This window comes from Gymnogyps californianus, chromosome 11 (assembly GCF_018139145.2).
Source record: "Gymnogyps californianus isolate 813 chromosome 11, ASM1813914v2, whole genome shotgun sequence".
Lineage (NCBI taxonomy): Eukaryota > Metazoa > Chordata > Aves > Accipitriformes > Cathartidae > Gymnogyps > Gymnogyps californianus.
Genome location: NC_059481.1, coordinates 14,423,603 through 14,555,811, shown reverse-complemented (window position 1 = coordinate 14,555,811; position 132,209 = coordinate 14,423,603). Strand labels below are relative to the sequence as shown.

The 132,209-nt window shown below is 39.3% G+C and overlaps 3 protein-coding genes and 2 long non-coding RNA genes across 6 annotated transcripts; 1 reads left to right on the top strand and 4 right to left on the bottom strand.

Annotated features, from left to right (window-relative positions):
* The first annotated feature begins 13,515 nt into the window (after window positions 1-13,515).
* IL16 (interleukin 16) lies at window positions 13,516-47,188 on the top strand. 2 transcript variants are annotated; one of them, XM_050903196.1, is made up of 20 exons: window positions 13,516-13,862; window positions 24,087-24,223; window positions 24,911-25,043; window positions 27,318-27,411; window positions 27,866-28,008; window positions 30,204-30,314; window positions 31,685-31,799; window positions 32,016-32,089; window positions 32,183-32,396; window positions 33,503-33,620; window positions 34,819-34,951; window positions 35,829-35,916; window positions 36,643-37,118; window positions 39,627-39,765; window positions 40,972-42,061; window positions 42,575-42,758; window positions 44,389-44,490; window positions 45,194-45,446; window positions 46,337-46,462; window positions 46,719-47,188. In XM_050903196.1, exons 1-20 carry the CDS (start codon window positions 13,551-13,553, stop codon window positions 46,910-46,912), a joined length of 4,236 nt encoding a protein of 1,411 aa, XP_050759153.1. In that variant the 5' UTR covers window positions 13,516-13,550; the 3' UTR covers window positions 46,913-47,188. The 2 variants fall into 2 exon arrangements, with proteins under 2 accessions (XP_050759153.1, XP_050759152.1); XM_050903195.1 differs by having other exon boundaries at window positions 32,180-32,396; window positions 39,624-39,765.
* A 2,485-nt stretch (window positions 47,189-49,673) lies between these two features.
* Window positions 49,674-54,800, bottom strand: STARD5 (StAR related lipid transfer domain containing 5). The gene is made up of 6 exons (XM_050903314.1): window positions 54,711-54,800; window positions 54,587-54,636; window positions 54,335-54,467; window positions 52,800-52,917; window positions 51,686-51,779; window positions 49,674-51,118 (listed from the first exon to the last, which is right to left on the bottom strand). Exons 1-6 carry the CDS (start codon window positions 54,798-54,800, stop codon window positions 50,971-50,973), a joined length of 633 nt encoding a protein of 210 aa, XP_050759271.1. The 3' UTR covers window positions 49,674-50,970.
* A 1,177-nt stretch (window positions 54,801-55,977) lies between these two features.
* Window positions 55,978-78,177, bottom strand: TMC3 (transmembrane channel like 3). Its single transcript, XM_050903410.1, has 22 exons — window positions 78,068-78,177; window positions 76,630-76,773; window positions 75,219-75,294; window positions 72,304-72,385; window positions 71,488-71,594; window positions 70,362-70,460; window positions 70,127-70,269; window positions 68,515-68,662; window positions 67,538-67,581; window positions 67,228-67,375; window positions 66,331-66,440; window positions 66,093-66,171; window positions 65,355-65,594; window positions 63,613-63,741; window positions 62,866-62,933; window positions 62,506-62,634; window positions 61,571-61,681; window positions 60,918-61,043; window positions 59,472-59,550; window positions 59,232-59,274; window positions 57,831-58,128; window positions 55,978-57,087 (listed from the first exon to the last, which is right to left on the bottom strand). The coding sequence occupies exons 1-22, from the start codon at window positions 78,175-78,177 to the stop codon at window positions 56,247-56,249; spliced, it is 3,354 nt and encodes a 1,117-aa protein (XP_050759367.1). The 3' UTR covers window positions 55,978-56,246.
* Window positions 78,178-91,844: 13,667 nt separating this feature from the next.
* LOC127020860 (uncharacterized) lies at window positions 91,845-106,918 on the bottom strand. The gene is made up of 3 exons (XR_007767126.1): window positions 106,727-106,918; window positions 93,040-93,150; window positions 91,845-91,943 (listed from the first exon to the last, which is right to left on the bottom strand). It is a non-coding gene; the product is annotated as an uncharacterized LOC127020860 (long non-coding RNA).
* Window positions 106,919-108,057: 1,139 nt separating this feature from the next.
* Window positions 108,058-116,823, bottom strand: LOC127020657 (uncharacterized). Its single transcript, XR_007767096.1, has 4 exons — window positions 116,797-116,823; window positions 114,180-114,348; window positions 113,884-114,026; window positions 108,058-108,190 (listed from the first exon to the last, which is right to left on the bottom strand). It is a non-coding gene; the product is annotated as an uncharacterized LOC127020657 (long non-coding RNA).
* Window positions 116,824-132,209: the final 15,386 nt, after the last annotated feature.

Below are 132,209 nucleotides of genomic sequence, written 5' to 3'. Positions count from 1 at the left end.
CAAGACATCCAAATGCACTATTTACTTGAATCTCTGTATGAACTAGCCTATACAGGAAATCAGTAAATTGCTCCAGAGCCTCAGCCTCAAAGGCAATATGTATTTGTTTAGTCATATACTATAAATAACATCTGTAGACTTGAAACCTTACCAGCATTATTAATGCAGTGTTCACTTAATAGTATCCTTTATTATGAGCCTCATTAATAACTGATTCATACAGTATGAGCCTACAGAAAAAACACGCAGGCCGGTATAGCACACATATTGATGATATATTATCCATACTGCCAGTGTAACCTCATTTGTTGTGGAGGTGGTATGCTCTGAGCTGGGCACGCACCTCCTGGCCAGCAGCCCCTTGGGAGACGCAGCCAGTGCAGAGGCTTCTGGAGCGCCCCTTGCTGCTCCTCTGCAGGGGGCTTGCTGTCAGCGTGGAGGTGGGGCCAAAACACCCCCCTCTTCCCCCACTGTACCAGCCTGTGGCTGGGAACGGATGACATAAAGCGGTGGGGCTGCCAAATTGCTTCAATTTATGCTGAAGGACTGACCCAACAGACGATGGCCTCTTCATCACTTTTACAGCTCTTTGCTATTAGAGAGCATCAGTGATGTGCTGCTGCTTTTATTTGCCTAGTGCTGTTATAATATTTATGCTGTCTATATTACAGTATGACACATACTGTACACTGTAAAATAACTTGCATGCTTTATCACATGGAATAAACTTTATATGCAATAGATTCTACATAATATGAGATGGGTTGGTGTAGGATATCATCACTTGACACCAGCAAACTCTTATCGTTTTCTAAGAGTAGTTGTTAATCGTTTTATTCATTGTCCCATTAAAAAAAATACCATTTAATTATCTTATAGTACTTTTGATCAGAGAAATCCCCACCCCACACATCCAAGAAAGAACGTGACAGCCACAAACTGTTTTCATTGATGAGAACAAGGATTCAGAAGAGAGGGAAAGTAAACCTATCTAAGGTCAAAACAGCAGGTCATTATCAGAGCTGGAAGGAGATCTCCAGACTCAATACAGCGTTCTGTCAAAAAATAAGCTTGGGCAAATTGTTACTGCTTTACAGTGAGTGGTGTGTATTAGATGTGGTTGGTAAGGTTCAGGTATAGGTAGTTTACGCCTTTGCCCAAGATTAATGCTGAGCCTAAACTGATATTGTCAAAATCTTAACATTTTTCCTCTACTCATTTTATGCATTTAGGGTCCTTTGTTTTAGCCAGAAATAGAAAAAAAACCAACTTCAAAACTCCTGTTCTTGTATGCAACCCCCAAAGGTCTGGGTATTCTTACCTCTTGAATGTTTATTTGAGTCAAGTCTTTTAAGATTCACTCCACGAATTAAAAGACAAAATTTATAATCAGTTTAAAAGATATTGAAGACAAAGGAAAGAACCAGAATAGAAATCCTGGGTTATGTTGGTTGTTGAATGGTTGTCTTGGAACATGATTTTGGACAATTACTTGGGACTTAAATTCCAGAAGAGGCTGTTTCTTTTGGGAAATCCAAACTGAGACAAAGGATATAGTATTAATTCTTCTGGAGAGATGAATAGATATTCTCTGGATCAAAAATGAGCATACATAAGGAAAGGACACTGGAAAATTTGACCTCCCTGAGCACATATCTGCTCCATTGTCAGGGTCATTCAGTGGCTGCCCTCAGGACCAAGCCTACTGTAGTACATGGCATTGTGCGAGCCTCAACATGCTGTTTTACACATTCACAGACGTACCAGCTTTTTGTGCATATCCAGACAGCCTTTCCAGATAGTCTATTCACAAGACAGCCATGTGTCTAGAGGCAGACAATCTGTCACACGATCCAGTCATATAGCTGCTCTTGTCCCCTCCATCAGCTGCAAAATAAATATAGTACCTGTGATCTGAGTTATACCAATTTCCCATGGATTAAGGTATCCCTTCCACTCCCTAATGCTATGGAGCTTAATTACTTACTATCTGGTAGCCCTGGACTACAGACACTGTGGACCTGTTATTTTTCCAATATTTAAACTGAGGTCATCACAAAAACCCCAAAGCAATCAAATATTAGGTCATGCAATAAAGTTCCATGACACCTCCCACTCCATGGTCCCCCTTACTGATCTTCACGAAAAATGCTGGGGAAGTGATCATGGGCCTTTACTGTGCCATAACAGTAATAGTCAAGCTGTTTCAGACAAATACAGAAATAAAAGCAAATGAGTATCAGGGCAGAGCCATGTTTAAAACAAGTGGTAACTAACCAGTGTAACAATCTATCTGAGGGCATAGCAAGTTTTCAAGACTGGTGGAATAATATCTTCACATTCAGATTTGGTGCTTATTTTAAAAGATATGCTTTAGCTGGAGCAGAAGTTATTGCCATCAGTACAGGAATTACAGGTTAAATTTTTCTCTTTGACAGGTCAATTAGACTAGCTAATTAGAACAACATCTTCTGGGCTTGAAATCTGTGATTCTGTAGGAAAAACAAAACCCAAGATCAGGAATCCTCAGCTGAGATCTCTCAGTCACTAGCTCCAAGCTATTTAACATTAGATACTGCTCTGAAGGTGTAGGCTGATTTCAAAACATGCAAGAAAAGTCATCTCCCAAAGACACTAGATCCTAGACTGTTTAGGATGCTACAGCTGACTCCAACACCATCTGTCACACCTGTGAGCAGAGTGTCATCAGATCTCATGAAGCATCAGAAGCATTGTGTTTTGTGTCTTACCAGGGAGCTATTTATGTGACAGATTATACTGTTTCACTCACGAGAAACCTGTAAAATAATCTAGTCTCATCTTGATGTCAACAATCATGCTAGTGAGTAACATATGTGGTGTGCATTATAACTAAAGTTAGCGTTAAAAGCTGCAGTATTGCAGAAGTTAAGAGCAAGAGAGCTGCCATTAGAGCTTTATACTGTTATCTTCAACACCACAAATAAAACCCATCCGCTCAGCTTCATTCTGATTGTCACAGTCTTAGAGATAAAGCAAAGCAGCAGAAATGTGAAGGGTCCTCAAGACTTGTTTAGTGCAGAGTTAAGCAGCAGCCTGTATTAAGTAGCTTTGCCTCTGCCAGGCACCAGGAATGACAAATACTCAGAAGTAGCTAAAGCCTTGCAGTTGAAATGACAACTGTACTTATAAATGTGGTAAAGTCATCTTATTCAGGCATAATTATCCAAGAGAAGAGATTGCATAATTCTTTATCGATCACTGACAATGCTAATTAAAAAACAAAAAAAAAACCCCAAAACAAAACCCAAAAAACCCCTCCACGACACCCCCTCCTCAAAAAAAAAAAAACCCAAACAAAAAACCACAAAACCCAAACCAACAAACCCAGCAACCAAGACAGGACCATGCATGCTATCTGTGAGATGCTAAAGGATAACAAGCCCCTGACTTCAGTGAGACCGAGATCAGGCTGCTGTAGAAAGTCGTGCCTGAACCAGAGTGTAAAATATGGAGCAAATTCTGCCACTAGTACTCAGATGGACTAAATATATTCACCTTTTCAGTACTTCCATTCATTCATATTTGGCTGTTCAAGGAGTAAAGCAGAAGGCAGTAGCAACAAATATGACAGAATCCAACATGGACTCACAATAAAATGTAAAACCAGACAGGTCTAAATACACATTTTATACTGAACTCATGGAAAAATGCAGAGAAAATTGTCATATGATTTTTGTATGTAGAGTAAGTTCGTTTGTCTTTTGCCCTTTACTTTTTTCCTGATAAATCATAGTTTTGGCAATTGATAATTCTCCTTTCATTCAACCTAAAGGGCCCCTTATGTCAGCCTACAGTTCAGGGGAATATAAATCAAAAGGAATGCAAAGTCAGATGAAAAAGGAACATTATGTGACTGGAAATGTGGAAAGAAGAGGTAAAGTCATAACTTTTTAAAATATTTGTTTTAAATTAGAATGACACCATACAGGGGAGCTCACATAATGTTTTTACTACTCTGGTGCTGCAGTAAGTTATAACCTGTGTATTGGTCAAAGGCTTTAAAAAAAATTGATGGGCCTTTTCTTCAGTACCAGATATTTAGCAACTTCATAGCTGACACAAATATTCTGTAGTGTTTCTCTAAGCCCAACACAATCTCTTACACATAGTCTATACACCCAGTACAAAAATATTAAAATAACAAACACAACCCACAACACTTTGTTAAAAGGGTATTATTCTTGCTATGCCTCATATACCACACCATGGCTACAGTCAATGCTCTTTACACTGATAGTGCTGTAATTTTTCAATCACGTGCTCTTAACGCAATACTTATGTAGATCACATCAGCTACTTTTTGTGTAAACAAAGCATTGTATGTATACAGTAACATATTCTTCATAGAATTCCAGGATATGTTCTCAAAATGAGGTAAAAATACTCTTTGATGGGTGCACACTTAGTATTAGACCTTCTTCAATGGAACTACATAAGCAATATTTTACAGCTTATCTCTAAAGCACTGCAACAAGTAAGGACACTAGAATAAGGTTAGTAATCATGCAGAGTGTGCGTGCATGTCACGCAACACAAATGTATTTGGGAAGACAAGGTCTAGGAACTTTTGTTAACTCACAGGAAAGCAATTCACTGGAAAACAGTCTAGAAGGTTGCAGAGCTGGATACCATTATGAAAGAGTCAGGTAATAAAGTTCACAAAAGGAAGTGGATTTTTAAAGAAGGATCTGAAGAAAAAGGAGGACATTCAAACATATGAAAGCAGCATGAAGCTGAGAGAAAGGAGGGGCAGAAGAAGAAAAGATAAAAGTATGTAGAAGATAGAGGATGACATCAGTACAGAGATCAATGAGAAAAGGATTCTATGGAGACTTGAAGATCAGGATATTTTTCCTAGTACAGGAACTGAACAAATCTTAGAGGCAGTGAATTTAAAACAATTACAAGGAAGTACATTTTTATGTAACACATGAAACTCATTGCCTCTCGATACTCTTGAAATCAAAAGCTTAATGGGAGCCAGAAATGGATAAATTACAGTTACATTACACAGGATCATTTCATCTGTAGAAGAAAAAAAATTTTTGTGCTTCCTGGCAAAAGTTAGATACTAAGTGACGAAAGGAATTAGAAAGTGATTTACCTAATTTGACATAATGCAATACTTATCCATTATGGGGCAGCTGTAGCTTCTGCTAAAACAAGACTATCGAATCATAATGTAAAAAGCTCCAACAATTTTGGAATACATACAAAACCTCAGAGTGCCAGCCTACTCTTACCAATAAGGTACTCGGAAGAAACTCTTGCTGAAAGCAAGCTCTCTCTTGATACTTATTTTTTACAAGGTAATCCCTTTGAAGAAATTGCTATTACCCATTGCTGGAGAAGGATACTGGCTTAACTGTGCTTATAGGGTGACTCAGCATGCCATGTTGCTATGTTTTGACGGATGGAAGGGCAGAGTGAAAGTTGCAAAACCCAAGACAGAGATGACTAATCCAGTCCTGGCTTAGCAGCAATGAGGGGATGGATTGTCTTGTGCAACATAACTGTTGTCTGGAAAATGGCAAAATGTGAAAATTGTGACAGTGTTTAAGGCAAAAGTAATTTATCAGTTTGCTGAGCAATGTAAGGACAGGACAAAAACTAAAACACTCCAAACTATTGGCTTGCTTTCCTATTAACACCAGCAGTATTTGCAGTTGGGTGGAGATCAGGACTGAGGCTAAGTTCCATCATTACTTAGATTTGCTTTGCCCAGTACTAATGTTCTGTTTAAATTTATATGCTCCTTTTTGGAAAAGGTTATCACCAGTAGCAACAGGCAAAATATTTAGTACTGAATAGTCTGCATATTTGTCCTCTAGAATCCAAACCTTTGGAAATGGAAAATAATTTGGGGAAAAGAGGGATCAGCTCCTGTATCTGCTATGGTTCCAGACACATCCTGATTTTAGTCAGGCAAAAGAGAAGAACTGTCATAAAAAATAAATTCAATGGCTCCTCTATTTCCTTTTCCCACCTCCAGTAGACACTAACTCCAGACATTAGAAAAGTTACTCCATTTTATGGTAACTAGGACCCTATCCCACGGCAGAAGTATCACTCTACCTGTGAATGGTACTGTTTGACTTTTATTCTGAAGCAAGAGTTGCTGCCCCTTCTGCATGCTATTCCCTTTAACTACAGATATTATTTTCATCAACTCACCTCTTAGGGTGAAATCTCTGTCCCACTGAAATCAAAGACAAAATACCTAACTTCAAAGTGCTCATGATTTCTGCTATCTTCTTGTTCCACACATTAATTATGCTTTAGGTTTCAAGTATTCCCTTTAATATGTTTGAACTATCTTCATTTTACTGCATTCTTCTTTTCCTGTCCCTCACATGAGAAAGCAGTAAAGAAACCCAGCTGATTTTCCTTATAGTACCTATTATCTCATAAACCTTTATCAATGCAGCTCCTTTCTGCAAAGGAGAGTCCACATAATTTCAATCTTTCAATACAAAATTCCAGTTTCTGATCAGTGTTCATTGCCCTTTTCCTGGCACAATACCTTTGAGCTAAGTAATGAAAATTGACCACAGTATCCAATATCAAAGCATACCATTAGCGCAACATGGCAGGCACAGCAGAGGTTCTCTCTCTCTCCTTTTCCTTATGGCTTCTACAAACCTGCTTTTCTGTTCACCACTGGGCACTGAACAATTACTGTACAGAGAAGATGGAAAAAACTGCAAAAGGTTAGAGTGAAACAACATGAAAAAACAGCCCCTCCTTGTGATATTTATGTTTCTGCTGCTGGCCCTGGCAGCAGTCCAGATTCTGAATGAACAAAACTCCCAGTGGCTTAGGGACTACAGTATTCAGCCCATAGTCAGGAAATGCAATAGCATGTGACAATGGGAAGAAATAAAGAAATCTTTCCAATGCTTTTGAGCTTCCAGCTCAATCAGTTTGGATCAAAACTCAGGGGCTGTTGAGATTTTGTGTGAATGAGTTCTCTATTGCTAAACAAGAACATGTGTGTGTTACAGTGTAAGACAGTTAAGTGGTAAACAGTATGTGGCTTTGCTTCCTCATTGATATTTCATTTTTACAGTACTAGCACTATAAAACCCCATTTTATGTACAAGGCCACTGTCCTCTCTATTCAAATACAGTGAGGAACTCTCTCCCAAAATGCAAAGACAGCTCCCTAATTCTCCTCCTTTCCGGGAAAGCTACTTGATAACTGTTGTTCACTACTCAGTGTCAAATCTTGGTTCTACGTGATTAGAACTTAAAAGAGTTGGGTAATGTTCCATGTTTACTGTCATCCAGTGATCCAGGTTAAAACTATGTCCTTTACAACAGATTTGCTTTGGGGAACTAATACCCTGAAAACTTAATTGTTTGGAAAATAATGCCAAATTATCTTCTTTTTGTAAACATTTAAAATATGAATTAGCCACAATTGTATTATCAGGGACAGAGTGTTTTGGGGCTCCTGTATACACTGTACAGAGCAGAGATGTCTTCACTTTTTCTCCCAGTATGTACATCATTCTCATGGGGCAGATGCTTGTCTTCACAGTTTATAATTTCTCTCTCTTTTGCAAGTTTAGTGACAGACCAATAAAACCAGGACCTTCAAGCCACAGAACACAGAGGGCAGCAGGTGTCTAAGCACTTTCTTGTTGACCATTTCCATGACCAGACAGGGCCAGGTGTAAAATTCAGGTTTCTGTTTACATTTTCCTGAAAAGTATAGGATTTATAGTTTGTGAGAACATTCCAAAGAGGCCTCACTATTTCAATAAACTAACATTAACTGTTTCAGAGACAATTCTTTCTTTTATGGAAGAGGGTTTTTTTTAATTTACAAACTCCTTATGTATCTTATCACACAAATTCATCAAGAGAAAGTAGGTTTCTGCAGCAAGATTATTATTTGTCAAGTATGAGCAGAACTGAGGATTGACAGGTGGGGACTGACACATTCATCTGTGTGATCAATGAAAAACAGCTAAGTGTGCCTAGGGACGTCGCAGAAGGGTGGCTGCCTGCTCCCACAATTGATGGTGGATGCAACCCAAGCAGTGTTTCATGGGGGGAGTCACCACAATAGTAGAATAGACTGTGAACCATTTACTTTGCAGCAAAAGAAAGGTGTAATTGAGGCAATTTGGAATCCATGGCATAGTTCTCATTTCCCAGATGCTCTACAGAAAAAGCAACCATTTTCTGAGTCCTTGATCAGGTTGGATCACAAAGTTGCAGTGTAGCCCATAAAGGGGAGAGTATTTAAGAACTGGTAGGTTAAAGGGACCTTGCCACTTCATGGTGAACAATACAAGGGCTTGGCATTCAAAAGTGGCTCCTATTATGTTTTGCTCCTGGAGCAGAAGTGGTCTATGAAATTCTTAGTAGCTTAATGTTCAAAATATCTGCTAAAAATTACGAGAAACATGCTTGCTATCTCAGCCTCCAGCAGGAAATCCTGCACTTGATTAGCACAGATTCTGGCTGCCCCCCCCGCCTCTCCCCAAGTACGTTTAACATGCCTGAACCCCATCAATCCTAGGACCAGAGAGCAATGGGTAAAAACAAATGACACAAACTCCTTAAATGGTCTTGCCTTCTCTGGGTAGCTGGGAGCCTGCTGGAAACAGTTTCCCCAATACTGCATCCCATTGCTTTTGTTTATCTATCCTTGCTGACATTTTCTTCAATTAGGAAACAATAGCTCCGTTCCAACGTACTGAGCAGAATTACTGAAACCGAGTCACGTGACACCATGAGAGTGTGTTTTCAATTATTCACTCTGTCTTTTTTTGCCAGGCCTATGAAGAGGAACAGCCTTCTGCAGGAGTCAGGTTTGTCTGCCTCGCTGTTGTAAGTTCCTCCTTTTGAATTTTTATTTTACAATTAGGTATTTTTAATTTTTTTAAAATTTTTTAACAGTAAATTCAACTCTCCAAGGGTTTCTTACTCTTTATTAGAAAACTTTCAAATCTCTAGCTCTTCCTACTGCCTGGAAATCCTAGACATCTGCAACAGTTCAGTGCTAATAGTACTGCTCAGTAATGAATCTGACAAAGATCACAAGTTCTATATTAAAATGGGATGCAAGATATCATGCTGTTAGCACTTGGTAATGTAAAACTCATCTTGTTCTTGCTAAAGAAAAGTTCTATCTTTCCTACTGTCTGGTTAACAGCAGAGCATTCACATTCAATCTGGGAGCTACACCAAATTATTTGCATCTTGTAAATGCTCGGTTTAATATCCAACCAAAAATTTGAACCAAATGGGCACAGCTCAAATCATGTATTTTGTTTGCAGAAGACAGACTGAGTTAGGGCTTTTTAGACTTAAAGCTGGAAAAATAAAGCTGGGGGGAAAAAAAAAGAAACAGAGAAGGAACATTTGGTTTGTGTTACAAACCACAGACAACTTCCATCAGGCATGCTGGAGGTATAAGAATGGCAAGAGAAAAAGACAAGCAGTGAGTGCACTGGAGGAAAAGATGAATGGTTTGGAGAATTGACTTTGAAGTAATTGTCCATGCCACCAATACCTTGAATTAAATTTTGTGGAAGATGGCAATGAATCATAAAGCTTCTCGGGCACTTGTGATATTGTTTTCTGTGTAAAATAACATTTCTGGATATTTTTATTGGAAAACTTATAGACTATGTTTTTGGTACCTCCTATATTTCTGTCACTTATGCAACCCTGAATCAGCAGCTCTGGAAAGAACGTTGCCTTAGTTAAGACTTGGGCTGTGATCTAATACTTAGAGCAAGAGCAAGTATTTAACTGGAAGTCTTCAGGTCTACTGGGTTTATTTTCACCTCAGCCACTGGCTTGCTTTGAGATATTAGGTAAGTCATTCAGAGTTAACTTGGTCTTTGAGCCGATGGAGCTCTGATGGGGGTGGGGGAGGAGGAAATAGCGGATGCAGCAGGGCAAAAGAGATGTTCTCTCTGCATAAGGTAAAATTCCTCAGGAGCATTGTAGTGGAGTGGGATGGCAGAATGCACTTAGAGCAATGTTTCCTTCACTGTTTCAACAGATGCTTCTATGTGTTCCCTGAACCCCAGATGCTTAGCAGAGAAGCACCTCTTGGAGCATTTAGTACTGATGGCAGTGCTCCCTTCTTAAGCTCAGCAGCTCCAGGCAGAGCGAGAAAGGGCTCCTGCATCTCTCCATCCTTCATTCTAGCATGCCAGTCTCGAGAGAGCTGTATTTTGACCATCAAGCTATCAAGTCCTCTGCTGACCCATGTTCTTAATAGCTCTTTTTTAATTCTTTCTCTTTGGGGAAGCAAGATTGCAATTAATGTTTGTACAACATTGAAATCCTTGAATGAAAAGTGCTATTTCTTTTAATTTTCCCCCATAGACAAGATTGTTTAGGTCTGAATGTGCAACTCAGGCTCATTTCTGACATTCTTATTGCTAGTGTCTAACAGCAATTGCCAGAATCACAGAAGGAGCACCAATCGCTGTTGCAAACTTTCAAGTGATGCACATTCCACACACCTTCAGCAAGTAGCTCTGTTGCTTCCTACCCAGGTGCTGAGGGGAGATACTTGCAGAAGTTCCCCTCATCCAAGCCATCCTATTGCTTTTTCAACTCCACGTTCTAGTCTAACGGGCCAGATTGCATTTTTACCTACCTTCAGACATACAGGAAAAGCAACATCAAGCTTTACAAGATTAATTTCCTAATACACTGGGGATGCTAACAGCGATTTCCCAACTCAAAAATTGCAATTAGGTACATACATATTATAGTAGACTAAAGCTTTAGGCTTACCAAAACACTAAAAAGTGTCTTTTTTAAAAGAAACAAACAAAATCTCCAAACCTTGAATGTCTTTACATATTAGTAGGGATAGGTGTCAGTCAGCTTTTAACTAAAGTAATCAACAAAAAAGCATACAAAAAATTGCAAACTTGTGATGCTGAATTACACCACCACCAACTACTTATTTCAGTTCTCAAAATTATTGCTCTAATATAATTCATAGCACTTTTCATCTCTGTACTTCAAAATAAATTACTGCATAGAGGCTCTGAAAAGTAGGTTCTCTCAATAGTGCAGGAGGGGAGATTAATCCTAGAGAAATAAGACCCCATGTCAACCACAAAGTCCATGTGTTAAAGCTGAGCTCCGTCTATGTCATACCTTTCCCCATCCCCTTTGTCCTCTGTGTCCTTACACATAGGCTTAGATGTCCTTTTATTCAGCGTGTGCTCTGTGTTACAGGAAGGGAGCGCGGCTGTGCTGTTGGGCAGTCATCCATCCATACCGTGGCTGCATTCAGCCATGGTCGCAAATCTTCTTATTCATAAGAAGAGGGGCTACTCTGAAAAAAGAAAAAAGTAGAACATTCTGTGTACTGAAGGGAATGGAGAATATGCTAGTTCAGTTTGACCCTGAAAGCTTCCCTCATCCCAGTGTGGGGGAGGCCAGGAGCCCAGTGACTTCAGTTCCAATGTTCCTATCCAGTGAGGTCAGACTCTCCCACAGGAGCAGAGAGGATCCCAAAGACACACGAGAGAGGGGCAGAAAACACACCAGCTTTGTGGAACTTGACATGTTCTCTGGATACTTTCAAACTTAAACTTTGCCCTGGAATAGTGTCCTGCTAGGAAATCCAACAAGTTCCAATACTCAGGGCGTGAGTTTCTGAAGTGTTAGGGATTTTGTTTTGGAAAAGAGACATCAGGGAGCAGAGCAATATTAGGACTGGTATGATGGAAAATAAGTTATGATGGAAGGCTGTAGGAACATTACCTATCAAAAATGCCAGAAAGGACTGCACAAATAAACATCCTTCTCCCTTGGAGATGAAGGGACCTCTTAGCTGTTCCTGAAAAAGCTACATGCAAATTTTTTTTCTTTTACAAATCCAAATAAATTCAGATTCATGCTGAATTATGTATTTCTCCAGCAATGTTACATAGCTCCTTTAAACAGGCACTCAATGGCATAGTGTTTATCATTTGTTTTTCCTGGTTATTTGTATGAGAGGGAAAAAGAGAAAAATAATCCTGCAGATTTATTATAAGGCTGGCTTGGATTTATTATATGAATCTGGCTTGGTCAGAACTTGCAGGCCTGTCTTTATTTTTGTGGCTGTAAGGAGCCTTTAGAAAATCTGCTGCCTTCTATTTCTATATCACCAGTGGCATTTCAGGTAGAAAGTGCATACGTACCTACCTAATTCTGCATAGAAGCAAGGAAAAAAAAAACCCAAATAAACACAACAACCCAGTTCAGAGCACAATGTACAAACTTTTTTTCTCAATAGTATACTTGAGAAGTGCTTTTCAAATTACATTGATTTTCAGTTTTATGTATAACACCTACAGCATCTTTGATTTATGCAAATCCTTTAGTTTCAATAGGTATTTTCTCTAGAATGGCAGCATACAATATCAATTAGGTACCATGAAGAGAATAGAAAAGTTTGGGTAATAAATATAATAAAAATTAAATGAAAAAGTCAAAGTAATTAATTTAGACTTCCTTGTGTTGAATTTTCAGCACTGATACATACCTACCAAAATATTTCTAGAAAACTTTTTCTGAGAGAAAAAGGAAACAGTTTAACAAAGCTCCCCTTTGTTATCTTAACAAGCTCATTACTTTACTCATTTTACAAAAGCTCCAACTTTTGCCGCATTTTGATTGTATAGCATTTCGTCCATTTTCTCTTAATTTTGTATGGTGAATCATACACTGAAACAAACCATTTCTGTAATGGGATACTTTTTGATTAATGTATTGGAGCCGTATTCCTTTATAGAGTTCAATCCCTAATCAGATATTCACATCTTAAGTGCTTCACTGGATCTCTCTGTTACTGTTAAATGCACAGGCTTAAGTGAGTTCTGGTCTGCAAAGGTAGGAGTTTTATAGCAGCCTGACATTCCTTACTCTCTCATGGCTAAGATCTAGTTTTGCTAAACCACTTACAAATCAGATGTGCCAGGTGGAGAACTTAACCTCAACAATTCGATTAATCTTCTTTGAATTATAGTGGTTTCATGAATCAAACTTCAGAAGGAGCTTTCTCTTTCCAAATAATGTTAGGAGGATAGAATAATGCTTTTAAAGTGTCTTCCTTTTCAATTTGGGATTTCAACATGCAAATTCAGCAGAAGCCCAAAGGAAGGAGCACAATGGAAGCATCAAAAACATTTATTAAAAGCACTCCATTGTGCTTGGGGAGCATGCGAAGAGAATGAAAAGGTGAAGGAGAATTTAGTAGAGCACTGCACAGAAACAGAATTAGCAAGTCATGAGATATCACGTGGCTGTTAGTAGACTGAAAGGCTCTGTTGATTCGATTTATTCATTAGGGCTTTTCAGTAGTGTAGGTTATTAAGTGGGAGAAAGTGGGGTATATTACAACTTACTTTTTATATTTCCTTTCCTGGAGGATATTTAGCACCAGAGAAGCGGAGAAAGTTATTGAAAGTATCATGCCACATAAATGGGAGAATGATAGGAAAAAGAGCAGCACCACCAGCTCCCTGAAGATGGATCGAAAGAGCAATGCTGGGAACAGGAAGTCAAGAAAGTTTCGCTCCATTTCAAGATCACTTATACTTTGCAATGCCAAAACCAGTGACGATGGATCAAGTCCTGATGAGAAATGCCCTGATCCCTTTGAGATCTCTACCAATTGGGGTCAAGAGGATTTTGACTGCTGTCCTAGAACACAACTGCCAGGCACATCAGAGACAGAAGACAGCCCACCTGATCCTCCGCGTGTGATCACCAGCATGGTCCAGTCCAAAGCTGCAGCAAATGACAACTGCAACAACATGAGAAGAAAGTTACTCACCAAGGTAGGCAACTCAGTGCAGTATATTGTAATGTTTCCCATTGCAGTAGTTCCTAAATGGATTAATTCATATTTCTCAGGAACGCAGGATTATGCTTGGCTTTTTCAGAGCCTATAAGCCTGCAGTGTTCCTGCTCTGTATAAACAGCATGAAAATGTATTAGCTTCCCTGCTGTGCTGTTGCACTCTGCTGATTGACGCTCTGCTGAAATCAGTGACTATTAGGCCACTCTCAGTGTATTCAGACTAGCACAGCTGGTGCTTTCTGCCTGCAATATAATATTCAGCTCAAAATATAAAACTGTCACTGTAGTAAAGTGCATTTGTAAAGTGTGATACCATGAGATCCAACAAGCTATGCAAGTATGAATTATATTAATACTATGAAAGACACAGGAGATTCAACAGGCAGACATTCTTTCTGATTCAGGAAGGGGGTAGTGATGGCTCTAAAACCACCAGAGATGTCACTTTTTTCTAGAGATGTAAAAAGTCTTAACAGCCTCATATTACAACATTATTCATTAATTAAGAAGTAACTGTTAACCCTAACGATCTGAACAATTTTTCAGTCTGAGCAATATATTTTAGATGCCTTTAGAAAGTTCCTTTTCAGTGACATATTCTAATTTTTCCACTTTCTCTCTACCTGTTGGTATGATGTATAAAAGGGACCTCACCGCAAGTGTGACGTGTCTTTTAATACAATTTGTGTCGTCCTGGCAGCTCCCTTACTACATGCCTTTTACCTGTGCAAATAGTGGCTTATGTAAAAGAACTGATTCTTTCACCTAAAATACTTCTTTCTTATACATTCTATTTTATTTTACATGCCTTCAATAAAAATTGGCTAAAACTACACCTCTACATCTAAACACAGAGTGGCACAGTGGTACTGAAAATCAGAATCTCCCCTTACTCCTTGAGGTTCTTGCTAATTATCACAGCATGCAGCCCAATATTGCAAAGACTGCAGCAGGACAGAGTTCTGGATGTGAAGTGTTTCAGCCCCTGGAAAAGTCCCAGCATGAGGAAAAAAACCAATGTTTTTGTCTATTTTGTTCTATTACATTCTGACAGAAAACATAAATAGGTGACACTGACCCAAGTCCCAAAATACACTCAGTCACCTGCAAAACCATACCAGTTCCTCCCTTTTGGAAACAGTCCATATGCACTCTGCTGATTTCCTTCTGTGAGTGAAGAAGGAGCTGGCCTCTGTGGACTCCCCCCTCTTCTCTTTTAACAAAGCTGAAGCACTTTCTTAGGTGTGTGTCAGCTGCCACAGTCTACTTGCTTGCATACCTCCAAAATATGCAGGGCTCCAATAACTTGTGATCCATACCCATATGAAACTACTCAGTATCTTATTGCAGACTGTAAGTTTAGATCATTTGCTTTTATAGCTGGCAAGCAGCTCAAATAGGGATCTGGGGAACAGAGTAAGTCTCACAACTAATGCCATTGCACAGATAAAATATGACTGCTAAGGGTATAAATCCACTCTTAGGCTGGAGTGTTAGTGTCACTGAACAGGATGGGTCAGGAGCCTGGATGGATGGTGACATAAAGTAGTCAGCAACCCAGTCCCTTATAGCAGCATTTGGGTTACACTTAGTGCCATTGTATACAATGGGTACACTAAATTCCCTCTCCAGAGCTCTCATAGCAATATAAACCTCTTCAGATGCTACTTGCTAATCTTCCATACCTTTCAGAGTCATGGATCAGTAAGTGATTCTAAAAAGTTTTATCTCAGCGTGCTAAATAGGATGAACTTTGGTAACAGCTACACTGACCTTATCCTGTACTACTGTTGCTGAGGCTTTGCCCTATATTACGAAAGCAGTGATCTCTATCTTCCATATGGCACAAGCCTGTCAGAACCTGTACCACATGTCTTAGAGAGCTTACGCTTAAAACCTCTCTCTTTAAGAAAGGAGTCAACAAGCATTTTTCAAGTCCCAGCGTAACACTCATTCTCTCCACCTCCATGTGACGCTTCAGAAATTAATGTGTGACTCAGAGCTGAAGGATCCTTGTCTCTGTTCAAGAAAATCGATTCCATTCTTTCTGTGGTGTTGCTGAGGATGTTCCACTATTCTGCTTTCCAGGGCCTGCAGCCCTAAGCATGACTCCGAAGGTGCTCATAACTCCCACAGAACTAAACAACTTAATTTTTGCTGTCACATTGGAAGGAGACAAGAATGTTTAAAAGTGCTGCATGATTTAATGCTCCCTGTGCATTTCTTCTCCAGAGCTAAGGGGGAACCTGGTACATCAGTGTCCTGGTTTCGGCTAGGACAGAGTTAATTTTCTTCATAGTAGCTGGTATAGTGCTGTGTTTTGGATTTAGTAGGAAAATAATGTTGATAACACACTGATGTTTTTAGTTGTTGCTAAGCAGTGTTTATACTAAGTCAAGGATTTTTTCAGCCTCTCATGCCCAGCCAGCAAGAAGGCTGGAGGGGCACAAGAAGTTGGGAGGGGACACAGCCAGGACAGCTGACCCAAACTGGCCAAAGAGCTATTCCATACCATATGACATCATGCCCAGTATATAAACTGGGGGAGCTGGCTGGGAGGGGGGATCGCGGCTCGGGAACTAACTGGGCATCGGTCAACGAGTGGTGAGCAATTGCATTGTGCACCACTTGCTTTGTATAGTTTAATTCTTTTAGTATTACTATTGTCACATTATTATTATCATTATCATTGTTTTTCATTCCTTTCTGTCCTATTAAACTGTCTTTATCTCAACTCACGAGGTTTTTTTCCTGATTCTCTCCCCCATCCCAGGGGTGGGGGGGCAGTGAGCGAGCGGCTGCGTGGTGCTTAGCTGCCGGCTGGGGTTAAACCACGACAATCAGTATTCCAAATACTAGTTCCTCTCTTCTGTTCAAAACCTTAAGTATCTCTCTGAGCCATACTCTGCTGATTGCATAGGATTCACCATAAGCAATAAACCACGAGCAAATCAAACAGTGTTTTAGGACTTCTGCGTATGTATTAGAGGCATGTTTTCCTGATTCCAAAATCTTTAGGATCCCAAAGAATAGTCCTATGTCCCATTACTAACAGTCTGAGAAACTAAGTGCTACTTACAATAAGAAAATGAGAGGTAAGGGGAGGATTTTTGAAGAGAGGGCATCTATGCATCATGACATCAATTCCTTTCACTTCAGTCTTCAATAGAAAATGTTGCTGTAGCTATTGAGGGAAACACTACAGCATGAGCACAACCTATATGAGACTACAGAGAATCCCCACAGAAGCACTTTGTTCTTACTGCACTACCAGTAGAAAAGACTTTGAGTTGGAACTCAGATCTTATTATACACCAGAGACTTTCAGAAGGCTGAAATTCTGATAATACCAGGTTTTGTTCATTCTTCTTTTCAACAAAATATGCACAGGTTTTGGTGCCGATAGTACTACACTGATTGGGGTGGGACTGCAAGTTGATGTCACTGCTCCTCTATCATCTGACTCATAGCACAGTGCTAGCACGTGTGTGTGAAGGGACCACAACTTTGTATCTTGGTAAATTTGGCTCTTGTGAGGAGTATTGCAAAGGTTGGCCCCAGATGCAAAAAACTGACTTGTACCTGTGCAGGTATTTTTGCTTTTAACTGAAGCATCCATAGCCTGCTTTTACACCACTAGTGCACCAAAAGGGCAGAGGATGGACATTATTTAACTGTGATGCTGCCTACCACTTTTACTGTGATGATACGTGGGCAGCACCAGATGACAGAGGGTTTCAGTTCATAACCGCATCTTCTAGACAACTTCTTTCCAACAGTATGTGGCATGGTGGTACACTCAACATGTAAAGCTGCAGGGATTGACCATTCATCTGTATAGAAGTTATAACAGGTGGAAGGAAATAAGGTTGAGACAAGACTTAAATAGGAGCCTATCAACAACTGTTCAGTGGTTCATTACATTCAGGGCAAAAACCTCATTCAGTGCTATGTCCATGCGAACTATGCAGTTACCTCAGACTTTTGGATGACCAGATGGTCATTCACATCCTGCCAAGACATGGCCACTGTAAGTCACATAGGGCCCTGTGTAACAGTCCTTAGCGGTTGTATCCTTCTTTGACCTCAGCCTACCCTACTGTCACAGATATCTCACTTTGCTTCTGGAGTCCTATTTCCAGTCATTTTTGGTCACACAAAAGCTGCTGCCATGACATACAGAGAATGGAAGAAAACAGGAGATAATCTGGGAAAAGGGAAATGGGGAGGGAAGAGAGAGTGTGGAATTACAAAGACAGGAAAAGAGGAAGCAGTTGACCACTTTAAAGCAAGTGAAGTGAGGGGAGGAGAAAGCAACAGTCAGCAGCAGTGAAGGACTCATATCTGCAGCAAAGTGCATCATCTAACTACTCCCCACTTTCTATCAAATGCCACATTCTTCCTTTTCTTCTCTGTGTCCTTAGCACGTTTTGTGCATTGCAACAGCAGCTTCATTCATCTACTTGTTGCTCAGCAGAAAGGCAGGTAGAGATGTTCCCACTGAGGACTATAATTTCATAAACTTCCCAGCCTTCTCTCTCCTTCTGCCTGGCTGATCGTACAGGAAAGCAGTAGAAGCAAATAATACATCACCATGCACACCCAGGCAAAGAAAAGCTGTATCAAAATCTTATAGCACATAACAACTTATGCTTTGTGAGATAGCACCTTGGAAAGAATGTCTCAGTCTGATCCATTAATCTCTACATCCTCTTCAAAGTATGCCCTTTCATTATACATTCTAAATAGCAAAGATTTTTTTCCCTTCTCTAATGTACTCTCAGCAATGATGAGAGCAGATGAACAGTCTTTTAATTCATTTGGTTTCTGTGTTCCAATATTCACTCATATTGACTATTGCTCACTGTGTCTAGAGCATCCAGGATTACCTGGGTATCATCTGTTCAGCCAGCTCCCAGACCACTTAGATTCCAAGATGAGGTGCGCTTAGTCTGGTATGGACAGAACTGGAAAGCCAGCTTGTCAGTGTATAAACAAGAAGATCTCCTTTATAGTTTGCTTCTCACAAAATCAGCAATTTTCAGGTGCCCTGAAAGGAAAAGAAAACAAAAAAATTGTAAGCAGCATCTGATACCTTGTGCCACTGACACAGCAAACACTGTGGAAGACAGCCTTGCCATCATTACAAAGTTTGAAACTATGCCAGTTGTAGGGAGAAGGGACAGGACTAGATAATATCAACTCCTATTCTTCAGAGAACAGCAGTCTCTGCTGGGTTTGAGAGCTACTTCAAGAAGCATTCCATTACCTCTTCCCTGCACCACCAACACCCTGGGAAGCACCGAGAGTTACCAGCGAGAGGGGCTGGTAGCAGGGTTGAAACAGCATCTAGAATAAACTGTAACAGGGAAGGGCTGACTCTTTATGCAAACACTGGATCCAAGCTGATCTGACTGCATGGCTCCACTCAGTTCTGAAACTTCTCTATCTTTGCTTCCTTTGGTCCCTGAAGGGACCTCTGCCTGAAGGAGGGAAAAAGCAAAATGTCATTTTTCTCCCTTGGTCATCACCAGAATATATTTTTATTAACTCGCCTTTATGTAAACACCAGTTAGCTGGCCCTTTGGTACCAGGACAAGTGTTACAGCAACAGACTGTAATGTCTCAAACATGGAAAAATAAAGCCAGGAGAGAAGACTGCATTTATTTAGACATTTATGTGTTCTCCTCCCTTTTCCTACTTGTTCTCTCTTTCTGTCTTCCTGGCCTTCTTGCTTTTGTGACATCAGGGCCATTTTATCCCCAGAGCAAGTTGGAAAAGAGGCTGTTATATTAAGACAGTGTGTGCTGCAAAATGCGGGCCAGGGCAAAGGCTCCCAGAAAAACATACCAAAGGCCAGATGATGGGTGGAAGGGTCTGTCTGTAACATCTGATGTGCTGAATTGTCCATCTAGGGCAGAACCTTAATCCCATGCCCTGCTTCTTGCATCATCTAAAGGCCTTCTATCCTCTGCCATTTTATTAATTGCAAAGGGAATATGGTCCTGGGAAAATGAATTACATCTACTATAAACATTTTGAAAAGACCAAGACATCAGCTAGGGTACATCAGAATTGGTGGAGTCATGTCAGTTTATGCCAGAGAGACTCCGGCCATTTCTCTGTTAGAACCGATGCAGAAAAAAATGCTTCTTGAAGAAAATCCCCAAAGACTGTATTCTCTTAATCTTCCACTTGGAAATCCCAGACATTTCAGAGTCAGGAGGCCAGAAAAGCTAAATATTTAAATTCATTATTGTACTGTTGTTAGATATTTTTCTTTGTTTTATTTTTTTGCTTTTTTTAAAACAACAGTCAATCAGCTCATTGTCATACGCTTGGTTAACTGAGTCAAAGACCTTACTTGAACTAGCCTTGTATAACACTTCATTTCAGACAATCTAACTACTGTGTCTTATGTTAAGAGTACACAAAAGTTTTTCAGTTTTCTACAGATGCCATGGTTACCCTTATTTCTAAACAACATCTGGAATTAGATGTTTTGAGATGGGACTCTGGGCTAGAAACGTCTAATGAGAGCATGAAGGAAAAAAATCTTTTAAATGGCATATAGAAAAACATCCTCAGAAGCTTTGCATTTCGCATGACAAAAAAAGGGGAGCGGAAGGAGAGAGTTGGCCCAGATGTGCAAATTACTTTTCCAGAACTAAACACATTAAAAATTAATCTACTCTCACCTGTGACAAAAATGCATTCAAGAAGGGTCTTGAGCTCCACCTTTGATTTTTATCTTTCAGCTAAGCAGATTCAGTTTGAAGACAAATTTTACTTATAATGCACTCCCACAGACCTCCTTCATTTTGTTTTCACAGCGATGAGTGGAGTTTCCCCAGAGTCTTGAAGTGCTCGGTGGCAAAGCCCCTTATAAGCAGAGAGATTTTATTCACTGGCAGCAAACATACGTTTAAACAAATGTTCTAATAATGAGTAGGCAAGGTTGACCTAGAATCCACCTGCCCACACACCAAACCTGCCAACCTTCGTTTAGCAAATTTTCAGCATTCGCTACATTCAGAGCTATAAATCACTTTTCAAAACGAGCAGGACACTTTAAAATGGAGGAGGATGCAAAATAAATACTGTCTTTACTCTTGGAACTATAAGCAGTATTTCTATGCATAAAATAATAAGTGAGACAGGAAATAAAAGATATGAAAGAACAAAACCCAAAGCAAATTGACTGCTGGCACATGAATTGGTCAAATGTTTATTTTTCTAAAGAACAGCTTTTCTTAATTTTCTGTCATGTTGCAATAACTTGGATGTGAATATAGTGATCTATATCCAGGACCCAAGAAACTGCAGATGCTGACAACATACAGATATTTGCCACATGTCCCTACAGCCCAATAAAAACTTTTTTTCTTTTCTTTTTTTAAGTAATGCACATAAATGAATTGCAGAAACGATTGACACACAGAGATTATTTGAAATGTAGCCCAACTTGGTAAGATGACTACAGATTTAAACAAAAATTGTTCCCAAGATTTTTCTGCAGTGTACAATGGATTTAACCTCTACTTTCCTTCTGACTAACTGCATGCAACTTATTGCTCTTGGAAAGAATATTCATATCAGTTTTTATTTGGTGTCATTTCACATGTATGTCCCAATACAATCCAGAATTTCCAGCCTGGCATGTGTCCCATTGTACAAAATACAATGTCTTCCCCAAAGGACTTACATGGTGCTGCAATGAAAAACCTCAGAGCCAAACTCACTGCACTCTGTGATGTCTTGTGAAACTGATGAGAGCCAAATAACTTTTGGACAATTAATTATGAGGATTTTTCTAAACACTATGAACGCAGCAGCTGTACACTGTGCACAAGTTATAGGAAGGGCATAAGCATAACTATGCTCTTAACAGAGATGAGTTGGGGACAGTCTGAAAAGGCTCACCATTAAGTTAAAATCAAGAACAAAATGAAGTGTGGATAACAGCTATGCACAGTTCTGTGTGTGCCTGACCAGTATCTGTGAGAGGATATACAGATATTTCAAGGGAGCAGCACACAAGAGTAAGGACTCCTAAGAAGAGAAGTTGGCAAGTCCAAACTTGAATTCTGACTACAGAAAAAAAGGGAAACAACTTTTTTTAAACACTGACTCTACAATACAATTATTCTTTCACAACAGCCCCAATCCACGATCAGCTGATGTCTCAAAATACTTAGCCAACCGGCAGAATAATTTCCTACCTTTAGTATCTATCTTACATTTCTCATGTTTTAGAACAAGCACGCTACCCTACTGAAAACCCTGTGAGTTTAACGGGTGCCTCACGTATGCAGAGTCTGGCCTGTAATTTCTTACTGATACCTAAAACAAAAGGCCAATGCAAACAAACAGAAAAGGTAGCTCACATTTTTTGCTACTCAAGATCTGAAATTTTAAGACATCAGAATTCTAATCTTTATTTTGTTACCATGCTGAAGACTTCAAAGCACTGTCATAAGATAAAAAAGAACATAATGTAGTCCTGATTTCAAGTATGTATTTCCCAAGATATTTACCTCGAGTGAAAAGTAAATACAGAAGCTCCAAAACTAGAGTTCGCTAATATTAGAGTTCAAACAAACTGGTTTAAAATAGAATTCTGTCCATGCTTATACACTTACCTGTTACTCACTAGAAGCACTCTTCATGAACAAAAGAGGCTTCGTAAAATTCAGATGCTCCTCATTAATGGCAGACAACTTGCAATGCAAGCAAACCCACAGAGTTAACAAGTCAGTCAATACAAGTATAGCCCTTATCCATTACCTACTGAATTCAGTCTGCAGTGAGCCTAGGGCTCCAAGTTAAATACTTCATTCATTCACAGCTTTAGATTTACTCTGGCAGGTTTCAGAATGGGAGCCAGGCTTCAACAGTCAGCCTGGAAGATAATGACCTTTATTGACATTACTGTAAATTTGAAGTTTGTGTTTGCTGTCAGTCAGGTATGATGTGATCCCTATTGATTTGTGGTGAAAGGGCATAACGATTCTAACCCTCAGGGCTGGATGAACTCTGCTTAAGGCAGAAATGAAGCCCTACTGATGGTGAAGAAGGTGGTTACGCAGCTTTCCTTGTGCTGTCAGACTATAGATTACTGGAAATAGTTCATGCCACTCTGACCAGGGGACCCGGGAGCAACACAGACAGCTGACCACTGCTATACTTTGTGGCCTGTCCTAACATATGAAATTTGCCTCCCCTTCAGAAATTTATACTTCAGTCATACAAATCTCTTGGGAACAAGCCTGGATCCAGGATACACTGAGAACCCTCTTCACTTTGTGGAGTATGGAGAGGCTGGCGAGGGCAGAGGAGGTGGGTTCAGCTGGGAGCAGAACAAGCGAATACTTGAATGAGGAGATTTGCTAAGCAAATGGAAAAGAAATTGTGTGCTAACTTTCCAGCTTTCCTTGTCTCTCTAGAATTTTTATGTGTTCATGCATTGGTGCTGCAGGAGTATATTTCCTAGACAAATGTGTTGTCCTTCATGTGCTTAGTCAATCCATTCTTTGCTTCACTTACTCATATGATTTAAGACACTATTTCTCTTTCTGTATGGCCATATGTTAATGATTCATAACTGCGTTAAAAATGTGCTTACAATTAGTCCTCCAGATGCAACACACAGACTACAGCAACCTCAACCAGTCTGGAGCAGACAAACAATCTTCCACTGTTGCAGTCCTCCCTGCTCCCCTGCCCCCACTTAACAAGTCAGCAGCAGGAGTGGAGCTTCCAGTGTTTTGTATACACTTATTTTCCATTCAGACCTTTTCTGGTTTTGAGAGTATTTCCTTTTCTGGCATATGTTTATTTTCCTCCCTGTCTTTTCTTATAGTAGTTAGCATATGCAAAATTTATCTAGTTACTATGAAAAGTCTATTATCTGTTCTCTTCCCCTCTACGCAAAGGGGCACTCTATTCTAATACTTCCCTCTTGTAGCCAGAAGCCACTGAAGTCCTAAGGAAAACAACTTTTTTTAAACACTGACTCTATAATACAATTATTCTTTCACAACCACACAGTGTTAAAGGCCTGTTCCTGTTCTACTTGGAGGCAATCTAGTTCTAACAAGAACGTTTTCTGTATTTCTTAAAAAGGCTCAAGGTACCGGTAAGTAACTTTTAACATCCTTGGTACATTTTCTTTCATGCAATCTTTCATCTTCTGAATTAGGACAGCTGCATCTGCAGGGTGTGTACAACCACAGGGAACAGCAACTCAGGAATCAAGCTCTCTAGGAGTCCAAAATGTGCATCTCTCTGGAAAGGGTTCACAGGCAGCCATGTGCCTGCTGGAGGCGCAGCAAACAGGTACAGTACATGTGAAGTTGGCAAGCTTATTAGGGAGCCATTTGTCTGCACGGATTTTGCGTGATCAGCTTTCTGTGACAAGTTATGCCTTGAAGCTCAGTTTCAGAGAAAGGCAGTGATGTTTGGGAATCATTTCTTACAACGCTTCCAGTTGGAGAGACAAGTCAAGATTCTAGAAAAATAAAACTGTGACCATTCAGGGATCTAATGCTTCTCAATTACACTAAGAAACAAAACCTGGAAGAATGAAAGATTTTACATAACATCAAGTTTTCAAATGGTGTTTTCCTAGTTGCCCTATTAAAGGGCAATGTAGGATGTCATCAGCCTAGCAAGGCCACTGGAAAGCAATGTGAGCCAAAGTTCCTGAAAGGGAGTAAAGCGTGTAGTCTCTGATCAACTCACAAATGGAAGACAGTGAGAGAGGAGGAATATTTTGCCCGGATGTAAGCTATATGTGGAAAGGCAGCCATTGATCACCAGGACTGAGCAGAAGAGAGCAGCAACAGGAAAAAACCCTAGCAGGGGATGGGGTGCATCACACATCAAGACATCTCATGGCAGCTCTGTTCAAGGCAAAGGGAGGATTGCAGCCAATTCCTCAGTTAGAGAGACATGTAGCACAATAGTGCCATATTGTTCTTTGTAAAACGATATGCAAGCATGTTCCTTTTTTCTTTTTTTAAGGGATGGTTGTCTGAGCCCAAGGGATGAACTGTTAACACTAAATGGACAATCACTTAAAGACCTGTCCAGCAAGGAGGCTGAATCTCTCATTCACCCAACAACACGGCTGATGAACATCATGATGGCTAGCAAAGTAAGCATGAAAGTTGTGGTCCCCTCCCACAACAGTGGGGTGATTTGACAACATTTACTTGAGAGAGAAGGGGAATTTATGCATCAGACATTTGAAGAACATGGGTTTGCTCTTCCTGACAAAACCCCAAACCTCTTGTGGTCAGACTCTGGTGACTTTCAGCATAGCTTTTTGCCAGATAAACAGAAGCTATGTGGAAGCCAAGGCCCTGGGAAATTCTAGCAAGGGCTGTACAACCCCTCCTTTTAGAAACACATAGCTTGCCAATGTTAATTTTCTATTTGGAAGTTGAGCAAAGGCAGAGGTGGATTTATGGGGAGATCCATGAATCGAGAAGCCAGAGAGCAGGCCCTGTACTGAAGTAGTTTTGTGGATCTAGGATCTATAGCTAGGAAATTCCCATGGTGAATGTTACTGGAGTCTGCTACAGAGAGGGGGAACAGGAGGCAGCATTAACAGGTCAGCAACCCTAGATTATCACCAAATCTTTCAGTGGAAAACCCTTTTGAACTTTCTTTCACAGAGTCCATTTCATTGGATTAGACACATTTCATTTCAGGCTTCTTGTCTTCTCATCCCCACCCCAAACTAGATGGCACCAAAGGCTTTTTACTTGCAAGTTCTGGAGGAAACCCGAGGATGATGCATGGACAGGGTTAGTCCCCTACCACACTTTTACCACTTTGAAGACAATAGAGCTCAGTGAGAGATTTGTTGCAGGCTTCAGATCTTGATGTTCACGGAAAAAAGGCACTTTCTGCTTGTTATCTGCAATAGGGTCACACAGAAAGCTCTGATATAATCCTAGACTGAGAAAACACCCCTGACTGGAGCTGCTATCAGGTCCGAGTAAAGTGTGCCTCTTTCCAGGACAGCAGTGAACTGTGTCACCCAGATGTCTGCTGGATTCTGCCAAGATTTTTGTTTATTTTTCTCTCCTTTAAATGCCTAAGTGGCCAGAGATGAACTATATTAAACTTTCGTAGCATAGTACCACCCAAGAGGCAGCCAGGTGAACTGTGCGTTTAAAGACAAGCCTGCACCAAATTAATTAAGGGTTAATAGGAAAGGCTTTTCAAGCTAGCTAGCTCGGTAAGAGAAACACTGCAAAATCGTTTTCAAAATGCCTCTTTAAGGATCTTCTCTGCATTTCTTATTCTGAAGAGTTCCCTAGGGGAATAGGACTGGAAAGCCCTAGTAGGATTTTGCTACTTGCCAATACCTCCACCTGCTGTCGAAGAGGAAAATTATCATTCATTAGTTCTGGAGGTATCTCCAAACAGCACTACTAAAATCAGGCTTCTGGAAGAAAGTGTTTGTCTTAGTTGGCTCCAGACAGATTAGAACATATAGATCATGCTCTGATGCTGCTCTTGTAGCTTTCTTAGCCCCTGCAGAATATCACTGAGCAAAACCCTTTTATATTTGGAGTTTTACTATATTTCAATCAGTTTCCATATGCTCTCTGTATTTAGCAATGTTCTTCCTTTAACTATGATTCCGTCAGGATCAATGGCATTCCCCATGTCACAACAGAAGCAGGACTTTCAGGAACCATGCACATCCAGAAATCATTCTTAACATCAACTGTTATTCAGATGTGATAATTTATTTATTTTCAAATTGTTCTAAACCCCTGCATTTAGAAACCTGAATGTTTTATTTACAAGTTTTTAAATGCTATAATTAGTGGCTGTATTTTCAAAAGCAACTAAAAGTTTCCAAGTAGAAGGGGCTGAATTTTTGGAAAACACTAAAGCCTAGTCCTCAAAGGTTTTTTAACACCCAGATTGTATTTTGACTACAAACCATCCCTCTCAAATCAGCAGAAGTTAGACACCTATCCACCACTGCAAAGCTGGGCCTAAGAATTTTCCTTTTGAAAATAATGCCCTTCTAAGGGGATGGAAACTTAAGTACCCAAAAGCACCAGCTATCTCCACAAATTAGACAAGCATGGCTACAGTTTACCTATACATCAAAATATTAGTCTGTCTGAAACAACTGGGGGTGTCCAATTAATTTTCTGTCCATTTTGACTAAAGACCAGACTCTATTTCTATCTTATTACTTTGGCAAGTTATAATCATGTTTATAGCAAAGTTTTGAGCTGTATTCTCCTTTATCATCCTATTTATTTTAAATAATTAATTTTGCTCCACATATTTTGATTCACGCTGAAATTTGTGCAAGCCAAATTAGGAGAAATTTTATTTTTAAGTTTAGATCACCTTCAAGAATTTCTTGCATAGCAATAGATTTATTTTTTTTTAGGAAATGCCAACCTGTAAGGAAAGGCCTTTGGAAATACAAAATGGTTTTCTGCACGGTAAAGCTACATGTCAACGGACTCGCAGTAACTCAACCAGTAAGTTGCAAAGAAGTAATCTTTTCTCTTGTAATATTCAGGGAGTGCACAGCACAGCACTTCATCGTGTGATGGTAATGTGGTGTTGAAAGAAACTGCAGCTGTTGTCCAAATTTAGTCTGGGATCCTCAGCTAAGAATTGCTGATGCATAAAAGCATCAGCTTTTATATTCACAATATCCTACAGTTACGAGTTTTGTGCATAAACATTCCATTTTATGTTTTTTAAGGTGTATTCTAAATAGGCCAATACTCATTTGGTAGGGAATGTTTGCTTTTCACTATATTTAACATTAATGGCTATCCCCACAGTGAGGATTGAAAAGATCACTCCCTTCACAGAGAGATTTACAAGAGGAAAAATGTTTCTAAGTAACATTTACCTGATAAAATGAATGTGCAGAAATGTCCAGCGCTTGAGAAATAACCCATCCTCTCTCTCCGCATCTGACAGGTATGAACCCGTACTGGATAGGGGAGATGGACTGCGCGGTGTCCCGGAAAGCTGTGCCCTTCAGAGATCGGCAGCCCCACACTCTCCACACTGGCCGCAAATCTCTTTCCCAACAGCTGGACTGCTCTGGAGGGAGAAACCCAGTAAGTGCTGCAGAAAATCACCTGAAAACCAGACAAAACTGTCTCCAATAAGAATCTCTCAATGACCTTGGCAGTCACGTTTCCTGCCAAAACCTACTTTCCTTGCAGGCCCTGTCAGGGAAGGCAGCCTGCTTCGTCCACTTTTTAACCCCATCCCTCCTCTGCGAGGAGTAGGAGAGCGGGAAAGGCTCTGTGCCAGCAAAACCCCATTGCTTCAGCAGCTTCTCCCTCCGGTTGCCCCAGCAGGTTTTACAGTGTGTGTAAATCCCCCTGTGTGGTTCGCACCACCTTGGTAGCCACCCGGAGCCACCTCAGAGCTCACCGCTGAAGAGGCCCTTCCCGGGCGTCTCCCCGCCGCTGGCCATGGAGATGCTCTGTGCACGTGGCCGATAAAACCCCGGCCTGAGCTTTGGGCCCTGCCGCCGCGAGCCTCCCAGGTCACCTCCGTTGGCCCAGCCATGGCCACAAGCAGGTATGAACTCGCCTCATGGCTGGTAATCGCTGCCCTCAGCCATGCTGGCTGCGTGAGGCATCCCCCTTTCTGCCCCACAGTGAATCAGAGAGATTTAAAGAACCCTGTTAATGTAGGCTAGAGACTGACAGTCTCTTACTCTCCAGATGGATGCCAAGCAATTTACCACAGGCTAGGAAAGCAGAGGCTGGGCAGGGTAGAAAGGGTGTGGGTATTTATGGCCAAAGGCCCCCAGGCTCAAGCCTGGAGTGGGGAGATGGAGGTGAAGCTCCTCACGCTCAGCTGCCACCTCCTGCCCGGCCTGAGGCCTGGCTGGGGGACTCGCTGCTGCTCCCGTCTTTTCCTGGCCAGTCCCTCACCCTGGGGGCACCACAGCCTGACCGAGGGCTTTAACGGGGGTGAGGAGGTGGCAAACTGGAGCACAAACCCCAACCCGACAACACCTGTGCAGACAGACAGACCTTCAGGGATTTGCTGGGCTTCCTCCTGCTTGAAGGTCCTGCATGGGCAGGTGTTGCCCATTGGCAGAGGCTCTCCAGCAGCATCTCTGTTTTGGGTATCGTTACACACCACACACAGAAATACAAAATACATCCCCTCACACAGAAGCAAAAGAAATTTGAAAACTTCCAATTTCTGATTCAGAAGACCCACAACGGAATAAGCAATCACCCTGATCTGGCAGAGGTATACTTTTTGGAGAGTATGTTTTTGGTATTGCACAGAGATTTCCCTCTTAATCATGTTCCCAATCCCATGTTGAATAAATAATCTTGTTTTCATGTCAAAATTGAGACTTATTTTCTCACATATGCAGAAGCTGATATTTTTGCTGGTGTTCCACACACTTCAACACCTGTTAGTTTCACTTTGCTGCATTAAAAAAAAGCGTTGAACTCTCTTCGACTTGTAATGAGTGCAATTAACTCTGGCCCTGCTGAACTTCATGCATAGTTAGCTTTAGGTAATGACTTCTGTCAGTGCTTAAATTCGTTTGTAATGCCCAATTCCATGTTCAAATAGGAGCTTTTCATTAAATATTTCATTAAAGGTTCATTAAAATGGGTCAAATCTCAGGGGCTGGAGTTAAGAAATCCACTATCTGTGTAATGGAGGGAGGAAAAGCACTGAGAAACTGCTTGCTTTGGTTGTCAAGAAAAAAGGATGTGCTTCACCTCTTTCAGCAGTAGAAAGAAGCCTATGTGGTGGCTCAACAGAGGCAGCGCAGGGTAGTTTACAGTCTGAAGAACTTTTGTGAGCACTAATTCGTATTTTGGGGGAAATGCTGAAAACAGGTTCTGTTTGTCCCAACATAAAGTTATTTCATCGCAAGATGAGGAAAGGAGTTAGAATTTCTTGTTTCTTAGTTCAGTTCTTAGAGGCAAACATGATAATACTTGTTTAGGACCCCTAATGGCCACAAATGGGATTTTGGCATGGAGAATCAAGTGAGAGCACAAATATATCTTTCTACACCATTGCACCACTTTAAGGGCCAACATTCTAGTTTCGCTCTAGTTTAGTCACTGCGGGACAATTTCAGTAAGCAGTGATTGTCTGAATAAGTGGCTTCTGAAAATTAGAGAGAATTGATTTAAAAAAAAAAAATCTTTACTACCATCAGTTATAGGGAGGAAAATTTGAAATAAACAAGTTGTCCTAATGTATGTCCAAGAATTTCTGGTTCTGCGTTAAAATGATTTTTTTTTTTTAATGTTCACAGGCAATTTCAAGGCCATCTAGATCACTAAGTACAGCACAGCTAGTACACACATCCTGTGGCTCACAGGCTTCAGTAATCTCAAACATTGTATTGATGAAAGGACAAGGGAAGGTAAGACTGGCTCTGTTGATTTACAATAGAGTTTTACTTTATTTCACAAATGTAATCTGCAAAATGCAGGGAAGTGACTTCAGGTATTAAGGTTGCTACTTCTGGGTTGCTAATTCATATCCAGGCTTTGCCAGGAGTGATTAGTTATCATTCACTTGCTTCTTAATCTTCTGAAGTATCTCTTTGCTGAAGCACAGTCTTCAGGTTCCAATAACACATCCACACCAAGCTAGCAACACCAACACTGACATTCACTGCTACCCTTTTTGGCAGCTGGAGGTAGGCTTGAAATCATAGACTCTGTGTCATCCGTAAGTTGCACTAGCGCAGCAACCTTAGAGCTTCCTTCAAGTCAGATTTGAGCCATAAAGACAGTACTGTTGAGAAGGAAAACAAGAGCTACCAGGAACACAAAGGACCACAATAAAACATAATAAACATTTGCAAAAAACACAATAAAGTCTGGAGAAAGACAGAAGATAGTTGTATCTACAACAGTAATGTCACTGAAGATACTTAAAAAGAGAATACAGAAGCTATGAACATAAACACATAGCTTTTGAACTTGTTGAATAAGGTTCTGAATTTGTTCATTAATAACCTTTTCAGTTAAAATATTTAATATTTTATTTATAACTATTTAAGCTGTGAGATGACTCTCAGAAATCATTCCATAAAGTATGATCATCATAATTTACAAAACAGTCATTTGTTGTCTGTATTTTCGGAGCCTATAAGGATGTCATTAGCACAGTGCTTTCATTTTTCATTTGAGGGATGTTAAATGGCTTCAGAGGTATGAATTAGTCTTGTAACATACTTCTTAAGGGTAGCAAGTAGCGTTTGACTTTTATATAAGGGGAGGAAGGGCAAAGAATAAGTAGATGAGAAGTCTACGAAAGTCTATTGGTGTTGCTTAAACTTACAACATGCATTAACTCTGGTAGAGGGTGAGAGAGAGATATCTCCACAAGATCTCCATCTGTGTGTCTGAAATTAGTAGTAATATCAAGATCTTATATAGTGTTTTTTATCAATCTCATTTATAGGAGAGGAAATTAAGAACAGATAAATTAATCTCTCAAGGCTACTTATTGGTTCAAGGACAAAAAAAAAAGAATTTAGACACCTTCCTCTGTGTTTATAATAGTGAATTAATTGATTGCAACAAACAAAAAGCAAATCATGAGGGTATTCCACTGAAATTTTCATTTGCTTTTACTACTGGCATGTGGTTGACTATTTTTTCACGGATTATACTACTCCGTTGACTAGTACTGCCAAGGTAGGTAATGCAGAAGAAACTGCAAATGAACTATTATAAGAACTGAACATGGGCTCTCACACACTGTTTTTCTTCCATAAATTAGGGTTTGGGCTTCAGTATTGTTGGAGGGAAAGACAGCATTTATGGACCAATAGGCATCTATGTCAAAACCATCTTTCCTGGTGGAGCTGCTGCTGCTGATGGAAGGCTACAAGAAGGTGGGAAATCCCTCTTCTCTCCCTTTTCCCACTCCAGATTCACAAAGAATGATACCTAAAGGCAGATTAAAGTGAAGCTAAAATAAGCCATAAGTGACTTTTACACCTGCATCCATTATTGCATTTGCAAGACTCCGTTTGAGTACATGTATGTATCATGTAACTTACTGCACAATACAGTAATCATAACAGTACAATTTTTCTCTCTAAAAACAGGTGATGAAATCCTGGAACTGAATGGAGAATCCATGCATGGATTAACACATTATGATGCTTTACAAAAATTCAAGGTTATGTACTCTCTTTCCAGAACAATTTCTGTCTTTACACACAATGTGCATGTGAACTCAACCCATTCATTCATTATCTTTTCTTTCTAGCAGGCCAAAAAGGGTCTTCTGACACTTACAGTCAGGACAAGCTTCAGCACGCCTCATTCTGCTTCCAGCTGTCTGTCACCTCACTTGTGTCAGTCACTGAGCTCTAGTACATGCATAACCAAAGAAAACAGCTCTTTCTGTTCAGAAAGTGCAGCATTCTCATTAAATGCTACAAAGCCTAATGACAGGGTCATAATGGAAGTCACCCTAAACAAAGGTAAGTGCTAAAATTAACTGAGCACTGGCAAACAAGGCACTGATTGACAAAACACTGTTCATTTGCTCTCTGAATGTCTTTCCTCACTAACCTGATTCTCTTCCTGAACTCATTTTTTTTATACACTAAATTAGATCTTGGTGCCTGTCAGTGCTAACAACTATCTATCAACAGCAGGATTTTGAACACCATCTGTCCTCAGGAGCCAATCATTCATTTTTTTTCACTCAAGCATTAGAATCACATTCACATCCTTCATGTGCAAAAGTAAACCTCTTGGCAACAACTACCAATTATTAAGCAGATTATGCAACTCTTACCCATAATTATGCAAGCAGTTCATTTCATTCTTGAAAAGGCTTAAAAACAAATAAAACACATATCTATATCTTCTTGTATTTCTTTCACCTCCTCTCCAGCTGCCATCATCTTCTATTTATAAACAACCACTGGCAGAATGAAATAAACTTTTAAATATGGGAACATCAAAGCAATGAACAAAGCAAAGTCTCTATGAGGTAACAATATGGCTTACCAAACACACAGGATGGGATCTGACATCAGAGTGATTGTCCAGAGCAAAGAGGGTAAACTCACAAAAATCTTGAGCTGTATTATATAAAACACAAAGGGGATTGAGATGATATAGCAAACAATAGCCACACATCCTTAATTTTTGTTTAGTTTTTTTCCTTAATTTTTGTTCCTCCTTAATTTTTGTTCTTTTTTTTTTTCTATTCTGTCTCCTTGTAAAGTCATTTGAATTCTTCTGTAATAGATATTTTGCAAAATAAACCTGCATTGCATTGTGTCTGTGACACACCAGTAATGAATTGCAAACCAGATCTTGGAACCCCACAAGCAATATTGGTGTGCACTCACTTTAATCATGAGGGGGGAAAAAAGATGGAAAAGAAAAAAAAAAGAAAAAAGCGGTAGAAGTAGCAGATAATATTGAATGTGAAACTTTCATGAACACAAGACTTTGGTTCTGATTTGTACAGAAAAAAATAATTAAATCGAAGACAGTTCTAAAAAAGGTCTCTCCAATGGTTTGTTTTGACTGCTTCTTATGGTTTTTTTATTATTATTGTTAATTCTTTCAGAGCCAGGTGTTGGCCTTGGAATCGGTTTATGTAGCATCCCTTACTTCCAGTGTATTTCAGGGATTTTTATTCACACCCTCTCACCAGGCTCAGTGGCACATATGGATGGGAGACTCAGGTAGGATGAGAAAGAGTGTCTGTCTATGCCACAAGTTTTTTCATTGCTCTGTTTTATGGGTTTATTTTTTACCTGTTTGAGCAGGAAGTCATAGTGCTTTCTGGGAGTTTTGGGTTTAAAGCATATGCGCTATTCTGAGGGTTTGAGCATGCGTATTTAGGATATGTGGGATTTCCAGATATATAGCAACCCAGTGAAATTATTGTCTCTTGTCCAGGCTGGGCTAGCTTTGAAGGTCTTAGACAAGCATATAGCATTCTTCCTGGAGGAGACTTCCAAATGTGAAAGTATCAGGAAAAACCCAAACATATAGCATAATCTGGCTTGTTTGAGCACTAGTTTTTCCTGATACAAACTCCTCAAATTCTATCCCTTCTTGCCCAATAGAAATACAGATTTGCTGAAATGAGCTTTAGTAGGAGTGTAGAAATTCACTTGGTAAGGTTCATGACCAATTAGTAGTGCTGAACATATTTAGAATTGAACAGAACACAGCATTTTCAGTGAAGGCTTTTTGATTTAACTTTAGGTGCTCTGTAACCCTCCTCTCTAAATGCCTCAGACTTTAGCTGAAAGAACTGTGGTCTTAAACTATTTGAAAGTTTGTATGATACAAATCGTGCCTTCAGTCAGCCTCTTAATGTATGTGGGTATTTGCAGTAGAGCAGAGAAAAGCAGTCTCAGTTTCCATGTGGGCCAAATTCAGATTTAATCTAGAAAGATTCAGTCTAGCAGTCAGCAGGATTATAATAGTTTGTCATTAGAATTTTTCTGTTAGCAAGTTATTCATATGTAGCAGAAACACAACATCCTTTCTGACCTTAAATAACACTAGCAGACCATAAAGACGTGAAAAGTGTAGTGTTAACTTGAAAGGAAGGAAGGAAGATGTAGGTGGAAGCAGCAGCTGAGCTGCATACAGCAGAAAGATCACAGACACAAAGCGTGCATAGCTGAACATGAAGAAAGCTCAAAGGTTGCATGCAACAAGGCAGTTAGATCAAAAAAACCTTGATGTTCAACTCATTCCCATTCCATATTCTGTAACAGGAACAGAGACACATAATGATTTAATCTGTGATCAAATTAGAGGTCAACCACATGAATTTGCTTTTGGTATACTTTCACATGGGTGAGACAAAGTTGGCAGAAAATCGGTTTTGTTTACATCCTCACTCTTTTTTTAATATCTCTGTAGGTGTGGAGATGAAATTATTGAAATTAACGAAGCTTCAGTACAAAATACGACTCTTAATGAAGTTTATGCTGTGCTAAGCCATTGCGATCCTGGTGCAGTGCAGATTATTATTAGCAGACACCCTGAACCACAGGTAGCCCAATCTGTATTCTTTCTGACTTTCAATAAAGCACACGTTGAGAACTAAGACGAAGTGAGGGAGCAGCTGCTAATCTAAAACTGGTGGGAAAACATTGATAACAAACATGCACTGATTTCTTTATAAGCATTGCTGCACACAAACAAACCTGAGATATGCACAATCTTAAATATAATCACGTAAGATTTGAAGATCACTGGAGACAATCTTACATGAGTTTCTGTGCTGTGAATAAGGAAACTACAGAAATAACGTTTAAAGGAATAAACCAAAAAATATTTCTTATGCAAGAAAGAATTCCCAATAAGAAAATAATTTGAAAGAAGGAACATACCCCCCAAAAAGAAAGAAGTGTTTTTACACCCATCTTTCAGTAATTAAAATCTAGGTCTTGCCCAGCCAATATTTATAATTAAGTTTAATATTAAAGTAAAATATTTTATTCTTGCAAGATTTTTCTACAAAATGCTTCCTAACACCAAATACAATATAAATGATTATCAAGTTTAAATTGTTGCATAAATTATCACAAAAATGCAGTATTAAATTATCTTATACTGGTAAATCCAGAACTCCACTTCTAGTGAAATAGGCAAAAGAATATTTATCTTTGAAAGATTCCATTTTATCTAAACAGCCAATATAAACAGCACACCCATAGATATACTTCACCTATACTGGAATATATACAAACATAACGGTGTGCACTTAGCTTTAAAATTAACTGATGTGTGATGTAACTAAGGATATAACCTTAATTTCCATTAGAGGACTTCCAGGACTTGGAAATCTTTGTGAAAGGAATAAATGCTTAAGTTACTCGTCACCCCACAGCACTCTCATGAGAGTATAATGGCATGATATTTCCTAGGTGTCTGAGCAACAGCTAAAAGAAGCTGTTGCACAAGCTGTAGAAAACAACAGATTTGGAAAGGAGAGACACCAATGGAGTACTGAAGGTAAGGGAGTAAGTCCATTCCCTGAGACATGATAATTTTGACTTAAAAGATGTATAGGATGAGTACATGCTGTATTAGAATCCTTGGTAACAGTCAAGTAACCCAGAGCAGAAAGGAAGAGGAGGAAACCACACAGGACAATGCTCCTAACATGCCTCCTAAGATACATCACCAGAGCGATAAGAAAAGACGACATCTGTCCGATCGCCAGCAAAAGTTTTTGTGCAAACTTCCTCTCGCTGATGCTCATCCTTTCCAATTCATAACCTCTGCTTAAAGCTTTTCAAACAACTGTCAGCAGGTGACAAGACTATGACAGCAGGGAACTGCACAATGCAGGTGATGCTTGTTAATCCCCTTGTGAGGAAAGGCATATGCAGTCATGGTTAGAGCTATTTGCCCAGTTCAGGAATGACATCCTCTTACAGTAACGTATTGCAGTGATACTCTTTTTAGTGTCCCCATTTCTTCTAAAGGGCCAAAGGTAACATTCATCATCAGTAAAACTGTACTGCTGAGATATATATATATATAGCGAAAATGTAACATTATTTTGCGGTCCAAGAATGTAACTGTTGACTCTTCAATCTACAAGCCTCTAATGTATAAATCATACCTTTACATCAACTGATGATGGTATTTAGCTGCAAATTCAATCAGCTGAATCTTAGAAGTGAGCACTTTGCATGTATCTGAATAGACATTTTGAACATGTTCCTGATACAGGTGTTAAAAAACTAGAAATGAGCTGGCATGGAAGACACCCATGTGAAAAACATATTGAAAGGAATGCTGCTCATGGCAACCGCAGGATGCAGAAGCTAATGACCCGCTCCAGCAGTGACAGCAGCTACAACCCTAGGTCCTCATGTAGTAATGGTGCTGCATACCAACTAACTGACTTGAAAGCAAGAGTGCATAGCATTGATGTACCAATTATCAGACAACCTGGCCTGCTGTACTCATTGTCTGGTAATAATTCAGAGAGAAATTCCCCTCCTACGTGTAGTGAGGGAGGTCGACCCTTGCAAAACACTAAGAAATCATCAGAGATCCTCGTTAGAAAACCTAAATCATCAAAGCCCAAACCTCCACCAAGGAAATATTTTAAGCAGGACTGTACATGTAATGACCAGTGTAATGCAGACAGAAAAGAAAAGCTTGTATCGGAAGTGGCTGTATCACCTTCTGCAAATGTTCAGGTAAAGCAAAATTTGCAAAATTTTTTCTCTTGTGTTTGCATATTTGTGAGGCAGGTGAAGGAGGAAGGCAAAGTGACTTTGTATGATGGCAGGAAGAACGGCAAGGAAGAAAGAGAAAGCGTGTATACGTATGTGAGGACTGGGGGAAGGGGATGAGGCTCTTCTGTTTTGAAAATAATGTATGTATCTTAGTGAAGCCGGTTTAGTTCAAAACATGATGTTCAAACTAAGGTCAGAAAGCAGAGAATTGTCTGAAGGAAATTTTCTTCCATATCAAGGAATCTGAGTTAAAATCCCAGTGAGAGCAGCAGAGAGAATGAACTTGAGTCCCTCACTGTCATTCCTCATGAACATGTGCCACTGGTGGTATCGAGCACTCTCTGGTTCCAGTGCGACTGGAACAGTGATGTGCTCTGGGCTTGGACTGGAGGAGTTTGCACAGCCTCTGATGTCAGCTTGGTATGGTTGATCCTAACCTCGACACTCACAGAGTCAAATCATTTATGAAGTAGAGAAGCCGTGAAACAATTTCTTTGTTTCAGTAGTGGATTTCTATTGGAAGAAAGCACTAACATTATGTACAGCAGGTAATCTTGGGCTCATATACATTTCTTGAGACCAGGAGGCACTAAATAAACTCATTTAAATTGCGAGGCACATACATATTTGTTGATGAGCTACAGTATTTGAAAACTGAGTGTATATTTGTATGTTACTAAATTTCAGTTCCCTCCCTTATCTAAGATAGAACAGAAAGACAGTGTTTCACATTTGCATGAGTGTGAGGGATTGTGAGATCTGCATGTTGAAACAAAGTTGTGGTTTGTTTAAAAATGAAACCTGTTTCCCCTAGGTTTAGTAATATGCCAGTAGAAATGAACAGATCTCAATGCAATGCAAAAAAACCCCCAAAACCCCAACAAACCAGTTCCCAAGCTGCAGAGATCAAAATAAAATGATACAGCTCAGGCTGAAGTCCATGTACAATGTTAATATCCAAGGAAGTTTCAATTCAGCACCTCATGTAAGGTCACTCTTTTACCATCCCCTAAGAAGATAGCAGTAGAAACATACTCATCAACAGCAACTAGAAAATCACCTTTCAAAAGTAAAATTCAGGGAAATAGGTACTTGTTGAACTTATCACTGCATGCAACTTACTAGTCTTCAGTATTCAGTTATTCTAAATGATAAGGAGAAAAAAAAAATATATCTTAAGATCAATAAAGTCCATGAAAAGTCAAGCTCTGTTAATAAAGATAACTTCCTCTAGTAAGACAGTCTGTATATCTCAGAGCAATAGCTCTTTTAAGTTGCCAGGAGAGAAGGTTTCTTGTCAGAATGTATTTCAGATCATTAAGAAAAGATTTTACTACTGCTTTTTTTTTTTTTTTAACCTCATTCCCCAAACATTTTGTATTAGTCAGTTTGAGGCCTGCATACCACAGTTTTATATGGGGGTTCTGTAGACTGTAAGGTTGCTTTTTAATAACCAAGAATGCTTAATTGATATTTTTGACTGTGCTTTAAACTGTATCAGTAAAAAGGCAAGTATAACTACCATCAGTAAAGAGTAAGATCAAACTGTATGTTCATAGTGCTTCCAAATTGGCTGCTTCACTTATTGAATAACTGATGTCCATGTCTAACAGCAACAGAACACAAGTGCAACTTTCAAAAAGGACCCTAGTAAGCAGGGGATGGAGAAAGGTTTTCCTAGGATAAGAAAGTTGCATAACAAACACGACCCCATTACAGAAAAGCTAAGAAATTGCTCGATTACTGATTTTTTCAGGACAATCTCATTTGTTTCTAGACCTTCACTCTCTGTCCTGTTTGGTTTTGGTTCCTATTAGTAATCCTGAAGCTTAATTACACAGCAGAGAGCACTTCCAGTGTCACAGCAGAGCAGATGGTAGCTTGGTATCACTGGTTACAAAGGAATCAAGTAATTCCAGAGCACGTGTTAATGATGTTCAGAGTGGCATTTACTGCAACCTCAAACCAATCCTCTCACCCTATGTTTCCAGCCAAACACAAGAAAGGGAGAGCTCTGAAACTGCAGTAATGATTTAGGCTTGTCTAGCTTGTGCTTAAGGGCAAAAGGCTTCAACAGAAAAGAGTTTAATATGAAGTTAGAGGAAATTTGCTTGACTGGTTTGCAAAAAAGTCTACTGAATGGCCGATTTCACAAAAATTGAAAATTATAGTAGGTGGTCTTTTAGTTTATTATAAAGTTTATTACTAAAGTTTTGAGATGTTAATTGCATTTTTTCACAGTCTGTTTACAAGTGTAACCAAAAAAAATCATGCCAGCACTCTTGAAATATAGAATAAATAAAGTCCTATGAGGATTAGATCCCAAGCAGAAATGAAAGCTTGATTTCTATTCAATATTTCTTTTCAGATTAAAAACAAATTAAAATATGGGGTTTTTTTCAGATTCATATATAGTGTGGTTTGTATAATTACATTCTGACACACTTCTATTTCCTGTTTGTTCAGCAGGAAGCTGGAGAACCAATGCTAGAGGGACATCAAACTGATGTAACCCACAGTGTCTTTACCACTTCTCCTACAGCATATGATACTGAACACATAACTGCTGTTCCAGTGGGCAGAGAACAAGAAAGAAAAGCAAACTTAGGTATGTTTAATTCCATTAACTTTTTCTTTTGCAGCTAAACCTAGCATTTAGTTTGGATTCCAAAATGGGTATCAAGCTGACTTCACCTTTCTCTTTAAATATAGACTTCAACCCATATCTGTAAATTTTGGGGTAAACAGATGAAATTTCAAATTATTGATTAATCTTTGAAAAAAAGGGAAACTGTATCAAAAGAAGCATAACAGATGATTTATTGTAAAAAAGTGTTCATGGACAGGTACATTACTGCTGTATTTCTTCAGGTGAAACTGCTTATTTATATTGAAAATTTGATATTAAAAGTTAGTTTTAGCATTTCTAAAGGACATTTTTATGCATAGTTTCAAGGCTCAAGTGTTGCAATGGTACAAACCACTGATAATAAGTTAGTATTTTCTTGTGCTAGTTAGAATTAAGGAAACTTAGTGTTAAGGGAACTAGACAATCTCAAGAGGTCTCTTACAACCTAAACTGTTATGTAATCCTGTAACTTCTGGCTCAGATCAGTAAAAAAATAATGATGCCTCAAAAAAAATATTTTTATTTACACTGAAGCAGATAACAGTAACTGCAACTGCACAAACAAAAGTTTGCTACCATTCAGCTCTACCATGTCTAATATTAAAATGCTTAATCAGTCCGTGATGTAAAAAAATATTCCTACATTAGAATTAAGTTTTTACTTACTAGAAGAATACAACTGGAAATGCCTGTACAAATTTAAGGAAGCATAAATATTAATCAAAGATCTTCATAGGAGAGTCTTTTTAGAGCAGGATATACTTACAAAGGTGGGAAAGAAAAATTATTTTTTTAAAGAATTTACTGTAACATCAACTTTTTCACTAGACTGCAAACAATATTGCAATTTTAGCCTTCTATTTTAACTGTTATAGCCTATAACATAACTTCACCACCCTAGAATTTCAGGTTACCTTTAGAAGTTACAGGTCCTTTAGGAAAGGGATCTTGTCTGTAAGTACGGAAGAGCCTTGTTTTTCAGTTAATTTCCAGTGTCAGGAATCAGAACTTGTAGATCAAGAGTTGTGAATTTTAAAAAAGTTTAAACTTTTTAGAAACTTAAAAAAAAAAAAACCTATTGGAGCCTTGAATGAAATTCAAATTTAATGAATTAATAAAAATGCATAGATAAGGGATGGACACGTAGAAGGAGGCTTGTTTATAATCAATGTTTCTCTAATACAGGGAATCCACTTTCATCAATACAAAGGCCTATACTTAAAAGACAAGCACGGGTAGATTGTAGTCTTGATACAACAACAGAAGACCCTTGGGTTAAAATTTCCGACTGCATAAAAAGCTTATTTAATCCTACCATGAGTGAAGACAACGTCCACTTAGATTTGCAACCTGGCATCGACACAAACAAAGAGAATCAAAATCGAAGCAGCTCAGAGACAGTTCTGAAGAAATCAGAATCAGAAATAGTCAGTTCAGAAGTGCTAAAATCAGAGGAAAATGACAGTGTGAAAAAAGGTCCTCCCGTTGCACCTAAGCCAGCCTGGTTTCGCCAAAGTCTGAAAGGATTGAGGAAAGCAAACTCAGATCGCAAAACACAGGCAGATCAAAGTCCTCCTGACCTTGAGAGTATTTCCAGCAAAGAACTGCAATCTAGTTTATCCCGTGTCTCTCCTAGGGGATCATCAATAAAACAAAGAATAAGCTCATTTGAATCCTTGAGTGCTCCGCAGTCACCTGAAAAAATACACCGAAGGTTTAGCCTGAAACCATCAGTCCAGAAAGAACACTGTCCCACTGCAACAGGGTCGGAAGTGGCTCCAGCCCATTTAAACCAAGCCTTCCTCCAACATTGTGAAACTAGCCAACAACAGTCACCTGTGGTCATGGGTACAAAGAGCCTAGATAGATCTTCCTCTCCCAGGGAGGTCCTTGCGGCTAGCTCAGAGAAAAGCAACAACGCCAACACTGAAAATTCCTCGGGTCTCTTAACTACAGAAGCCATTGCAACTTCCCATCTTGTATCGGTAGCAAAAGCACACAGCCTAAGATCACGAAGCTTCCCACTTACTGCTACCCAGTCTTGTGAGATGATGAAGCCATATGATGAAAAGTGTAGCAAAATCTATTCCATCAGTAGCCAGGTGTCATCTGCTTTAATGAAATCTTTGCTTTGCCTTCCTCAGTCTCCAGCCTCTTCTGGAAACAGTGCATGGGAAACTCTGGACACATTGTCTCAGTCCTCTGTGGAGGAGGATGGGACTTCTCTCTCACCCGCAAGTGAGAATCATCACCTGGACACTGGGTTTTCGCTAAAGTAAGATACCATATTTAAAAATCAGATTTACAGATCAGCATTGGTGAGCATCTGTGCTGATCCGCTGACAGATTAACATTCTAAGGTAGCAGCACACAATAGTAAAGCACAGACTAAGTTAAGAACTTTTTAGAGCACAAAGGTTGAATAACTCGCATGACTGTTACACTTGTTTTTAATTTGTACTATATAAGCACATATATATTTCAAACTTCCTCTTACTTAAGAAGGAATATTTCTAGCATCTCCATGATAAAGGAGATTTAAGTCTGGTTTTGCCTGGGGCCAAGAGATTATTCCTATTCTTTTATGTGATGGATCCTACTTCTGTTAGGCTAACGTGATTAATTTACATTTGTATGTATTTATAATACTTATTATAAGAGCTACCGCCCCAATTAAATGCTAATAAGATCAAAAGATGACTGCTCCAAAATTGTCTGTGCTATGCTTTTGTGGGTATCTTCTTTCATAACTCAACGTTTCTTTTTTATTCTTGTCACAATGGGACAGCCTCTCCGAGTTGAGAGAATATACTGTGAGCCTAGCAGACAATGAGAAAGAGGAAGAGAAACAGGAACACAGCTCACCTCAAGCATCCGGTGTGTCAGGGCAGTCTGTCATCTCTCTGCTTTCCCCTGAGGAGTTAGCAAAGCTTATAGAGGAAGTTAAATCGCTAGATGAAGCAACCTTAAAGGTAAATCTGCTTTTTCTTTTTGTCCATGATTTTCAGAAAGCTGTGGAGTGAATGCGCCTGGTACATCTCTGCAACTTGATATTATAACAAATAAAACGGTCATCTTAATATGTACCAGTAGTAATGTTTAGCTCTTTTGATCAAAAATCTTGAAGAAGTCTTCAAAAATAACTAAGCAACAGTAATACCCATTTAACTAATGGGAAAACAGTTATTCAGCAGGTAAGGTCAATGTATGCAGAGGTAGGCACTGATATTTTGGAAGCCTTTCTTTTTATTTGGGTTGCCAATCTGAGACACCCAATGCCTCGTTTTTGGGATACTGAGCAACCTTTAGTCGTACTGGATTCATCTAGAATTGCGATAAAGCCAGATTAAGGCAAAATTCAATGTTAAATGTGTGCATTCCAGAACTGTAAAGACTTTAGAACACTGCTCACACTCAAAAAGCAGATAACATCCACAGCTCTGCATTGAAAATAGTTCAGCTTCTGCTGGCAGCTATGTGCTTGCTGTGTTAAGACACTCCAAGCAGTGCAAAAGCAGCATAACTGCATTAACGCACCAGTAAGCCTAAGCTAATATAGTTTTTGCCTCTTAGCTAACTGCAGTGGCATGTCTCCCAGGTTAGTCCTGGTTTGTGTCTGTGCTGCATGGAGCATGGGTAGTGAATTCATGTCTGCCTATCATAATACTAGATAGACATATTCTCATGTCAGAGACAAATTCTTACTGACCACATCAAACTTTGCTAGTATGTTGCAATCAAAAAGCAGTTTGACAAGCAGAATTTATGAAAGCCAAGTTTTGTATCAATTTATGTTTCTTGTCAACTACCCATGTTGATATTTTTGTCTAATTAGCAGTAAAAGCTACGTTGCAATGTTGCCCTCAATGGGACACTAGCCTTTCTCATATCAAGTTGTCTGTTTTCATGGAATTTTCAGGACAACCTCTGAGCAGCACGTACCTTCTGCCTGGTTGCAGCTGGCCAGTGGATTCACTTGTGGAAGGAAACAATACACAATAGCAAAAGATGCAACTACAATTGCTCACATACTGAACATGGCTGTGAAGTTGTGGTCAAGAAAGCCATGTTTCCTTAGGAAATTAGGTTAAACAGGAGTTGTTATCCTATACAAACTCATCTTTGGGATAACACAGTCAGTGACAGCTTACTCTACCTGTTAGTAGAGCATTGTTAAAAAATAAAAATAAGAATGAGAAGCAATTTTTAAGCTGTGACACTTGTATCCATGTGAGCTGTATGCCAAATTCTTTTTCCACTTTTTTCAATAAGAAGGTCCTCTAACATGATTCAGCAATATTCTCTGTTTCTACAGTACATTATATCTATACTCTTTAATATAATTAAATTTATGGTCCAGATCCAACTGATAACCTGTCTACCAAAACAGAACAATTTTAGACACAGAGCAGCATTTTATAAAATAGGTAATTGATAGGTAAATTTGATCAAAACCAAATACTAAACACATCACAGTATTATGCTTATGCCACTAAGTCTCATTATAAAATGCACAATGGACAAAGAGAGAACATGCTGATTTTCCAATCATCTTGACATATCTGTTGGGAAGTTCTTGACTTTATTTCTTTCTCTGCCTAGGAATTTGATGATATTCATGTTACAATTTTGCATAAAGAAGAAGATACCGGGCTTGGATTCAGCCTGGCAGGGGGCATTGATCTAGAAAACAAAGTGATAACAGTAAGTAGCATCTTTCTTAAAAAATACTCCAAAAACAACTACTCTATCTAAAAATATATAACTTGCTGGTTTTCTACTACAGAGGTTGGCTTTTGGCATAATCAAAGTAGGCAGCTGTACTGATAAGAGGCAAAAGAATCATGGTCTTAATGGGTGAAAACAGGATCCCTCTGCACAGAGCTGCCCTCTCCAGGTGATTGGCAGTGGTGTCCTGTTTCCTTGGGCACCATACTCCCCAACAGCTCTGAAAGCCAAGGCAGAACACACAGCCCTCAGCAGGAAGCAACCAACACCTTATTCACATGCTTATAGAAGACCATGCAGGGTGGTCAGAAGGAATGAGGTGAGCGTGTAGACATGTAAGGGGTCTGGAAGCTAGAGACTAGCTTCATGCCTTCTTCCTCCCACTAGCAGAGCAGCAAGAGGGTAGCATAGGCAAGGTACGTACCATGGGCAGCAAGGCTTTGGCCATCTGATACCGGGGCTAAACATATTGCCTAGCTGCTTGAGGAGGGCTGCGCCCAGGAGAACTTCTCTGTATAAATTTATTCAGCCCTCAGTCCTGAAATGTGCTAGAAGCAACTTGTTCCTGGCAAAGAATGGAAAATGCACATGGTGAAAAGTATTAACTGAATGATTCAGTGATTTGTCCTTTTTTTCCTCTTTCCTTGTGTGCGTGTGTGGTGACTGGGCTCTTCAATAGGTTCACAAAGTGTTTCCCAATGGACTAGCATCTCAGGAAGGAACTATTCAAAAAGGAGATGAAGTACTATCCATTAATGGAAAGTCTCTTAAAGGTGCGACTCACAACGACGCCTCAGCAATCATGCGACAGGCTCGACAACCCAGACAAGCTGTTGTTGTCACTAGAAAAGCTAAAGATGGAGAAAAAAATCTCAATGTTTCAATCGACTCTAGTACATCTTCAGTAGCAAGCGATGCCTCACAAGAGTCTGGTAAGTTCAGCAGCATTACCTTGCAGCCCCCACCTGCTAAGTGTTTACTCATCCCCTGAAATCTAGGTGTTTGTAAAGCAGCTCAGCATTAGCTGTGTAAATCTGAGAACCATGATTAAAGACAGCATGGTTAATAAAACATTCCTGAAACAGACATTTGGAATAACTTTGTTGGAAAGAGAAAGAATTAATGGATTTCTAAAATAAAGCAACCCTCTGAAAAAAACCAAGTGTGATCCTCTGTATGAATTTCTGTAGACATACAAAGATTATTATTGTAGTAAGACATCTAATTGAAGGTATAAAGACAACTCAGTGAACAGTGATTCTTTATTCTAATACTATTAGATTCTAATTTACAAGACTTCTCTGTGAAAGTGAATTTCAGTTTGAACAAACAATGTGCTATTGTTTGACATAGCAGGTGGCTACATCTGAAACATAGCAAGGTTAGATTTTTGCAGAACCTTAAGATATTCTTAAGATATTTTTGTGGTTTTTTTTCTAAAGCATGATCTGGAGACCTGTAGCTTTACTTACATACTGCAAATAAACATTAGCAGCTTTGTAGCTAATAACAATTTCATAACTAGCATCAAGTCAAATATGTTTACCTTAAATTTTGTTCATTGAACAGATTTTTCTAATTCTAGTAAATGTCACCAGCTTTCATCTTTATATTTCCATTCTGCCGTGAATTCAAACACAACTTTCTCTCCCCAGCTTCCCAGAGGGCCTTGCAATGACAAAAAGAGGAATTAAAAGTTATAGTTTTCTCTTTCATTTGGCAGTTTATGGTGCCTTTGCAAACAAAGTTCATTTTTTGTAACAGATGTTTCAGCTTTTCAGACTATGTGGTGCCCATTTGCTAACTTTCCATTTGTTTCCAGCAACTGAAGACACAATCTGCACTGTAACTCTAGAAAAAACACCTGCCGGTTTAGGATTCAGTCTGGAAGGAGGGAAGGGCTCTATTCATGGAGATAAACCCATCATCATCAATAGGATATTTAAAGGTAAACACACTTAAATGTCTACATGGCAGGTTCTTAGCTGACGCAAACTTGTGCAGTTCATAACTGACTGCTGATTTATACCCACGAAAATGGTATTTTTTGTAAATGCAGCATTATTCTGTGCAGTGCCAGTAATTTGTTGCCTGCTGAGACCAGATGGTTTATACCAAACATGCTGGTGATCCTTAATAAGTAAAAGATAAGTTACAGTCTCCTTCACACAAAGAATTAAAGGAAATTCATTTTCTTTCTCCAGGGACTGCATTAGAACAAAGCAGCCCTGTTCAGCCTGGTGATGAGCTATTACAAGTGCACACAACTGCCATGCAAGGACTCACTCGTTTTGAAGCATGGAATATAATCAAGGCATTACCTGATGGGCCCATCACAGCTATCATCAAGAGGAAGAATCCGAGCTCTGTTACCACCAAGTCATCTGAAACTTTGTAAGAGCAGGAATTAGACTACTGCCAATGTTACAAACAAAAAAGGATTTTATTACTTGCAGCCATTTGGCTAGCACAGCAAGGTACTCAGAGAAAGCGCATCTGAAAAGTACACATGATCTAACTGCCAGTTACAGAGCAAGCTGTCTGGAATAAAATAAGATGTGCACAAAATGTGCACGATTCTTATTTCAACGTTCAGAAACAGATGTTACAAAGTGTAGAATTATAAAATAATGACTTTATTAATAATATACTGGTTGTAATAAAATATGTGACAGCTATAGTATTCTCCTTTTTTAAGCCATTAACTTAACAAATATGAGAAGCACGTTCTGTGCTAAGTTTTCAGTCCTACTCTCCAAGTCTTGCTCCCTGCCTGGGAGAATGTGTCTACAAGCCTACAACTAAACACTGCCTTAGGGAATGTGTAAAGGGCAGAGAAAGGGCAACTTTGTATGTCAAAATGACAGCGTGCCCTGGAAAACTCCAGCTTTTCTATTCAAATCGCAGAACATCCGGGACAGCCAAAACCTGTCAAGGTAACTTTCTACTAGCAGTTGACAGAGCCATCTCAACTCCAGCAGGCAAACATGGGGGGTGCGGCACAGGGGGGAGGAGTGTCTCACGATATTGCAAGGGTGAGGCAGGAAGCTGAGGGTAAATAGCGGAGGTTTTCCTAACCTTCCTCTGGCCAGAGGTCTCAGAGGACTAGAGCAGGAGAGTAATAACGAGGCCATTTAGAGCCAAGTCTTACCTTCTAACCACACATATTTTTTGAAATGTCTTTGTGTTAATTTTGTAAGGGAAAGTACCAGTGAGAGTATTTGGGAATTAGAAGTTCTGAATCCAAACGTTTATTCTGGAAACACTAAATAACTTGGAGACAAATCTACGGTTCAAACGCTGCTATTGGCATTTTGGCAGTGCTCTCTAGGCACTGTATGGACTTCTACCAGCAGCAGCATGTGTATCCACGGCAAGATGGTCTTGTGCACCCATTTGGTCTTCTCTGACCTACTAAAGGGAGAGATGCAACATCGGGATGGAAGCAGCGACTTGCCAGTTGAAAGCCAGATGGCTGCACTGGTTATTGTCCTTGGCTGTTCCTCTTCCCATAGTTGGGAACTTGCTGCACCCTTCTTCGGTTACTTAATTTCACCAAACCATAAACTGCAGGAGTTCAGAAGCTATTTTCTGTGCACTTAACACAATGTCACAGAAACAGCAATTGAGAGAAAGGGAAGTAGGATAGAGAGCAGAAGGTATTAATTGAATCCAGGCATGTAACTTGCTTTGGCCTTTCCTCACAAGTCAACTCTATGTCAATCCTTGAAAGAACATTCTTGACAAGCCATCTGCCCCCACACTTCCAAACCCCTTCCCAATTGAGTTATCTTTTCCAAAAACCAAGCAAACAATCCTCAAAACAAAATTTCTATGAATTGGGTAGCAACCAAAATAGGAGAAAAATGTGAGAGGGAATCTTTTTGTACATTTTTTAACTGGAACCTACATGAAACTCTCTGAGTATTTTTTTTTTTTTTTTTTTTAGCATTTCTTGTATTTAACTTAACCTGCATTATTGGCTTAGGCTTAACAAAGCCTAAGTAAAGGCCTGATGCATATAAAAGATTCTAAGATTTTTCAGCCACTTGCCCATACCACCAATATAGGAAAAACATGAATGATTTCTGTACAGAAAAGCAGGCCTGAACTCTTTAGCACTGTTAAAGCTATTTCCTGTAAAGGACAGATCACACTTTTTGGTCAGCTGCATATCTTTAACAACAGAGACTGGGCTAGCTACAGCCATAGCACAGAATGCCTTAATTCCTTCAATGCCATCTGCTGAAGGTGTCCTCACCTGAAACAACTATTTAATTTCATCAATGTAAGAACTGACATAGAACCACCAAGACAGGTCTGATCTCATTTTTTCCCAGAGGTGCTCTTCTCACTACGCTTCCAAAGTTTTCCAGTTTTTGCATGCCTCTGCATTTCCTGGCATCCGCCAGGATCAAAAGAAGTCAAAACATGCTGTGTGACAGGCAGCGTGTCTCACTGGGGAGTCCCTCCAAGATCTTACACAAAGATCTTTGCCAAGACATTTCCATCTCCAATTTGGCAGGGCAGAAGGCTGAATGTTAAGGGCTCTTAATTCCTTCTGGATAGAACATGTTGAGCACTCAGAAAAGGGATCCTTAAGTTATTCCAAGGAAGAGCCTCACCTACCACCTTTATTGCTCAGAGCAATAAAAAAAATATTAAACATATAATAAATAGCTAATAAAAAGCCCCATTGTCTGCAAAAGGTTTACTTGCAGGAATAACAAGTGGTGACCTGAGCTCTGCTGCTTGCTAATTAAATTAATCATAATCCTGCAAAGACTTGCCGAGATATTGCACTTCATGCCTAACAACTTTAGTACATTTAGATAAATACGTATGAGCCTCTGTAACATCAGGGCCCAAATCTCTCCTCAGTGAATTTGTTACTCTTTGTAAATACAGAAAGCAGCAACTGGAAATAAGGACCAGCCAAAGACAAAGAAGCTGGGAGGGTGAGTGTTCTCACCAAAACACCTTTATCCCCAGTTACTGGGGCGTGTAAATGGGAGCGAAGGCTTTTCCCTCTCTTGTTGCCTTGAATTCAGAGAGATGCTGGAGGTCTAAGTGCCTCTTCTGTTTCCTTGCTGGCAAAGCAGGTGCATGAGGAACCATTTTAAAGGATGATCCGGGAAAACAGCAAGATGTAGCAGAAAAATATTTATTTCATCATGCTCATACAAGTTTACATCTGTGTACACAAAGGAGACTAGATTAAAAACTGCTTCCTTGAAAAATCTATTCTATAGGGTGAGATTTACAGTGAGAAACTTTGTGTGCAAGTTCATGCCCTATACTAAGCATAAAACAAATACAGGGACAGAAAGCAGAGCCTATTAACCTTGTTAAATAATTGAGTTACAGCATTAAAATCACAACCTGCATTTAAATTCCTAATTCAGCAATTAGTTTTCCTTTTGTAATTATACGTAATCCATAGTAACGTCTGACATTCCTGCAGTAACCAGCACCATAAATATTTTCTAAAGCTGGACACATCACTGCACACAAGATAAGGAGCTGATTTCCCAAGATAGTGCTGTGAGGCAAACCAGTCTTAGAAAAAAAAGCCATGTCCTTATGGCCTGTCACATCAAGACAAAGCTACAGAAAAGATTATTTACCCGTTAAAACCTCTCACCACCAGAGACCAAAAAACGTTCAAGTGCAGTTTAAAAAATGGCAAGTAAAGTGCTTAATCCTCTTTATTTCTTGCCACTACGTTGGTGCAGTTTGTTTCATGACATTGTGGAAATCGCTGGTTTTGGTACAGAAGGGAGAAAGGAAGAGCGCCTATTTGCCAACCCACAGACCTATGAATTCATTTGCACCGCTAGACCTTGATTTAGAAAAAAAGCACTGAAGGCATATTTACCATTAGTACTGAAGTCTGCTGGAACAAACAAGTGGGATCCTCCACACAGCCCAATTTGTTCTGGCTTTTTCCGTTTGCTGGCTTAGACCCACTGAAGCATCTTAGCAGCTCTGCAAGCGCTGGCAGCAAAAGAGCTACCTCTTCTTTTGGGGAAGGAACGTTGTTCCACAGAAGTCTACGGGGAGCTTCAGGGACGAAACAGGGCTGGCCTGCACCTGGCTAATGCTGTAGTGCTAAGTGGATTTTAGCCATGCTCCTCCTCACGGACACTGACAAAGTGTGGCCAAGAACAGATCCAGTATGTGCATCTTCTGCCCGCAGACAGCCACCAGTGCTGCCTCCAGGATCCTTCCAGCCTCTGGTGTGATATTTTTCCAATTATGAAAATGAAGGATATCGTATTAGAAAAGAATGCATTGCTTTGCATACAGACAGGTAGAAAATGCTGTTTTAAAAGTTTACTTTACTCAATTCATTGTTCCCCTTTCACCTTTCCTAAGTATCTCTGCTGGTTGAAAACTCCTGCAGGCCAACTTCCTATTCCTACCCTCGGCTGGTGATGTCAGCAATTGGTCTTGTCATGCTTTTAATGCCTTAACAGCTTTGGTCAGGTTACTGTAAAATCCAGCTATGCTAGCTGGAAAGAAGGAATCCACCACCGTCTGGGGAAGATAGCCACCAAGATCAGTCTGAAAGAAACTAAGGAGTTGAGTCCTGTCTGGCTCCCTGTAAAGACAACGCAAGTGATTTTATAGCCAGTGGTTTAAAAGCATTAAGAACTTTACAATGACTCTTATATGTATTGTCTGATAATAGATATTTCTAAGTACCTTTTTTTTTTAAAAACAAAAAACAGACATTAATTCCAAATTTCAATGAATGTGGCTATCCCCACAAGTCAAATTACAGTTAAACTAGGCCCTAGTTAGGTACATCGTCTGTTTATGAATTATGGCAATATAATAAACAACCGGATACTCATTTACCAAAAATTAAGATCATACTTGTATGTTCTGCTGAGTCTCTGCTTAAGAGGTCAGCAAGAATCCTACCATGATGATGGTTCCTGTAACATTAAAGACTTCCCTCTAGGAAATGAAGACAGACTAATTCATTGCACAAAAAAGAGAACAAAAAGGGCACTCAGTCATAACGATTACTAGTCAAAGGAAGACAGAAACATGCCATTGCCAAGAGGCTACAGATCACATGTGGCCACAAACACATAAACACACCACACAATGGATAAGAAGGGCTTTAGAATACATAATGTTCAAACAGATCGCTCCTTACCCTGGGAGAGGTATACAGAAACAGCCACAGGGATAATTAAAACCTCTCACGAAATTTGGTTGAGGAGGACACAGTGGGTGTTCCACATTGGTGGCTATAAGAAAAAGCATTCAAGACAAGTGTCATTTTCACAGAAGATGGGAGAGAGTCCTTGGTACTCAAAGCATCAGCTGGGAAGCAAACTCACTACATGAGAATATTTTCAGGAAGAATGGCAGTACAACCTTTTCGATGAGGGGCTGTGCCATACAAGCAGTCAGAAAAGAACATTAAAAGGAACCACTCTGGCCACGGAACGGGGAAATGAAAGAAGTGTTGAATTTAGAAGCAATTGTCACTGAGCTCTGAACTATGCATCAAGACACTTTGAAGGAGTTTCACTGAACCCATGTTGTGTGAGGGCATTACTTTTCTTGAGAGGTCATTCAAGTTACTTCCAACAAATCCATGCCACAGAGGTATATACCACTTGACTGCTGAGAAACTGCACTCTAGCAAGTATATAAATTCCTGGCAAGGCATTCCTGAATGGGATGGGAAAATGGGACAGCGGAACAGTGGGGCAATAAAAGCACTGACTTGTAACAATTAAACAACAGGATGAAAGTGAAAAAACAAAAAACATCCTTCCACACAGTAGCAGCCCTTTAAACATCAGCACTATTTGGTTTCATAAGGACAACTATTTTCACGTACAGGAGTGGTACATTTATTCAATGGCTTCACCAAAATCTAGAGGCAGTGCAGAAAATGTTAAAATGTGATTCAGACTAAATTGGACTCCTTTTAGAAAGTTCTGTCAATTCTTAAAAAAAACAACAACAAAAACACACACACAGAACTTAATAGTAAATTAAATACTTATTCAGTCTCAAAAGCATAGCAAGGGAAGAAACCACATGCCAACAATATCATCATTATCTGAACGTTAAGATGACTTACATACTTTGAGAACAACAATGTAGAGAGACCACTAATATTTTATCTTCTGATCAAGATCAGATCAACAACTACTGAACAGCATATTACTTATTTTTTATTTTATATTTATTTCCGGTAGCTGCTGGTTATCTCCTAACATAACGTGAACGTGTTGAGAACACAAGCATCTTACCAGCAGATAGCATCGTCCCATCTTCATATTGCTTCATTAGTACCACATCTACAAATTCTCTTGGTGAAATAATCCTCATGAAAGCTGAAGGAGTTGTGGTTCTGCATACAGAGACAGTCTGGAAATCACAAAACAGAGTTATGTCAGTTGATGCTTTCAAAAGGACAGCAGAAAAATCCCTGTACTTTCTGGTACTCTTTCAGTTACACTTTCTAAACTGTATCAAGGAGTTCTATTACACCCTTTGTTGACCAAAATGCAAATCGGCACAGTCAAAAGGCAGTACGGTGTGTTGATGAAGGACAGTTTAATGGAGAAAAAGAGCGATAATGCGTAGCTTCCAGGTTGTTTAAGGACAGATACCACAAGGGATGCTGAAAAGCAAATCCAGCACATCTACGCTCACCGGACAGTTAAAATGCTTCTCCTTTCCAGGAAGCTAACAAAGATAACTTCTCTGTATCATATCACATGGGATACAACTCGATAACCAGATTTGTTACACTGCAGAAGCCTTAATGCTACCATCCCCTTCCGTGGAGGCTCTGTGGTGATAGGCTCCCCAAAACAGAGGTTTCTACCACACTGGTAAGTGCTGGCAAGTCTGATAAAGTCTATGAATTTCAAGTGGCAGGTTGCAGCATTCCTAAAGTTGAAGTTTATAATTAATACTAAATGCCTGTATGGTTCCCCCAAGAAAAATAATCTTCCCAGGACTTCCATGAACGTTCCTGAAACTGGTTGTGTTTGCACCCTGGCTGCCTCCGAGCACCTACATCCACTTCAGATTTGCGGATCTAAATCCAATGCCCTTTTAAGGTTCTGACACACTTAAAAATTTAAAAAAAAAAAAAAAAAGGAAATTAGACTGCGTAACCTCAGCAGCAGAAACTACTGCTCATACATAGCCCTTTTCATCTATAATACTCCAAGTGCAGCATCTCTATTTTAATGACAGAGAGACTGAGGCAAAGCGCTGGGTCCCAAGGTCAGTCAGCCAGTTAAAGACAGAGTGCGACGCGCAGTGCAGAGCATCGTGTGCTGCCATGGTGAAAGACGGGGCCTGAATTAATGGCTGACGACATGAACGCTTCACTGCTTAGCTAAGCCTATGTGTTTTCTAAATATCCTCTTCCCTCACAAATAGCTTATTAAAAATAATCACGCTTAGCTTGATTTGCAGCATTAACAACAACATAGTGCAGGAATCTTTAATGTTACACATTTACATATTTTAAGTATGCAATATTTAGCCAAGAACGTATTGGTAGTTCCTTCCAGACAGATAAGCCATTGTTAAGAGAATACATGCAATTTACAAAACAGAAAAAGAAAAAAAAAAAAGATTCCTAAGCCCAGTGTTGTCAGACTGATCCAGACAGAGAGGCTGTACAACTTCTTGAGACCTTTTTACTTCCCTGCACATAACATAGGCTGTCTCATGAGGCACTGCAACAGGAAGGTCAGTGCAGAGCCCCGCGCTTCTGAACACAACGCTGCATTAATCACACCAGAACGGTTTTGAAGGAACTTACATCGCTGACGGCTTCGACGACCTCGAAATCCTTCACGTTGTGGTCCCACTTGGTCCTGGGCCCGCCGGCCACCGGCTTTATGCATTCCCAGACATCCCGGGGGCTGGCAGGCAGGACCCCCTCTCCCCTATACCTGCGGCGGGACGAAACGAAACCGAAACCCGCTGCTCTACCCTGCCTGGCAGCGCCGCGGGGGGCGACCCCTCACCCCGCCATCTCGGGAAACGAACGCGGGGCGCCGGCCGTACTCACACGTTGCCGGCGAACTCCGCGGAGGGTCTCCAAGAGACCGACACCTCGCTCTGCGGGGAGGGGAAGCTTTCAGCCGCCACGCCGGGCCAGCCCCCCCGCCCACTCCCGCGCCACCCCCGCTCACCGTGCGCCGGCAGCCCCGCCAGCCGCCGGGATCCCGCCGATAGAGCCCCATCTTCTCGGCCGCCGCCTCGGCGAGCCCCGCGTAGTCCATGGCCGGGCAGGGCGGAGCGGCCGCTCGGCCATCGCCTGTGAGGGCGCCGCGCCGCCCCGCCCCCGTGGGCCGATGGCGGCGCCGCCCCCTCACCTGAGGCGCCGCGGCCTCCCGCCGGACCGGCCGCCACTGCGGAGGCGGCGGTTTGCCTCACCTCATGGCGGGGAGAGGGCGGCGACGGGGCTGGGGTCGGCCATGCGGGCCAGCCCGGAGCCGCGGGTGGCCGTGGCGTGGCTCTCTCGGACAGCTGGTAACAGCGGGCCTCCCCGCCGGCAGCCTCCGGGCGGCAGCCTGAGGGGAAAACAGCGCCCAGGCGACAGGCAGCTCTGAGGAAACGTTACTCAGATCGCCTCCGGCCTTCAGAAAACGGCGAGGAGCCAAGGGCAGAGGTTGTGCTGTTCTCTCACCTGAAGATGGGGCCAGCCGGCTCACCCACTTACAGCTGGGCTGTGGTGCAGCCATGCCGGCTGACGGCCGGTCACACACAGCCCAGCCCTGCAAGGCCTGGGGCTGCGGGGCGGCCGGCGGGACACCGCGGGAGATGTCCGTCCTCCGTCCGGCCTTTGGCGACACAGCACAGCATGGCTTGGGGGAACCGACTGGAAGGAGGCAGCGCAGCTCTGGCTAAAGGCCAAGGGTTCTTTTATCCCGGTGTAATGCAAATGACAGGAAAAAAAAAAAGCAATCTTCAGCATCTAAAGAAGATGTAAAATTGCAATTGTGCGTGAAAAACAGGATAGGATTAAATTGGGAATAACGAAGCAAGTTTTTTAAAGGCTGTGGATAGAAAGTTTTCCACAGTGAAGCTTATCAGGCTGGGCTGAGGAGTCTCACCAGAAAATTAATAGAAGATCTAGGATTTCATCTAGAAGGCTGGCATGCATTGCTATGATCAAATAACTCCGTTGCCCATACAGTACACTCTAAAGAACCTCACTATTCTCTGTAATTAACCTATTGCTGATTTGTTTGAGCTACACCATATTCAAACTAGGCATGTCAAGTTGTCAATAATACTGTAAATAGCAACTCTATTTGTAGGAAGCTGATTTCCTGCTGAATTTATCCAGTGGAAACATTTTTAGCTGTGACTGTGTCAAAGAGACAAAGAAAGCCTCATCTGACATATTTTTGTACTGGTTTAATTAAAATGCCCCAAGTACATAGCTTTTGATTTTCCAGTAGGTGGGGTTTTTTTTTTAAACAGCATAACAGTAAGTAATAAATTGGAATAATTTTCCAAATTTTGCAACACATCAGTTGTGATATTAAAGCAAGGTACAGTTAACAGTAAAACACAAGGCTAACTATGCTTTTACCACCTCGAGTGGCTGCATGCCCTGTTGTTGCAAAGACTGTGTAGTCGTTATTCTGATGGACTTCAAACAGCAAGTACAACAAATGCACGTACACCTGTTCAAAACACAAAAAGGTTGGGGCACTTTCTCAGACATTTGAGCATACCAGTTCATTAGGCTCAGACATATTTAGATCAACACTGTTTTTTGATTTCTTTTTGCTGAGTTTTGTCCCAGGTTTTGGATACTTTTCCTTGCTATGAATGACCTGGATATACTGGTCATTGCTGCTGTTCTGTGGATCACTGCTGGATTCAATGGAAATGGAATCAGATTCTGTTAGAGATTGCTCCAGCTTTTGCTTTGATTTTGGTTTCACACGTGGCTCAGGATAGTTCAGGTGCACTTTCCTGTAAGCGTATGGAGGCCTGTCCAGGTCTAGCTCAAAACCATCGTCCCAGGATTTGTAATGCACTCTGGCTAGATCCTTGCTCATAAGAATGTGGCCATCAGCACGTTCCCCAATGTAAAATCGTGGTGCTGGTCGAAGATCAGACAGTGAGCGAGGGCGATGGGATCTGTTCATGAATTCTCTCCCAAGTTCCTCTTCATCCTCCTCATCTTCACTAGGATGAGGGGAATACATCTGGTGTGGTGTTCGAACCACGTATCTTCTGACATTGCGTGGATACAACTCAATAACGTCTCCCGATTCGTCCTTTCTGAAGTGCCTTTGGAGCCGGGAGGTAGAACGGAGCGATTTTTTGCGGGACTCATTTTCATTAACAAGAAAATACCTGGTAGCATATGGCCTACGTCCCACAAAAACAGGAGCACCTGCCCCAAGGGCATCCGGATTTACCTGCCGAATGCCTTTTCTGAAGAGAGGCTCAGAATGAACATCTTCAGTGTGCTTTTTGAAAGTCACTGGTGTGTAGGGCTTTGTTTTACAGAGCTCACTTGCACTCCCATGCACAACGCTTGGGTACCTTTAGGAAGGGAAAAAAGGAAGGAAATATTGACATACACACTTATCTATTAATGTAATTTAAATGTATAAAAAATTCATTGCTCTGGAAGTCAAACACTAGATTGTAAGGGTGGAGATTCTGTAATCTCCATTGTTCCAAGTTTTTAGGACCAGTTTGAGAAACATACCCTAGAAATTAGGAGATATATTTGTTCTTCCCTGGGAAAAGGCAGCAGACAATTGACCTCTCAAATTACGTTCCTGTTCTGTTTTATTATTCTGAGAACTGTTTAAAAGTGCTCTTTATCTGATCACTTGGGAAAAAAACAACAGGTAGCTTAAAGCATCAGTCTGCTGATGTCCAAAACTGGCTGTCCTACAACTAGACCTGCACAGGCATTCTGCACAGAGTTCCTTTGCTCTTACTGTGTTTGTCTTGTTCATGGAAACAGTACCCTGCACAAACTGTTTTAGTTACACGCCTCAGGGGAAGCTTAGTATTTACCTTTGCTTAAAGTGTGTGTAAAATCCATCAACTACATCATTTCAAAAGCTTTATAATCCCATCTCAATTAAGGGAGAGTTAAGGAGGTGATGTCACCGGCAATCTGAATAGTACCCATGAAGGAATCTGCTTTTAAAAAATTCCTCAGCTGTTTTACTGCTCCAGACAGTCTGAATACATGTCTATTTTGTAAATAAACACAGGCATGTCATGGACCTGCTGGAAGAAATGCCACTTTAAAACCAAAGCAATCTTGCCTGTTTGTGATATGATCGTTTCTTGTTTTCTGTACACTTGATACTGAGGGAGCTGGCGTTAAAGAGGTTGAAGTTGTGGGAGTTGCGTTGACAGGTCTTGCAACATCAGTTGAGGGCACAGTTTGGGGCACAGACTGGGAGATGGTTTGTATTCTGGTGCCTTTGCTCACGGGAGATTCAAAGTTCAAGACACTGCCATTCTTTCGGGGAGTTGAGGACCGAACAGAAGACTCCTGGCTGATAATATCACTTTCTTGCTCTGGTCTCTTGTCATTCCCATCCAGATTTTGGATTCTGGCTAGAAAACAAAAATTATTACAGGAACTGTCCAGGTCTCTAAATTTAGAAGCTGGTGTGTAAATGCAGTGGCTCAAATTCACCCTTCAGTCAGGGGATCCACTGCTAACAGAACCACACTGTGTTCAGAAAAGAGAAACTGGTGTCACACTGGGAGACGTGGTGATAAAGGGGTGGATCGGCATGCTATGGTACATGGCAGATGTAGTACTGGGGAACATAGGTAAAACACTGGACATTGCACTGTAGGATTCCAAAATGGGCAACAAGCCAATGTCTCTTTTCAAAAGCCCCGTTTTAGTTCACAATGTGCACCACTTCCAATATGAAGGTGGCCCAATTCAGCAAACTGGCTCCAGTGACTGTGCTGGTCACAGCCAAAAGCTGAATTTGGTTTCTGTAACAAAGGAAATCCAACGAGGACACATACCTCATTGCCCTTAATAGTCACTCCTGATCACTGTATTGCTATACCTCAGGTATTTCACCATTTATGTGTCCGCTAGAGAGCTATAAGGGGGTCACAGCAGCATTAAGATCTCGCCATAAGGCTACTGAATCATCTTCTCTTTGGCTTGGCAAATTTTTACTCTTTCCTTTCACTGGGAGGTGTTGGAAGGGTGGCATCCTTTCTGTGGTTTCTCATTGCTAGAATTTGAGAAGCGGAAGGTGCAGGTTCAAATTCCCTCAGGCACAGTAGACAATTAAGTCTGAAATCTTTTCATAGCTGATGAAATATTCAACCATCTCAGGTCAAAGAATAGGGGCCATTCCCTTCCTTCTCTTCTGCCTACTAGCCTCTGAATTTTATGCAAGGTCTGACATGATTTGAATCACCAGAGATGCCTCTCAGGTTCTGCCCTGTTGGTGGAAAATACCCAGGGCCAAAGATCCCAGCAGAATTTAGGTATAAACTACACACTTTGTCTTTCAGTGCTGCCAAGATTAAGTCAAGCTGAGCTCAAAAACCATCTAAAAGGAGGACTCTACAGGAAATACAGTTTTTTAAATGTAGTTGAAGTCCCCTATGTGTATGAGAAATCAAAATGATTTTGCATCCAAATGCTATATTAATAGTGGCATTGCTAAAGCTCACCAACTTACCTACTGCCATCTGAACCACCTTTTTCTTATCTTCAGTTCTTTCCTAAAATACATTCGGAAGGATGAGAAGCAGTAAATTATTATGGATTAGAGAGTAAATCTGCTGCTGTGTAAGGATGAAAAATACAGGATTGGTTTCACATTGTGAAACACTGGAAGTAACTTTAGAGATTTAATTAGTCTAGTAGTTTACTGAAGATGCACCAAACTGCATGCAAAAATGCTTTGTGCTGTACTTACTGTTTGGATCTTCATTCTCAGTTGATTGTTGGTGAATTTTAATGATCTTGCAATACTTTGTAGGTAATAGATTAGCATGCTAGAAGTGAAAGAGGTGATTATGAGTCACTTCAAACATTCTTGACAGTTTCCTCTTTGAGGGTCTATAGGTCAAAGTGATGTACAGGTTCAGTTGCTGCTTTGTAGCATTTCCTTTATACCGTGATAATGGATCACAGCCTTCTTTCAAGCAAATATACACGAAAGAAAGAAATGACACCGAAAACAGATTTAACAGCAGTTCTAATTGTGCCTGTGGTTTTTGCAGGTCTTTTCATTGTGCATGTAACCCTGGGTGCATCTCTAGCTTTTTTTTTGTTCATTTAAATTCTGGACATGCTCAAAATGAAAATTTTTATAAATATTTTCTCATCTTTTTTCCCCAGTCCAATGTTACAGAACAGACACACCAGAATTACAGCTGAGTTTGCACACTCATACCAATGTAATTTTGTTGACTGACTGGAATAACACCTTGTTTACACCAGCACAGCCGAGGATCAGGTCTGGCCTGACATAATGGATTACACTGGCTTTCAGATGAAGTAAAATCTTATAGCTAGACTTCATACCACAAACATTTATGTATGTGCTTAGCCATCAGTTTGAAGCAGTCAACAGATCTACTTAAATTTGTAAATATGTTCATATTTACATGGCTGGGACCTGAGAGGAAAAAGTTACAAATAGGAGTATTGCTTTGGTCTTTTTGATTTGTCTGAAAAGCCCACTGGTGGGACAAACTCTGCATTTGTCTGTAGTTTACAGGGAAAAAAAATGATACAAAGGTACATGCAAGACAAATGATACTTCATAGAGCAAAGTGAATTTCAAACAGCTCAAAGTAATTATTAATTCCCAGCTGTGAACAATTATTTAGAAACTAGAGTAAGAAGGGACTTCCACTGGAAAGTCTGGAGCAAGTTATATTACATTAACACTTAAGAGCAGACCTTCATAATTGATTTATCTTGTCAGAAATCAGGATGACTGAGTAGCTTCTTTAAATGATAGACTGAGCCCTGTTCACAGTCATAAACTGAACTAATGACCATGAGGGAAATGGAAAATTAATTTCTGAGGAGCGCCTGAGAGGGAAGAAGGATCTTAAAACTTCCTGGAACCAGCAGCACTGCAAGCCTTGACACAATATAGTGAACTTGCTCTAACACAGTATCCCAGAACAAGAAATGCCTTTTGAAAATGTGATGACAGTCTCTTTAACATACTCTCATTCCTGTCTGATCCATATACCATATATTCAATAAGGTGGGTTTTTTTCAGATATGCTTAATAAAATTACAATAATGCAGTGTTTGTTCCTCAGTATCAACATTTGGCTCTCCAGAGATAAGGCCAGTATTAATACAATCAATTTAACCTGTCCGTGAAAACAAAATTACTTACAATAAAAGTAGTAGTGCAGGGAGGACAACCACAGGACTGCTGATGTAAGTAATCACTGTGTTGAACCATGTGGGAAAATCATTTTGAATTGTTTCAGAAACAATATCATATATTTTTTCTTGTCCACTACAAGAGGAGGGGGGAAAGGTAAAATTAAGTTGTAAGAAATCCTAGAATCCTAGATACATCAATTTGCTAAGCAGTGTTGCACTGAATAAACAAGGAGTTTCATCCAAAACTACTTTGGAACAGTACAGTGAAAGGAAAACAAACAAACAAAAAGATAAAAGCAACTAGTTCATTATTTGCTTTTTAACAATTTTTCCAAAGCACAAAAGCATTGGCCAGGCTTGGAGGGTGCTTGAATTGAGACACAAGACAGTGATGCGTGCTAGATTGCTCGGTGGCACATTACATTATGTAAACATAAAATAACTGAACCATGTATATAAAGCAAAATGTCAAGGCTCACTCAGAACATTGACATATTCACCTAATTAAATCTCAAACTGGAAAACATTGGCAGCAGAAAAGCATTGTCCTATCAACTTTTTTTTTTTAATCAGTAATTTGGATATTATTGAGCCTGATGAATTTATTGTGAGAGGGTGAAATAAAATCTTTGCAATTTTCATTAGTCCATTATAACTTACCTGAAGGGACCACAGCTTGAAGATGGCTTATATCGGGCAATAGCAAAAATTGTTGGTAGCATGCATAAGAACAACATGAACAGCAACATGGCCAAGTAGAAATTATTGGATCTGCAAGAAGGCATAACGTGTTTCAGATTATACTAATCAGACAGAAAAACAGAGGCAACATAAAAGGTGCAAGTCTGCATCTACTTAACAAGTTCAAGATCTACATTGCTGAAAGATCAAAATCATTCTGCTATGATTAGAAAGTCTGAACAGAGCCAGTTTAAACAGACTCTTAATGATCAAAATCCTATTTGCACTGCTTTCCAGATACCACTGCTGCAGCCAGGGAACGGTTTATAGCACCCTTCTATAAAAACTGACCGTACTGCCCGGTTGTGTTGGGGGAGAAAAAGAATAGCAGCAGCAGTTGATTCATCTTCAAAACATGTTAGAAGTAACTGATTCTTAAGAATTAAAGATGCCCTAAATTATTTCCATTTTGAGTAAACAATTAAAATATTCATCATGATGGAAGAAAAATGGGAAAATCTGTTGTCCGATACAACAGACAAAAGCAGATACTTCATAGCTTTCAAAGAAAGAAACATCAAGAAATAGGACTTCCAACAGTTAACACCTGTAGGTTATTGTGCTCAATCAGATTTGTATAGACATAAAGCATTTGTGTTAGGCCATGTACATTGGTCTAGGAATATTCCCTGACATATTTTTCAGTTCCTGCATATCTTTACCCTGCTTTACAAACCCTCCAGTTTCTCAGTGACTATGTTTTTTCCACAGACCTTTGCTATCACTATTACTGTCAAATTTGATTGTCAACTTTCAGAGCTAAAATCTCCTGTCATTTTGTTCCTATGCACAGAAGACATTTCCATTGTCTGCATTTGATTTATTCTTTATCTTTTGTTCTTATTTTGACTAACCGAGATGCTCTGAAAACCTGCTGATGTGGTACATTACACGTTAACACAGCCCAGCTCCTCAGGTACATGAGTCCAATCAACTTGAGAACATTGAATGCTGGTAAGCAAGGTGAAAAGAAAGCTCCCATCCTGGAAAAATAATATCATGTCAGTGTTGCCAGAAGCAATTTTAATAGCAAAAGAACATATGAAAAAAACAGGTAAACAACAGCTCACTATCAACAGACAATCTCTTACGATAATAAAGTATAAAAGACTGCATTACCAATATGTTACTCGAATAGGTTTCATTGGAAATCATCAGATTGACTTAATAATCAGCCAACAAAGGACAAGAAAAATTGCTTACGGACTACATACCAGATCATTCCTTGGTTGTAGACCAAATGCAATACATTCTCTGCAATTTTGAATTCTCCATATTCTGGCTACAAGAAACACAGTATAGGATGAATACCTTGTCTTGATCTTTTTTCCAGATCATTTATTAGAAGCATTTGACTGCATCAGTTTGCAGACAGCACATAGCCTGAAATGTCCAGATCAAATACCAACTTTTGGCAGGCAGTGGGAACACAGTAAAACCTACTCTGCAGCAGGGGATTAAATAAACTAATTCCTCTCTAGTTTACTTCACTTCCTTAGTTAAGGACAAAGAACAGTCCTCAGCCTTTCATGCCAACAGCTTCTTGCTAACCAAATATTACTCACCGTAATTTTCTTAAAGGGCTATATGCTTTTGGTTATTGTTTCTTGGACCACTATCTACATTATGGATAGATGCTACAGCTACAGCAGAGAGGATGTGGGGAGCAACTCCATGCCGTCGTCTCATCTTTGACTCTGGGACTGCTCCATGATCTCATTTTGGGAAAGACAAAGATTTTTGCGCCACAGCCATGGGAGTAGGCTTGAGAAAAGCATCCAATCTCAGCATTTACCCTGTGCCCTCCAATTTAAACTCAGTGTGAGCTGTGCCTTTGTGCTACCAAGTGTGCTACCAAGAAATTATTTATCTGTTGAAAGGCTTTAAGGACATTCAGTACTAAGGGAAGGAGCCTACTCATCTTCAGCATCTTAGTTTGATAAAATAAAGACTGTACTTACAAACTTGCTTTCTAGATCCCAGCACCAGCAATCACTTAAATATCGGACACACAGTCCGCGGAAGAAATCAATTAGCAGGATGCTTGCGACTGTGAAAATCATGTCGATAATTGAAAGCTTTAGCATCTCCTGAAATACATATTGTTCACACATACTGAGTCATTCTGGAAGCAAATGGACTGCATATGGCTCTTTTGCATTTGTACTTGTATTTTGGCTCAAGCTTAGTATCCTGATAAAATATGATTTGAATATATAAATTATTTCCTTTTAAGCTTTTCCTGTTTGACTTTTCCCGTACTTGTCTTTGTTCTAGCAAAGAGAACACATATAATCAAGCTTCCAGTGTGCCTTCTATTGCTTGCAGCAATAAAACTCTGGTCATGATGGCTTCAAGCTTTCTTTTTAATGACTGCTCTGAAAATTTATCTAGATAAACTGAAACGAGTTGGTTTTTCTATTGTACCCAATCCTTTAATTATACTGACTGTTGTAATACACACTTGCTAAGTGCTGCACAATGAGAAATGCTTATTAGTCATATAAAACCAAAACCCAATGGCAGTAGGATCATCAAGCCATAAGAGACCTGTTTAGTGCTTACAAATGAATGGGGTTATCCTATATTTAATTGAGCTTTAAAAACGTAAAATTAAACAAAAAAGATTCAATTCCAAACATCTCTAGCCCATTCTGGGGATAAAACAAACAATCAAAAAACCCCATGAACACCAATTCTAAAAATTTCCTGATGACTGTGCAATAGGGAGAGGGCCATACAAGAATGGAAGTCAGGCTAATAAACCTAGGAGGTGTCTTTTGCTCCAGGTGATCAAACAAGACCTTTAATATTGCTCACTCTGGAACAAGGAGCTCAGCAAGTCAGAAGCATGCTAGGATCATTCTTAATCTAGTGGCCTAGACATAAGTGCAACACTGACAGAGACCAAAGTACATTGGGATCAAATGACATCTTTTGAATTTTGTGTGGTTAAAATTTCTCTGCATGTGCTAGTGCCACTGCTAGTCACTCAAAGTAAAGGCCCAAAATTATGTACACTTCACACGTAGGGAAGCAAAGCGTCATATGAAGCCTGCAGATTTTCTGCAACCTAACTGTGGGAACATGCATACATGGTGCTGCCACCCGACTGGCTCCATTCTTACGAACTGACGTATTTTGGAACCTTTTTTTCTTGTCCTCTTTCTCTCTGAAGAAGTGAGGAACACTTGATTCTCTAGTGATTTACCAAGGCAGAATGAATAGAGACTTCAGAGATATTGTACAAATGACCAAGCGCAGAATCTCATGCTTGGCCTGGGTCTGCATCCCCATCTATCCAGGCAGCAATCTGAATCTGCACAGGGTGCATGTTACTGCTTATACATTTTTATAGTCATGTTTCTCTGTATGAGTTTAATAGGATGTATCCTGTTAAAATAGGATCTGTATCACTCATCTGTAGAGAGATGCCTGTGCAGAGCTGAAGACAGAGACCGAAGCCTGGCAAAAGAACATTTGTGCAACGCTAAACGCATTGTAGATACTGAACAAATAACAAAGCTTGTATCTGTGGCCATATCACTTTGTGTAGTCTTTACTCTTTCTACACAATCCTTAGCTAAATTCTGGAATTTATACAAAGAAAAGCTCTAAAATTGAACACAGCACAACATTATTTTAATTTTCTGTCAAATGTGGATTAGGAATAAATTGATGACATAATAAAACAATTACGTACTTGACCAACATACGTCTCCCAGCACTGATCCTGTGGGTTCTGGGTGTTAAAGGAAACTGTTTTGTTAACCAGTGAGTCAGAGACCGTCAAGCCTTGAGTGCGACTCTCTTCCGATGTGACAATGCCGTTTCTCTTAATTTGTACATCAGGAATAGTTACAGATAAATTGTCTTCTTTAGAAAGAGTTTTAGTTGCTAAGAAGGTGGTAGAATTACTTGCATTGTTGTTAACATCAGAGTCCTGAAATAATAAATGTCCCAAAAGCTACTTTTTCAGCTGTACATACATGTAGATGTCTATACCTTCTACAACGTACACACATAAAGGCATTTCTTCATGTATTTTCAAGCAGCAGTGAAGTGACTGTTAAGTAGCTGTCAATGTACGGAGTCAGACAGAACTTGTAAGGACAGTGCTGAAAGCTGATTTTACGTAGCTGGAAATATTTGGCCTAAAGTGATGGGTTTTTTTTTCTTTTTTAAATAGTTAAGCAATGCACAGAAGTCTATTTATCTCATTACATCAGCAATCAAATGGATCCAGTTATCCTAAAAAACTACAAGTAGTTGTAAATGAACATTACAAACTAAACTTAACTTTACAATCCTATCAAACTGTAATATGTTTTAATCAATTTCAAACAAATTTTCATCTGACTTCATATATGTAACAATAAATGGAATTCTATCTATAAAGTCTACTAGCTTTACACGTCAGAAAACATCAGGTTAAACTTACAGTGACACTCATACTGTCCACTTTATCCAGGAGAGCAATGATTAAACTGTAGAGGTTTCCCAGGTATAGAACAAGAACCCTGAAAACAACCAGAATAAGATATGGGTTATCGGCATTGTTGTCCCATCGACTTCTCATACTTCTCTGGTTTGGCTCGACTAAAACACGTGACCAGAACACATCTCTCCTCTTCCTCCCTTTCTTCCCACGTATTTTCTACACTGCATAATGCCCGTACCTGGCAAGCTGGAAGCGAAGAGTAGTCCTTGGGTGATACATCTCCAGAGCTGCCACAAGTTCAAAAGCAGAGGGTGCAATCATTGTAATCAGTGACACAACTACGCTTACCTACAGAACAGAAAGATGCAGCGTTTTTGTAGCTTTTCATGTAGATCTTCTGTGGTACCTTGAGTGCTGATTGAAATACTGCTGATGCACATGCTTTGGTGATTGCTTTTCTTGGAGAAGATGCTTTAAAAAGTTATTATTGACATTAGTAATAACAGTAGTTATGATTAAAATTATAGACCTGGAATACCACTCGGGAATCTTTACCCCAGACATTGTAGCTTTAAAGTTACTACTTTATTAATTAAAATAAAAACTTAACATGTGGGAAATATGAAGCCAGCATCTTCCTCTGAAATGGATGAGGAGCTTCTCCATACCTATTCACTTCCTACTCTCAGTATCCACTCGTTCCTCTGAATAGAAATATTCACAGAACATTCAGTATCCCCCAGCTGAAACCCACAGCTATTGTCAAAGCTGATTCCTTTCTAGTCCATCGGCCCAGTGTTCGCTCAGCTCAATCATGGGCGCAAAAGCAGATTTGTAAGTGACGGGAGAGTTTATGCTTTGTCCTCACAAAACAGGGGCCAGCTAGAACTGCAGTCTCTGTGAAATGAGGACCTGCAGCATCGCCCTGCCCACTTCAGCTCTGCTCACACCTTGCCGTAGAGCGGAGGGAGCAAGTGTGCGAAGACAGATCCAGGTAACGGCCACTCTGCCCTCTCGTTCCTCGTTTCTCCTGGCTAATCTCTTGCGATTTACACCTCAGTGCACACTATTGCTACAGAGAGCCCTGAGACAATAATCCTGCTTCTAACACAGAGGTGGCATAAAGACAGCGTACCTCATTTTTTTCCCAAAGAGTCAATTCCTTTTTGGTGCGCTCTAACCTTTGGGATCGATCCACGACAAAGTATATGATGTAAATACTTCCAGCAAGCGAGAGAAGCACAAGGATGTTTGCAATAATTCTTAAGCTTATAGTCACTGCCCTGGGGGGAAAAAAAAAAAAGACACAGCCAATACAGTAGGTTGTCTTATGACACCAGGGGTCTTTTCTAACATGGTTTTTAGTAGTACAAGACAAGCAGATTAGCACTGCTATCTGCATTGAAACAGTGCTTTGAAAAGTATCTCTGATCTTATATACATACAAGTTTTTGCTTTTCTTCTTTTCCTGCTCTTCCAATATAGCTTCCTTGAAAGAAACACAGCATTATCATTTTAATAGTGTTCAGCAAAAATAATGCACATATCTTTCACAGAAGGTATCAAGTATACTAATAAAAAGCTTCACATGCTGGAAGTGCAAGCAGATAAATACCTCTCTGTCCTGCATAGCTTTTTAGGAGTGATAAGTGAGCTTAAATAGTGAAGGAGATTTCTGAGAAACAAATACACAGTAATCAAATACTTGTGCCCTTTCAGTCATGCATGTTCAATGGGGTACAACCAGAGGTTTACACTACCAGATCTTTTTGCAGGACGTGCCTATAGAATCCATGTGTCAGTAATATAATACAGAACTGTCAAAAGTTATCCTCAGTCACTGAAATAACTAAATATCATAGCTTATTAATTTATCCTTGACACAATTTGAAGTAATTTTGTTCAATGACTTAATGAGAATACACCAAATTTGGGAAATAAATTACTTTTGATGAAAACCACGTCTGTTCTTAAATTCTAAATGGAAAACATCTGTATTTAAAACAATTTTCTAATATTGAGAGAGCTGTAAGAAGTCCCTGGACCATTTGTTATAGAGAGATGAAATAAATGAGTGTTTTCACATTTTTACATGAATTTGATTCTATTACTCAATGAAATTGCATCACAAGCAAATTTGTTTCTAGATATCTAACTTCTTGTCACACATACAGTGGCATTAAATAAAACTCTTCCGAAGAAGAACACAATGGCCTTACTAGGACAGAATGACAGCGTCAGCAAGTATGATGTGACTGCAGTACCACACAGAGATGCAATACCAGCCCTCCCCTAGGCAAACAGATCTGTAAATGAATACCAAAAAGCAATAGAAAATGCAAGGGAATGAGAGGAAAGACTTCTATAGCTTACAGATTAACAAAGAAATCAACTCTAAATAATTTGAAGGTCAGTTGCTCACCCTAATGCTATTAACTATGGCAGCAGCTTTGCTCTCTGCAGCCTCGGGGTTTCCTATTAAATAGTCCCAAGCACAGAACAGTCTCCAACAGAAAGTGTAATTCTCATCAGAGGCACTTGCTAAACTCATTCTTGAGTTCTTTGCCATTCTGTAAAAAAATAACAAATATTCAACTGTTGTTAATGTGTAAAGATGAATACGAAGGAAATCACTGGTTTGGTTCATAGTTTTCAGATGTCTACGCCTTTAGAACTACCAAAAGTTTGCAGCAATTAGTGTCATCGTTGGCAGCTTTTTGAAGAAAGTAAACCAGGGTGAGGTTCAGAGCATGAACTTCACTTTTGTTCTAGGGCAGAAGTGACTCACTGTGGACGGGCGTTTTGGTATTTACATTCCTTATAGCTGACAAATAAAGCAAATCTCACTAGAGATGTGGACTTAAGCATATTTCAGTTTTATGATCTCCAGGTAGGATCCAGCTGGAAGATACTATCACTAAGATCACTACTACTGTGATTACAAGCTAGTTTGGCAAAACCAGTGATCATGCACAAGATCTGTTTGTTTTCTGTATTGTTCTCACCCTTGAAATATATGGTATTGTCAAATAGAAACCCAGTGCCATTTTACAGACCTTGGGAAAAAGAAAGAAAACCACACCTACTCATCTCAGATAGGCAAGATGGCAGAATATTGCAAAGTGTAAGAAATGAAGATTAATAGCTTATGAAAGAAAGGGCATCCAAAAGGACAACATTAAAAGGGGAACTGTAAGCAGCTCAGCAAAGAGTCAGTGAGCTAAGTCAGAAGAAGAGCTAATCATATCCAGAAACTGCAGATGTGTAGATCAGTGTCAAACATATCAGTGACCCTTGGCACAAACCAGCAGGTAGAATAAAAATAAATGAAAAGGGAAGGTTCGGCTTCAAAACTGAGAGTTATTACAGGCAGCGCTAAAAATATCCCTGGACTGCACTGTGCCGGATAAATAGGTATCCAGAAGGGAAGGGAAAGCAAATCAGAAGAGGATAGAGTGACCTTGCCCCTCTCCAAGCATTGCACATTCCTGGATTTATGGTCAGCGCTAGCAGTCTTGCTCTCTCTGCTAAGTAACTCCTACTCCTGGCCCTTCAACAGCAAAGAAATTAAGCTTACATTCAAATGGGATGCCACATACCAGCTGAAATAATGCAAATAGTATTACATCTAGGATGGATTTTGTATATTTGTATTTCAATAGATATGAAGAATAATGCTGAAAGCATTACACTTAAAATATAGGTTTCTGTCATAGCAATATTTATATCAGAAAAGAGGAAAACAGAAAGGACTTCCATGAGCGTCGGACCTTACACTATACAAACACAAAGCACACAGATCATCGTCTGTGCTGCCCTCCTTTTATAGACTGGGAAACTGAAGAGAGCAAAGATAAATGATAGCAAGATAAAGAGCAAGCTAGAATTAAACTGAGCCTGACTCCCTGATATTAGCAGACTCGAACAGATTAATACAACTATGCAGAACAAATACAGAGGAAATGGGATAAATACACCATTAACCATTGCCTGAACACACAAGCTTACGAACAGCAATAAATGGGAAGTCTTACTTTTTTAAGAGAATGATGAAGCTGTAAGCAAACACTGCCATTCCAACAAGGAAGTAGGCAAGTGGCAGCCGATATCCAGCTTTCCCAATCTTCCTGTCACGACCGTAGTAGCCATAAAACAAAACAGAGTACTGGAGGTAGCCCTGCAAAGACCAGAGCCTGTAAGTAAGAGCAGTAACTAATGATTACAGCAGAAGAGTGACAGTGAAACAATAAGGAGTGATTTTAGTCTTGCCCCTAGTGACCAGATGGTGTCCAGGTCTTGAGCAGATGCAATATGCTCCTTGGGAATGGTCTTGCTGACTGTGCTGCCGAACGGCGCTCCGGCCAGTAGCTGGGAAAGAGAGAGAAGGTCTCAGAAGCCGTGCGAGCCCGTCTGACCTGGGGCTGCACAGAACCACCCACCAAGAGCTGCCCGCACGGATGATACTGTCAGGATAGCGAGTATTGGGTCATTCCTTGTCCTAAACTAGAAACTCCGTGAGAAATCCTGCATTCATTTTCCAACAAACCGGATGGGTTTTTTTGCTATCTGTGGTCTACCTATGAGGAAATTTAGTGCTCTGTAGACATCTTCAAAATGGCTGAGAAATGAAGAGAGAGATCAACTGAAACCATTAACAAAATAGCTTTAAAAATTATGTTTGTTTTAATTTAAGCATTTTAAAATTGAATATGACAGTGTTTGATCTCAAAATGGTATTTCAAGATTAAATCAACTTTTCCTTAAAAAACTAAAAAATGAATGTGAATACCTTTTTTATTTCACAGTTTACTTTTTTGTTTGATTTGGGGGTACTTACTTTTTTTTTTAGTTTAGCCAATGAGAAGAAAAATCAGATATTCCCATGTTTTCTGATAATGTTATTAAAGCACAGGTTAGATGAGGCAAAAAAATATTTATAAATAATTTAACGAAGTTAACAAATAGCCTTACTTGCATGCAAGAACTAAAAGTTGTGGCTGTTCAGAACTGCTAGAAAATGATTTCTAATGGACAATAATCCCAAGTCTGGAGAGGAATGTTATGTTTTTCTGCCTATAAACGACACTAACAGGACTTGAGCATACTCAACACCAACTACAGCTTTTAGTATTTGTTTCTTCATTTTAGTAATTGGATACAAACATATTCTGTAAAAGCATTAGTACCACATTGACAAAAATATCATCTCTAATAGCAAAAATCTCTTATCCTTTGGCAGAAAAAAATCTCTTAATAGGGGAATTTATTTTAAATAATTTATTTTAAATTGTACATTTCAAATTGATGTATGCCTTTAAGTGTGGCATTTGTTTAATTCAGAAAGGAAAGTGCAACAGTAAACATTTTTCTGTAAATATTAACAACATGTTCTTACCTCTGGTAAGACTACAAATGCTCCTGTCATTATGGTAAGTACAATATTGATTCCAAATAGCCATCTCAAGAAGATGAAGTAAGAGGCAACTCCAGACCCAAAATGACCTTAAGCCACAGAAAATAGTTATCATCTGAGCTACACATTCTATAAAAGCTCACATCATTTATTCATGAAGTATTATTTGAATAATAAAACAAAAGAAAAACCTTTCTTATTCATGCAGGGCATACAGCAAAGTAGAGAAAATGTTAACATGTCATTGAGGAAAATATAATTCCAACACGAACTCTGTTGGGGAAGCCTCATGATTACCAGCAGCATTTATACAAGAAGCTGCTAAGCTGAGTGACATCATGCATCCATTTTCCTTTACCACTGAAGCACAGAGGTATGACCTGACTGCTGATGTAATGTTAAGGGCTGCTTTAATTCAATTAAAAGACTCAAGGGCCGCTAACACAGGTTACAACCACGCTTAACCCTGGGCAGATCTGGGGATGTTGGCTTGAGGATGCTGCCCCGTGGACTGTGACAAACTATAACCAAATCTTGCTGCATTTTCAGAACCACAATGGGACAAATTGGGCTTTTTAAAAGTTACCCCCCACTAAGACCATAAATGAGAACTGTGCAGTGTCTAAGGCACCAGGGGAAGAAGAAAAAGCAGTTTTAAATGAAAACTGTCACTGCTGAAATTTGGCACTTAACTCTCTCCCAAATATTATTTAATCCAGTAAATTAAAAAATAAACCCTAAGACTCAGGATTTCAGGAAGTGCTTTACTGTTCAATACCATTAAATCTTTATACTTACTCTCGATTTTCTTTATTCTCATTTCCCAAGGAATAAAGATTACCACAAAATTATATGCAAGTCGAATAAACTTCCTCCAAAGCTGAGAAAAAAGCAGAGAAATTAGAAATATGACACTTCTGCATGTAAAAAAATAAAAATAGAAATGCAAACTATTTTGCTCGTGTCTCTTTCATCTTGTATCACAAGAAATATTACAAACATTAATTACTAAGGTCTTAGAGCACGTCTGTGGGTAAGGTGGGTAAAGCAAACCACGGTGGGTTTTAGAAACACACAAAACGTGGGGGGCACAGGAGTCCTTGACTCTGCTTACCAGCCAAACGCCAACAAAGATGAGACAGAGCGCCCTTTATACACCCCTGAGGGTACAGTCAGGAGCCACCGACCTACATCTTTTACACATAAAGACCGTGAGGAACCAACAGAAGGAAGCCCATGGGCGCCATTCCCTGTCGCCTTCTCCGTGGCTGGGGGCTGCAGAGGGGCGGAACTGCAGAGAAGGGCCAGGCAGCGGCTCCAGGCAGCAGAAGTCATCCAAGTTGGGTATTGCTGGGACGCCTAGCCTCTGTGTAATTTATGAGGGAATCCTGCTGCACTACACATAATAAATTTGATTTCTAGGACAAACAAATGAACATACAACTAACTTAAATTTTAAGAGAAGCATAATGCCTTAGGGGAAATTTTCTTAGAGGAAAAATAAGCTTTTGTATTCAACAGCAGCAAATTCAACTACTATATTCTCAGCTCTGTGTATTACAGCTGACACCAGCAGAAAACCTGTGGTTTTATTTTGTAGAGTCTTTATTCAGCCTCCATTTTTTGCATGGTCAGAGGGAAGCATCTTCCTGCACACAGCGGGCTGTGCATACGCATATGGGAGGAGAAACAAAATCTGCATGTGCAAAATTGAGTGCAGTTTTTGATTTGTTGAATTAGAGCTATAACTTTACAGTATCAACAGGAAAATAATATTTGTATATCATGCATTATAAAGTATTTTTAGTACAGCTAGATATTAAAACCACCTCTATATTTTAGGCAGCAGCAGTGTCAATATTTTATCATGTAATCTAATCTCCTAAAACCAAAGAGGAGTAAATAACATTTTAATTACTGAATATATCATCAGTCTTTTTGGCCGAAGTTAATTAATTTTTGTGGTGGTATGGGTATTTTATTGCATGAACGGGAAGTATTTTAATTAAACAAAGAAATTGTAGCTGCTGGGAATTGCATGGGAATTGCTGGGATTGCTACTTTCATTTGAAAACAGAGTTCACAAGGCTGAGAAAGGAATCAAGCAGCTTGTGCCAGTTGTACTGCAGATTTATAATGTATACAAAGGTGTCCATGTGGGAGTAGTATTTGTTAAAATTATAATTAGATAGCTATCGCCTCTTTTCCTGCCTACTGCATACCTGAACAGATAATTTATACTCTTAGAATCCAATTATGAACAGTGTGTATTTTGCCAATTCTAAAAAACTTATTTAAAAACATATACGCTTCCAGCTGCATTTTGTTCTTAGCAAATGTTCAGCCACTGAGGTCTTAGTTTTGATGATGTAGTGCTTGTTTTGCTGGGCTACAATTTTTATCTCCTTGGTCACCATGCTACTTTCTGAGAAAATACGTGACAAGCAAGCCCTTCCAATTAAAGAAAATGCAGCTCATTCTGTTGCATTTGCTGACTTTAGCCCTGATGTAAAGGCTATATTCCCTAATTTGTGCTAGGAAAAATACAGTTCCCCTACACATAATGAGTGGTGCTAATTAACTGCTGAATTATATCCCTCTGCTGAATATCTTCAAGCAAATACACACAATAGAGGCAATTAGATTAGACAAAAACTTTTATTCATTGTGAACTCTAAGATGAAAGCCTCCAGTTTTTTATAGGAAGGGGACTATGAACAAGTGATAAGCCCAGTCTCTGATTTACTGACATGTATTGCAGACCCTTAGCACTTCTCTTTCTAGGTAACATTCTAGTTCCATTCAAGTCAAAGGCAAAAACCAGCATTTATTTTAACAGCATTTTTTACATCCACTGCATTTGCCACACATGCAAAGGCAGAACAAGGAAGAAGACTCTTCCCTACCTTGGCAGGTAGTACTTTTAACCTTTGCTGTGGGCCAGCATAACAGAACAAGAGATACATATGCAGCCTTTCACTTGTTCACATGAGTAAAATGGATGGTGTTCTATTTTACTGTTACAACCCTGCCTTTCTGAATTAAGATAAGTTACTCATTAAAAGTCTACTCATTATAATGACAAAAATACTCTTGACTGCTTAGATGACTAAAGATCTCTTCTCTATTGGTTGCATATTAGGGACAATTTCCTACATGTTATTAATTTCCAAAAATTAGGGCCAGGGTCTGTTTTCAGTGGTGTAAGTCGATTTACGAAGATTAGATTCAAATTCTTTGAGTATTATGCAAGCAAAAACCTTCTTTAACAATGTATTTACCATAAGCTATTGTAGGATTGTCTTCCAAACTAAAAGCTAGACGCATTTTTCATACTAAACTATTGAACTATGGCCCCAGAGTCTGGTGAAATAGCTCTTCAGAGAATACTGGCATCATGTTGTTGGTATCCCATTCTCATCAGCCCCTCTAGCAGGCATCAATATTGGTAGATTATTTGAGAAGGAAGCTTATACTGCGTTAATAGAAGGACATGATCCCTCAACACATCAAATTAGTCTGCAAAAAAAGTAATTACTAAATTCACAAGGGGGGGGGGGGTGGAAAGCAGCTTTTAACTGCTTTTTCCTCCCTCTACAGAGTTCCTGAGTTGGAGATCTGGACTGCATAGCAAACATGCACTTCTGTGAATGAAAACTGCAAATGGCTATTGGTATAGAAAAGAGCTGTAATTTAAGAAAAAGCAGCCGTACCTCTGCACCAGCGGCTTGGTAACCTCTTGTTCTAGTGAGTCTCCCTTCATACTTCAGCACGATCTCCTTTGCCTGTCTGCAAAAGAAGGTGGAATTTCTTTCTACATTGATCCTGTTACTCGGAGCCCCTTATTCTGCACAAGCAGCAACTAGCAAAGTTGTCAAATTCTCCGAAAGAGAATTGTGGACTGTCTCACCATAAAATCCTTATCTACGCAAAGCTTTTTTCTTTTCCTATTGAGGTTTTTACTGCCACTTTAAAACCACTGAGAATTTTGTCTGAGAAAACTCAGCATTCAAAACTTTGACTGCAGGGAGAGTTTTCTATTCCTGTAATTTTTTTCTCTGTCCTTTTGATTCAAAGTCTTTCTTTTAAAATGGCACAACCCAAATGAGTAAAATAAAAAGATCCCCATTACAGTCTGGTTAATCTCATGTGGGTACTAACACCTCTTCTGCAAACATGGTGTAGCACTCTTGTAAGATGCAAAGAGGTGTATGTTCATCTGGTCATATGCAGTCTTTGACCTCAGCAGAAGGTGTATGGGGACCACCAAAATCTCATGAGCAGGAGCAGGAAGGCAGCACGTCACAGACTCTGCCCAAGAGAGAAAAATCTCTTTGCTTCCAGGATTACACAAGGACTCCGCTGCTGGTAGGGATTCCTCATGACTGAAATGCCATCCTAGCATCATACAGGCTTTTAAGAGAAGGATGCCAGATGAAAAGGAAAAATAAAGCAAGCCCCAAACAGATCACGCTGTGAAAGACCTGACACAATTTAGGCAGGTGGCCCAAAGAGTTAGGCATCCACTCTTTCATTGTAAATTTAGAATTATTAATACAGTAATTGCAATCTTAAAATGTGAAACGTTATTACTACACTGAACATACCTTTTAAACCTACAAGTGTTCAGTATTTACTGCCATTTACAATATATTACCTGAAGATTATGGCTAGCTTCTGTTCTCATACCATGCAATAGTTACATGCAATTGCCTTGAAAATGGCAGACTGTTTTTCTTTGTTGGGACACAGTGAAACAATTTAGCTTAAAAACGTATTACTGAGCATTACCAACAGCCTTTCCGTAGACCACTGAACAGCTGACACACTGTTTTAATATTTAATAGCCAAAGCGTGATTTCTTGCTCTCTCTCCTATACAGTGACTCTAAAGGGAGCCACAGGCATGCACAGGAGACAACTTCACCTGCATACTTTCCACCCTGAAGCTGCTGCCTTCAGCCAGCTCTCAGATCTTGTCAGAGCATCCTCATGGCATGCTTTCCTAGCAGCTCTTAATCATTTCTGTGCATAATATCCCTTCCAGCTTGCACTGAAAAACTTCAGAGGCTGGAAGCACTGTCACAGTCAGTGAGCCTGAAAGCTTTTGTGCAAACACCTTTACCTGAGCGCCCTCAGCTTCTGCCTCATCGGCCACGGCCGGCAGCGGATGTTGGACATAATCTCCTTCTGGTACTGGATGTTCTGAAAGATCTGCTCTGGGTCATGGCTCTCAGTCTTTTCTTCACCGATATCATCGTCCGAGTTGCTGGCAGCCCAGCACACGCCCCACGAGAGGAAAAACAAGACAAATTATTCCCATTCGGATTCCTCAGCAAACTGTTGATTTGCCCAGAATCCAACCTATTAGAGCAGCATAACAGCAGTGAGGTAGGGAACTCGCATGACGTTATTGTTTTAAAGTTGATGAATAATTCAGATGATTTCCCCATCTCCAGGATGTGCCTCTCTTCCTCCCCACCACTTTCTGCTCAGTCATAAATTATCCCCACTCCCCACCACGAATCCCAGTCTTTCCTCTCTGAGAATTTCCAGCCATACAGCTTGTACATCATGCTAGCAAGACACTCTGTATATTTTTCTGGAACAAAGTGCTGTCTGAACATTTCCAGCAAGAGCACTTAACTTTCATTTGTTCACCATGTGGTGTTGGCCTTTTATCATTATTACAATCAAAATAAAATATTTTCTTGTTAGAATGGGGGGAACAGATGCTTAGATCGTGGTCGCCCTTTGTTCCTGTTCCCTGCTGAGGGGGATGGGAGCGTGGGACCCCACACACCAAGAATTACTCATCCCTGTAAAAAGTTTCATGTGCTTTGACACAGATTTCTGTGGATGATTATTAAATCATCTTTCCTGATGCTGTCACCACATTTGCTAAGGTACACAGCTCTTGCAATTCCCTGTCTGAAACAGGGTGTTGTATATGAAACAGCAGCAATATTCATTCTTGCAGAGGCTTAGGTCTAAAAATCTCATGGTGACTGTTTCCCCCCCGAATGAAATAAAGAGATCTGAAGTACTGCAACAACCACCAACTAGGAAGTTTTCTAATTCTGTTGCTACGTACTTGTTGGGAAAGTTCCCTGCAATTTTGCTGAAAAAGCAACACCTTTTAATCGCTTAGAAATAAATCATAACCTAAACCATGCCTTCTAAGAACATTCAAAGGACATACTTCATCAGACCACTGATCCATCGGTCCACAGTCCTGTCCCCTCGGTCACAGGGGACATTCGAGGGAAATGTATAATTACGCAGGAAAAGGGTAGAGAGATTTCTTACCCTGCTATACCCTGAACTCATTGGAGTTACACTGTTTTATGTACAGCATTTATGTTGCAGTATGAAACATGACTTTTGTGAAAATAAAAAAACAAAGGGGTTTGAAATACATCTAAATATAGAGAGAAGAGTGATTCTTCTCACGCTCCTTTCCATGTTACCACACTCTGTCTAAATGAAAGTGAAAAGACAAGATCCCACTTCTGTGCTAGATAAGGCAGATTTGCACTTCAGGAGAGAGGAGGGTCTCTTACCTGTGGGGCGGCTCCTGGTAGGTGTAGATGCCAGCGTGCCGCTTCACCGTTCGATACTTTTTGCAGGACTTGGCAGTTTTTCCTGCAGCAGAGCCCGTTGCTGCTGCCATGGTGGCAGCTGCTGCCCGCACCAGGTGAAACTCTGCCACGCTAGAAGGAAGCCTTTAGCTCGCCGGTCAGATGTCTCATAAGCAGCCAAATGTTATTATGTAGAGAGCAGCGAGCGACTGCGAGCCCTGCGGAGCTGAGGCTTGCTGCCTGCGCCTGGTGCTCCAGCCGTGGACAGGACCCGCTGCCTGGCAGTGCCTGCACGCCTTAAAGCGGCAGCGCGCAGCAGCCCCTGCCAGGGCGCTTTTAAGCGAGATGCCAGGCGGCCAGGTAGGGAGCAGAGTCGAAGGGTGGGCCAGCTGTGGGCCTTCATTCAGAGCCAAGTTTCCCTTGTCGTCGATGAGGTACTCCCTCAAAGCACCATCCCACCGCACCACGCTGGCCCGGCTCTGGGTGATGTTTCCAATGAATGCACTGGACGTACTGTTGACGTCTTTGCTTCACGTGCTTGAGAGAACGTTCTTGCTCGGGTAAAGCAAGACAGTTTGCGTTTTGGCCTTTACTAACAGAGAAAAATGCAATGTCATTCTCCCGCAGGACTTCCAGATCCTCTCCCAGAAGACAGCCCTGACAGAACATGATGCTGCTGCTTTCCTGGGCCCCAGCCCCAACCTCTCCGCATCACCTCCATTACTTGTACCTAAATTTATGGATTTTCTCTTGGAGGTATCAAAATACCTGCTATTCAGACAAGTACAGATTACTAAGCAATTCACTTTTTCTTGATAGCTGTAATATCTTAAATATGCTCAATTCCATTAATTACTATATCATCTTTAACATTTACAATAAGCATTGACTAGATTATTGATAACAATAATGGTTATTCCTGGAGCTAAAACACTGGAAAACATCACCATCTGATGCTCATTTCCCATTTCTTCAGCTCTACTACTTAACTAATTTTATTACAAAATTAATTTAATAGATACTCAAAGTATATTTAACACAGAGAATCACTTTAAAAGACAGTAAATGGACTGGTGCTGTGAGCTTGAAGACCCTGTATTAAATAACTATTCTCTCTCTCACTTTCTGTATGTCCTGGGGCAAATTCTTGCACTTTTAAGCCTCATTTTCCATCCTTAAATAAGGATAGCATTTCTGCATTTCATAGGAATGATGCACTCGGTGCCTATCATATGATCCTTATGTATTATTACATCATTAACTAGCATCATATGGGCATGAACTTTCTAATTCACTCAAAGTATTCATGTGCATGATGTGAGAATCACCTCGAGGGAGGTGATTTTTCCCCCTCTACTCTGCTCTCGTGAGACTCCACCTGGAGCGCTGTGTTCAGCTCTGGGGCCCCCAGCATAAGAAAGACATGGACCTGCTCGAGCAGGTCCAGAGGAGGGCCACAAAGATGATCAGGGGGCTGGAGCACCTCTCCTCTGAAGACAGGCTGAGAGAGTTGGGGTTGTTCAGCCTGGAGAAGAGAAGGCTCTGGGGAGACCTTATAGCGGCCTTCCAGTACCTAAAGGGGGCCTACAAGAAGGCTGGAGAGGGACTTTGTACAAGGGCATGTAGTGATAGGACAAGAGTTAATGGCTTTAAACTGAAAGAGGGTACATTTAGGTTAGGTGTAAGAAAGTAGTTCTTCACTGTCAGGGTGGTGAGGCACTGGAAGAGGTTGCCCAGAGAGGCTGTGGATGCCCCATCCCTGGGAGTGTTCAAGGCCAGGCTGGATGGGGCTTTGAGCAACCTGGTCTAGTGGAAGGTGTCCCTGCCCATAGCAGGGGGGTTGGAACTAGGTGATGTTTAAGGTCCCTTCCAACCCAAATCATTCTATCATTCTATGATAAAACTGATAGCAAAACATCAGTTTTCACTTTTGAATGTCTCAACCAAAATACAGTAGCAATAACTTTGACTCAGTTTACATCTACTCAAGAAGTAATCCATCCCTTTAATCCAAGATTAACTACTGGGCAACTGACATACTGTACTTGCCAGCAGTCGTATTTTCATGGTGCAGAGTCCCCTGCCACCATTCCTATAGTCAGCACCAACACCGCCTCTCCATCAGCATCTCTGTGATACTGGTGTTGCGTTGTCAGGACAGAATAGAGTGCTCCAAGCTTTGCTGGAACCAGCGCAGCTGAAGAACTTGACACAAGGTCAAGTGACTTTCCAGTGCCTTTCTCCATCATAGAAGTTGCGGGTATTCTGGGTCACATTATTAAAACAGAGCAAAACAGACCAAGAAAACTTGGATATGAATAGTTTCTATGGCCATAGTTTGATGCTCAGAACGTGGGAGAGAAAGGAAGAGCTTACAGAGTTTTCACTTGTTCCTAACTTGGTGTTTTCTCTCCTTAATAGCTCTGCGCACAATGCAGCAAGGGTTTCAGTTACATAAATCAATGGCCTGTTGTAGTTAACTTTTATTTGCAGCCTCTGACAAGAAAGAACATTAAGTTCTCTCTGCTAAATTTCCTGTAGAGAATAGCACAGGCTGCTTTTTCCCTCTGCCCTGAGTTAATCTAAAATATTGCCACTTGCTGAGAAATTCTACTTTTCCATGATCATGGTTCTGTCTATTGTACTATACTTATTTAGTTAAATAACTAAAGGGCAGAGTAGTCACAAGCCTCATTATTTATACTCTGAGAGTTACTTACATGGTTTTACAGTTTTGAAAAAGTCCATTTGGTGTAATTCACTCCACACTTTTTAGATGACAAGGAAGGACCAGATAAAGACGACTCTGCATCTCCAAAATGTAGCCAACAGTAAAGCCCAGAGCCCATTTGGTGTATCTTGTTTGAAGCTTCCCCAGAAATCTGGGAATTCCATTATTGCAAAGCAAAAGAGCCCCAGAATTGTAAAGAAATGCCCCTATTCAGAGTTCACTAAAATCAGGCAGCTGTTTTCTGCACCACCCCTTTCACTCCCCCTTTTGTCACATATGCATGACTTTTAAACCTAGCAAGAACCATTGGTGGAAACACCACTTAGCCATGTTCTACTTACTATATGGGTTTTTCCGTGAACCAAACTCTCTAGTCCCAGCTCCATTCTGAGCATCTCTTGTATGCACCTCCTGTAGCCACAGTAGAGACTAAAGGCTGTGGACCCAAGTTTCCAGCTTCCCAAGGATGGACCACAATGATTTTACTTTTTCTGTGCTGCATTTTATTATTTTCCATAGTGAAGTCTGTAAAATAGTCTGTTAGAGCTTTGACATATCAAACTATCTACCGTACTTAAATCCACTAGCCTTTGAATGGCTTTCCTATTGGCTTCTAGTTCACAGGACAGAAGAAGCATCCTACTATCCTCTCTGCATGTCAGACCATTCATCAAGTGAAAGCAAACAGCCAAAAGGAACGGGTATCAGCCGAGAAACATCTCCATTAAAAGGCTTATCACCTCTTTCCAGCTGGAAAAACAGGAACTATTCTGAATACCAGGAACGCCCTTTAAAGCTTTGATGCTCAGAGTACTGCAGACACGCCCACAGGACCATTTTTTTTGACCTGCTACAAGATATGTTTTCAATTTTATAATTTAAAAGCAAGAATATGTCAGTTCAAATGTATTTCCTTGGTTGTAGTTAGTTATTTTCCTTTGCATCTTAGCCAGTGGCACAGCATTAGGGGCCAGATTCTGCTGCCTTAACTCATGAGAATAAGTGCCTCTCTAGTCAGGCCAATCTACTGAAGTCCATTAGCTGCCTGCTATTCCAGTTATGTGCAGAAACATTAAATTCATGTTGCAGATAGACATCTCACTAAGGAAAATTCCCCTACACCCAGAAAGTAGGTTTTGACCCAGTAACATCCTGAATCCCCCCCAAGAACATAAGCTAGATCTCCAAAAACTACAGGAGAGGAACGCAATTTCTCCCTCTGTATTACTGTTCCTAGTGCATACTTTTCCCTGAGCTTTTGGATGCTCTAGTTTTCATTTGAAGGAACCACAGTGGAGAGGTTAAGACTTAACATCATTGGTAGTTCCCAGGGATTACTACATTTCACAGATAAAGCAGTATCTCTTAATATGGTGGTGGTATAGCACTACCAAAAACATTAAAATACTAACATTAATGATCTACATAGATTTAATTAGCTAGTATATTTTAACATGTCATCAAGATAAATTTTGTTTCCCTTTGTTAGAAGAAAGCCTAAAGTCTAAAAAACAAAGGGACAATTTGAGCCTGACATTTATATAGCTCTAATAGTGCCAGTGCTGAAGACACATACGTAATATGAAGTTACTACCAAACACTAAAAGCATAACAAGCAGCAAGAGACTCATGAATTCAGAGCCCATCTGACAGAAGGATGCAGAGTGCTTTATAAGAGGTAATAGAAAGCAGGCTTCAAGAGCTTATCCCTGAAGTTGGTGGCATCCTCCATTGCCCACGATCCCTGCAATGGCCTCTTTAAAGAACTCAAGCGTTAACTCAGATCACAAAGAGGGTTTTGGTTTTGCTTTTCAACTCAGCAAGCAGTTTAGCAGCCAGAACACCCAGCTGCCCATTTCAATATGCTCTATTGAATCCAGAAAGCTACTGGGGTTTGTTTTACTCTGAATGAATACTACAGGGGTTATAGATTTGATTTCAGTTGCCATTAACTGGATGTAAAACAGGACATTAACCTTTTACTGCAAAACTTATAGTGGCAGCTCTTTGTGCGTAATAGGAAGCCTCACATTTGATCCATAGGATCATTTTGCATTTTCAAACACTTAGCCAGGAAAAAGCTGGGTTGGTGAACTCTGCTTACTGAAAATTCAGGCAAACAGTAGGCTATATTCTCCATGCTTGTCCATTCCCATGGAGTTTCAGTTTAAATTTTACCCATCTTTCCAGCACTGCAGTTAAACTCTGGGACCTTTCCAAAATCTCCCTGCTTGGGAGGTTCACAACACTGCTGATCCCAATTCCAAGGTAAAAATTCGGAAAGGACCAAGTTTTCCAGTCATGTCTGTAAAAAGAGAATATTATTCCTCGAGATCCTTAAGTACGTAAAACAGGTGGGGAAAAAAAAGTATTTGGAAACACGGAAAAAGGAGACTTGTGCATCTTTAAGTGAACTAATTATCAGTACTGCTAAAAACATTCAACCCCATAGAAACCAGTGATAGGTAATGATGCTGTACAGCATCCAAGTTTGTGTGAAAACACTGAAACTCCTCTTAGTTTGAGGACCTTTACTTTTAGAGCTGAAAGAACTAAGATCAAAAGACAACCCAGTTGGCCTTCAAAGACAGACATTCCATTCTCAAATTACAATCTCAGTTCACCTGTTTAGTCCCCAGAGATATTATAGATGTGCAGCTGGACATGAGAGCAGTTATGGGATTTCCAGGGTAACAATGCCAAAGCCAATCGTCTTCACTTACTGAGAGTAAAATTGATCTACTGAACTCTGTTAAATCATTGTCGCCCCGTACGATTGTTTGGACAGTTTAATTTCATACAGTAGGTTTCACTCTTCAGTTTCAGCATGTTCATAACTCTTGTTGACATTTATCAGACTTGGATCAAGTGGAATACTCCCATCGTGGTTCAATTTTGTTGTGAATTCACATCCCCCACAAAAAATATTCCATTTAAAAAGCTCCTCCTGTGCAGTTAACTGATCTTACATCATCCTAAGATGACTATTTTTATTCTTGGATGAGTATCATGACTATTAAAATATACATTTGTGTGACAGTACAATCCACAACAGAATATATTGAATTCAGAAAATTGTCAAGAGCATTTTAGAGCCTAATACTAAGACAGTGGCTAAGGACAAACAGAAAGGGAGCAGAGAGGGGCTGAGGACAAACAGAAGCAGCCACATGCCGAGCCAAGGACCCATGGTGGGGCAGAGCAGGCCCCAACAGCTGTTACAGCCAGTTCAACCGATGCACGTGGCTTGCAGCACTGCCCTGGTTTGCATGACACACTGCCCCTGTGACTTGCAGCTTTCTGCTTTCAGGTGGCAAGAAAGTAATTAGGCACCATAAGAAAACTTATTTTTCAAGTGTCACAGGCTGTAGCTACTTCTGCTGTGAGGGAAACTGTATTTTGTGCAGCTGCCTATCCAGCAGTATGACGTGCATCCTACAGACATATGCATTTCACCAGAGACCTTTTTGAAAGCACCGTAACCAAATTATTTTCCAGACTTACGTGAGTCGTTACAAGTCAGACCTACGAGTCAGTGAAAATGAAGAAGATAATTTTAGAACATTTAATAAATAAATAAATAAAAAAGACATTTCACATTTTAGAAGAAAAGAGAAAGAGTTCAAGGAATTGACAATGGCAGAAAGTAACTGAATAGTCAGGGCTTGGGGTTGGTTTTGCATTTTTGACTGAGATGAAAACCTTGAATTTGCACAACTGCTTTTAAAGGTCTTTGGGAACACATTCTTCCATAAGATTTTCTCATTTTGTCCCAGGGTGAGGAAGCAAAGAACTGTCAACATTTAAAATGCAGAAAGTTTGGGTCTGGTTCAATTCAAGGTGGTTTCCATTGTACATCCAAACATTAGAATGTTGTTTTGCACCATTTCTAACATTCACCAAAAACGTACCTTCAGTCAGAGCTTAGCATCACTTTGAAACACATGTGATGAAGTTCTTCAGCTAAGGAGGACTGAAACAGAGCAGTCAGCAGTTTTTTCAGACAAGGCAAGGGCTTCTGAGCACCAATAGTCAAGCCTCTAAACTTCCTCCTGATCTCCGAGAGCTTGATTTTGCATTGGTCAAGTTTTTCAGGCAGTTCTTGTTCTTCACCAGATCTTCTACCATCTGTGAGAGTTGAGGTGCTACATATTGATGCCATGCCAAAGTTCCTGCAGAGTATTATCCCATATGCCTAGCATGGAACAACGTGATTGAGCTCCACACACAGAGTTACCACAACCACCTTCATTTAAAGGAATACAAAAAAGATTATGATAATTTTGTCCGGTATCCTAATGTTGAAAGCATGCACTGAGGAAGTACAAGACCTGAGTTCTGTCTATGTCTCAGACTAAAGAGATTCAGAAAATCATACTTTTCCCCTTCTAGAAGAATGCTTAGGCTATATCAGCTAGTTAAAGGTAAAGAGTGAGAAGAAAGAAGTGACACTATAACTTAATGTAAAGTGTATTAAAAATACAAGAAACAGTTCTGATTGTCTAAGAATTTCTGGAGGGATGATACTTGGGAAAGTCTTACAAGTCAAAAGCCTGGGAGAGGTGGGGAGTGGCTGGAGCAGACATCCATAAAAATCTAAGTTCTGGTTTCCTTGTTTGTTGTAACATCCACTCAATTTTACACCCTAAAATTGCACCCCAATTTTAGAGGGCCTTTGGCATTGAAATAGTAAGATTAGTTCACCTGTATTTATTGTCTAACCTCTTCACAAACGAGATCTTCACAAAAAATGGGAGAGGAAATCCAGATCAGCTTAATTCATTGCATAAGGAACGTTATTAATTCTATTACTGCATCACCTAGGAGGTTGTTTAGATACACAACAGTTAACTCATTAGCAAGCAGCAATCATCATTTGTCCAAGGAAAAACCCCAAACACAGCTATTCAAATTATTGTCTGCAAAGAGATGCGCTTGTTCCACTTGCTTTCCGGGATATTGCATCAACACAGTACTTAGAAAAGCTAAGTGTACCAGGCTGTGGTTACATGATCACTTGAATTCAGCACCTCTGCATAATACTTCTGACAATCCTCTGCCTCTCCCCACTTCCCAGATTAGTTTTCAGCAGATCAGTTCTTTGATTCAGCTGCCATTCAGCAGCATAACACTTACTGTGAGCACAAGAGAGGTGGTGAGAATGAACCAGGAGGATGCAGAGTGTCGGGTGGGCTCATCCCTTTCAAAAGTAACATGGATTTATGTCAAAGGTACCGTGTAACAACTGCCTGCGAGTCTAAGGGCCACAGGATCCCTCTGCAGTAGTTCATTCACAGCCTGTACCTTTTAACAGGATGTTTCCTTCAAGCTCTGGCTGGTCCCGTCCTCCTTCCTTGGAAATGTACCTGCTTCCTATGTTAAACTTGTCTCCTCGTTTCCTTATTCAGTCCCAAAACTCCTTTAGTCTTCCCAAGATCAGACTTTAAAGGCTTCACCAAAATCCATCTCTCTCTTCTCTGGGGAAAGCTGCTCCGTGTAGTTTTCCCACAGGGACTTTGGAGCAAACTTTCTCTCTCTTTAGACCAAGGAGGCAAAGTGAACCAAATGTCACTTTCAGTGGCCAACATGCTCATTGGCAGTTGTCTTCTGGCCCATTTCTGTTTCTTAGCACATGAAATATATGGTAAGAATGCAATGAAAGACACCCAAGCGTACAGAGATTTTGCAGTATTAAAACAGGATTCAGAAATTCTACCTAGACAGAAGTCCACAAATCCTCAGAGTCAACAGTGCATAATGAAGATATACAATATCCTTAGCCTGGAAAACAAATCCAGCTGACTATCTCTAGACATAACGTAGACCAGGCTGGTGATGAGAGGAACTGGCAGCACAGTGATTTAGCTACAAGAGTTTTCTAAAGGGAAACAAAAAATTGGGATTAAGAAACACGTTAGTTAAAAAATACATCTAGTACCATCAGGAAACTGCCAAGGGGAAACTTGGGAAGCGTAACAAAGCAAAATAGCAAAGCTTTGGAGACTTCAAAACATTATGCCCTGGCACAAAACTGTTCTTAATATTCTTCACACAAAAGACAGCGTGCTAGTGGCTAAAAGCCATAGTAACCCAACACAATAAGATTTGGCATTTCTTCTTACTCTACGCATAAGACACACCTCTCCACGAATAATGATGTTAAGATTGATGTTTACTAAAAGTAGCAAAATGTTTTTATTTTATACAGTCTCAAAAGCGCTGTGCTGCCTAAGCTCACTACATATTGGATGACCTTGAAAGTGCCTGAGTCATGGGCAGTTCAAGCTGCAATCTAAACAACCATCTTAAATCTTATACGTTGTCATGTTCTCATTATCTGGACTTTCTACTTTCCTACCATGGAAGGATTTTCACATAAATTATACAGGAAATGAAGCAAAATGTAATTACAGTGTCCAACAGCTCCAGGGCAGATAGATAGCACAAGGCATGGAACACAGTTCAAGAGTCAGCTTTCAATAAATGTCACCTATTAGGAAGAATCTAAATGAAACGTATATCACTAAGCCACCTGCTTCTAAATTATATCATTATCTTATCACTGGAATAAGGAGTTACAAGGTTACAGCAATTTCAAATAATCAGCTTTCAAGCAGATTTCTCAAAGGGACTTTCATTCTTTGCTTTTACACTTCACCATTTGGACTTTAACATATACTAGAAAATTCTATTATACTGTATTAAATTGAGTTATCGCAATGAAAACATCTGTAGTAAAGTTAACCCAGACATTTAATAATCCATTAGCACCCTCACTTTTTCAACATAACAAATTTTTTCATAATAGCTTTTTAGTCTCAAAAGGAAAAAGACACAGCCATAGAGCTTTTGAGTATTCCGAACTGACGTGATTCAGCTGAACAGAAAGAACACTACAATGATGAATAAAATCACATTTTTGCCCCTGACTTCAGTGGATGGTAAGTCAGACCCATAATGTTTGCATTAAATGTTCATAGCCTAGTTTTTAGAAGAGAGCACAGAACACTCACATCTTCAGGGGAAGATCCTTAACCCAGTTTTTGGAAAGTAAGGATCTTGGATTTTTTTGCTTGTTTGGATTTGGGAGGCTTTTGTGTATGCTATCCTCAGTGCAAAAGGATTAAAAAAAAAATGCAAAAAAATCCAAAATACAATTTACAAACATTAAGTAAAGACTAACAAAATTGTAATATATATTTCAAATACTCCTTTCCTCCAAGAAACTCATGATGCAAATATGTAAGCCTTATTCCGCTGCTGAATTAAATGTTAGCATCGAGGTTATGGAGGTCGAGTGTTTGAGCCCAAAAGTTAGAAGAAAAACCTCAAATTATGTAAGCAGTGTAGAGACTTTCTCAGATACTGTGGTAATGATCTCCTCCCTGCCAGCACACATTAAACACATGCCGGTTTTTGTAAGTTTGTCTATTGTGTTCGCTGGTCTCACGGTATTTTTTTATATGCTTCGTAGGTGGAATGTTTTGAGAAAGCCCTATAATAGACAGCATGGGCTTAGCTAAATTAACTCATCTAAGATTTGAGACGTGCTACGAAGATGCATATGGACAGCCTCTAAGGCTCAGCTCATGCAAAGCAGTTTAAGTCTTGATAATAGGATTTTGGCTCACAACTTATCATTAATATTTAGTGTTTCATTAACATTGCACAACAAAATTAGTCTGATCAGCTTCATTTTGCTCCCCTTTCTTGTCTTTTCCTGCTTATGGCGTAAATCATGAAGTTCTCTTCTAGCCACAAAATCTAATTTTCACACATTTTTTAAAAACATATGTTCTTAAGGTTTTAAGATCTGTGGTTCTTCTCCCAATTTAAAAATGTTTCCAAGGTGAAACCTAAATGCAGAAATTATATCAATGGAATTAAATCAACTTTTGTAGGTTTAATTAAATAAGTGCAATCTCTTCGTGTATTCGTAAATCATCTTAGCTGTAACTAATACTGATTTGTTTAATTAGGTAACTGGTTTAAATGCCTAAAGAATTAAACTGAACCAGCTCTAAGTTAGGAAGTTATTTAATGCAGTCTGTGCAATTTGTACATATAGACAGATCTTTAAATTTGTATTGTAATTCAAAGCACACAAAAGTGAGTGAGAGAACAGAACCACTGAAAGTATTGGTATATGATCTAATTAGTTCCTTCAAGATGAGTACTCATTTCTAAAGGGATAACATGTCTACCAATAGGTAAGAAAAGATTATGAAAATAAAGAAATCTGCCAAAAAAAAAAAAAAAAGAACATCAGTGAAAGTTAGTTCTTATAAAAAGTCCTACTTCTCTAAGTGAAAGGATTTTCCTTTGAGGCTTCATTTCTATTATCACACAATGAATCTTCTGCCATCACAAACACAGATGTTCCCTTAAGTCTGCACAAATGCCAAAAGCTCTTTGTCTTAATATCCAGTCTGGAAGGACTTCTTTGTTAATGAGGATGGATTAGCAATTTATTAAGTAATGTTCCTGCATCTGCTGCTGGTCCTTAGCCTTTCCCTTCAACATGATCCAAGTCAAGTACTATACAAGATGAGCCTGGAGGAAAGCAAAGCATATAATGAGCTTCTTGTAGGCAGAAGTCCAGTCAGGAAACAGGGTGAGGATAGTATACTGCTTTTATTTGTAAAATAAATGTATATGTATGATGAATTTGATGCATCTAGGGATGATGAATAGGCTGAGGACCCCTTCATCTGCATGTGACAGTAGGCTAAGAATGCAACCATAATGCTGGAAGTAAACCGGAATTTGCTGGTCTGAATTAAATGCATTAGTAATTAATTTCACCATTAGATGCAGTTTCCAGACCTGGGGCGGGGGGGGGGGGGGGGGGGGGGAAGCCATCCACATGTCTCATTACACATATAAGCATACATCACCATAAAGAACGGTATTTCTAGGAGAACTTACAGGACTTAATATCTCCTTGCTGGAGAGTTCTGGCAGGCAGACAGCTCTTTTGACTGTTTTTTCCTGCAGAGAGAGCAGAAAGCTCCACCATGTGGCCAAGTTGGTTCCTTGTATGTTGCTTGCTATCAGAGTTCACGGGTTCCTTTGGTAAATGTGTTTTTTGTATCTTGAATAAAATTTAGATTAGCTTTTGGGAAAGCAAACAAAACATTGAAAAGAAGATGTTTTCAGCTAAACAAGAAAAAATGCGGATAGTTTATTAGGACATACTCTGACCTGAATATTTCTTTTCGACAATCACAATTTCATTTGGAAGACTTGAAATGTTTTCCTTGGCCATTTGACTAGCAACTCTGCCACAATTACAGTTCTTGAACTAGTAGTTGGTACAACTTGGGACTTCAGATGTACGGTCCATTCAGATAGCAATAACCTTGACTCATACCATTATTTTTTTTATTATTATTATTCCCCCTTCTTGTTCTTTCCACTAACTTACTTGCAGTACACTTGTGACAAGACACTTTTACCTGAAAAACAACTCCAGATACAGTTGTGTATATCTAGTTTAATTGCACAGCATAAGACGGCACTGGGAAGCTGAGATAAGCCCAAGCATACCAAAGTCACAGGAAATTGATGTAAAAGTCTAGAAATGATTAAATCCCCATTTAAAATCCGGATCAGCATTTAAAACTCAAAGACCATTCTTCAGATTCATTAATAAGAAATAGTAAGCAATTAATTAGAAACAAAAAAGAGAACCTATGTAACATGCAAGATACTTTTATTATCCTTCCTTCTTCCTCTCTAAGATATATGGACTGCATCACTTTTTCATCTAGGGTTGGGGCTTTTTTCCCTTTTAATATCAGAAACATTAAGAATAGAATGTTTTTTACTTTATCCTGTTTACTTAAGTCTTCAGTGAACTTTTTAAGCACTAGTTCTTCAGTATAGCATAAATATTCAATGCCACAGTAAATGCTTAATATCTGCAGATGACTAGAGAAAGAAGTATTATTGTTATTAACATTTATCAACAGGAAACCTAAATGAAGGGATGTTTAGGCTCCAATTCAAAGCCTACTGAAGGTTTTCAGTAGTTTTTCCAGTGCTTTCTAAGGGCTTTGAAAATGCTCTAGTGGGACCAAGGGTTCCAACCATAAAGACCTTGAAAATATCGTTTCTATAGGATCAGGACTCCACCTTCAATTAATTGCCCCTCATGGAGCAGCTGAAAATGGGGGAATGCAATACAGCTTTCTTCAAAGTCTGGTCCCACACCCTCCGACCTAGAACAAATTCATACATTTACAGAAACAACATCTTCTGCCGAAAGGTGAAGCTTTCATAAGTAATTAGATGGTTTTGATACAAAAGAGAGAGATGTCTGATTCAGATGAGTAATGTGTTTCCTAGAAATGTGACTCCATTGTCTAACTGTCATAGAACAAATCTTTTTCTTCTCGTAATGATGAATAACAAAATCAATATATTATAAGTGCCAGCTCATAAAACAAGCTTGGAGTGCAGACCACATGATATGTCGTGTTCTTAGGAGTTTTTGAAGAAGGTAAATGAAACAGCAACAACATTTCAACTGCCAGAGCATTCTTCTGAAAACTACTTTCTCAGGCTATTAGTTTAATCCACTGTTTACTTACTACAGAAAGTCTCCTTGAAATAAAATTAAGGAGGTGATGCATCCAATACCGAGTGCTCTGCTCCTCCTGCACACTCAAAGTAGACAAATTCTGTAAAATATAAATTTTTAAGTACCAGGTCTAGACATTTAAGCTGTTCTGTTTAAGAACAAGAAACTAAACTGATTTTGTTGTAACCTGATTTGGAATTTGTAACATGACCTAATATGAAGAAACCAGATCAATGAGATTAGGAACCTGCACTTCTCTGAGGAAAAAAAGCCAACAGAATAAATCCACAGACATACACAGAGACAAAACAACTGCAATCTGAGATGAATGTAGCTAAACAAAATCCTATCATTTGAGATGACATGCACTAATTTCCTGGAACATTTAACATTAATGTGGTTTGCTATAGATCAATTAGGAACCAAGAATACCTGAAGGGGAAAGGTTCAAGTCACTGGATCACAAATCTCCATTTTAGAAGGTGAAAATTCTCATGCACCCATTCCTGATGGTAATGTTCTCACTCTGGGCAGTGCAGCATCTAGCAGGAAATCCCATAATGAAAAGAAAGGCATAAAAGCAATGCTTAAAGTGTTTGTCTCCCGATTAGGGGAAGTGTCCACAAGATACAATTTTATAGAAGTGGGAAATGTAGCGATGCATCAACTACCAGAAAACAACAGGAAGAATTGGAGGGAACCAGGTTGCATCAGACCTGATGCTGGAGCTCAGTTATTCAGGATGCTATGACTCATACCATATCCAAACCAATCTGAAAGGAATTCCTGAGGCTGTTACGATAAACAGCCTGTAGCCATCTCTAAATGTGCCACAAAGTCCAGATCTCAGAATATCTAAAAGATCAATTAGCAATAAGTTTCACTGACAGTTCATGAACCATTCATGTTTCAGCAAATAATATGAGTGACGTATGAAGATGAATTATGAGGTTAGGACAAATTCTTGAGAGATTCCTAGGAACAGAAGTTACAGGGGGAATGTTGAGATGTCTGAAGGTTTTCTTTTAGTAACAAAGAGCTTTCAAAACCCGGATAGCCATGTCAATAATTATTATACTCTTGGTAATTACACTTCGATTTAGCTCTCACATCTCATCCCACATCTCAGATCTGGTTGACAACTGCTTAATCAATTTATGTTGCTTTTTTACCCAAACGTAGGTGGTTTGGCTGTTTAATCTTTTTCATTGCAAGATCATTTTTTGGGAAAAATAGTCTCTGAGCATTTAAATGAGTGCTACAATAAACTGCAATTCCCTGATCAAACAGCAAGAAAATATCTTTTTTTTTTAAATCCTTTTCTGTGTATGTATTTCTGAAGCACAGTTGACAGAGCTACCTTCAGTGGCGGACCAAAGCCCGAGGAACCTTAGGAGGAAGCAGAGGCCACAGCCTCTCCAACTACTCAGCTCTTCACAAAGCTTTGGACACGAGCTTCTCGTGGCAGCCTTTTGCCATGGGCTCCCAAAATGGTGCACAGATAATCTTGGTTTCCAGTTCTGAAATTTACCCATGATAAACCAGGTATGTATTTAGAACAAAGGCACAAGCCATCACCAAGAAACCATTTCCACACTGCCCACCACATCAAGGAAACAAGGTCACTAGGAGACAAACCTGAGGACTGGAATCCTCCTATCGGCAAGTGGATGGTTAAACATGGCCAACTCGCATGGGGAGGGGACGGTGGTGGTAGGCCAGGTTGCTTGAGATCTTCAGGAAGTTCCCCTAAGGAATTCAAAGAAAAATTATATTCGGTGTTACAAACATATTTCTGCCTGGCTGGGTTAACAGCCTCTGACTATTTATCTGACCCGAACTGCCGATGAAGCGCTAGAAGCAGAAAGGGAAGCTTCGACTGGAACACATAACAGCACGTTGCTTCGGCAAAAGGCTGACTGCTGGCAGCAGCACGGCACCAGGACACAGGCATAGGCATCATCAAAAGGCATTAAGAGTTCTCAGAGAAGAATTTGTGAACTGAATGGCCTGTACCTCCATCACTTGATCCTGTCAGGACAAATCTGTTTCTGAAGGAAGCTTGCTTGGTCTCTGCCTTCCTATAAGCGGAATCCACAAAACCCTCAGGAAAATGATTGCTATTTCTAGTGAAGTGAGCATCCTTTGTTTCACTGATTCGCAGAGCAAAGAACTACCAAGAAGACATAGTGGGGAAGACAGTAAAGCAGTTATGAAAAGAAAGGAAATACTGTCCCCAAGTTGAATCTGGCTGGTTGAGTTGGCAGGATGGGAACAGTAAGGGTATAATCAGAGAGAAGGGGAAAACAGAAAGCATCTAAGCTGACAGAAGGAGGAAACAGAAATGGACTGTTCAGCCTTTCAGCCTATTGGTACTGCTGTCAAACACAGCTAACCCTTCCAAGGCTCCTTAGGGAAGTCAACAGCAACTCTGATGATTGCTGTGCCATGACACAACAGATTTAGCTTCAGCATGAAAGGGACCCTCAGCTGCTCTGCAGCCAGTGCCCCAAACTCTGCATACTTACTCTTATAGTAAGTCTATGGTGATTGGGGGGGAAAAAATAGGATTTAAATGTAAAAGAAAAATTGTCTACCACTCTCTACAGTCACTACTCACTGACATATACCATAGGACTCTGCTCACTCTGACCCGGTAAAAATTCATTGTGACAAGGAAGTAAAGCTTAGAGTTTAGACTTTGCCAGCAAGGCTATGTGCTGCTTACTACATGAGTGTCCCTCTCTAGCTCTGCCTCAGTGAACATGCACAGACTCCCCGCGAGATGGCTGCAGAGACTGCGGCATTAGAGCTGAAGGTGTGGAGTCTCAGTCAAAGGGGTCAAAGTATTTCAAACGCACATGGACACTCCAAAAAGTTGCTTCTTTCAAAAATGCAAATCCTTGTGAGATTTGTCAAAATCTCATTAAAAAGGATGAAAAAAAAATTAAACAATTCCCCTTTTTTTGAGGTGGTTTTTTTCCTTCCTGTTTTTCAATTTGTTCTTCTCATTCAGTTTTTGGTTATATGCTGCACATGATTCAAATCATCAGCATCAGATTATTTTTTCTTTCTGCTTTTTTGAAATAAATGGTTTTTTGGAAGATCTTTTGAAGCCACTAGATTTTGGTCTTCTGCAATTAGGCTTTTTGTGTTGATTACACTGATTATCCAACCTTTCATCTCTCCTGTGTTTGGCTGACATTCAGCTGTTTTTATTTCTGTTCACAGTGCCTGGTCACTATACCACCTGTCCCTTTTCCTTTTGTAGTTTTTGAGAATTGGCCATTCCACGCCCTAGCTCGACACTGGCTGTGGGTCTTAAGCTCTAATTCAGCCAAGGAACATATGCATAAATCCAAACATAAGCTTGAGTATGAAAAGCTTGGCCAGTGACCTAGCCCTGGAAACCTGCCCTGACAAGGAAGATCAACATCACCTAAACAGAAATCTAAGCCGAGGACTCCTGCTCACTCTGTCTTACTGTGAACAGCTGCAATCCAAATTCTACCTCATCCTACCTGAAACAGTTTTAGCATGGGTAAGGCAAAAACTTTAGTCCAGGGGTATCTACATGCCCTTACCCTAATTGTAATTTTCTGAGGTCTGAAGGACATAACATTGATTTTAGCCTGGGAACCTCTTCTGTAACAGACATTAAATGTCAACACAGCCCAGGATCGCCTTTTTAGCCTGTATCTAATTACAGCCTCAGTTTGGAAAGTCCCACAGAGAAAACCTACAGAAGACTTCTCCAAAATGCATCTCTATCCCTCTCTTAGTTGAAATCTAGCTCTTATCAGGTTTCTCTGCCATTCAGAATTCTTACATTTATTCAAATCCATTTGATATACCTATATTGGAGCAAACTTTTGGCTAAACAGTAAACCAATGCCTACCTATTTCTACCCAGTCAGGCTTTAGGCATGATTACTTACAGATTTACATCCCTTTCTTACCATGCACCCAATTTTCAGACTGATTCTTCTAAAGTTTAGTCAAAGTATTCATGCCAGCCTCAGCCACAACCTTAGCATGGAAGCCAGCTACTGTTGCCGACTTTGATTTTCATCCGGGTCTAACAAGAAACCCTATTGTTATCCTTTAAACGTGCCCAACCATCAGCCAAAAAATCTACCCTCACGCACATACTTAGTACCTTTGGGTTTTTTACGTCCGTCTTCCTGCCCCAGCAGTGAACAAAATGATTCAGTGTCAGACTTCCACGGACCTCATTCATCAGAAAAAAAAAACCCTGATCCAACTTTCCAACATGAATCAATCCCTTAATTTTCATGATTACAGTGTATGCAAAGTAATGTGAGTCACACAGATATCCTTTTGGATAAGGCCATAAAGACTTTGTTCTCTAAGCCCTGAATGTGCACATTTAACCTTCTGAAATCAATTTATATAGCCATTACTAGCTGTTGTTTCATGCTTGTGGATTTGAGGCTTGGCTCTTATTGAAGAGTTGATTGATTAATTTCAACATTGCAGAAACCTCATTTAGCTAGGGGGACATTTCTAGAGTTTAATTTTCTAACTGAAAAACAACCATAAGAGTACATTAAAATTATCTAATTTTGAAACTCTGAACTTTTTCATGAGAGTTTGCATTTGGACATATTTCTCATTTGTTTTTTAAAAATACTTTCAGTCATTATGTCACTGAAATTAGACATGTGTATAACTTTTTCCCTATTTCTTATTATAGAATCTGAAGGAGAGAATCTGAAGGAGATTCTCTTGTAGCCTGCTTGCAATTTACAACCTCTAAAAAGCGTGAGAATAGAGAGAGAGAGAGTTAAGACACTCCAAAACAAGGTCCAGAACATACCATGTATAGGTTGAGGTCCCAGACCTACGCATAAATACATGAGAGACAAATGCTAAACCAGGGAAAACTATTTATTTTAGAAATATCTCATTACTAAAGCAGAAAGGACAGTTAATCACTTTGTTTCTGTTTCCCTGGGAAACCGTTCCATTAATGGAATTTCCCACCAGGAAAATGAATACTTTATTAATATTTTATTTGAAATTAAATCAAATTATGATCATTTGAAGAAAGTCATATAATTGCGATTTAATTTCTTTTCCATTTTCCCTTCTAATTTAATTCAATATGTGATAAAGAACATGAAAATGGAAGGAGGCATCTTTTTTCTATCTACACTTCATAGTTGTGAGAAAAGAGTAGGTAGTAGTAAATATTTGGGGAAACTTTAAGTCTTCAAAAAACAATATGAAAACATGGAACACTTTCATGTACAATTCACAAATCAGCCTTTAAGGTGAAACAACGTGCACTGCAATATTCTAAGATTTTTAAAGGAAGTGATAATTTTTATCCAGGTGTGAGAATGAAGGAGGTTGCAAAAGAAAGATTCCTCAATGAACAAACAAAAATGAAGAAATTGTATCATCAGATGAAGTACGAGAAGAGAGTTACTTTTGCTGCTCAACAAATTACTATTTTCCCCCTTTCACAGAAGTCCTGTAATGGCTCACTAGAGATGTTAAAAAATCCTGGTAAGAAACACTTTTATAATATATATCAATTAACACATAACAAGCATTGTCAATCAGGGATGAACTCTAATTTTTTGAATGTTTTACATTCTAAAGTAGGATTAAAATTCATGCATCATCATTTGGAAAAAATAGTAGTATTAAATTATTATTAAACTATATTCTGAATATAAACATTACCTTTTTATCCATTTGTTTTATATTACAGCCTATCCTGCATGTATTTCATTTTTCTAAGTGATACATACAGGTGAATATATATGTATATCTTATAAAATTATGGAAACAAATGGAATATTGAAATTACTATGAAATTATATGCGTTCAGACCACTTACATCTGCTGTCTGAAACAGCCATATCAGATATATTCGGTAGACTAATCAAGTGCTGTAGGCTTTGTGATTATGCAGCAAAACAAGTGACACAATGAACAAGTATACTTTAAATGGGTTTATGATATCTAATATTGATGGTTTTGTTGATCCCACCCACTCCTCTCCAGAGCCTGTTTGCTTTTTTACTCTGCTGATTCTACAGTTGATCAATACCATACAGTTTCTCAGTTGCGGGGCTCACCTTTTCTTTACTTCAAATGCCCTTCTGTATGATCTTATGATTCTGCACTTTTAAACAACCTTGACGCATGTTTCACTTATTCTCACCTTTCAGGAGGCACAAAAATGCTGAAGAACACTTACAGATGCCCATGAAAAACATCCCTTACAGAAAGATCACTTCATGTCCAAGAGAGATAGACTTATTTGTCCATCCATACCCCTGAGGTTATAGATGAAATACTGAGATCTCTTGGGAAAAGCCTAGCTGCTTAAAAGAAAACTAAGCCATGAACAAAAGACACAACACTTTGACTGGAAATAAATTGTCTAGTTGGGAAAATGTACGCATTGAGAGTAGTTTATTCCCAGGATAGAAATCTAAACTAACTTCCAGACAATGAGCTGTCTCAGGAATCCCCATCTTGGGGCAATTCTGGTAGGGTAGCTGTGTTGTGGGTGAGGAGTATGGGATGTACTCTACAGCAATTATCTCCTGTTAATGTTGTTTGAGAAACCAACATCTAGCTCTTCTTCTTAGATGGACAGCAGTGCCCTACAGGTGGCTAACTCATTGTTATATGATCCAAGAAATATCTGTACATGAAAGGAAAACACAGTCCATCCCTTATTTGGCTAATTAAGCAGTAAATCAGTATTAGCAGCTTTCAGAAAATCCAAGACAAATTTAAGCATCTGGTATTTTCCACTTATCTCTTAACTTGGGCTTTCTTGGCTTATGAGCTGTCTTTTGGCTGACTTCCACTACAAGCAGAGAGCTTGCGTTATAGAAGTCAAGAAGAGTCCTCACTTTCCCACCACCCGTCCTCACTCTTTTCCAAAAAACCAGTGATAAGGCCAGAGTAATCTCTCTGGGCATCCCAGGCATAGCAGGATATGTGATTCTTTTCTAAAAAAATTATAGTATATACAGTTGCAATATTTTTGACATATTTTCCCTACACATCAAATTACTTGAGGATTCTTGATGGCCCTTTTGGCAACTTCTTTTCTTGCTGCCTCCTCTGCTACAAAAGTCTGTCTGTTTTCCTTGTCAATCCTAGTTGCATTTGTGGGGGGAAAAAAAAAAAAGCCAAGACAAGGTTACCAACAAATCAGTGAAAGAAGAAAAAACTTCTAACTCTCTTCCTCCTCAAATATTTTCATGTATCTACCTTCTGTAAAAAGTGTATGTTCCCACATTGACCAGGGGTTGCAATCATTACTGAAAAAGGAAAATTTCATGTTACTAATCTTCAAAATGATAGTGCTTGAAAAACACTCGGTCTCTTAACTGAGCTTATTTGACTTCACTTTATCAGGAACACAAGTTTACAATAGCTGATGCCTAAGAGAATTAAAACCTGTTTCTTGCACATGATGAATACAGGTCTTGCACACATTCCCTCTAAACAGTTCCAGCTTCGGTTCATGCAAGACTACAGTGAAATGTAGTTTGGGGTCTCATGTATAACACCATAGAAAGAAATCACAGCAATATAAATTACAACTTGATCTCCAACATAGACAGTTTAATAGGCCATGATTTAGTGAAGCGTTTAAGCAAATGTTTAAATCCCATTGATTTAAGTGGGATTTAAGTACATATTAAGTACTTAGTTGAATTGGGGCCATACTGTGAAGGGACTCTTAGAACAAGGAAAGCACAGTAGGCTTTGGCGATCTTTATTTACAGCTCAGATGTTTAACTTAGCAAATTTGGCTCAGGAACCTGTATAATGCAAAAGTAGCCAAGGACAGACTGCAAGAACATTTGGCTGCCCGGGGTCACTTCAGGATAATGCAACATACCAATATGGGATGGATTTAGTTTCTAAAATACTTTTAGCTTGTAATTTACCACATGTAATTTATAATTAAGGTGGTTCGCCTTAATGCGTCATTCAGCACTTCATTGTACATACAGATTTCTGAAGCTGCCAAATTTCTTGTGCTCTCATTTATTCCTCTCCCATTCTTCCCTCCCACTTTTAACCCCAACCTTCTGTTTACAGGGTGAGGAGGAGGCATATGACATTTGCTGTTTGTCAGTCAGCTCTCACTGCATAACTAGAAACATAAAAAGCTAACAGCAACAAGTGCATCATCCTGGAATATGAAGACATCGTTCTCCAAGAGAGGATCAGACCAGGCATTTCATTGCAGTTAAAGGAGTTCTGTTAAAATTATATAATTTGTCTCGTAGGTGTCCTGGAGTGATATCAAAACTATGTTTAGTCTATATGTACTTTCCTAAATATTGTAGCTGTCACAAAGTATTATATTGCCTATAGGATGACTTTTAATTATTTCCTTATCTTTTCTTCTTGACTCCAGATATTATATAAGTTATCTAACTCTACTGACGCTATTGCAGATGGTTGAACTATTTTTATTTATCTTGCAGAGTAGGAGTTAGCTTTTGGGGACATTAATAATTCATGTTGTCAGCTTTTCTTTTTGGGAATAAGCCTATTTCCGGGGAGGTCTGGGAAGCTTGGCTTTCTTGGTCTAATAATAGCCCAACAGGAAACAGAACATTATATCATGTCCAAGCACTGCCATTTGTAGTGAAATTAAGACTCAAGGTTTTATGAAATCACCTAATCATATTTTAAAACAGATTACTTCTGAGACAAGTTCTTATTTAGCAGTATGCTCTGAGACTTATTAGAAACCTTTTTCTTGGTACTATCTTCATGGCAGGTCCAAATTAAAACATGACCAAATTTTAGACACCTAAAAAAAATGCCCTTAATTTCATTGCTCAGGCTTATTTCTAATAAATGTTTAGTTATATAGATGATGCTGTAGAAATCAATAATATCCATAATTCCATAAATAAATAATAAGGATCATCTTCTGTTAGATAAGAAAGATGAGCAATGTTTTTCAGGCATTTAATTTGGTGTGGGGAAAGGTTCCTAACAAAACTAATCCCTGATTTATAGATAAAATTTGCAGATTTGTGCTGAACAAATTTGTGATAGTGCTAGAAGTTAATCTCACCTTTTCTGACTCCTACCAGGTGGTAAATTTTCAGAAAACCATGTTTCGTTCCAGGGAAGATACATGAATCCATTTACAGTACAGCCAATACAATGAAAGCATATAAAATTACTCACCCAGCTCAAAAACATCTCTCTAAAACAGTGCAAGACCTATTTTAATTACGTGATAAACTGACTTTTCTGTCATTGCATGCACTTTTATTTCTGGTAAACTCTGCTAAGGAAGTTGCATTAACCAGTGAAAATCCTAACCTTTATGGGTGCAGGTGGAGATGAGTACACACAACCCTAAGCATACAATCAGCCCTACTTTTTTGAGTGTGTGCAAAATACTCTAATTCCATTACATAGACTTGTTTTGGATTTCTTAGTACTGGGTTAAACCCAGCTTGAAACTTAGGACACAACAGTCTCTGAACTGAGGCCAAATGTGTTTCTAATGATTAGCAGATAAATTAGGAAAGTACTTAGCCTATTAAAATGAGCATACTCAGAAATATAATTAGATAGTGAATGAAATCATTCCTTTCATACTGATTAAAACAAAGCGAGATGATGGTTTGTGCTCTGAAAGTGTATTACCTGACATTTCATACAGTGTGTCAGAAAACAAAGAAGAAAGAGTAACTAAGTTTTAGCAACAACATTCAGAACATTATGATTACTTAAAGAACGGTCAGTGTTTCCACTCTAAACACTTATCCCAAAGCAAATTTTTGCACTACCCAACGTGTAAGTATTTACAATGGAAAGAGGCTTAATTTTTCTTCATTATCAATCATGACAAAACACATTGGTCTCATTTACCTCCTCAGTTGAATCAAATCTTTTTGACAGTAGTATAACATGGCTACAAAAATCTGCTGTGGGAAAAGATTTAAGTGAACAACTGAATAAGAGCGATATTTTTTCAAGAAATACAGTAGAAGTTTCCAATACTTTTTGTTTTCACTTGCAGACTCTCCAAATAGTCTCAAGTCCCAAGCAGTAGAAATCAAATAGCTTACATTGCACAGTAATACAGTGATTTTGTGCTGGAGGGGAAAAAATTAAAGATTTTTCAGTAAACTTTCTGTTCAGTATATTACTACATTGAGCTGATGTCGGTTTTATTCAGAATTTACGTTGCATGTTGTCTATCTTAACAAAATAAATGCTGAAGAGGGGCTGTTCTCATTCAGAAAATACAAATGCATATCCCATTTCAATTAATTGTGAAGTAGGAAACTCAGGAATCACAGCGGGTCTGAGAATCTCATGTCTGTGGAATTAAAATGTACACAGTAGTTGCACCCCAAGTGTTTTTTGGGGGTTTTTTTGGTCACCTTTTGTTGTTGGGTTTTTTGGTTTTGTTTTTTTTTAAATCATCATGAACGTGCTTAATGATTTAGGACCACTGCCAGTGTCTCTGTTCTAGAGAGGGTAAAGTCTGAGGCTGATAAGCTATAACCAGGGCAACTGCACTTCGTTTGAGTCCTTCTGAAAGGCTCAGTAAATGCAGCCGCCGAGGTCTGCCACTGCATTCTGTCCTCTGCCTTATTACAGAGCTGCCAGCACTATGAATGAGAACTAAAGCAGCATTTATAGGATATGTCTTTTTTCAGACCGCAGGAGTCCTGAAGTACTTGAGCTAATGCTACACAGGCCTGCTTGAGTCTTGGAAGCCATCCAGCAGTCACAATGGAGAGATCAGGAGAGATGGATTTAATCTACTGCTTGAGTAAAATATCCTCCTTTAGGGTAAAATAGCACTTTTTGACCTCATCCTGGTAAGATTAGACTGTTCCTGGTACCAGAGTTATTTTAACACAGTGAAGGACTTCATTGCAGGTTTCAGAGAAGGCAGACTGCTCCTTTCATTTCCTTGGGTTTGTGACTATCGGTTTAAAACTGTATTCATACCTTCTACAATAACATATATGGGGAATGCACAAGGTAGGAGCATCACCGAAGGCTCTCAGCAAGCCACTGTCAACAGCACGGCACAAGTGAAGAGAGAGCACTTTGCCTTGCAGGCAAGGATGCACAGTTTCACCACCCCAACACTTTGCTAGACTGAGACATCTATTGGGACTCATCCAGTAATGAGACTTTAAAGGAATGTGGTGAAAACCCAACTTGGCCTGGGGATTTTATTGAGGAATCATCCCAGATGAGGAGAGAATTTACTGAAGGAATTATCCAAATGAGGCTGGAAGGCTCTAAACAGTGTAATAGGTCTTGTTTATTGCTAGCATCTAGGGGATAAATTATCCCTCAGGTGGAAACTAAACCCATAAGAGGAGAAAGTTATTTGGTAAATTAACCACAATAAACCAGAAAGAGTCATCATATCTTCGAAAGCAAAGCTGTTTTCAGGCCAACAAAGAGGTAAGGATGTTGAATTCTCAGCTATAAATATTCAAAATCTTCCAAGAAGCACTTTGAGATCCCCTTAGACACGGCCAAAAGCATAGACCTTCCAGCTATTCCTGTTTCTGTGACGCTGGCATCAGGTGATTTTCTATAATTTTCCATTGAAATCTTTGTCTTGTCCTCCGCAGCTCATGACCCCTATAAGGCTGCCGAGGAACAATACCACAGACAACAGTTTTTCCTGTAGCGTTCCTCCATTTTTATAGGTTATCCTTTATGGTTTGAATGTACTGAGGTAGACTTAAAAGGCAATTACTTCTTCCATGTTCTACAAATTTTATACCAGAGCTATGATTCTATTATACAGACATTTCTGCTGCATCTCAATGCAAGCTCTAACTTGTAGATAACAGAGTGTGTCCATATGAATTCCTGCTAATAGTTACTTAGGAATGTAAATGAACTAGATGAAACAACTATCCCTATAATCAAAACCACAATAATCTCTATAATTAGTTCTTTTTGGTTTTTTTTTCCATAATAAAACAGCAAAAGGGCAGGGCTTCTAGTACGCAAACAAGAATCAAGAACAGAGAATAAGATCAAATATCTTTGTTTTACCAACAATTTTTAGGCTCAGAGACTAGCAAGTCTGTGGAAAAGTCAATACACAGAACTTGTGGGCACCATTATATCATTTCCTGTTGTTTTTCCAAGAATCCCATGATCATTTAATGTGGCACTTGCAGGAAATACATAAAAAGGAGCATTGAAGGCAGGACTACAGCAGTGTGGTGACATCAATACAAATGCAAATACACACCATCCAAGGATTATTCCCAAAAATGTTGTTAAAAATAATCAGCTCTATGAATTCTGAGAGCCTAAGATGCACGTGCCTAACTACCTCTCTGGAAAACCATTGCCAGCAGCCAGAGTACAGAAGGCAGAATCTGATAAGTTAGGCCATTCTTTTGAAGAAATGCTAAGGTTGATACATAACCAGTATCTGAAGAACCACCCAAATCCTAGGAACGCAGCACAAGTACTGAAATGAGTACACAACCACGAAAAAGTAGTGAATTTAGGTTTCCAGAGGATTGGCGAGACACCTATTTGTTCAGCTGTGGCAGGCACAAAACATACATTTTTCCTTTGTGCCAGTTATTCTATAGAGTAATGGTCTTGAGGCCTAACACCTTCAAAGTTTTACTTGCGTTTGGGCATTAACGAACAGCACCTCTGTCTCTCACCACAGCGTATCCCCTGCACCAGTCAGGAGGGTCTTGAAGCTGGTTGTACTGGCTTGGCACACACTGCAGAAACTCCCAGGTCAACAAGCTAAGAGAGAGGACCGATGTTTGCTGCAGTAGAAGCAGCAGCACAAAGAGGGGTGGAAAATCCAGCTCAGGCTGTTTTCATCAGGGTTTAATTTAACCCTGTGCTAGCACAGTTTAAACTGTGTTTGTGTCAGCTACTACTATGAGCTTTATTAGAAGGGAATGTACATGACACCTTAAAACAGTGTCCTGGTTTCGGCTGGGATAGAGTTAATTTTCTTCTTAGTAGCTAGTACAGTGTGTTTTGGATTTAGTGTGAGAATAATGTTGATAACACGCTGATGTTTTACTTGTTGCTAAGTAGTGCTTATCCTAAGTTAAGAATTTTTCAGCAAGCAGGTGCACAAGCAGCTGGGAGGGAGCACGGCCAGGACAGCTGACCTGAACTAGCCAAAGGGGTATTCCATACCATGGAACGTCATGCTCAGTATATAAACTGGGGGGGAGTTGGCCAGGAGGGGTGGATCGCTGCTTGGGCATTGGTCAGCAGGTGGTGAGCAATTGCATTGTGCATCACTTGTCTTTTCTTGGGTTTTATTTCTCTCTCTTTTTTTTTGTTATAGTCCCTTTCATTACAATTATTATTATATTTTTTATTATTTTATTTTACTTCAGTTATTAAACTGTTCTTATCTCAACCCACGAGTTTTACTTCTTTTTTTCGATTCTCCTTCCCATCCCACTGGGAGCGGGGAGGGGTGAGCAAGCAGCTTCATGGTGCTTAGTTGCTGGCTGGGGTTAAACCACGACAAACAGTATCCTCTGTTTGGAAGAGGAAAGTACTTGGGATTACTAATATTATGCCCAAATACACTCAAGACTAAAACGGGCTATGGACAGTAGATTTTATTAGAATCAAATTTTAGCAACTTATTTTTAGTATATGTCAAGAACTCAGCGGAGGGGAAGAGATCCCCCACCAAGTATTCAATTAGTAACAATGATCTCACAATGATATTCCTGCTGCCTGGAACACTGATTACTCATAAAATACTGAGTTCTGAATACTGACCGAAAATACTGTCACCAAGTGTGAAATAAGGCAATGGGAGAGAATAGGGAATAATAAGAAAAAAGACTTCTAAAAGTTATAAACCTATAAAAAGAAGTCTGAGCATTACAAAGTAGAAAGTAGGAGGCGTTGGAGAAATGCCCATGTAGGAAGGCCTCAGGCTTGTACTTTTTATGCCATCTATCCCAAGGGACTTTGAAATCCATAGATTTTCTTTAGTATGTAGTTAGGATCACAGGAACCACAATACCTGATCTATCCTATCTTATTGATTTTCAGAGGACGGTGAAAAATTTGTGAAGGCCAATTATAGGACAAAGAGAATGGTATCAAAACATCTGCATAACAGGTAGGATAGTGCTTTCAGTATTTCTCTATCCCCTGCCAATATACTCTAAACTCTTATTAGCTCCTCTGACAGCCACTGCCAGTGGTGTCTGCATGATGCACGTATCCAAGAATTCCACATTGGGCCTGAGCTCAGCTGCTTTCCAAGAACCTTATTCTGCCACCCCTTACAACAAATTTCCACTAACATCATGCTGCCCTGACGTTCTGCTTCAACGCTTGCTATAGTTTGTCATGATGCGTATAATCTCAATTAAACTAAATAATGTTTTTTCTCTTATACTTGATGACTTAACGCCTGATGACTGGAGAGGGCTCTAGTCATCAGGACTGGAAATCTATTTTCCCTTTGTCTCTGTGTGTTACACCTTAACTTGGATTTTCTGTTGAAGGCGGCAAGAGACTCAAGATGGCAATAGAGAGCTGGAAAAAGCATATTCTAGGAAAGTACTATAAATATCCCTTTTGTTGCTTAATGTGTTGATAAACCTCTTGCTAGAGAGGCCTCTAGTGTTAATCTGCCCATCAGACTCTCAACAATTCCCATCTAAAATTATCAACAAATAGTTTTGTCAGTAGAGGATGGTGATTTGCAGTTGCACAACTCTCAGTTTGCAGAATATTAGCTGCTTAAAACATAAGCAAACAGCCACAGTCTAGAAAAGCCAGTAGTGTGAAAATTAATTCATAACCTTATTTTGCAGTAAATTTAGTGTTAGAAGATTTAGCAACATCTAGCATACTTTGGACATATCAAGTGCCTTAAGGGCAAACACTTTATTAGAATTTTTTAAAATGCTGATCAGTAAAAAATATGATTTTAAGATGACTTTAGAAAACAAACATACGTTTTTATGAAGAAGAGGTTTCTACTTCCCCTTGCATGGAATCACCCTACAATGCAAACGGGATGCAGAGTTTCTGAATATGCCTTGAGACTGCTGTGCAGCACTGCTGTGTGCTCCTTGGCAGCTGCTGCCTTCCATCCCAGAGGCGCCAGCCTGTAAATGATGAACTTATTCATACAGTCAGTAGCTATCTAAGTGTAAGAGATGTACCTAATATGCATTACATACATCTGTCTAGATATATGTACACATAAACTAAATTTGGTTTAGTAGCATTGGAAAGCCTCCCAAAAGTAAGGAATTGTAGAATTATCACTTACCAGTATTTCCCATGTTAAATAGTTCCAAAAAAGTAACATTTTCTACAAGATTATCCTTAATTAGTGTTTGTCCCTTGAAGATCTTGTAATAGTATGCCTCTTTTGGCCAAAGAACTTGCTGTGTTAAGGGCTGGGCCAGAGCTGATAAGGGTTTATCCCTTTACTTCTGTGGACTTCAGATCAAGCCTACAGCTCCTGCCAGAGGAGAAAAAAAATGTTTTTTATAAATAGAAAAGACTAATTTCTGCCTAAGCTCCTGTTTCTGATCAGAGTAAATGTTGAAGGCTTTAAAGCTGATTACAAATTAAAATATCTGTGTCCTCAAATGCTTGCCTAACTTCAAACAATTGACTGCCACTGCCTGCTGAGCTGGAGCTGCAGGGAGAGGTGTGCAGAGAGCTGACACCTATTTCAAGATCAGAAGAGGGCACTAGGGTTTAAGCTATGTTGAGAATAATCCCAGACAAAGAGGGGAGAAAAAAGCCAGTGAAATGTGTTAGAAATAGTCTTTTGTTATTCTGCTGGTTCTCTCATATAAAGTGAGAAAACACAGGCAGGGCTGGAGGCCCATGGGACCAGGGGCAGTCACCAATATTTACACCAGTGCCTCCGAACTGCGGGTAGCCTCACCCCACCTACCACAGTCCTCCCCTCTGTCCCACCCTGCACCGGCAAATCTTTGCACGTTGTTTCTCTGTTGGGCTCTCCGCTTGCAACTGTGCAAGTTGAATACAGCGAATTTTGCACTGCAGCTTAATAGCGATAAAAAGCCACGTGCACCCAAAAAGCCCCATTGTGTCTTGTTCTCCTTGTAGCTATGAAATAGAGTAATTGCATTATGATTGTTATTCTTTGTTAAATCTGACGCAGTATTTTGATACAGCACAACACAAATTTTCATTACACAGGACTTACCACAGATTGTGCATGTTCTGTGTTAAGGGGGTACATTCAGTGGTGATGGACAGGCTGTGGTCAGGAGAAACCACTCAACACTATGCAGCTTAAAACAGCTGAGCTGGCTGGTATATCTCCCTCTGCTGTCAGTGGATAGAGGATTACCTGGAGAAAGAGAACCCGAGCTAGGCTTTTTCTCTGAAACACCTTCTGCAGGAATATTTTGCTCCTCATTGGCTCTACAGGGGATTTAGGAAGAACGATACCACATACTAGCTAAAATGGACATGTAAATATCCACTATGTATCAATAAATCCATATAAATCTGAGTGCAGGACATAAGCACAGCTGTACTAGTTTAAGCCAAATTATCCGCTGTGATAGAAGATAAATGCAGAAGACACTAATAAGACAGTAAGCGATACTTTCCCAGGTGTCCTCTCCCAGCTTCCAGCAATTTCTGGCTCAGGAACTTCAAGTCAGATGTTGTCTTTTTGTTAAATATCCCTTGGTGGATTTTTCCTGTGTGGATTTCCTCCATCTTCCTCCAGAGATGAAACAAAGACCTAGAAGACAATATAGTGAATTAATTTTCCTGGCATTCATTTATGTTGTTGTCGAAGACCAGCCCCAAGATTCATCCTTACCCCACACAGAAGTTAGTCCTATGCAAGGCTGCTGAAGAAGTACCTATTGGCTACAACTGGCTTAGAGGCATAAGCTAAGCATTTTGTCTGTAACACCTCTCTACTCCTTATGTCCATTCCTTACTGCTGAATATGAAACACATGTGAATGTCCCTCCTGAAAGTCCACATTCACCGTTTAGGTGAACCAGCCTAACAGAAGCATTTAGCTTTAAGTTTCCAGGACTTGGAGAAATCGGAGGCCAGAAAGCCCTTTAAAAGAAGAGAAAACCCTTTAAAGAAGCACCGTAAATGCAACTGCTGTTTAAAAATACATTTACATCTTATTAAAATGGAAAAGTCAGGTACAGCACCAACGTTGGGAAACACTATTTGTAAAACCAGCAGAATAGATATGTAGGTGTAGCAGCCTTCACATCACAGACATCAGCTATCCTACAATCAGTGTAGGATCACTACATTGTACCCTTCCTAACAGCATTAACTGTAGCGTATACTGAAATATTGGAGGATGTGTTTGCTAGGAAAGTTGCACCCTAAGAACTTTTCCCGTCAATTTTTAATTGTAAAAGAGTTATTTGATTCTATACACTAAAATACCTGCATAATCTACATGACTGTCCAGTATAGATTGTGTTAGGATTTCTTACTGTTAGCTTGCAATATGTGTACATGTATACAATGTGTATATTTAAGAGGCATCTCACAGCAAGCAAAAAATTATACATCAATTATTATATTATCTAGTGTATATTTCTCTGTAAGCTAGAGGGGGAAAAAATTGAGCTTATGCCTAGAAAAAGATGTTCCAAACCAATTGAGAGTAATTCAAATTGCGTTTTATAACAAGGAATTTGGGGTACAGGAGGCCATCAGTCTTTGCTTTTTTTAAATGTTGCCTGTCAAAATGCAAGATCCCTAGCATGAGTTTATTTTCTACTTAAAAAATAATTATTATTGTGTTGTTCTGAAGAGTAAGCGAGGAAAAACTGAATTTCTCATGCTGTGTCTTCGACAATAATAATGATTTTTTAATAATTATTATTTCTGTGAAAGAAAGATCAATTTAGATAGATGTCTATCTAAGATAGACAGGAACAGAAGGGGACCAGCACATAAATGTGTAAATTGGGGAGTAACTTTAGCAAAGGAATTAATACATTGGGTAGAATGCCAAAAAAAAAAAATTAAAAAAAAAAATCAGGGAACAAAACATTTGGATTTGTGAGGCAGCCTATGTTCAGAGAGACTCTACCAGCCTGTACAGTACAGCGCCTCCCCACAGACTGACCCTATAAAAGCTTATTAATATGCAGTTTTCCAATGTATTTGAGTCTAGCATGTCTTTTTGTAGCAGAAGTCAAATCTTCCGGGATGACTTGATACTGCTCTAGAGCCTCTCCCTTGGACCAAGACTTAAATCTTATCCTGCAGCTTTTAGATCATCTTCCCAACCTGTTGTTACCCAGACAGATATCTCTTCTGTTCCAGTGAGAAGCTGCTAATACTAGTCTTCTAAAACCTTAGAAAAAGATACACATCATTAGCACAAATATCAGCACACAAGGAACACACGTGAACTTGAAAGGAAAGGAAGGAAACGGCTAAATTACAGTGAGGTAAAGCTGTTGTACGTGCCGTACAAACGGGCTTTGCCAGGAGACCTAAACAACCTGTGTTGTTCACCTGGTAATAATATGTGTGTGTGTTTATGTATAATATCAATTACAAATCAACACCAGAATATACAGAATTCCTAAAATATAAACTTTGTTAACAGGGAAGACCTTGTCAGAATTTTTTTTTTTTAACTCTTTACAATTGACTCATGACACCACTGAAGTTTTCTTGACTAATATCACAGATTGGCTATCACTTCTCTCCAAAACTATCTCCTTTTGGTTTTGTCTTTGCTTTTCAAACTCAAACAGTTGCCTGAATAAGCTAAAAATGCAGATTATCAAGACAACCAAAAACAATATTGTCTTTCATATAGTCCATCACATGCTTACAGAAGGCATGCCATTTTTATCTAAGGACCAAAATAAGAACCTGTATCTTGCCAGATTCTTCTTGTAGTCAGTAATCAAACCTCAAAATTAGCAAAGTCACAAGTATACATCACTGAAATGTATTATGTTACTGGGCAGCTATTCTTTTCATGCGCAGTCACAGACATGACAACAGAGGAGAGCCTGATTGCATGGATTAAAGATATGTTCTGCCACAAGGAGCTAAAAAGGCAGTAACACCCACAAAAATTTACTACAGTTACGATTCAGGATCATGCCACCATTGTCTTGGAATGTCTGGGTATTTTAGCACAGACAGTGCAGGGGGCATACACTATCAGAAATATCCAAAGGATTTCCATTAGCCAGGAAAGAGTAAGAAAATACTTAAGGAGGAGATATTCTTGACTATAAACAAGATTATACTGAGGTGCAGCTCTTAAAATGTTGAAATTGGTCTCCCTGCTCCTCTAGTGTAAGGCTGGCTAGAAGAGAAGGATTCTTGATGGTACATTAGGAGAACTGGGAGCTGAATTTGAGCTGAAGTAGTTAATTTATGGCTAATGCCAGCTAATGATAGCAGCAAAAGTGCATGTTTATCACAAACATTAAAAACTTTGAGGGCAAACATTCCCAAAGGTGAGAGTCAATAATGCCTTAATAAAGCTGGAAAGTAAAGGGACATAAATGAATATTAATATTATTTTTAAAAGGGAGAAGACCAAAGTTATATTAATGCAGATGTGAAATAAGAAACACTCACAGCAAATGGAAAAATAATTAGGATGAAAAGTGTGGCAGTTTAGTGGGATTGATTTGCTCTTTGAAAGTTAATAATGAAAGACACTGCCTTGAAAAGGAAAAACAGGTCCGCTTAAAGGCAAATGCTGATTACTTTTATTTATAAAAACCTGCAAAATAATGAGGAAAAATTGAAAGCAAGGGGTGTATTTTGGGGGACTATAGCATGCCCTAGAAGTTAAATGGGAATAAAGACCAAACATCAGCAAAAAGTGATTTCAAGCTAAGACACTTAGAGAGATGAGATATTTATTATAGGAATTGCCCCTTTCTCTTGGAAAGGCGACAATGATTTTACAGATCTTCCTTTAAATGTAGACCTTTGGTATTTTCAAGTATTGAATATACCATCAGGAAGGGTTAGGAGCAATATGCCAGCTTCACTGATATCATCCATTTCTATCTGATCAAGCCAGTAACAGATTGGACACAGATTGATCAGGATAAATTTGTATGGAGATCAGCTCTCCCTGGAAGAAAGCGCTACATGAAGTTAAACATGGTTTCATGGTATTATGAAAAAAAATGATGAAAACAGCACCGAAAAGCAGAGAAATACTTTGAGACACTCAGAATTTGTAAAAGAAGGGACTTTTAAAGGAAGTGATAAAAATTATGCAAGAATTGCCCTAACACCTCACTCTGAGCCTTTCAAACATTCTCTGTCACCTAATTGGAAGGCACTTCTATATTGATTGCTATCGGATAGCTGAACGTGCACATATTATTATTCCCTATGAAATCCTCCCAGCTCTTATTAAGGCAAGCAAAGGAGACATGAGGACATGTCATGCTCCTTTTTGTATTACCCTCCTCTCAGAGCACAGTGGGGATTTGCACTGAGGATTTAGTTTAGTTCCAGCTTGTGCACAGCTCTCCCTAATAACCATCCAAGTGACCAGAGCGTCCCAGGACTGTGCTCTTTTGATTATAAAAGATGCTTTTCTGAAGACAAAAGAACCACCACCACCCACCCCCAAATCCAAAACAGACTAAAACCTTGGAGAATTTACAAATTTACAATAAAACAAAACCATAGCTAATTTCTAACAGATCAGTGCTCTATCTTTTCAAGTTTTGACTAGCAACACATCATTCACTTCAATTTCACTATTACATTATAGTTTGCACCACTGTAATTACCTCCCTGAACAGAGATCCCAAAAGGATTCAGAAAGGTGTCCATTATTGGGGCCATTTACATAATGTGTTGACTGTGCTTATTTACATGATTAGAGTGGTAGAATAATTTGCATGCCAGCTATTAAGATATTCTACAGTCAATTTATAATCTTATATTTTCATGGCATTTTTAATGAACACCTTCATGAAAGAAGGCTGACTTATTTCATTGCATGGATTTTTAGTTTGGGGGTGATGACATTACTTCTTAAAATCTCAGATGAAGACGTCTGAAGACCTCAAAAAGATTCTTCATCATACAGCCGCATCATCTATATTCCAACATTTAATGGAGCTGTACATAAAACCCTGAAATGTGAAAATGCTTAAGGAAATGAAGTGCTTTCCCTGGGTGCGTATCACATTAAGCAGCTACCATGACTGCATGCACAAGGTCTCCGTGCATAGCTGAACGTGCAAAGTGCAAAAATGCTGATACCCAGTGACCCCCTGGGAGTTGCTCAGATGTAACCAATGACAGCATCTGTTCTTATCTCTTCTGCATTTGTATTTTTGGAAAGAAAAACCCTCCCAACTTCTGCTTCTCTGTGGTAGATGTTGAGAAATATAACATTTACACTGCAACAGTCACAAGTGCGCAGAGCCATTCCTCATGCACAGCGTACACAAAATAGCGTTTTACGTGATTGAACTGAAGAGTGCACAGAGTCTTGCTCAATATGCTTCTTCCTTCAACCACAGAATATACTGCATGTTACAACAGCTAACAAAATTTTAAATTGCAGTTTTACTGAAATGTACAGCTAACCGTCAATTCTCCTGTAAGAAAAACTGATTACATAAAGCCATAAAGCATTGCAGCATACCAATGCACACATTTAAGATCTAAAAATGTTCAGAAAAATAATTAGGAAATCTCACCAAGACTTTGGTGGAATTAAGACAATTTTTACAAACTGAGGAGCCAGCCCTGAGGCTGGAACACAGTCTCTCCAGAGGGAAGGCAGTAGGTAGGATTGGCTTTGTAAGGCAATGCTCATCCGTAGCTCAGGAAATGTTTTTGGTGAGCCTCATGGGGCAGAGACAGCTCCTTCCACCCTGCAGGCTAAAATTCTTAAGTTTCACACACAGCTCACAATAACCATAAAGGACACCGTTAAATAATAATAATAATAATAATAATAAAAAAAAAGCCGTATTTTCCCACCCCATAGATTCCTGCAGTGACCTCCACAGTTCTGAATGCATGGAAGAAGTGGTAGTTTCCTACAGGAGGAAAGCAGTTACAGTAACATTATGGGCTAAATTAATGTAACATGAATAATAACAATTTACTCCTTAACTAAATGCTAACATTACCCTGCAGCCCCATGAGATGTTGGCAACACCTGTGCAAGTTAAACGCCAAAACTTAGATAAAGTTACCAAGTGCTTGTTCCCTAGGAGGAAGAGCCACCTTTAAAAAAATATAACTGCTTGCTCTTTACTGTGGTATTTTTTCTTTGATACTGGTAAACAGAACATGAAAAATATTCCAGCAATGTAAATCTCCTGAAGGTGAAAACCATTGCTATGCTAAACCTCATATTGTCTGCATAGCACTTTGTTTTATGTTTGTAATGAGATACTGTGAAAATGCAAGCGAACTTGACCTTACCCTCATCTTTGGACTTGCAAAATGATCTCTGCTTGAAACTTCCTCACATTTCCTTTCATGTGCCAGATCAAGACTGAGACCAATCAGATAAAGCAGTGTGTCTTGAAGGCTTGACTTACAGCTGTCCAGACAGTTAACCTTAGCTATGGAAGAAAAAAAAATAATCAAACAATCTGTTTTCTTTGCAGAGTTACAACGGCTGTATCACATGATGTGACACTAATTTCCCAACAGTGTATACTTTGAAGCTGACAAGTGTTAAGCCATGATTAAAAATTCCAAATGAATGTAAGTACCTGTCACTCAGATGGGTCCCTCAGTTGCACTGGTGACCACAGGAAAACAACTAGGAATCCATCTGCCCATTTACGTAGGAGGAAGTGGCTGCAGAGGCCTAATGATAGGGTCAATCAGTTAGCTTTCTCAGCAGCTGTAGATCAGATACAGAGTTGACTCACAATCAGCCTAAATTAAATGCAGTTAGATTTTATTTTACCATTAGGATCAAGGATAATACTGTAGACCAAAAAAAAAAAACCCAAACCACCAAACCCCTCAAAAACACTATGGGAAATTTTGCATACTTGCTTCCAAAAACTCACAGGTCTATTGTGATCAGTTTTACTAACTGGTTCAGAAAAATAGCTGTTTTATCAATTAATTAAAACAGGTATCCATGAAACAGCTGTACCAAGAATGCGCTAATTGTAATAAATAAATAAGAAGTGTAATTGAATAACTTCAGTACCTGCAGGGGAAATTGCAACTTTTGAAGTAACCTCATGTTAGACAAAAATGACAGCTTTTTACAGACAGTATGTCTTTGATAAGTATACTACAGCTTATTGTATATGCTTTGAATATGCATTTACAATTAAACAAATATGCAGTGCCTTGTTAGCAGGACACTATTTTGAGCTATTTTTGCTTCTTTGATAAATCACTCATTCCAGAACCTTTTTAGAGTAATGAATTCACTTTAAGTAAAAGGCAGCTAACTGTAGTGGTTGTTAAATTGTAGTAAACAGATATTATAAACGTTAAATACCAAGTGAACACACTAAGTAGGAACACTGCAGATGATTTAAATCAAGAACTAAAAGCTAGGAAATGAATAGAAAAATTCAAAACATTTTCAATAATTAATAGTTACAGCAAATATTCAAAACAGTTGTTTAGTCTAGATTAAATCCTTATTTGGGACATATTAGACTAAAAATGCCTTCTGATGTTCATGTGCTGGCTTTCTTTCATGGAGGAACAGGAGGAATGTGGGAGAGGAACACTGACATTTTGCTCTCAAACATTTACTTGTATGAGTAATTTTACCACATGAGGAGTCCTGTTGAGTTTACCAGGACTATTCGTGTAAGGAGTTCCTCATGGGCATGATTGTTCACAGAATTTAAGCCATTAAAGTCTATTAACTCTCCTCCCTGGTAATAACGTTCTTTACATATTTCTTCTCAATGAACAGTGCCAGTCATTAAGAGGAAATAAGAAAAAGATTTCACTGGACAATACATTTCTCAAAAGTACAATTATTTAAATTATAGATGGTCAAAGATGCTATCAAGCAAGGAGCTGACTAAAAGCAAATGAGAAGTTTGGAAATCAGTTCAGACTTAGGAAGCACTTTTTTTTTTTAAAAAAACACTTATTTTTTAAAAAAATCACTGCAAAACAGAAAGGAAAAAAAAAATCCTTGACACAGTAAACATTTGTACCTTGTGAACGCCCTCCTTTGACTACAGTGCAGAAGCTTCCAGTACAAAACAGTTCCTTCTCCCTTACCCATATCACAAAAAGTGACGCTCAAAAAAATGTTACAAAACAGACTCCTCTCCCTTGTTTTGGCTTACAAAAAAGTCCACACTAATTTTGATGAAAGCAGGAGCTAAATAGTATAGCAGTTCACCCTTGAATTTGTAGAAAATAGCAGCCCTTTTCATTGTCATAAGAATTTTCTCAAGTCACTCTAAATATCCACAGCAGTGTGGGCATATGTTTCTCTATGGAGGACCTCTGTGTTGTGTGTGTGCAGTGCCCTGGTAAATTCCAGGACTCTCATACAGCAGCGGAGAAAATGGTGATTTAAAACCCTTGTAATCACACTGCCTCAGGGCTTGCTATGTACTATACACGTTAGATCTCCTCTTCTGAAAATTTTTCACTTCCCCCCACCCCTTTTCATTTAAGTTAGGAGAAGCCAATGTTAGCATTGGATGCCTCCTTGGATTCTAGTTTCCCTGTGCAATCATCATAACTGTTTTCAAAAAAAGGGGTAGCAATGGCATGGCACTCCGGTAATTAAGTCAATACGGACTCACAGTTATCTGATTTGCACATCCACCCACAGTAACTTCTCTTGCCTTTACAAATCTTTTTTGCCGCTGAAAGTGATATTTGTCTCCCCCAAGAGCAGTGGGCTTTAAGATACACCATTATACCAGTTCAAAAGTACTCGCAACAAGAAATTAATACCTTGTTAGAAACATGACACTGAAATGATGGCATTATAATCACTGAAAGATTTAAGCGGACATGATTATAGTAATTTATATCTCGATGTGATTACACTAATTTGTATCTATTAATTAACACACATTTTAAAGCTCTTGCCATGTTAACTTTTTTAAGGAAATGATATACTTAACTTAATGACATGAAATTCACCCCAAATATGTTACTTACTTCTTTTCAGTTTTGTTGCACAACTATAACACAATCACAAAACAAAAAGTACCAGCTACAGAAGTATTAAGTTACCTCAATGTGATCACAATGAAATTGTGGCTATTTCTAGCAGTATCAGTGAAAACTTTTTTTTGAAGGGTGTTCTGTATAAATGACATAACTGTTCTCTTCTCTTGACTACACCTGTCATATAAATATAGCATTAAAGGAACATACCAATGTATCTTCTATCCACATCAGTATATCCCAAGTCAGATTTTGCTTGTATGTCATTCAGATCCATCCGCATTTCCAGACTACAGGGGGGAGGGGATTTCTGAAGAACAAATATATTGAGCAATTAAAGTGAATGCCTAGAGTGGAATCTTGCTAGGATAATAATAGATAAATAATAGCAGATAAGTAATAATACTTCATACTTTATGTGTTGAATGGAATTTGAAAAGATGAGTCATTCACCTGAGCAGCAGCTCGGCGGACGTGCTATTGCTATTTTACAGCTGAGGAAGGCGAGAGGCAGCAACAGAAACATTTGGAAGAAGGATGAAATCGATACAAGGAAAGAATAAGAGTAAGCACATTTTTTCAGACAGTAAAGTGAAACTCTCAACAGGCTTCTCTTCCTTCTTTTCTCTCATGTCTCCCTGTGACACAAGGGCTCTCCAAGCTGCCACTTGTTCAAAAACTGGAAAAAAGCTGGTGTTGACCAACTCTTCAGTCTACTTACTTTTAACCCACTAGCTGATGTTTAGCTCTTAATGCTGGCCAAGCATTTTCTCCTGGATTTGGATGATGATCCCTGCCTTTGGAGAAGGATGTGTAAGCAGTGGCAAGCACTCAGGTTAGATGATGAGGGTAATGAAGGAAAATAACTAAAAAACCCCAGAAGCAAGTTAGATAAAAAGGTCACAGACCAAACAGTGCCAAAGTAAAGTGAATTTGGCAGATGGGAAAAGAGGGGAGGAAAAACAGCACCAAAACCAAATTACCACTCGTTAGCACCACCTAGAGCAATCCCTTCCTCCCTAGGGCACGTAATCAAATGCTATTGATCTTCCCTAACTTCTAGCAGATTTCAGGCAGAGGAGAATCAAGCTTCAAGAAAACAAACCAGTCCCCAGAGCCATGATACATATTTCTGCCTCCTTTCCCTGTTAGGTCTTTGAATTTCCTGGGCAGGATTGAATTCCATCCATTTCTCATTAATCATCATTTTAATGTTTTACATTTACAGTAGCAAGCCAGAACCTTTTGCTTGTAACTTAAACTGGTGTAATTTCAAAATGCTGTGCCATAATTTCACAAAACAGGCTAGGGACACACTTAATTTGTATTTACTGTTGGCAGCAGTTTATACCAAAGAGACACTTCGTCAGGACACTAAAATAGTTTTTAAAAATCCAGGATACTGCTCTATACAGCATACCTTTTTGTAGTTAGTTTCAAGCAACACATGTATCATGTTGTTACACTGCTGTCTTGTAAGAACTGAACAACAAAGCTGAGCTTTGTTATAGGCCGACTTGCGTCACGAACATGTGTATTTTTAACTTAAAAGCTAAATCAGAAGGAATATTTGACTCCAGATACAGCATTTAAATAAATCTACATAGCTGCTAAAGCCAATTCCAGAAACTATGTGAGGACATGCAAGGAGGAAAGTGCAAAAGTTAGTTTATATTAAAATTCATGAAAAATTGGCTGGTTTAATTTAAAAAATGCAAAGTTCTCCATTTGTCAATTTGATAAAATACATGTTTAAAAAAGCCCACTCCTACCACATATTGTTTTTACATGGCTTACTCTGTACAGTTCACATAAAACACATACATGGTTTATATAATTATTTTTGGAAGCTTTCAAGGATTTCAGAAAATCCTTTAACAAATTGTCAAAAAATTTAAGTCAGCCCCTTTAGAAGAAAGAGCAGATAACATACTTATTCATGAATTACTAGACATTGGTTCAGTACCCAACACCTCCCAACTTTCTGTGCAAAAATGGCCATGTTATTTAGCTATGTTCCCAGCTGCCCAACTTCCCCTAATTCATCCTAGAATTTCTTGCTACTTCTGCCTCCATTATTTATGAAGGTAATACCTTCCTTGAAGCAGAGACTTTGATTTCTTAGAAATGTATAAAATAACTAGAACAAAGGGGACCTAAACTAATAACAGAAGATTTAATTATATTAAATCAAGTAAATATTATGGAACACATTTTACAACTAGGTAAACGGAACTGAATTAACCAAGGTGATGGAACAAAGTAACAGCAGACTGGGAAATCAAAGCAAGAAATCTTATCTCGCTATTTATTTTAACTAAGCCCACCGGATATAAGCAGCACACATATGACACACTCTCCACTGCATGCCTTCTGCGTGCAGCAGATGTTTCTTAGAGAGAGAGACTAGTGCTCTGGACAGCAATGACTTGTTGCTTAATGTCAACTGCCAACACAAAAGTCACCTCCCTTGCTGGAAATGATGAATGTGCAACAGAAGAGGGGCCATATACACTATAGACTTTTTTTCCCCCCCATCCTTTTAAAGAAGAAAATGTTGCATTACCTTTGAAATTTAGATGAAAGAACATGCCTGTATGGTGAGAGATAACCCCACCAAAGAGGCTGCTTTGACTTTTTCTGTTTTGTCATCTGTTCAGCTATCAAATGGCCATACCGTAGTATGTCTCAGAATTTTAGTCGTCAAAACAAAAAAAGTTCAAGAAGCCTGTAATACTGGGATAAGTATTTTCTTTCCTTTTTTTTTTGAAATAACTGACCACTACTAACTCTTGAAATAGCAGTATATAACATAAGACAAGAAATTACCTCTAGCTTCTTATTTTTCAAGATGTCTTCCTCTCCCAGCTCTCGCAACTCATCTGTACTGCATCACTTACAAATTCCTTATACAGGTGATACTGAGACCCTTTTCTTCTCCCACTTACACCATGAGACCAATCAATGCCAATAGACTTATCATGCTAATGACTGTAAAAGGCTCACAGTCTGTCCCCTAATAGAATAATTGAATAAACAATCATAGAGACAGAAAAAAATTCTGTAACATTACCCTCACCTTCCCCAAAAAACCCACATCAGAAGGCAGGAAGGAAGACTGCTTGACTTGATACACTAAGGAATGCATACAAATTAAAAACTGATTATTGTCATAATGCATTTGTACTTGGGAAACCCAATGATTAATCGAATAGAAAGTCAAAAGAAATGAAGTGTGGCCTGCAATGGCGTTGAGGAGGGAGCATTCTTTAGTTGAATAAAAATGCAGATATCTCTATGCAAACTGCTAGCAGGTTTTGTTTGATTGGGTTTTTGTTGTGTTTGGTTTATGTTTTTGATTTTTCAAAAGACTTAACTTCATGAATTGTATGTGAAATCTAATTTCAGTTTCAATTAGTTTCTGTAGCTTAATGAAAAAATATATTCACAGTAATGCAGATTTCATGTGTTTAAATTTCATTTGAATATCTAATGAGGAAAATGCAGACAAAAAATTCATTGTGCTTCTCCAGGTTGAATGGAAATCAGCTAATGTTACTGTAACAGAATTTCTTGCTGGACAGATTTCATAGATGTTTCTAATCTGTCTGCAACTTCCTGAGCAGGTGGAATGTGTTTGAAATAGAAGCAGTCCTAGCTTTGCAGTGCTAATTCTATAAGTGTGAAATGTAGGCATTTTCTCTGGTAATTTGCAGGTGTGTGTATTACCACCAGCGATGCCACCAACATTTTCACTAAAACAATAATATATTTGTCAGTGTTGTGTTAATATTATCTTTTATTAAAATAGAATCATTCATTTATTAATTGTTCATTTGGGAGTGTTTCTTTTAATTTTCTGTATTTTTATTTTTTTAAAAACAGCTTATGCTTGGACATAATAAATTCCTGTCACTGCAAGTGAGAAATAGCAACCCAAATCAGAACTGAGTCTCTAGAAAGATGAAATGACCCAGACAGAAGTACTAAAAGTCTGGAGGTGAAAAATAAGTGGCAGGACAACTTCTTGGCTTTATATAAAATATACTGAGATAAATGATATAGGAAATTCTAGTTGCTGTGATAACACACAACCATCATGACACATTTTCCACTCCAAAAAGGGTTTTCTTTGATGGACTCATGAACAGTCATTACAGTTTTCTTACTTCCTACCTTTAGACTAATGGACATATTAAAGTACACTAACATATTTACATTTTATTATACATTATTAAAAACCCAAGATTTTGTTGGAAAAGGCTGAGAAAAGATGTAGCACAAGAAAGAACAAAGAGGACTAGAAACAGATCCCACTCTTGTTCCAAGTAACAAAAGTGTTTTGTGAGCCAAGGACATCATTCACATGGAGACAGACCATGCTTCTCACCTAAAAACTTGCAGTGTTGGTGGTGATTTAATACTTCTAGCCTAGCTCAGCAATGTGCTACTTGAAAAGAAAACCACAGCCCAGGTTGAAGAGGTTTCATGGAAGTCTCATGAAACCCACACAGCAGCCAAGACTCCAAGAAGGCTTCCTTCACTACTGTCCTCGTGGGACTACTCATATAGGTTTGAAGGCTTGGCTAGATGGGGACACTGCGTCTTACCCATTACAATCTGGAAAGGAGGGGAAAAAAGAAAGATATTCTAAACATCAAGATTCATGAGGTGGAGAAGCAACAACTCAAAGTTCCTCAAACAACACAAAATTCTTGACTTTAGGTGTGATGATAGTTGCATTGAAGTCAGACAGAAAAAGCACTAAGTTAGAGCTGCAATTGAAGCTACCATGATAGTAGTCAAATAGCACCCCTGTCATTTCTTATGATGTAAGCTGTCAGACACATTTTTTCTCTAAAATCATGCAATACTACATACCTTAGCTATATTTTTTACTATGTCTCCTTCCCAATATATAAGAAAAGGCTCAAGGCTTAGTATATTTTTGTATCAAACATTCTGGTGTTTTAAACCTGCAGTCAATAGTCTACATGATGAATACTAGCATTTTAACATAAATGAAAAGACCTTGATTTATTACTATTTTATCATTAAATAAAAAGAGGCTCCAGGGGCTTTCTTAAAAAACAAAAATAAAGCAGTGGCAAAGAAAAATTGAGCATCAACGTAATTCTGAATTTGGAAAGTCTAAAAAGGTTAGTAAACACCCTTATTCCTGTACTTGCTGCTAAGGGTCGCTCCAGACGTTTGCCCCTTGTAGAGAAAAGGCCCTCTTTCAGTAGGTCAGTGCTTACTGACTTCCACACGTTCTTCCAGATTCTCTCTCTTTCCACATTTTCATATTTTCTTTCACTAACTTGAAAAGTGCAGCTTCAGTCTACCCTGAAAGATGAAGAAAACAAAGGGACCCTGTTCACACATCATGTCTTAGCAACTCCCATGGCTATTGTGGTTTGGAATTCCATGGTGAAACCGGGAACATTGTGTGGGCAGAGTTTGATTTCCTTGTTTGTATATTGAAAAAAATTGCTCTTCTCTGCAACAACAAACAGGACTAGTATATTTTTAATGTGAACAAGCAACCCTAGGAACCTCAGACAACCTGGGAAGCCTAGTAACGTCTCTGTGAAATCCTATAATGATGAAAATTAAATCCAGCAGCCTCTACAGTGAAGATACAAGGGGGAAACTAAGTAATAAAGCCCTAACCTTTTCCTTTATTGTCAATGTCTTTTAGGACATTTTGTCCACCTGCTTGAAAATATTCTCCAATATCAACGAATGTGTTACAGTTCAAGAATAGTTATTGTTCAGTTAAAGTCTCATTAATGTTGCATATAATTACAATAGAATCCTCTGATTTCCATTGCCCCCACAAAAAGGACAGTAAAAAGTATGCAGCAAGGTAATAAAACAAACTTATCTTACAAAAAAAGTAGAGATTCACATGTTTAATACTATTATTTCCTCCTTGGAAATGACTGTCCTCTGCCTTTTTAATAAAAAGCAGAAGTGTTATAAAATATATATGAAAAAAATCATCACTGCCAGATGAAAAGGATTCCGGGTAAGTAGCACTCCCAATTTTGCAAGTTATAAAGGCATAGAGTTGTTTGAAGTTGGAGACCCACGCAGACGATGAGCTGCTTTCAAGTGCCAGTATTAGTCCATCTCCTCACTCCCCGGCTGCCCTTTTTGGGACTATTTCTATAAATGTGACAAGATGTTAGATTGCCAAGATCACCGATTAGAACACTTCAGGTCCTGCCATCTACTAGGAGAATCATTTGGCCACAAACTTTCATCATTTTACGTGTTTTGACCATTAAGTCATAGGTAGCATCACCCTGGGAGTCCTATTTATAGCTCTTATGCTTCATTGGAAGGTCTCAAATTAAAGGTAAAAGATTACTTCAGTTCTTTTATACACAGAAGAAAGCTTGTTGAAATAAAGTCAGTTCAGTTGAATTTTCAGAGCAAAAGGAAATCAAGCATTCACAGTGCTGCCTTTGAACAGTGAAAGGAGCTTTTATTCTTTTTATAAATATCATATAAAATATGAGGTTTATAAATATACTTGGCAAAGAAGTTTCATACAAATGTTAGCAATTTCATATCTTTCACTTACAGGATATTGACCCAGTTGATTTGTAATTAATTGCAGACTTTTTTCTCATTAGCTTATCGATTGAGGAGTCTGCAATGCATTCTTGACTGTATTATAAATTACAGCCTTGGTTCCAGGGTACATTTGGTTGCAGTTAATTCCGGTTGTCTACGTTTTTCACATTGTAAGAGTTACCTGCTGTACATCTTGCCAAACTATATCCTTTATAGTAGAGAACTACAGGTCCTTTGTTATTGTAGATCCACTTCTATGAGTAATAAATCCAGTTTTCTACTTATTCAGATTTAAGAATGCAACACTGAAAACCAAAAAAACCTTCATTCTCATGCTTTCAAAAAAGGCCTTAGCCAAAGCCCATGAAACCTGCTGGAGGTTTTCCATTGATTTCAGAGAGCTTTGGATCAGTCTCCCAAGTGAGCAGGTTGTTGCAAAAGTAGGCTTGAAGATCATACTTTTTTAAAAATAACTAAAACTATAACATGAGAAAAAAAACCCCACACCTTCAAATCATTATTAAAAAAAAATCCTTTACTGGAAGCCCAGTAAACCTAGCAACATTGTAAACCTTAAAACCTTAGGAAAAATAAAAGCAAAAAAAAGTCCAGGAAAGGGGTAAATTCCAGATTCATTCAAACAGATGCAGGCATTAGGCAATAGCATTCATAAATGCTTGTTTTTCAGTAAAGGTAAGTTCTCTTATTAAAAATCCCAAACAAATAAACCCTGTGCTTAAAGAGCACTTACCTGATTTCACGATAGTGGAGTTCAGTACTACGCATTAAAGCTAGCATGTAATCAACATTCTAGACCGTCTTTAGTGCCTATACAAGAAGCAGCAAACACAGTAAGAAATTAATTTAAAGGAAAACTAATTTAGTCTAGATTGTGGCAGGAGAGAACAACGTCACACCCTAAATTTCATTTCAAATAAGCAAGCCTAGAGCCGCTTTCATTGCAAAAATTAGAGCCCTTTCTTTTTCTGTTCCAGAAGGTGCAGTTCTGAATATCAGTTCTAGCCACAGATGTGCATCCTGACCAGCACCACTGTCAAATACAGTCTCAGCAGCCCATAATTCCATTTCAGTGTTTTAGGGTTTAAGCTGGAGGCCACTTTCCCCAAAATGCATCTCCTTGGCACTACAAACAAAACATCCTGAAAATGAAAGGAATTCTCAGTTTCTTAAGTGCCTAAATTACTGACATGCTCAAGTCATTACCAAGAGGAAGCGTTCCTTAGAACAGTTGAATTGTGATCCATTCTGGCAAACACTGAAGTGCTGCATTTCCACCAAAAATGGAAAGGCCTCTCAGGCCAGTCACATTTTAGAGGTCCATCTCCTCTCTCTTGATCTTCACAGCAGGATTTCTACTCACTAAAAACCCAACTGTGGGGAAAAACTAATGTCTTGCTTTTATGTAAAGGTTTTCCACCAAATGAGATAGAATTAAACTATAGAGGATAAACCCATTCCAGCTGAAGAAAAAGCCTGCCTCAGCAAGAGTTTCTGTGCCAGTATAGGCTAAACCAGTTGCTAAAACAGAAGCTAGTTCAACACCAGAGAGTTATTTTACCACATTTCTTTCAGGGTCTTTGCCAATAGAGCTATATCAGTTTTAGGCTCAGTTGCTTTGCTTCCTGTGCAGCACAGCTACGTTGGTGAAAACTTTTAAGCATGGGCTGAGGTCGTGCTAGCAATGCACGGCAGGCAGGCCAATGCCGCTGCAGTAGGAGGGTCAAGGTCTCCCACGTGCAAATGCCTTTTAAACTGACAAAACTACACTTGCACCACTGAGCATATTCAGGTCCATTTATTGCTCACTCCTGCCAAGCAAGTACACATAGCATAGCCAGAAAAATTGCATCTGCTCCGAGGGCTTCTCCTTACACAAATCTGCCTGACAGGGATCAAATTCCTTATCAAACCTGGCTTGACATAGCCCTGCCAGCAAACATCTGTAGCATAGACATGGCCTAAAAGTCACTGCTTTCAAGGGAAAGGCCACCAGCTGAGCCTTACTTTCTCTTTGATCTTTTTGACTGCTTTTATCAAAGCAACCCAAAGCGCTTCTGGTGAAGTGATTGTTACTGAACTGAAAAGGCAAAAACGGAGACACAAGAGGAAGAGAGGGATGCTGTACACTGCCCCCCCCAACCCCCAAACCCCCCCCTTCAAAATGGGGTCTGGGCAATGTTAACTTTATTGTGGAGGCCTGTAACTGGATATCTAAAGACCTACCATGCTGTTTATATTAAAAAAATCTCTGAATGCATCTGGCCAGGGATTACATGTCCATATGTGCAACCAAATCATTAATTAAATAACTTATTTCTCTTCTGCCACTCATCAAATTTCTTTCAGAATGGTATCAGTTATAATGTTTGCACAGATGGAGGCTTCCACCAGCAAAAACTAAATATCATATACTCAAGACATGCAATGTAAAACTACCATAGCAGTGCATTATTTTAATCTATGCACATAATTGTTTCAAGCTCTTGAAAAAGGTTACTGTTTAAACTGTAATTTATGAATGGTCTCAGAGTAATCAGTGACTGCAGCCAGCACGAAGTCATTGATCAGCCTGAATCCATTTGCCTAGTTTTGACAGAGGCTAACGTGCTGTGTGATGGGCTGGTGTGCAGCTTCTCCCTCCCTGGGTGGAAATTCCAGACCTGCTAAAGTAGCTGCTCATTTTCCAGTGTACTAGCTGAGATCGGACAAAGATATCTTGAGATGCGTTCTCACACAGCCTAAAGCAACTTGAAATAAGAATTCTGAATATGTGCAAATGTCAGCTCACTATCACACGGGGCTTTTTGTTTACCTAGAGAACCTCACCCCTTTCTCCAAGGCAAGCCAGCCAGCTAGCCCAAGGGATGGTTACCTTAACCCACATTAATTTGACAGAGCTACCATCCCTGCTGTTATTCCCTGAAGGAAACAGATAGTACTGACCACAGTTCCTCAGGGGATGGTGGGTGTTTCAGTAGTGCCCTTGTAAAGCAAAAAATTGCAACTGCCAAAATAGTGGAAAAAAAGGTCTTTCAGAAGGCCAAAGAGCAGACTGATTGGGTAATTTCTCTTCCCCTCCACAACACACTGGAGGATGAGGTAAACTCCAACTGTCTCACTGGGGGAGGGTAGAAACTCATAATCCTTTAAAGCAAATAGTTAGAAAAACAGAAATCCCCACAGGAGTTCTCTTGTACACATTTATTAGCAAGACTAATCCTGGCCTCTTAGCTCCCTGATTATGCTTTCGAAGACTAAGGAAGAGGGTTTTAGCTTTCCTGGCAGCCCCAGTGAAAACTGCCAAGATGAGGAACAACTGAGAAAGGCCATTTTAATACCTAAAGTGAATGACAGAGGCAGACTTCCAAAAAGTAAGACAGAGATGATGTAAAATGAAATGTGCTGGAGAGAGTTAATTCCCCCAGTAAACTACAAAAGAAGGCTGGTCCAGATCCGGCTCTGAGTCTTTTTGCTTCTGATCCGTCCCATGTTGCGTTCCATCTTTGTTCCTCACCAATCTAGTATTGTCTCTGCCCCTGCTCTTGGCCATTCCCATTTAGCCACTCCTGCCTCTGAAGCATAGATACACACATTCATATGTATACACACAAACACCTCTCAGAAAATAGAGCTGAAGGTCTCCTCTGCACTGCCAACCACCCACCTTGCTCTGATCTATTGACTCTTGCTTGCTCCCAAAACCACTTTCTTCAAATTGACTTTGTGATGTGGACTTGTGCACATCAAAGAAACCAAACCAGGCTTACGTAGTCCTAGACATCCAAGCTTTGATAAATTACTAGATGCTAAATTAACTCATGCTTGAGAATGAAATGTCCTTAGATACCTCATAAATGGTTATTTTTGTAATGAGCTTTTTATTTACAGTATCCCTACTGAAATCCTCAATGTTGCACTCCTGTGCGCAAACAGCGAATTATTTTTCTTCGCTTATTGTTTCTATGCAGACAAGCTGGCTACTGATTAGTAACATTAAGCCAGGCTTCTCAGTGGTGTAACGTATTAAGATGAAATCACAGTTGCATGGGTTTTGGTTTACAATTATCCTGCATTGGGTGAGGGGAAGTAGGAATTAGACTTAGTTTCAAGTGACATTAATTGAAAGGATTGCAAACATAGTGCATTAGGTCAAATATACAATTACTAACTAGAAAGTAAGTGCTTATATCTTTTGTGTGCTCACAAAATCAGTCTAATGGACTGCTTCAGTGGCAACAGTCTTATTTATGCACAGAGTGCACCACAAAGGATACTGTTATATTGCCTGGTTTTGGTGGAAAAGAGCCTCAAAAAAGGCTGGAGGTGCAGACTGTGTTTACAGGTGGCTTACAGTGATGTAGCTTGTGCTGGTCGATCACAAAAGCATAAACTATAATAAAACTTCCTTTAGCAATTTACCTTAATCTAGTAACTGCATGATTTGTCCTAAAATATTTATCAGCTGGGTTTACTGCATCTACAAGAACAAACATTTCAACAGGTTGCATTGGTTTAATTGAATGGATTGCATGCAAAATTTTAATGAACTTCATGCTTCTGGACAAGATGCTTCTGTTTGCAACTGTGACCCAAAGACAGTATGATTCAGCATTCCCTAATAAAGTGATTTAACTGGCTTCCATTCCAATTTGTCATTTTATCAGAGGCAGAGAAATCAAACAACAGGGTGGAAAGAAAGAAAAAGGGAAGGAGCGGAAAAAAAGGAAACCTCTTCCAGAGAATGGAGCACAGTTTATGTTTTGGTTTTATTAACCTAGACATACTATTAAGCTATATCCAGTAGAGCTGGAAAGTCAGAGTGTTCATATCACCAGTGATATGTGCCTTACTTCTCCAATGGATGATTAAATGGGTGTAAATATCCATTGGGCAATTTTTCAGTGTGACATTTCTGCCATGACTTTATCCAAAACACAGAGTATCAGCTATGAGGAAACATGCTGCTTTCTAACACAAAGGCTTCAAAAAGACTCTATGGCATTCCAGATAGAGCAGGAATTTCAGTGATAGTTTGAGCATGTACCTTGTTCCATAGGGTTTTCATTCCCTAGAACCATATCATCAGAGAACGGTGCCGAAGTTGAACATGCTACGAAAGATAAAGCTAGTCTGCAAACATAGACTGATTTGTGCTTTTCCTTGCACATGCCCTGCACGGCTAACCATCTGTATATTCAATGACAGGAAAATATAAGTGGCTGGATGTAGTCAGATCCTTCTCACTGCTGAATGGAAAACAAAAATATTACCAAGGCAGCTGAAGCTGAGGGATTTCAGTTCATTAGATTTGTATTATTATATTCTTAAATGATTCCCAGAGAAGTGGAAAACTGGACAAAATTATGATAGGCAAAACCTGACTACCATGCACAGAAGTCTAAGAGCCAGTTTAACCACATCTGACCTATCTGGCATGTTTTTTGTGGCAACAGGAACCAATAAGTCACCTTAATGCCAGGAGTGTGTGTTTTTTCAGATGAGTAGATTAATTGCTTGAATCGGATAATGCTTCTGTTAAGAAAACCTGTAGTCTATAAAATGATTAATTAATGTGACTAATGTCAACAAGCTTGAGAGTCTGTGTGTCAAATACAAACTGATCATACCTTCCTTTGCCCCATAATGTATTTATGGTCTCGTGCAGAGGAGGAAAACGTTTGGTAAAGGAGAAAACTATAAATACTAATAGGCAAGCAACCATAGCAATTTCTTTTTTACCATGGTAAAAATAAGTGTTTTAGCAGTTAATACTGGAATTGGCCCATATGCTTTAAAGGAAAGAAAAAAAGAGGGGAGGGGAAAAAAAAAAAAAAAAAAGGCTTCTCAACCCCCACTTTATCATGAGCAAAGCTGTCCTTTGAGGAGAAAATGCTGGTTTCTTTTAGAAGGGGACCAGCCTGGAATTTTATCAAACCATTGGCAATGGTGGTTTTTATGGCAAATCATTAGGATTTTAAAAACAAAATCCTGCTGTTCATCACAATGGCCCTTCTTAGTCAGATATTTTTTAAATTACTTTCCACATTAGAAGGCCTTGCTGATGAATGGTGTAAGAATGATCATGATTTGCTGTGCTACCAAATTCAGTCTTATTGGAATCAGACCACAGTGCACTTTGCAAACGTATTTCTGCAGCAAAATAATCTAACGGAGTAAAATTGATAGCCCAATCAAATTGTTTGACCCTCCTTGCAAAGCAAAATTATGTTCTCATTTCTTAACGGCAGGCCTTTGCCAAACTCCTGTAAGAACACAGGACATGGCAAGAACTTGAACCCAGCAGTACTTAGATTTTTAAAGGATTAGAACTCCTCCTGGTTGTGTAGCAGCAACTGTTAGTCATGCAATGCTCTTGTCACAATCCCTGCCTCATCACACTGTACATTCCTGAAAAAAAGAGAATGGCACAAGAATTTGGAAGCCTAGAATACAAAACACTACAGCAAAACATTCACACATACTGTTTAGTCAGGAACAGTGCAGAAAATTTAAATAAGCATTTTGGTAGAGTGGTGACTGCAGCTGAAAACCTTATCTAAAACTCAGCAAAGAAATGTTTTGTGCACTGCCCAGGGCTACAAATTCATAATGGCATCTACCTCTAGAGCACAATTTTTCCACAAAGAGATCTGAAAATACTATCCCCAAAGAAGCTCTCTCTGAGCCCTGATATCTCAGAAATCTCACCGCTCCTTGAGGACAATTTGCAGTTGGAGGGAGCGTGCCTTTACAAGAAACTATTAAAATAGACAGTACTGTACTGGGTTTTGCTGAAAAGCAAGTAAATTTGATCACAATTTAAATGTGTATCCACAATTGCTTTTGATATTTATATAGAACCTTTCACCAATTCAAAAAAATTAATCCTACACAGAACAAAGAGCTTTTATATCAGCTTCACAGAAGCATATAACATGTTCTCATCATGCACATGAACAAACAGGAAAGAACGGATTTATTGTGAACTGGGATTTTTGCTATAAATTAAAAGGCCATTCCCTTTTATATGTCATGTGTATTTAATTTCACTCCATAGGGTAATCCACTGAGAATTCAGAGAGTGCCAAGATCTACTTTCCCCATTCCTTTTATTTCCTTAGGCAAATATCTAGAATTAGAGACAGAGAAAAGATGAAAAAAGGGAAGGCCAAGGGAAATACAGAGGTCCAAGAAAGAAAGAAAGACCAGTCTAAACAAGGATTTTTCCCGGTCTATGCAAGCAGCACTGATTATTTATAACAGGCAAAGGCATCTGTCTTTGATTATTATTTCATGTATACTGTGGATGGTGGTGAGCTTATTGTGTGCCAGAGAAGACTGTCATCCTGCAGTATGAAATTCCAGTGAGAAAAACTAATCTCTCTCTCAGGGAGAGACTTCTACCTTCAACTAACTAAAGGACAGACGGAAAGAGCTTTTATGCCAGGAAAAATAAAACTGCAAGCTATTACAGAATGTAAGGAAATCAGATTCAATTTACAAACAAAAGACAGAGTCAAAGCGTATACATTTTAAATAAGTATACTTGAAAGTGTGACTGTTCAAAGGCTTTTCAACCAGTTTAAATTTTGAAAAACTTAAGAATCCATATGATGGAAAAGATCAACTTTCTTTTCTACAAATCTTTAGTTGGTAGGCTACAAATAGCCGTTAGTTTTGTGTTATTTGAGAAGCATATGCACAGTGGCCTTAAAGAGTAAAAGCAGCTTATGGGCCCAAAAAGGCACTAGGCAAGTACGGCACCAGGATGCACGCAAGACACACGTGAATCTGCAGAGTTAACTGAGAAAGGCACTCTACCATCTCTCAACGCATGACAAGATGCTTCAGTCTAACAATCTATTAAGCTGGCATGTAAAACATTAAACCTGCTGAATCTGTGTATTATAGTCCCTTTCAATGAAAACTAGAAACAGCTGAACCTCTCCAGCCAAGCCAATTCACAAGAAGTGGAGATAATAGCAACCAGAAGTACCTTGCAAGCAGAGGATTTTCTCAGACTGGAAAATAGGTGCTATTTCAGTGCTGTCCCTCTTGAAATGGTAGAAAATTACATACTATAATGATAGCAGTAAGAATCATCAAGACATGTGACACTTCGCAGCCTCAACAAGTGCTCTGAGCATTTGTTTCCTTTTCTAGGGCTGAGAGAAGCAGCTTCCAATTAGCCATTCTTGTCATTCAGGACATCCCATCCCTATCTGAAATCAAATGAGCAAAACGTGAAAGTCTTCAGGGCTTCCTTCTTGTCATTGCCAGATACATCAGAAAAAAGCTTCACTTGCTCATCTCTACTCCATTAAGACCAGATCTTAGGTCTCAGTTACAATCAGAATCTCTTTCCTACCTTTTAAAAAAGCCACCAACCAACCTAACTGCACTACCAATAGTGCCAAAAAGGACATCTGCCGATTTGATGGACATGCTACGGTTCAGAGTAGTCTGAAATCTGTACAGCTTGTCAAGAGGCAAGGAGCTGACAGCGTTTTGTTGACACATATCCTCAAAGTAATGTGCAGACTTACAGATTTGATTTTGAAATATTCTGCATTTGAACATTGCCAAGTGATAACAACATGTCACAGGCACTGAAACTCCATCTTATCAGTTTCTCATCAGCTTGAACAAACTGGAAGGAAGGAGTCTAGATATTTTTTAATTGTGGTGGCAGGGTAATTATGGAAGTTTATCCACTGGAGCAGAATGCTGTCCAAGAAAAGCTGTTTTACTGATGGAGTGGCTACATCTGGTAACATATCAAAACTCTAAAATCACATTAAACTATTTTTCTCATAGTAGCTACTATTTTACAGCTCCTCATTTAACACACTCCATTAAAAACTAGAACATAAATCCCAGGTACAATAACAGAACCATGGTCACTAATCACCACTGGATTTCTTTAAATAATAGAGATTCAGGCCTGAGCCTATACTGTTGATGTGACTGGGATTTTTGCCATTTCAGTGCCACTGGAGTGGGATCAGACTTGGAGT

Coding starts and splice junctions, on each gene's coding strand:
- IL16 (XM_050903195.1), top strand. CDS start 13,551: ATGGATCGAAAGAGCAATGCTGGGAACAGGAAGTCAAGAAAGTTTCGC. Junction 32,397..33,502: donor GGAAGTCACCCTAAACAAAG/GTAAGTGCTAAA, acceptor TAATTCTTTCAG/AGCCAGGTGTTGGCCTTGGA. Junction 42,759..44,388: donor TAGATGAAGCAACCTTAAAG/GTAAATCTGCTT, acceptor TTCTCTGCCTAG/GAATTTGATGATATTCATGT.
- STARD5 (XM_050903314.1), bottom strand. CDS start 54,800: ATGGACTACGCGGGGCTCGCCGAGGCGGCGGCCGAGAAGATGGGGCTC. Junction 54,637..54,710: donor GGCGGGGCTGCCGGCGCACG/GTGAGCGGGGGT, acceptor CCCTCCCCGCAG/AGCGAGGTGTCGGTCTCTTG. Junction 52,918..54,334: donor TCGTCGAAGCCGTCAGCGAT/GTAAGTTCCTTC, acceptor TGTGATTTCCAG/ACTGTCTCTGTATGCAGAAC.
- TMC3 (XM_050903410.1), bottom strand. CDS start 78,177: ATGGCAGCAGCAACGGGCTCTGCTGCAGGAAAAACTGCCAAGTCCTGC. Junction 67,376..67,537: donor AAGAAGAAAAGCAAAAACTT/GTATGTATATAA, acceptor TTTTCCCCCCAG/GGCAGTGACTATAAGCTTAA. Junction 63,742..65,354: donor GGGAGACGTATGTTGGTCAA/GTACGTAATTGT, acceptor TATGTATTTCAG/GAGATGCTAAAGCTTTCAAT.